This window comes from Kogia breviceps, chromosome 13, assembly GCF_026419965.1.
Source record: "Kogia breviceps isolate mKogBre1 chromosome 13, mKogBre1 haplotype 1, whole genome shotgun sequence".
Classification (NCBI taxonomy): Eukaryota; Metazoa; Chordata; class Mammalia; order Artiodactyla; family Physeteridae; genus Kogia; species Kogia breviceps.
The window spans coordinates 24,479,861-24,624,039 of NC_081322.1; the positions used below are offsets into that span (position 1 = coordinate 24,479,861).

General features: G+C 38.0%; 1 protein-coding gene and 1 non-coding gene across 3 annotated transcripts; both read right to left on the minus strand.

Annotated features, from left to right (window-relative positions):
• Positions 1 to 844: 844 nt before the first annotated feature.
• TRNAE-UUC (transfer RNA glutamic acid (anticodon UUC)) lies at positions 845 to 916 on the minus strand. The gene has a single exon. It is a non-coding gene; the product is annotated as a tRNA-Glu (tRNA).
• Positions 917 to 19,972: 19,056 nt separating this feature from the next.
• MAP3K7 (mitogen-activated protein kinase kinase kinase 7) lies at positions 19,973 to 87,291 on the minus strand. Of its 2 annotated transcripts, XM_059083075.2 has the most exons (17): positions 86,880 to 87,291; positions 73,924 to 74,034; positions 71,065 to 71,130; positions 70,529 to 70,574; positions 68,139 to 68,277; positions 60,562 to 60,686; positions 58,132 to 58,260; positions 55,962 to 56,092; positions 54,302 to 54,383; positions 51,463 to 51,593; positions 50,679 to 50,808; positions 48,025 to 48,105; positions 37,143 to 37,207; positions 27,819 to 27,924; positions 23,296 to 23,357; positions 22,477 to 22,592; positions 19,973 to 20,211 (listed from the first exon to the last, which is right to left on the minus strand). In XM_059083075.2, exons 1-17 carry the CDS (start codon positions 86,997 to 86,999, stop codon positions 20,031 to 20,033), a joined length of 1,821 nt encoding a protein of 606 aa, XP_058939058.1. In that variant the 5' UTR covers positions 87,000 to 87,291; the 3' UTR covers positions 19,973 to 20,030. The 2 variants fall into 2 exon arrangements, with proteins under 2 accessions (XP_058939058.1, XP_058939059.1); XM_059083076.2 differs by lacking the exon at positions 48,025 to 48,105.
• Positions 87,292 to 144,179: the final 56,888 nt, after the last annotated feature.

Below are 144,179 nucleotides of genomic sequence, written 5' to 3' on the forward strand. Positions count from 1 at the left end.
CCTGAGAATGCTTATTGAATAAATGAAGTGGAAAAAAGCTGAGCTTGTTCTGGTGGCTTGGTGTTTTCTCCTTTGAAGTTTAATCAGAATGAAATAAAATTACTGCGAACTCCAAGCGTTTGGGGAAAATTCTGTAAAACCTTGCAACCCAAGTGAAAAAAACAGATCAAAGGGAAATTAGATGGCAATTTGTTTTAAAAAAATTTCTGCGGCGCCATTTTAATTAGAGAATATTCTTCTCATTAAAATTAGGAACTCCCAGGGAAATACTTGGGATGTCCCTCCTCACGTTTTTCACCAGTTATTACAGGACCCACTGAGCAGCCTTTGTGAGGGAAAGCTCCGAGGATGCAGCAATAAGACACTCAGCACTTACACAGCTCTCTACACTTTCCACAATTAAGCCTTTCACCCCCGCTTGCTCTGTGGAGGAGAAGGCCAGCGTCGTGGACTGGATTTGATGGCTGAAGAGGCTCTGAGCATAAATGACGTGCTCAAGGCCACACAACTGGACCATCACAAGCAGAGCCCAGAGTTTTGCATTCTCTTCCCATGTCAAGCAGTTCTTTTCCCCAACCTCAGAGTATATAATCCCTTTTGACAAATAATGTACATCAAACCCAAAGGCTCTTCATAAGGAGACTGGATCAGTGTTTCTCAGAATTTGGGATGTCACAGATCAGTCAGATGATTGAAACTAAGTTTAGATTCACCAACTTTTTACTTTGCTAATTAAGAATGCTAAGAAAATCTATGTTCAGAATTATGTTATAAAATATTGACATTTTTAAAAATTTTATTTATTTATTCCTTTATTTTGGCTGTGTGGCTTGTGAGATCTTAGTTCCCTGACCAGGGATTGAACCTAGGTCATGGCAGTGAAAATGCCAAGTCCTAACCACTGGACCACCAGGGAATTCCCAATATTGACTTTTTTTTTTTTGCGGTACGCGGGCCTCTCGCTGTTGCTGCCTCTCCCGTTGCGGAGCACAGGCTCCGGACGCGCAGGCTCAGCGGCCATGGCTCATGGGCCCAGCCGCTCGGCGGCACGTGGGATCTTCCCGGACCGGGGCACGAACCCGTGTCCCCTGCATCGGCAGGCAGACTCTCAACCACTGAGCCACCAGGGAAGCCCTCAATATTGACATTTTTAAAAGAGGAATGATCTCGGAGTAAAGCCCAGCTTTTAAAAAATTGAATCCATTTAGCTTTATGAAAAACTCACCCCACTGTTGTTATTTTTCTCATTTCACAGCAGGCCAGTGAAAACCAGCGATAGTTTGGAGTTGAGTTTGGGAGACACAGGCTCTGCCGAACTTTACTTGCTAGATCCACGTATTTTGTTGAAACCCCAAAGCCAAGCCTTTGTAGCAGAAAACAGTGAAAGGTCACCAGCTGGTATTCCACACCGAGGTCAGTCACCTGCTCCTTACACAAGCGTGGCAGAAGGCACAGCTCACTCATGACATTACTTTTCCGGAGTTAGTGTGTTATGTCTCTGCTTTATGCTCCTTAGAAAGAAGATGGAAGACTTGAAGCCTTGATGTGATTTTCCCTAGTAGTTGTCAGTAGGGTTAGGCTAAGCAAGTTCCTACCTGAAGACCTTATCCCGTGGTGTCCCCTACTCTTATTTTTGCTTTGTCCACACAAGAAAAATAAAGAAGATAACTTAATGTTGAGATGTGAATTTGGGGGCTTATGTGCTAAGGGGAAATTAAAAAAAACAAACATAAACCCTATGAACATTATGAGGAAATTATGGAATAAAAAAATCTAAAAGTGATTACCATGATTGGTTGAAGGGGGGGAATTGTGAATAGATTTTTATGTTTTCCAAGTTTTTTTTCCTATACTTATATTACTTTTAGAATTCAAAGTGGGCTTCCCTGGTGGCGCAGTGGTTGAGAATCCGCCTGCCGATGCAGGGGACACGGGTTCGTGCCCTGGTCCGGGAAGATCCCACATGCCGCGGAGCGGCTGGGCCCGTGAGCCATGGCCGCTGAGCCTGCGCGTCCGGAGCCTGTGCTTCGCAACGGGAGAGGCCACAACAGTGAGAGGCCCACATATCAAAAAAAAAAAAAAAAAAAAAAAAAGTTTATCTAGAATTCAAAGTAATTTTGTCATTATAAAGAAATGAGAAAAATTGAAAAATTACATCTTTACTGACCTTTAGGGATTGTCAATGAGATATTGTAAAAGCAAGTAGAAGACGAATCATTGTGCTATGGCAGGTTGTATTTTCCAAAGAGGGCACAATGGCATCGCCCCTCCATCAACCAAGTATACCAAACGACGCAATGTGAGTTTTGGGGCTATGCTGTAAAAAGCCATGTACTCTGCTCTGCTCTCTTGGAATGCTGCCCTTGGCATTCAGCTGCCATGCTATGAGGAAGCTCAAAGGAGCAGCCCAGGTGGAGAGCCCACATGTGGACGTTCTGGTCAACAGCCCAAGTGAGGATCCAACGGCAACTGCAGGACAGTCAAGTGAAGAAGTCTCCAGATGATTCTTGCTCCAGCCTTTGAGTCTTCCCAGAGGAGGCCTCAGACACCATGGAGAAGAGACAGCTGTCCCTTCTCTACCCAGGTCAAATTCCTGATCCATAGAATCCTTAATTCGAAGCATAATTAAACAGTTGCTTTATACCATTAAGGTTTGGGTTTTGTTACATAAGGAATACGTGTGTAGCATAATTCTTTCAGCAAAAAGTAAGCAATCAAGAGCAAAACCAAAATCCCTGTACATCTACATATACAAAACATCTCCTGTACATATATATATATAAATATATATTTATCTAAAAATTTTTATTGTGTTAAAATACACATAAAATTTACCTCTTTAACATGTACAGTTTTATGGCATTAAGTATATTCACGTTGCTGTACAACCATTACCACTATCCATCTCTTGATCTTTTTCCTCTTCCCAGATTGAAACTCTGTACCCATTTAACACTAGCTTCCCACTCTCACCTCCCCTCAGCCCCAGGCAACCATCCTTCTACCCTCTTTCTCTGTGACTTTGACTACTCTAGATACCTCATATAAGTGGAATCATACAGTATTATGGCTGCCTTAGATCACTTAGCACAATGTCTTATAGGTTCAACTATACTGTAGCATGTGTCAGAATTTTCTTCCTTTTTAAGGCTGAATAATATTCCATTGTATGTATATACCACATTTTGTTTATCCATTCACCCATCAATGGACATTTGGGTTGCTTCCACTCTTTAACTATTATAAATACTGTTGCTATGAACATGGGTATACAAACATCTGTTCAAGTCTCTGTTTCCAATTCTTTGGGGTATATACTCAGAAGTGGAATTGTTGGATCATGTGGTAATTCTGTTTAATTTTTTGAGGAAGTATCATACTATTTTCCATAGTGGCTGCACCATCAGTGTGTAAAGTCTCCAGTGTCTCTACATCTTCAACAATACTTCTTTTCTATTTTTTTTTCTTTTTTAATAATAGCTCTCCCAGTGGGTGTGAAGTGGCATCTCATTGTGATATCTTTGATTTGCATTTCCCTAATGGTTAGTGATGTTGAGCATCGTTTAATGTGCTTATTGGTCATTTGTATATCATTTTTGGAGAAATAGCTATTTAAGTCCTTTGTCCAATTTTTAAATTAGGTTTTTTGTATATATTCTTTTAAATGTATGTATACACACACACAAATATATATATATATATATATATAAAAACAGGGAAGAGGCAGAGAAAAGCAGCCAATGGCGTGTTACCTCAGACGGTATGTGTTGGTGATAGAAGACCAGGAAAAGCGAGTCCTCTTTGTCTTTTATGTCAGGTACTGGAAGGTTTCCCTTGTCACGAGCATGTGTCACTAATTGAATAAAGAAAAAAACTAAAGAAACTACCAATAAAATGTCATTTCGCTTAAGTGTCTCAAAATATCTGATGAGGTTTTTTCAATAGCACAGCCAAGAAAAAAAACTGTCTTCTACTGACCCTCCGAGCTTATTTCATTGGTAAGATTTTAATGAGAAGAAAACTTCCCTTCATTGTTCTAGTCGCAGATGCTTGGCCTGCGTTTCTCCACCTCCCTCCACCCTCCTCCCTTCTGGAACAAGCTCAGACCAGGAGAGGAGCCTGTCTCTCTTTAAAGAGACTATTTGTTTCCATGGTAACTTGCCTTCTTCATCTTCAGAGGTGTAAACTGGGAAATTCTATTAAAGGCTTATCCAGGCAGTTGCTTTTGAAATGGTGTCTGATATTAGCTGTTTTCTTCATTCACCTTTGCTGCCCAGTAATCTTTTGAATTTGGTGATTCTAGCAAATGGAGGAAGTAAAATGAAACAATATGAAGCTGATTATAATCGGTCTGACTGGCCCCGCTGTGCACGCTCCTCAGGTACTGTCATGGGCTGTCTTATGGAGCACGCTGGGTGTCTGTGATTTTTGTGGCCCAGGCCCACCTCTGCACCGGTCTCTGGCAGCGGAGACAAGGATGCAAGCAGATCTTTGTGGAGAGGCCCCGTGAGGTCAGCTGGAGAAGTGATAGAAACTAGCTCTGTTGTCAAAAATGACTTTGATTGTTAATGGATTTCAAGTCTTATCTCTGAGATTCTGCTATGCGCATGTGGAGTTCATTATATCCCTGCTGTGAAAGCAACTGTAGTTCAAACAGGTGCAAATAAAGCAAGTAACCAAATTACCCGAGGCTGATGATTTAAGATTTTCCTGGAGAACCTATGCTTGTAAAGCTTCATGTATTGTCTGGGAATAGAAGGTGTTGGGGGTTTTATTGACCAGTGTGATTGATAGGCATGAAATGTATATGGTTTTTAATCTCTGGATACTCAAATAAATGACATTTAAATCAGTTTATAAACATATAAAATAGCTTGAAAGCTCTTTTCCTACTCAGGAAATTCAGCTATTTTATTCCTTTTGAAAGCAACTTCATTTGATTATAGCAAAAAATAACATTCTATTGGTTTTCCTTTTTTTTTTTTTTTTTTTTTTTTTGCGGTATGCCGGCCTCTCACTGTTGTGGCCTCTCCCGTTGCGGAGCACAGGCTCCGGACGCGCAGGTCCAGCGGCCATGGGTCACGGGAGCAGCCGCTCCGTGGCATGTGGGATCTTCCTGGACCGGGGCACGAACCCGCGTCCCCTGCATCGGCAGGCGGACTCTCAACCACTGCGCCACCAGGGAAGCCCTGACTATTTTAGATTCCACGTATAATAAAATATTTGTATTGTAGCTATTTGTCTGTGTCTGGCTTATTTTGCTTAGCATAATGTCCTTCAGGCTCATCCATGTTGTTGCAATTGGCAGAATTTCCTTCTTTTTTCAAGGCTGAATAATATTCCAACACACCCACACATTTATCCATTCATCTATGCGTGGACAATTAGGTTGCTTCCATGTTTTGGGTACTGTGAATAACACTGCCATGAACATGGGTGTGCAAATACCTTTTTGAGATTCAGGCTGCTAGCTTTCTGTGAAGCTTCCCTTTATCTTTAAACTTAGACTCCTGAGAAAATCCCAAATTTCACTTTCTTTCATCATATTCAGTTTTGAGTCATTTTGAAGGTTTCTCTTTTCCCACGAGAGATAATAAAAGTACTATGTTTGGTAGCCCTTATCTCTAGAGACACTGTTTTCTTCGTTCCCAATTCTTGCCCTGGAGGAATTTGCTGTCTCACAAGGGTCATCAAAGAACACAAACCATCACAGAATTGTAAGGGATCTCTGCGGCCAATGCATCTGTGGTCCTACCAGGGCAGGCTTCCCTCTCCTGCGTCTTGGGCAGGTGGACATTCAATGTTGGCCTGATTACTTCCAGTGATGAGTGACTCTCGACCTCACAGGCTGCCCATTCCACCCTTGTCAGTCTCACTTACTACACATTCAGTCAACAGTGTGTTCTCACCCTGTGGCAGGCATTGGGGATACCAAAGGGAACAACATGGATGTGGTCCTGCTCTCACAGACCTTATATCAGAACATTGTTCTGTCTTTTAGGCTGAAATCTTGTCCACTTACCTTGGACTCATTTGTTCAGATTACGTCTGCAGAGTCATAAAGAGTGCACAGCATCATTTAGTGAGTGATTGCCATCGGCAGCCTGGAGGAGGTGAGGATTTGTGGGCATGTAAAGTGTCTCAGATCTTAATGAAGTGAGTTAAGCCAGGGGCAGTCACAACACAATCTTACCCTTGCTGCTTCCTGGGAATGGACTGCAGGGGTACGGGAGCAGAGGAGGGATGCAGGAAGGATGCAACCACAGCAGCTCAAGTGAGGGATGCAGCGACTTGGACTAAGGCTCCCTGGGGCTGTCAATTTGGCCCACATCCCTCCAGGGACACGCGGGCGCATCATGACCTGGTCCCTTCCTGGTTCCTCGGGCTCGCCTCTCACCCTGCCTCTGCTCCAGCCATAAGGAAGGGCCCTCAGTACTTCCAAGTCCAAAAGGTAACACAATCGCTTCCGCTTCAGGCCTCTGAACATCTTTTTTTTTTTTTTTTTTGTGGTATGCGGGCCTCTCACTGTTGTGGCCTCTCCCGTTGCGGGGCACAGGCTCCGGACGCGCAGGCTCAGAGGCCACGGCTCACGGACCCAGCCGCTCCGCGGCATGTGGGATCCTCCCGGACCGGGGCACGAACCCGTATCCCCTGCATCGGCAGGCGGACTCTCAAACACTGCGCCACCAGGGAAGCCCGCCTCTGAACATCTTACTCCTACTTCTGGACCATTTCTCTGTTATATTTGCCTGGCCAACTTCTCTGCAACCATCAGCATTCCGCTAAGACATCACTTCTTCCCAGATGCTGTCCAGTTCCCAGGTTACTCCCTTTGGAGCTCCCTCTAGCACCCTGACCTCATACCATGATGGCTCACATTACAATGGGTGGTCCTTGCCTGTTGTACCACTTTGGTTTTTTTCCATTAACCTGCGATCCCCTTGAGGCAGGCACGCCTTTGTCCTGGTGTCCCCACTGCCGTGCCTGGGGGTAGATGCAGGAATGCTCTCAAGAGCCATAAGTCTCGACTCTAGGTGGCTCTCCTCAAGCTTTCCCTAGAGTTCTCAGTTAACATCTCTTTTTTTCCTGAAGATGTTCATTCCCACCCGCCCACAGATACTGTCCCTTGTCTTCACTTTTCAGAATCTCCACCCTTATCAAATACTAATCACATTTCAGTGCTCCAGACTTCTCGATAGTGAACAAGACTCTCACCATTGCTTTTGTTCAGAAAGAGCGCAAAATGGAAAATGTTGACATACTTTTCGAGGATAGTTTCCTTCCTTTTTAAATGACATTTCAAGTTCTTTAATCTGAAATTATCAGTTTAGAACTGATTTTAATAACGACATTATAGTTCTAATGGACATCTAACGCTCGCATTGCAAGTGCTTGTCCAGTTTTTACTCTCTTGAGGATCTGATTTTTAAAATATATTCATTTCACTGTTACTCGGGACCTTATACCTTTTTTCAAAACATTGGCCTTTGTCTCCCTGAGTGATGTTCAGACTTCAGCATAATGTTAAGAGCCCAAGCTGCCTGGCACTGAACCCCACCTTGGCCACACCCTAGCTGGGTCACCTCAGGCAAAAGATTACACCTCTCCGTGCCTTCTGTCCTCCTCGGGTGTGAACTGTGACAGTGACTACCTCAGAAAGTTCGTGAACACTGAGCAGGTTAATACTTGTAACACACTCAGGACAGTGGCTGGCATTTGCAGTGGCAACAAATACCTTCCGAGGAAGGGGAAAGAGAACAGGAGGAGCTGTGTGTGCTGGGGCAGCCGGGACCTCCCCTCTGCACAGGGCTACGGGCAGAATAAGGACAGGCCAGCCGACGTCTGACTCCACCTGGGGAGTGGGCTCCGGCAACACACCTGAGAGCGGAACCTGTCTTTCTGAGCCACAGTAGCTTCAGGAACTCTGATCTGATTGTCCCGGTGCTTTCCCATTGATCGAACAGATAAAAATAGTTTCTTGAAGCTGTTTTGAAAATATCATCACCCACTGAAAAAAAGGAAAAAAAAAAAAGAACATTCCCTGACATGATAGCTTTAACTTCATTTTCATAGCAGTTAAAAACTTAACTTAAAACTTAATTAAAAACAATTGCTATGAAAAAGCTAAAATTTGGGACAGTCTGGGACAGTATCAGGAATACTTAGAAAGGAAAATCCTTCTTTTGGATGATTTTTTTCTTCAGCTATGAAAAACTGACATGATTGAGCCATTGCTACATTTTGCCTCTGTTAACTTTCTAATTAACCCTTTATTGGTATTTTTATATATTTTATATACATTGGTATAATATATTATAAAGAGCATTTATGCCCTGCTTGCCTCAAAATGTAAAAGCAGTCCATAATCTCACTATAGTGGGTAGTAGGATGAGGGACTAAATGTAGACTAGCAAAACCATATAGGGGATGCAGGTGGCTCAGACACCATCTACTCGACACCTGTGATTCTACTTGGGGCAGGACATGGGGCCAGACACCTTGCTGGGGTTTGGGAGAGGAAAGGTCAGTAAATTCAGCTGAAGATCAGGAAGGCAGTTCAGCCAGGCAGGTGGAGCCTGGTGTACAGAGAGCAGGGTGCCCAACAGAAGGTAAGGCAGGTAGCTGACCTTGGAAAGTTCCAGCAAGAGGTGACAGGGTGTCTTGAGCTCCAGAACAGGGCATCTGGGAACAGACCATATTTGCATGTCAGATAAGCAGGAACCGGCCAGCCCAAGAAGCTTGGGTCAGCTGCTAACAGGGTCCAGATTCCACGGTGTGGGTTGGTGGGATTAGCGTCTGCAGTGGCCAAGATCAAGGCAGGAATCCAGCGCTAAGGGGAAGCTCAGAGCCCTATAAGCAGTAAGGGGGCCCTGACGTTGAGTCCCTGAATGGCCCACACTCTCTGTCTGTGGACAGGACTGAGCCGAGCCACATGGAGCAGCACGGCTGAGCGTGGTGGTAGGAAAAGCTATGTAGGTATCGTTTAGGCAAGCTTTCAACTGCAAGTGGCTGTGAAAATTCGAGTTGCTGTGGCTTATTGCATAGGGACATTTATTGCTTCTGTCTGGAGAGTGTGATCTCAGGGTTGGTGGGGCAACCCATCAAGGTCATTCCCATCCTCAGCTCCATCACCCTGACATGTGGGCTGTCACCACTGTCATATGATAGTTGTATGTATTAGGTCCTCACACTGGGTCCTATGCAGGAAGGAGATATGGGAGCAAAAGCCTTCTTTCTCCCAAGCCTCTGCTGTCTGGAAAGAGAAGGCCTTTTCAGAAGCCTCCTAGCAGTCTTCCCCTTCAACTGCCCATTGGCCTTATATAGGTCACTCATCCACTCCAAGCAGTAACAAGAGCTTGAAATGCAAATCTTATGTTTCCTGCTTCTGGAGAAGGAAGCAGGCAAGGGAGAAGCACGGTGGAGACAGTGGTTGCTGGAAATCTTTTTTACATAATTTTTTTTACATAAATCTTTTCCCCCACTTTCCCCTTAATTTGAGCAGCACCCTAGAAAACCTTTCCCTCTTCCTTGTCAGAAGTACCTTAATTGCTTTGGCTCCTTTAGGAAAAAATGGTATGGATGTTCTCATAGGTTTACAGCTCACTCCTCTCTCTGAGACTGGCCCATCCTGACTCTTCAGGGTCCGGTGTTTTGTGTATGAGCCCCCATAATGCATGGCCCACGGTGAGGTGGGGCACCAACGTCTGGACAAGGGGCAGCCCGAGAGAATACTACCTTACACTCTCTGTCTTTGAAAACTGCCAAGCCTTCCTAGGCCAAGGAGAGTCAATTTCGGGCAGCTGAGTTCTTAGGCCTCCTCGCTCCCCTTATCCCAATCCACATCCTTAGACAGAAAAAGCCCAAGGATATAATGAAAAGAGAAGTATGTAACTATAAGGCAGGAAGAATTTCCTTACACGCTAAGAGTGGGGACCCTTGAATGCTGAAAAGATCAGTTCTTCTAGCTTAAAATGGTCTAGAAAACAGTTGAGCAAGAGGGACATTTTAGGGTCCTTTGATCTGGAGGTACCCGGTCTTCTGGGGAGGCAGAGATTATAGAACAGGGTGCACCCTGGGGAGAAATATATGGGTCATTGGGTGCTTTCAAACACATAATGGATCAAAAAGTTTACCTCGCTTGTGTTCTTTCTGAAGGTGTTGGATGATATACTTCAGCAAAATGAGGGAGTAAATCATGTAACAGACAGACAGACAGACATGAAGTCCAGGAAACAGGGATCCAGCCCAAGAAAGCAGCGAAGTGGGGGCTCACAGGATGACAGCTCAGCACTGGCCTGGAAAGCACCAAGCCTCTGCAGCCACTGGAGGAGCTGAACTGGGCAGGGAGAATGTTGGCTCCACAGGGAAAACGGATCTGTAACTGTGTTTGAGAATATGAAAAATTATTGATGGGTGTGGGTGATACATCTGTTTGGAGCATTTATTTTAAAAGATGATAAATCTATAGGCAAATGAAAAAAAGTACTAGGAGAAACATGTTTTTTAGAGACAGGCAATATAAGTATAGTCATACTTTACTTGGCTCAGCAGTGAACACTAGTTACATAGTCATGATAATGTAATTTAGGCTGATTTAATCCAAAATTGTGATCTGCTATGTTGGGACAAAAGATTAGGGGAAACTGAGAGCCATGTGTGTAACACAGCTAAATCCTCCACAACCGTAATACAAAGTCAGAATTTTGGTATGCAAATTTGATAAATCAAGAAATAACAGTTATTATAACACATTATTTACAAATATGGGGTAAATATTTAGAATGGGTTGAGAGCAGGGGGTGGGGCAGCACCTGTTCATTTTGTAGAAGATAAATTTGATTTAAAGCTATGTGCATGTTTTACCTTAAAAAATTAAAACTCATCTTTAAAAATGCATTTTAAAAGTCAGGCAAATTGTTGATTTACTTGCTGAGGTGTGTTGTGCTTCTTTGCTCCGAGAATTCCTGCCTCTGACCTATGGCCAGGCCGCTGTGGAGGTGCTCTCCAATCAGGACCCTTAATGAGCCCACCCAGCAGGCAGAAGTAGAGGAGGTGTCAGCATTTCAGGGTTGGTTTTGCCCTCTTGTTAAGCAGAGCTAAGTTCTGAGGAGTTTTTTTTTTTTTAGGAGTTTTAATTAAGCTCAAATTGGGAGTGAAGGGGGAAGGGTTGGGGGAAGAGATGAAAACCGTTCCTGGTTACAGCATCCTTGTCATACATCACTGCTTACATAGCAGTAAGCCGCCCCACTCAGCTACCACGGGGGAAATTACCATATGTAAATACGATACTTGGATTACAAAAGGCCTTTGAATACTCCAAGTGATTAGTGTTCAACTTAATCTTTAGGGATTAGTATTCATGCCAAGTGAATAACTGAAAGGATATTCTGTAAGTGACTCATTTAGTCATAGTGTACATTTACGGTTTTACACAAATAATCACTACAATTTATGGTGATTAGAGTATTAAGTTCAATTTCCACTTATGTTTGGAGGCAGCTTTTTCTCTCAGCGTCCCTCAGGTTTAATACAGCAAGACTTAAAATGGGTCACATGTTGTATCTGGGAATGCTACCGTGCCATTTGACTGAGACTCTTCCCATTGTGCTGAGCTTGCAAACGCGTCTCGAGCAGAGCAACAGCAATTTGCCCCCAGTCCAGGACTCTCCCTACAATCCTAGAGGTCTTCCATGGGGAGCTTGACTTTTACTTTTGTTCCCAGAATGTTCACTGATTCCTAAACCCAGGTAACATTTTCTAAAGGACTATGAAGAATTTATGGTAACACTGGTGTTATTGTAAACCAGAGGATTTAGAATCTTTTCTGAAAGAAGGAATCCACAAATAAACATTCAATTCTATTTTCCCCAACATTCTGAATCATTCTTCTCTCATCAACACCTGAGGTATAATGTGACAGAAGATATGAATCAGCCCTAGCAGAGAATGGGGAAGGTAATATTAAATACTGAGATTACAGGCATTTAGAATTGGATTTAGGCCATTCCCGTGTTTACCAATGATGAAACTTGGGGCTCAGCCTCCCAGTTCTCCCAACAGCAAGGTGGCGTCCAGCCAGGACCAGAGCCAGTCTGCCTCCCAGATCTTTGCCAGCTCTCACACAGCCAGCTACAACCCTCCCATTTTCAGGCTCCAAGGCAAAGCTCATTTGATGACTGCAGCGTCTTCCCTACATTGAGGAGTGATTTGATGAATGCTGACGTAAGACAAAGCAGAAATGTACCTATTACCACTACATCTATAGTTGGCATGCCTACCTTGGAATTACGAATAATACAAACTGGAGATGGTTATGTCAGTAAATAGTCTGACCTTGTCCCCATTACTTCAGCTCTTCTGTTTTTCCTCCTTTTCTTTACACTAAAAAAAAAAAAAAAATCACTTAAAAAATAGATGGCTATTCACCAAGGAAAAGTTAAAGCAGCATATCCATGTGTTCTTGAAGTCAGTTTGTAGAGGACAGTCCTGTGGGATGAAATATCATGTTTTAATGGATAATGTCTCATTCCTAACAACCAGCAGAATAAGAGCTCTTGGGACAAAGGTGATACAGGAAATCTTTTAAGTAACGAATACTTAAGTCCCATTTGGCTATTTTTAAGTGTAAACTAAGATCTTTCTTCCCCACGGAGCAAAAGCACTGTGTCTGGTGCACCCGTGGCTGTCCCATGTCAGTGGGTGTGCCTCAGGCTCTTGCACAGAACCGTCTGCTGAGACCTGATCACATCGTTGACCAACCACCTCCACATGTGTCACTGTGACAGGCTCTTATTTAAGGGGAATGGCAGGTTGTTCGGATCCTAAATGAAGTTCCAAGGAACAATTATAGCAATGCTTAAACATTTCAGGCAGCAAAACTGGCTCAGGTACTCCCTTGTTTGGGCAAGGAAGGAAATTAAATGCAGATTTCCTGTACTTTTTGATTTACAGACCTGCCCAAAGACGACCAGCATTCCCGCCTTGCCCACGGTTTTGCTTTCTGTGGTTTAAGTTACCAGAAGTCAACCACTGTCCCAAATATTATATAGGAAATTTCAGAAATGAACAATTCGTAAGTTTTAAATTTCGAGCCATTCTGAGTAGTGTGATGAAATTTTGTGCTGTCCTGCTGGGGACTTGAGTCACCTATCCTTCCCGTGTACCCTCTGTGATGTTAGTCACTTAATAGCCATTTTCTTTGTCGGACTGATTGTTGCGGCATCTCAGTACTTGTGCCCAAGGGACCCTTATTTTACTTAATGATGGCCCCAAAGCGCAAGAGTAGCGATGCTGGCAATTCGGATATGCCAAAGAGAAGCCATAAACTGCTTCCTCTAAGTGATAAGGGTGAAAGTTTCTGACTTAATAAGGAAAAAAAAAAATCATACGCTAAGGTTGCTAAGATCTATGGTAGGAACAAATCTTCTATCTGTGAAATTATAAAGAAGGAAAAAAATTTGTGCTAGCATGACAAGTGCATAGTTAGGATGGAAAAACATTAAATTTGAAAAATAAGGTATTTTGAGAAAGAAACCACGTTCACTCAACTTTTATTACAGTATAATTGTTCTATTTTATTATTGTTGTTGTTAATATCCTACTGTACATAATTTATAAATTAAACTTTGTGACAGGTATGTATGTATAAGAAAAAAAGGGTTCAGTAGCATCTGCAGTTTCAGGCATCCACTGGGCGTCTTGGAACGCATCCCCTGAGGATAAGGGGGGACTGTTGCACATGATTTCTGTTGATTTTAAGAAAGTCACTTAAGTTAGTATCATGTAGTTTTAACTGTGATAGTTGGCATGGCTAATACTGGAAAAAACAGACTCATCTGATGCCTTGTAAATGTGAGAACAAGCTGAAGTAGCTTTAAAACTGAGGTATCTCTACTTTTTTCTCTGTTCTTTTGTCATGCTCATCACATTTTAGATGTATATTTAGTTAAGTATCTTTGTAGGAAACTAATTAAAAGTCAGAAGGGTTCTAGAGTGTCTGAGGAAGAAGTATCACCATTTTTCCTTCAACTACAGAATAAGTTGCACACATTTTCAGGTTTCTTTAGTCTCTAATTTGAATTTAGTAAATGTATCAATCAATGACTGATGTAGTCATTCCTGTAATAACTAAAGAAGAGGCAGGTATCCACAAAGAGAAACAAGCAATAAAGCTGAAAGGTAATTTCATTTTGTGAATTACTTTTGCTTTTCAGAAGATAAATATTCAGCATTTGCTCAATAATTTCTGGTGCTTTCAAAGCAATTATCCTGCTGCCATATGGCATTTATAAGATATCACTAACCATTAAATTATAGAATAAAGAATGCATTTCACTACTTGGAAATGTAAAAGTACCATGAAACTCAGATAAAGTTAAATAAGCATTTGTTTCTCAGAACAGTTTCACTGAAAAAACTGACATGAAGGGCAGGTTATTTAAACAGTAGTTTTAAGTTTTAGTGGGACCTTGTGGCAGGGGCCTAAGATACACTGAGAGCAGTGATTAGCCACTGATGCAAAAGGAGTACAGGTCCTGGTGGTAAGCAGTACACACTCTGCCAATGCACTCTTATTTCTATGGGCACCACTATACCAGGTAGGACTACTGGTAGGCGCCTGAATGAGATACCATGTCAAATACTTTTTAAAGAAGATTGTTTTCATTGGTATTTAAAATATTTTTCTGCGTATTGTTTTGTGGTATAATCAACCTAATCTTTCCTTTTTTTAGCAAGCAAAAAGCAGCTACAACCTAAAAAAAAAGAGAAAACTTAAAAAAATTACATTTATGAAGCATATTTGCTGGAAATCACCAAGTACTTACTAATGTTACTTGCCATGTCCATTCACATTTCTAACACCTGAAGCAATACATATACAAATATACTTAAACAAACAAATGCAAGGGATTTTGTGAGTGAAGTATTAATATTCTGTAAGAACATAAAAATAACGTGATCTTAAATGTTTCAGAAGATGGTAACATTGTACAATCAAGCAGGCCATACTGGACATACCTGCAGCCCTCTAAAACCTGCACTTGCCCTCAAAAACTGATACTGAAAGGTTTTCAAGCATCACTAAAAATGGTCTAATTAAAAATTCCTGGGACTTCCCTAGCGGTCCTGTGGTTAAAACTTCACCTTCCAATGCAGGGGGTGTGGGTTCGATCCCCGGTTGGGGAGCATGAGATCCCTCATGCCTCGTGGCCAAGAAACCAAGAACATAAAACAGAATCAATATTATAACAAATTCAATAAAGACTTAAAAAATGGTCCACATCAAAAAATTCTTAAAAAAAAAATCCTCTCGGGCTTCTCTGGTGGTGCAGTGGTTGAGAGTCCGCCTGCCGATGCAGGGAACACGGGTTCGTGCCCCGGTCCGGGAGGATCCCACGTGCCGCGGAGCGGCTGGGCCCGTGAGCCGTGGCCGCTGGGCCTGCGCGTCCGGAGCCTGTGCTCCGCAACGGGAGAGGCCACAACAGTGAGAGGCCCGCGTACCGCCAAAAAAAAAAAAAAAAAAAAAAATCCTCTCAAAGGAGTTAAAATAACTCTTCGAGAGGAGAAAAAAGCTTAAAGAAAGTACATATTGTATCATTTATGTAAAATTCTAGAAAATGAGAACTATTTTATATTGTTAGAGAGCAGACCAGTGTCTGGGGCTTGGAGTGAAGGGAGGGGTAGACAGCAAGAGATGAGAGAACTTCTGGAGGTGATGGAAATGATCAGGATGTTGGCTGCTCGGTGGTTTTACAAGTGTATACAATATGTCAAACTCAATAAATTGCACGCTTTAGATGGATGCAGTTTACCGTATAAAAGTTACACCCCAATTATTCTTTAATAAGACCCCCACACCCGCAAAGGGGGCAAAAAACCAAAAACAAACCAAAAACAAAAAAACCTGGGCTAAGTCTCATTTTCCTATAGAGTGGCGAACGAGTCTAAAGACCAAGCCTCACAGCCCGACGACCTGTATGTCCATTTGCAGGGCATCCTTCAGGTGTGTGGGTGCAGGGTGGGGCGGAAGACTGGAGATAACCCCACCCATCCAATAAGTGAGTGAAAGAGCTGAAGCACCTTGGGACTTAGTGAGCATTTTAAGTTACAGCACAGCCAAGTGGCTTAAAACACAGACTTGGCTTTAAAAGACAAATATGGGTCTCAATGTTGGGTTTAAAAGTGGTCACACAGCTTCCCCGGTGGCGCAGTGGTTGAGAGTCCGCCTGCCGATGCAGGGGACGCGGGTTCGTGCCCCGGTCCGGGAAGATCCCACGTGCCGCGGAGCGGCTGAGCCCGTGAGCCATGGCCGCTGAGCCTGCGCGTCCGGAGCCTGTGCTCCGCAACGGGAGAGGCCACAACGGTGAGAGGCCCGCGCACCGCAAAGCCCCTGTGCCTGCAAGTTTAAAGTTACCTCATGTTCCCCTTCCTTTGTTTGCCATTCCATTTTCCTTCACGTGGGCTGATAGTGGCTGCTGAGTCTCCAGGCATGTAATTCTGCTGAAATCAGATGATGATGGAAAAGCAGACTCAGGCACAAGTCTTAACCTTTAGAAGCCTATTTTCCCACCTGTGAAATGGGAACACCATCTAACTACCATGTGACTGAAATGGACATGTCACTTGATACTAGCCACAGCAGCATGGCTTATCACAGGTGCCCAATAAATATTTGTTGAGGAATGAGTGAATAAGCAGGTATATTTACTAAAGTGAAGGCAGAGTTTAGAAGAATGTCTGTATGCACAGATGTGTAGGTTAGAGGGCTAGTAGGTCGATAAAGAAATGAAATACTTAATGTAATTTAGATAGACTACAAGAAATCAGGTTTCTAATGAGTAGAAGTGTAGTGATGTACACTGTGTTATACTTCATAAAAATCAGGATTCATTGAAACTGTGAAGAGAATCCATTTAACCAAAAATTAGAATTGGAGGAAATGATGTATTAACTGGCCAATCACCTAGCCTCTCAAAAATCATGATTATGTTACAACAGCATTGAGTATTAGGATTACTGACTTTTCAGTTTTTATTCGATTTTGTATAATGTAAACATGCTGCTCGAGCAGAACACCTCACAGCTCATTTGCTGATATAAATCATTCACCATTTTTATGACCAAGTTTAGAGTAACAATCTGAATTTTATTACAAACAAAAATAAATCTAAAAAGCTTCCTTCAATTATACAGTATGCACAAGGATTTCTGCATCACATCATTTTACATAAAATGTTCTGAATGACAGAAGTGGAACTTCCTACCATTTGAAGAAAGGAGCTGACCACTGAAAACCACACACACTTACAGAAAGAAACAAAAGTTTCACAGGGAAGGCCTGTGATCTGGCTACAGGCAGGAGCTGAAACTAGGAACATAAAAGAAACTTGCAGAAAATAAAAAGACATTTGATACTCTAAAATACTTCACCAAAAATAGTCATACATTTGTAAACAACTTTTAAACAGATCTCTTCAATATGCTACATTGCTATAAGGTAAATATTCTTAACTGATTTTTATTTGACTCAAAAAAGCTATTTTTACTGCTGAGGAGTATTTCCCTGTAAGTTAGATAAAAGCTTTGTTTTCCTTCCCTGGAGGTAAAAATAAAATGTAATTAGGGCTTATTCAAGGATTGTTTGTGAATTTTTCAGACTGAGGCCTCTTAGATACTTGCTTGTCTGTTTGCTATTTCCACCCCAAAAAACGCGGGTCAGCATAAATGGTAAGACCAGAATTGATAACAAATTTGGCTCCTTGTTAACATCTCTGTTTGAAGGGTTGATGGCTGAGAACTGGCTGTGGATTTTAATCATCCCTGCTATCCTTTTCTCCCATCATCAAGGATAATAAGGACTTAAAAAATATGAGCTTGGCAAGTACTTAAAAACCAAGGCTGAATTGCACTCAGTGTACAGCACCGCTACATTACTGAAAATCCCCAGAAACATACTGTAAACAAACGAGCAAAGTGTTCAACAGCCTTTTTTGCATTTGGCATCGTGACTTAAAACTACTATTTTCTTCCATTTACTTATTTGGGATATTTTAATGAAGTGATTGCATGTAGTAATAACAATAGTAAACTTTCCCTTTAAGTGTGTAGCGTATAGCAAAAACACATTCGTGACTAGAAAAAAAATCTGAAATCTAAAATGCTAAATCCTAATGGACAAGTTCAGCCTTAGCATCCACTCTTTGCTACCTCATGCTCTGGGATAATTAGAAAAGTCTCTAAACACTGACTAGGTCCCTTTTGGTGGAGTGACAGATGTACAGACAAGCAGCAATACTATGGAAGAGTGAAGCTTTTCTTTAGAGTTATTTTCTGTGCCAATTTTATTTTACTATTAATACATTAAGCCTAATATCACTTTCAGCTAGGTAATTAAATTACTTGGGAATGAAAACCTCCTTTTATTTAAATGAAGTGATGGTTGATATTTATTTACCAGAAACTTTAATAACAGATTCTGAAGAAGCTAAAAATGACACAGTTTAGTACAAACTGTCCTTTACCTTTATTGCTTGTATACACAAGGAATACATTATAAAACTCAGTGGGAAGAAGAAAAAATAATGGAAGAAAAAGTTACCTGCTTTAGTATTTTTAAGAATAGTTTTGATAACTTCTTAGATCAACTTGCTTATCTGAAATAGAGCAAAACTACAATACAATCACGATATAATTCTAATAATCACAGCAATTATGCTTTCATTTTAAATTTTCTCTTCATAAAACATTAATGCTATTTAAAAATGAGGTCGATGACATCCCTACTTAAAAGACACCTTGTACTGGTATCAAAATGTAATTAATTTTAATACCAACTGAAAAAATAGAGCTTATATAGTTATTATTTCAATGAAGTTTTATTATTACTTTCATTTTCAAAGTTGGTAGCAAAGTTACTGTTAACAATATAAATTTTCTATTTATAAGTGAAATTCCTTCAAAAGTGTTGAAAGGCAGCAGGCATCCTAGGGTGGGCTTGCAAGGAAAATCAATCATTCCAGTATCGATAATAGGACACTTGATGAATTTAGATTTACTCTTTTAACTTCCTCATTAACTTGTCCTGATTTGCCAGGTTTTTTGCTCATTTGGTATTGTAAAAGAAATCTAGGCCCTAGCCTTTTGGCTGGAGCAATTATTTCCATTTTCCATGATTTCTCTTCAGTTTTTCAAATATACAGTACAACAATCCAATAATCATTGCAGGAAGGAATGATCATTTAAGCTGGATCACGTTCATTTATCTTTTAATTTCATTTGAGGGATATTAATATTAGAGTCATAAAAGCTTTACAGTTTCAGCACACATACACACAATCACAGAATTAAAAATCTTTATACCTTTTTTTAAAAAAAAGGGTTCCATTTTGTTCAATGTATCATAGACAAAGTTTAGTCTAATGAAATATGCTTTTATTAAATACAGCAGCCGCCACTTACCTTTAAATATTTCATGGATAAAGTTCAGTACTGATCCAAGGATGCTGGCATCAAAGCCCTCACTCTCAACTATCCCTAAAGGTTTTGTATTTCTATAATGTACCACCAATTATTCTAGATTTATTAATACCCTGTCTTTATCTTGGTATATACCATCTTTTGGAAAAAAAAATTATTGGTTTTTTGAGATGAGATACAAGAACAAAATCATTCTTGAGGTTCCACCTCGAAAAAAAGACCATGATTGCTCATAGCAGCTAGTTTGATACCCCTTTTGTTAGGCTAGCCTTCACACAACGAGCATGCATATACAGCCATGGTTTACTGCATCTGTTTTGAAGTTGAGAACTGCTGCTTATTCAAGTACAGATGCCCCCATGTTATATGAGGAGACAGTTGAATTGCATGACCACCATGAGAAAAGGAAAATAAACGATGCAGCAAATATAGGCAGCTGGCATTCAGAACACGCCAAAAAGCTAACACTCATGAATTGTCATTATAAGGGTTTATCTTTCCTTTAAAAAAAAAGTCTTTCTTTGCATATTTAAAAATTTAACGGTCCCAGAGAATCATGAAGTGCCTTGTCGTTTTTGCTGCTGACTCCTGATGACCTCTAGTTGTTTTTTGCACTGCTGATAGTAAGTAGAAAGGCTTTTGTTTTCATCTAAAAGCTTTTTATGTTCCTGTACCAGACGAGATGTATTTTGCTGGTCCTTTTCATCCTGGTCCAGTTCTGCAACTAGTTCTTGCCTAAAAACAAATACCACATATTACACAGGATGGAAATATTCATACCGTAACAGCTGATAATGGAAGTTCAATTAATTAGAACTTTTATTCTGGGTCTATCATTATGCATCTTAGGCACACTACTCAAATATAGTTTTGAGTTGGAATGGAAACTATCATCCGTTCTTCTGGCGTAACCATACAAATATCATAATCCTTTTAATAAGCAACTGTACTTAGATAAGTAGTGAAAACAGATAAAATGGTATAATAAAAGTGGCAGAAAATTTCATTTGGTATCCCTTTTGTGTAGGAAGGAAGAAAAAAAGGCTGGGAAGGGCTTTATCTAGCTATCCTTGAAAATAACACTTGAAGTTTTAATCATTCACATTCTACTTTTATAGTCACATATTCGTATTCATATTCTGAAACCACAATCCTATTTAACTACAGTGCAAAGTGGTAGCTAACAAAACATCTGCAAGCTAATTAAAATAGGTGCTATCCAACCTAAATCTCCTTCCTATTTTAAAATAATGAGAAGAATACAAAATACCACTTTTGAACCACTTACTCTTGCAAACGTTTTTGGGAAAAACCAGAGCCTTTTATAGGCTGATAAATATTTGTTTGTTTTTTAAAAAAATAAATTTATTTATTTATTTATGGCTGCATCGGGTCTTTGTTGCTGCGTGCGGGCTTTCTCTAGTTGTGGTGAGTGGGGGCTGCTCTTCGTTGTGCACAGGCTTCTCGTTGCAGTGCCTTCTCTTGTTGTGGAGCACGGGCTCTAGGCGAGCGGGCTTCAGTAGCTGTGGCATGCGGGCTCAGTAGTTGTGGCTCACGGGCTCTAGAGCGCAGGCTCAGTAGTTACGGCACACAGGCTTAGTTATTCCGTGGCATGTGGGATCTTCCTGGACCAGGGCTCGAACTCGTGTCCCCTACATTGGCATGCGGATTCGTAACCACTGCGCCACCAGGGAAGCCCCCGGCCTGATAAACTTCTTTAAGTGCTTTGGGGCATATTATGTATTAGCTCCTAAAGTGAGGCTGCTGGAAACAACTGAATAATTAATGAAAAGTCCTCAAACAAAAAGTTACTAGTAACATTTCTTTTTTAATGTATTTAAAAATCAGTGAAAACTATCATATTTTTTACACTGCCCACAAGTCACCGTTTGTTTTTCTCTAGCATAGAACTCCTCTTTAAAATGATTAAAATATGAAAAAATTATAGGTTAAGTATGAGAAATACATATTCAGACATAAGAAATTTTTTTTTCTTATCATAAAGTGCCACAGAGTTCCATAATTAGTTCTACAGTTTGTAGACTCTAATATTTAATCTCCTATTTAGCCTTTAAAATATTAAGTTGAATTCATCTACATCACTATATTAGTGAACTGTAAAAAAAACTACCTACCACCATAAATCAGCTTCATAGGTTATTTCATGATGGTCATGTTTAAGAAAACTGAAATACTGTTTTTTAAAGAATCTCAAATAGAGAAGTATGGAAATGGGACTGTCTTTTTTTTTTTTTTTTTTGCAGTACGCGGGCCTCTCACTGTTGGGGACTCTCCCGCTGCAGAGCACAGGCTCTGGACGCGCAGGCTCAGCGGCCATGGCTCACGGGCCCAGCTGCCCCGCGGCATGTGGGATCTTCCCGGACCGGGGCACGAACGTGCATCCCCTGCATCGGCAGGCGGACTCTCAACCACTGCGCCACCAGGGAAGCCCTGTATTTCTTTAAAAGGGGAGTAAAGCAGTCTCTGTATCTCGCAGAAAAATGTGTGTAAGTACAAAAGTCCCTAGAAAAACACTCATAGATATGAAATAAAGCCCTCTAATAATTCTACTCTCCTAAACATACACCTGGCAAGAATATATCTACAAATATGTTTCTAAGATAAAGCACAAATGAACATTAGTAAATCAAATTATTTTACCTTTGTCCAAAGAAACAATAAATCTTTATAACAATAAATCGAAACAGCTTTTAACTTTAAAATTCTGAGCACATAAAACACATGGTTATGAACACTAGTTTATTTCCCAGTTATATTTTTCCTAATATAATAAATAGTCAGAAGAGATGAGTTTTGCAGGGAAAATTAGCCGAAGGGTGCTTAAAACTTAAACATAGAGAAAATCTCCACGTTAGAAATATGCTTAGTGATTAATTCTAAAAATTATTAAGTTTTTATGTCTTTAAACAATATTGCACCTTAACACATTTTAAACTCAAAATACTAATGATTTATTCTTATTCATAAAAGATAACTTACTTTCTCTGTAATAACAATGCAATTTCTGTTTGGACTTTCATATATTCTTGTGCCATTTTACAATGCTGTTCAAACACTGCCATAGATTCTTTGGAGTTTGGGCATGGTGCTAGAGGCTGAAAATAAATCAGGAATGTTAAAACATAATTAAATCAAACTCAATATCTAGCTGAGAGTTAAGACAGAGACTGTGATATATTTTTATAGCACTAAAGCAATGATCTTTTAAAAATAAGTGTTAAACCAGGCCTAGAAAATCTCAGTGCCCTTTGGTCAGCGTTAACTCAGATCTTAAATTTACACTTGCTGCTTTAACACTTTCTCGTTGTTACAGAGAACCATGACTAGAGTACTGCTGGCCTCTGGTTTTACATTTCAGGTTGCCAGACTTTATTATACTGAAAGATGTTTATAGCTCTCACACGCATGAGGAGACAATGAAGTACATTACTTGTATTTTCAGTCACCATGAACATGCCAAAGTACCACAAAATCTATTAAGCAGAAATGAGCTTATATGGCTTTTACATTTTAATGCACTAAAAATAAAGATTGAAATGCTATTCTTGGCAGTCTTGAACAAAGATATGAGTATTTTAAGATGATTGTTAGAACAGGAACAGTGATTTTGGCAATTTTAATTTTGATTGACTTAACTGAGAATCAGTTATTTCAGCTTGATTTTTAAAAGTTTAAGGAGGTCAACTAAAAGCATAAATAAATGAATATACAATAACAGATAGGAACACAACCATCAGCTTTAAAGATAAACTTCTCTCAAAGGAAAAAGTAAACTTTGCTGAGAAAGTACTCCTTTACCTGTAGTTGGTGATCCAGTGTAAGATAAGCCATTGGGATGGAATTATCTGATCCATTGGTATCTGGAATTAAAGCATGTATTGTATTTATTTTCTGTTAGAAAAAATTAGAAACAAAAAGCAAGAAAGCATGCATGAGATAATGGTATTGTTTTTCTTAGAGTAAAATAAAAGTTATTGCAACTGGTAATTTTTGAATTCTAAAAGTAAACAGAAGACATCCAATTACAGATAACTGTAATACAACCATACTCTCACACCTACAATTTAAGTTGGCTATAAGTTGAATAGAACACAATATATTAAAGCATGTAAGCCCTTGTTTAATTAAAAACAAAGACAGTGATATGGGACCTTTATATTTTAAATTCAGTCGTAACTGACTCTACCTAATCAAATCCCACATTTTTTCTTTCCTTGATCATGCTTAGTTTACTCTAAGGCTGTGTCAACTCCGGCAACATCAGTGTTCCTTCACAGGGAAAGGGGGAAAGCAAGAGGCACTTCCTCTTCCAGTGGGATCACCTTCAATTAGTATAGATTCTTAACATGAGCTGCCCATCCCACTCCTCCCAATGAGAATCACTGCAGAAAATGAGAGATGTTAGTGATGGGAGTATATTACACACATTGACAGTATGGAAACTGTGACTCAATATCATGCCAAAAACAGTTAAAAGGGTTAACTCAAACAACCAGCCAATTTTATCAAACTATTTGAACAGACAGGTTTTGTATGTATTTCAAAAGAGGTAAAACTGCCATAACTACTTGCAAGAGAAGCATGGGATGGTTGCTTCCCAATATTAACATTTATGTACAACATTTCCAGAAGCAGGAAGAATCACTGTGAAGTAATATGGACTTTTCTATTTCAGAAGTAGCTGCTTTCCCATCATTTATAATAAGAGAATAAGTGAGCTAAACAAGTGAGCTGTTCAGCACTTTTTCTATAAGCGACTCCTTGAAAGAGTGGTGCGGATGAAGGCAGGCAAGGTCAGGACGCAGCAAGGCACTGCCTCAAATGCAATAGGAAACCAAGACAGTTTGATGGTTCAGTAACCTCCTAATTTACTGCTGACTGATATTCTAGCTTCAGTTTTTTTTTGAAAGGCCATTAAGAATGTGATTGCAGGGCTTCCCTGGTGGCGCAGTGGGTGAGAATCCACCTGCCGATGCAGGGGACACAGGTTCGTGCCCCGGTCCGGGAAGATCCCACATGCCGTGGAGCGGCTGGGCCCGTGAGCCATGGCCGCTGAGCCTGCGCGTCCGGAGCCTGTGCTCCGCAACGGGAGAGGCCACAGCAGTGAGAGGCCCGTGTACCGCAAAAAAAAAAAAAAAAAAAAAAAGTGATTGCAAATAACTCCCAAAGCGAAGCTAAATCAGACCAAATGAGATAACGCATGTAAGGAATACCATGCAGTGCTAGCTAGCCTATGGTGAGCACTCAACACATGGTACTGGTGGTGGTTATTATTATTGTTTTAAAATTATTGTTATTGATACTAAACAAAGAATTGGGAAAGGAGGGCAATTTTAAATACTCAAGTTTACATTTCAGATTTAAAAAGTAATGTTAATCAAATACTGGAGTGCACTAAAGAAGGAATAACAGAGAATAACAGGCCTAAGAGAGCCTTTACCCTAAAATTATATATTAACATAAAGGTTTTTCTGAAATGGCTAAATAAGAAATACATTTGTTTCTCTGACGAAACCTCTCCCCATCCCCTTACAAATAGTTTCAAATAATGCTCCCATCAAACACTGCTTTCCACAAAATTAAACTGATTAAAAGTGACTTTCCCCTGACCTTATTGGAAAACTTAAGTGTCTTGAAAGAGTTTTTTCAACTTAATATTTCCACTCCTATCGCTCTTTCTTAAATCTTTGATACTTGATATATCCTATTATATCAGTCCCCTATATCCAATATGTATTTCAGAATTAAATATATCAGTGTTTCACAGTATTCTGGGGGTGAAAAAAAATGTCCAAGGATTGTGCTACTCAAAGAATTTTAAAGCCCTTTGAGAGTGGGGAACTTAAGGTCCTTTATTGAATTTCATCTGTTCTCAGAAACCAAGACGTGAGATTTTACTTTCTCACTTAAATTGAAATTTAGCTTTCAGTTTCTGGTTACAAGATAGCAAGGCTATGCCACAAAAGTTTGTCTTTTAATTGCTGATCAAATCTAACCTCTTTTCCTAAATGTCCAGATTCACACTGATTCGGTTAAGTTAGGTGGAATCTCTTTTCTAGCCCCTTAAACACAATACTTATAACCATCTCATATTCTCTATATGCTCCCTTTATGTGGAATGCTGTCTTCTCCTTTCTGCTTTATGGCTAAAGAACAATAGTGACTAATCTCACTATTTTACAAAAAAGTCACAGACTATGCCAGGATTATGCTTATTTATAACTATTAAAACATTCGGTGTAATAGTTTGTTATACAGCATGATGAATTTATTTTTAATGTGTCAGTATTATAACTGTAATCAGAATGCAAGCAGTGGGGCATGTCTTATATTTCTATCTTTGCAAAGTACTAAGCACAGGACAAACTCCTGAGTGAATGTTCCCCCTGTGCACCGTTTCCCGCCCACTGTGGGACCCTCTACTGGGTCTAGGCATCTCTTTCACTAGCTGCTCTTGCGTATGTATGTCTTTCTCTATTCCCTAATACATTCTAAGTAGAAACCCAAGAGTACTTATGTGTTATGATTATTAAATCATTGTGCTCTTTTTCTCTGAAAAAGCACAAAAACCTCTGCCTTTTTAAATTAAAAAATCGAATTAATTACGTTGTTTTAACTTATGTATGCACTACTATTTATTTTTTTCTGGGTCAGTGGGCCTTCAAAGAAAAAGGTTTTACCTGTCTCTTTCCTACAATTTATTGTTAGCTTGATTATCAATATTTTTCTTAGAAACAGTGCAAAGCTGAACTTCATTAATTATAAACTTAAACCGGATTCTCAACTTCTAAAATTGTATTCAAAATATTTAAAAACGATAACCATACATTTGCAGTATATTTCAAGGCAAAGTCAAAATTCAGTTGATACTGCAACTTGGACCTATGTATGATATCTAGCTATTGCTATTTTGTGGTATTTTAGGTCCCAGAAAAAAACAAAATGCAGCAGTTAAGTGAGAGGGACTTAGGAGAATTTTGATTTTTTCCCTCATGAATTCACTATCTGCCACACGTTGACTGGCATGTCTAGATTAGTCCAGGCTGAAGTGAGGAGACCCGCCAAATGCTGTAATGTCAGGGCAAGCACGCCCTCACCGAAGAATGTAGGAACCAAAAAGAGCTGACACTACCTGAATGTTAATGATCAAATCTGTCGAGAGCATTTCCCTGCCCACCTCTGAGGAGAAGTACGTCATGATAAATTCTGCACACGTGCTGAGTAGTGGGGAATGTTCTGGATAATCCTAGGCTGTGCTGTGCTGAGGGTGAAACTTAGGAGTTTTTGCCGCCAATGAATTTAAACTTACTAAAACTAGTAAGTACACCCAAGGCTAAACATAGTTTTATCTTACATGACACAGAGAAAAGCCACCCAGTTAATTTTTTAAATTAAATTATGAACTTGACTAAACCATGACAAGTATCTATAAATACTTGTAAGCAGAATTTTACTTTGTAAAGACAGAAAGCTATTTAATTGCCACAATTAATAACATAATTGATCTTATATAAAACCCCAAATTAATTTTCCAAGATCTAAGAGATCATCTTCCTTCCTTGACATAGTAACATATAAATAATTTTTACAGAAGTACATTGCTGTGTATTTATCAAGGTATCCCCTTAATGCTAAAGAAAAGTTAATTCTATTATGGCACATAATTTCCTGCTTAACTGATAATGAAACTATTCCCTTACTACCTTCAGACAGGCAGGTTTTAATACTAATATTTTGATTTTGACCAGTTAGTTTTTCATGTTGGGGGGTTTTAATAACACTTACCAGGCTTTTAAAAGTCTATTTAACAGAATATTTACGTAACTGAAATGAGGTCTCCCTCTCAGTTAAAAATGATTCAAAAGGTCAATGGTCAGAAATGCTTTTCTTACCAAGGTACATAATATCTTGTATTTTTAAAACAAGACTGAGACGAAGATGATTATTTTACCATTCTGATTTTAGTTATCAAAAGATGAGAATTTACTACTATCATTGAGAAGGATGGATTATAATAGGGCAATCAGACTGAAATATCAAGAATAGAATATCTTCCTATTTGAAGAAAGTCCCCAAACAAACCATCTTCAAAATACATGTTTAGTATCTGGGGGAAAAAAACACATGGGGCAAGGTAGTCTCTGTCTTAGCACTCAAAAAGGCATTTTAAAATTTATTGCTAAATATTTGATCTTATTAACAGGAAAATCTAAACTACTGTATAATGCCTGCTTTTGTAAGCATTAGAGTAATGACATGATTAAATGAACATAAACATGATAAATTCAACTTTATAATTATAATGAGGATAAACTGGTCACCTGTGGAATCATCAGGGGTCCATGGATGACTTCGAGCTGGCTTTTCTGAGGTTGGTCCTGAGGTAGTGATCATTCTGACGCTAGGACTGGATGACCTACTGCTCACCTGCAAGAAGTGACAGGAGGAACAAAGTGTGATTTTGATATGAAAACAAAAATAACAGGAGATAATTTCCATCCTAAGACACAGAAGAGACTTCCATTTCTATCAGAAGAGGTCCCAAAACACTTGCAAAAAACAAATAAATCCTCTAAGAATATTAGATAAATATACACGTGTTAAAAAAATTTATATGCACTCACATAAAAATACCTCTTAAAAAACTGATAAGCTTGCAAGGAAGTAAGGGAAAAGCTCTGAGACCAGAAATAAAGTCTAGCAAGTGCTTAAGCGGCTAGCCCTGGGAATTTCAATTGAACCCCAAAGGCCTGTAGTTTTTGTTCTGACTGCCTGCTGCACTCAGAGAAACAGGCATAAAGTCTTGCATCTTTGTTGGATGTGATTAGAACTGCTGAACCCCCTGCTTAAAGCCAAAACCCAAGAAAGGCTTCACTCTCAGTAAACTAGGGAAAAAAACCTACCTTACAAAAGCAATAGCAGGACTTCCCTGGGGGCGCAGTGGTTAAGAATCCGCCTGCCAATGCAGGGGACACGGGTTTGAGCCCTGGTCCGGGAAGACTACACATGCCGTGGAGCAACTAAGCCCGTGCACCACAATTACTGAGCTTGCACTCTAGAGCCCGTGAGCCACAACTACTAAGCCCGTGTGCCACGAGCCCATGCTCCATGACAAGAGAAGCCACAGCAATGAGAAGCCCACGCACCGCAACAAAGAGTAGCCCCCGCTCACTGCAACTAGAGAAAGCCCGTGTGCAGAAACGAAGACCCAATGCAGCCATAAATAAATAAATAAATAAATAACTTTAACAAAACAAAAGCAATGGCAAGTAAATTTGTCTGTCTTGGGTAGTAGCTCTGGGTAGAGGGGAGAAAATGTATCCCCTGTGAATCAATAAAAACTTTGCCAGCTTGATGGAAGATATAACAAATCCCAACCACAACAAATCCCAAGCAGGAAAAAAAAAAGAGAAAACCTACATTACTGGATTAAAACACAGGGCATATTATAGTCAAATTCTAGAAAACAAAGACAAATAGAATAGAGTAAAAAAGCAGCCAGAGAGAAAAGATTATCCACAAAAGAATACCAGTTAGATCCTCAAAAGCAACAAGGAAGACAGAAGAAAGTAGAATATCTTCAAACTGCTGGAAGAAAACAACTGTCACCCTTTAGAATTGTTAAGTCAACAAAAATGTGAAGAATTAGGACAAAATAACATTCTCAGATGAACAAAAACTGAGTTTACCATCCACAGACTCTAACGCTAAGAATTTCTAAAGCACATATGTTAGGGAGAAAAAAATTTTTCCCTGATGGAAGGGCCAAGTTACAATCAGGAATACTAGTAAACAACAGGATGAATCTATACACTGAAAATATTAAACAATGGAAAAATGACTAATTTATAGAATTACCATTCAAATAGATAAGATGGTACTAAAATCTGAATAGCAATAGCATACATAGGAAGAAAACAGATTTAAAAATCCTTGTACTGTTCAGGATGAGGGTAAAGATATTTACTTTAGGTTGGGCATGAGTGTTAAAATTTCAAAGGCAATTACTAAAACTAGTAATATGTAACTCCCAAACCAGAGAGAAAAATAATGGAATGAGAAATATATTTATTCAATTCAAAAAAAGGCAAGAGAGGAGAAAAAAGGGAAATAAGAGATAAGAGAGAGCAAATTTATCAGTAACCATAATAAGTGTAAACGGATTAAACTCTCTAGTTAAGATATTTAAAAAATCAGACTGTCAGGCTGTATTAAATGCTGTTCATCAGACATTTCTAATTCACAGACAGAGAAAACAAAGTTAAAGAATGAAAAAACATAATCAGGCAAAACCTACCCCAAATAAAGTTATGTAGCTATGTTAATATCAGAGTATTTTAGGGAAAATAAAATACTGGAGATAGAGATATAATGATAAGTGGTTCAAATGAGAATACAACAATTTAAAATGTAAATGCTGTGCCTATACATAACTTCAAAACAGATAAAGCAATAAAGGAGAAAGGGACATATTTACCATCATATTTTGATACTTCTCTGTGATATATAAACTATATTGATACTTTGATACTCCTCTGTGATATATAAAAGGGACCAAAAACCAAAACATGCTCACAGTAAAACCCGACCTCCATAGAAAGCAAGCTTGATCTAAACATACTTATGAACCCTATGCTTAACAAATGGAGACTATGCATTCTTTTCAAGCACCCATGAAACACTTGAAAACTGATAAAAAATGCTCATTAAGTGGCAGATAATTAGGTTGGTGTACATACAAGATGGGAATATATAAGTAGACTTGTAGCACCTAACAATTCCTTTCCTAGTCCAAAATTACAGTTATTTTATAAAACATCTTCAGTGACTAAGCCCTGTCACAAAGGTATTTTTCTTTTTGGGTGTATTTACAGTCTGTTCATACATAAACTTCAACCTGAGCCCCAAATGCTTTATATTACTCTCAAAGTCTGTGATTGCTCAAAAGCATTAAAATCTCCTAAGGGCAGAGATTATGAGTACTTTTATACTGGTTACCCCAGGATTTAGGAGATTGCTGGATACACCACATAATGAATAAAAACCATATAATATAGTAAATAACCATATAATAAATACTCATTAAATAAAATGATAATACAAGCTTTTGGTACTCAGATGTAAGACTGGTGCTTAGGCTTATTTACCACTGATATATAATAAGAATAAAAATATACATCACAGAGAACCAGTGATGAAATATACAACTCTTATTTTTAGAATGCTATTAATCTCCATAAAGCAAATACAGATATGACATTATTTCAGAGTCCTTTAACCTTCTTGTCTGAAAGCTAAGTCTTGATTTAATAAGAGTACACTGTCACGACCACAGTTATGATTTCTATTGTAAATACAGAGCAATTTCTCTTCAGAGTACTGGTAGAAGAGGGTTTCAGTCAGCCTAATTTTACGTTAATATTTAAATATAAGTATTTGTGACATGTGAGAATCAGTATCAGTTATGAGAAATTAAACAAGATGCCATACAAGTAATAATTACCTTTATAAAATATAGGAATGAATTCTGTATACTACAAAAAAGTCACTGAACACTGGTGATATTAAAACAAATTATCCTACTTGGACCTAGTATGAATTATCATATTCCTTCAACTTAAACCTTTCCTAAGAGAATTCTTTGCTACTTTATTTCTTTCGTTCTAAGAAACTCTTAGTACCTCATGTGCACACTTATTTGTTCTACTTCAGATTTCCCATAAGCTATAAAACTAAGAAATAATGCTTATATTTTTAGGTCAAGTCTCAAAACTGGTCTTTCTTTAAAGCTATAAGAAAGGCTACGAGTTAAATTTAAATCCATAAATTAACTAAATAAGTCTTTATATTTTAAGGAATGAGTATCTCAATGAATAATATAATACACTAACATGTTTGTATTAAAAAAATAAAGCATATTTAAAAATAAGCCATAACTTTATTTTTTGAATACCTGAAAAATACAAAGCATAAATAAGAACAGATAATATTTGATAATTTTTAAAAGATATGAAACTGCTGGCAACCTAGTAGGAAAGAAGTGTCATTTTTATAGCAGCTACTTAAAAAAAAGTTACTGATAAAATTCTGATGGCCACAAATGCTCTGAAACTATTAAAACTCATTCAGGTTGCTCTTTCCTTCCAGACATTTACAATTACTTTTTCTATTCTCAAAGAAACTGAAAAGTTTAAGAGATATAGAAATACTTGTCTTACCACAAGGATTGGCTATGAAAGTGGTTATGAGAGTACAGAAATGCCACATAGCAATTTAAGGCAGCAAAAGAATACTAAGCCAAATTTAAACTGCAGGGCAAATTACCATCAGTAGACATGAACCAGAATTGGACTTTGACCAAAACTTTATCTCTGTATTTATAAAGAGGAATTGGAAGTTATTTACAAACAAACAAAAAAAAGCTTTGCTTTTTATGTCTCACCTGAAAGACTGGGAAAATATTTTTGTAAGTCAAGAATCTATGGCCTGGGTTACTTACTATTTAGACTGACATCTGAAAGCTATTTAAAACCCTCAGAAATCATCTTAGTTGCTAAAATTATAGAAGCACAAAACAGAGATTAAATATTGATTTATATGATATTTCTGTGAAGTACATCTGAACAACATAAATATTAAAAAGAAATGGGTATCAGTAGGTAATGTGGATTTACAAGGGTACTCTTCCTCATTATGATAATCAGATTAATTAAATCTATACATGACAGGGTATATTAAAAACATCCTTCCTAATCCAAAATTACGGGCTCAATCTAATTCTGGCTTCACCATAGTTCATTACAAGGGAAATTTTAGAATTTTATTTTTCTTATGTGGTCTTTAAACTCTCCAATAGGAAGGTATCCTATGAACCAGGAATTATTTAAGACTATTATGTAAGCTTCTGATTTAGAGCTTTAACAGAAAATTACTTACACTAAAGGAGGTGCAGAATGAGGATGGACCAAAGAAGTAGTATGATAAGTGATATTCCTTAAATAAATAACAACAGTGTATGATAATACAGCTTTTGATATGTGACATAAGGCCTTTAAAGCAAATACTTTCCATGATCCTTGACAGAAGCTTCTCTTATGATGCAGCAAGAATAGAACGCTAATGGATTTTACTTCTTTCCAAGTGCTGGTTTTGTTTTATTTCTCTATAGTAATACACTATAGTGAGAATAAGCTGTTAAGACCCCTGGGAGGCACACTAAGGGAGACAGGCATATAAGCATGTACTAAGCATCTATTGTGTGTCTGGTACTTTCACATGTTATAAGAACCCTGGGGGGTGGATGTTATGGTCCCCACTGGCAGATAAGGTTGCTAAAGCTCAGGGAAATTAAGGACTTGCCCAAAGCCACGTATCTGACCAGTAAAAGTAGATTCTAAAGTCCATATAGAAATCAGTATGTCTGGTTCTTTAAGTAATCATAATCACATCATCTTGCAGTTGAAATTTTCATTGACTGCAGCACTCTCCAAGAGAAATCTTGAAAACAGATCCATATTGGATACAATTCCAGAACGGGTATGCAGGCATACATGAGAATGTATAATTTTAGGGAAACACAGAAAGGTTCACCCAGATGTATTATAAAAAATAAATCTGTGCAGTCATCTGTAGAAATTTATTATCGGACTTCCCTGGTGGTGCGGTGGTTAAGAATCCTCCCGCCAATGCAGTGGACATGGATTCGAGCCCTGGTCTGGGAAGATCCCACGTGCCGCGGAGCCACTAAGCCCGTGCGCCACAACTACTGATCCTGCACTCTAGAGCCCGCGAGCCACAACTACTGAAGCCTGTGCGCCACAACTACCAAACTTACCCTAGAGTCCGCGAGCCAGAACTACTGAGCCCGCACGCTTAGAGCCGGTGCTCTGCAACAAGAGAAGCCACCGCAATGAGAAGCCCGCGCACCGCAACGAAGAGTAGTGCCCACTCACCGCAACTTTGAGAAAGCCCGCGCGCAGCAACGAAGACCCAATGCAGCCAAAAATAAATAAATAAGTAAATTTTTTAAAAAAAGAAATTTATTATCAAGGTGGGTTAGCCTTGCTCAACAATACAGCAAAAAATGATCAATAAACAATATTTAAATAATTAATGATGATGCAGACCACCTGAAGCCAAAACACTTGAAACTGAAGAGGTCTAGGATTACTGTACCCTGCACTGCATTCAGTTTTATATGCAAGACAGAGTGATAGAGTATAGAGTTTGTGTGCTTTTGGAATCAGATCTGGATTCAAAACTTGGTTATAGCAATTACTAGCCAGTGTAAGGGAAGACTCAGGTAAGTTTCTCTAACCCTCAGTTTATCCATCTGCAAAATGGGGCAAATAAAAAGTACCAAACTTATAGGATTAAGATTTAAATAATATACATTAAAGGTCTGACATTAAAGGCACGAAATGGGTGCACAATAAATAAAAGGCAGCTGTTACTATTGAAGTTCTCTAGTTGATCTGGGCATAAGTCTGATCTGCCCAAATAAGCTCCTGAGAGACTGGACCTTTTTGGTACTGTCAATGCACCCTGGCCAAAGGCTACCACAAACACACCAGTAGTGGAGTTAGCTGGGCTTAGTATTTGTTGCAGTAAAGCAAGGCGCTCACCCTGGGGCACTTTGGGGTGTAAGAGGGTTTTAGAAAGAGCTTACTAGAGGATCTGGGCTTTTGTTGAATGATTCTGAGGAGGCTCCAAGGAAAGAGGCATTCACTCTAGATTGGCTACTGTCAGCAAGCAGTGGCAATTCTACAGGGAGGGCAGTCTAGAGTCAGGGTAAAGCTGCATCTGGTAAAGAAGCATCAGTCACTCATATCCACTGGGAGAGGGCAATGTTTGTATTTTGTGGGTGGCACAGTGACCTTGTTTTCGTCCGTGCTTAGACAACACTATAAAGTGGTCTTGTTTTATCTCATTTTATCATGGTCTCAGAGTCACTTTGTCTATTGGTGCTCTGAGATATTCTTTATGTCCAGCTTCTAACAACACCAAGGCTTTAGTATCAGATCAGTTCCTGGACATCAGGGACAGGCAGACTTTTTTCTCAGTATCTTCTCAAATGGAGGTCAAATCCATTACATGTGCTTAATGAACTTCCTGAATTAATTAAAAACCTTAATTAATTTAAAAGTGAGTTGTATGTTGTGTGGATGCAATCTTTTACATGAATACTTACACAACCACCTTTAATTAAGAAGCTTGCTACATTCACTATTCCTCCTCTCAATAGAAATGGCAGTATAAAAACAACCAATTTAATTTTAGTTGACAGATGAAAAGTTTAAGTGATTTTATTAAGATCAGTCTCGAATCAAGAGTCATAGTAGAAACTCTCATCAGATCACTTTCCCCTATGAGATGTGACAGTAAACTTCATTAGTAAGCTCTCTTTTTTTCCTCGCATTATTGTACTGACTGGGCAAATACTTTTATGTTCTTTATCAATTTCCATGGCCAGAACAAACAAATAAACCTGCTATGCATCTGTTTAATCACTGCTTAACCAGATTTTAAAAAGAACTGTACCTTTAATTTTGAAAATCCAGATTATGCATACTTTTCTTCTTCAAATAATTAATGTTATTTTCAGTAGTAATTTAAAAGATTTAATGGTCATTTATCATAACATTTTCAGGGGAAAATGTTTTCATAGTATATGAGGATTACCATTTGTCATTCTCACCCCAAACTGGATATTAGGCATTTTAAGTTTGTAATACTTAAGTAATTCTGAAAGAGCGGATCAATTTTAAAAACTGGCTAGACAATGGCTACATAGCACCTGTTTTAGAACAGGTTTTACCACCATATCAAACTCCCCCTCACTCTGAATCTCTTGGAGTAGTCCATGACAATTCATGCAGGTGACTGTCCCACAGTCAAAGTCTGCCTCAGTTCCAGTGTTTTATGGTGAAAATGGTAATGATTGAAGTCTCAGGTAATACGGAGTTTGTGAGGAAGTAAGTAAGGCTTGGTATGGTGAGGTCAGTCCTGAAATATAGCAATGCTTTTAATGTAGAATACAGAGAAGAGCACTGGCACTGGCAGATGCCCCTGAACTGTCTTAGAGCAAGCCCCTCATTCCTAGTCAAAGGGAGAATACTTGGCTAGAGTTTCTCATAACTGGAATGTCAATGGCAATAGTAAATAGCATTAAAAAGACTGAGCTCATCAAGCCTCTAAGGAATCAAAGCAAATACCGGATGTCAAGCTATCTGTTACTAAATGCCCTGGTTAATACTTGAAGTATTTGAGGGGGAGAAAGTGGGAAACTTCATTCAAAAGTTCTGGGCTCTCACGAAAGCAGATATACTGAAAAAGCTGCTATTAAATAAATAAAACCAAGATTTAAGGTCACTTAATATCATAAAATATATAATAAATTAATATGTATTATGTATATATATGTACATATGTGTATATACGTATTTGAGTGTGTATGGGTATTGCGAGAAATAAAAATATTTCCAGATATAAATGAAGATCAAGGCTATCTATCATTTAAATATCTCAAGTGGTTTTGTTACTTAAGTTAGCTGATGGCTAGAAAAGGTTTTCAAATTTTTATTAATGACTACAAAGAATCTCTAAAATTTCAAGTATGTTATAAAAATGAAATAATAATAAAACACCTTTTAGATGAAAAGTACTAATACATTTTACCAGAAATTAAATCACATTATTTATAACATATAATAATCCTGTAATTTTTCATGAATATGGACCATAATGTGGTATTTTTATTACTTCAGATGCATGCTACAGTCTTAAAATTTATTTATTTCAGCAAAACTGAAAGCAACAACAAAACCTCATAATTAGTTTTCAATTCATTTTAAGAATGTGATATAAATTATGTATGTTAAGTCTATTGACCTGAGTAACAGAAAAAGCAATGACTGCTACTTTTATATATTTGGTTGGTTAAAACTCTGCACTCATCAGAAATGGCTTAAATTATAGCACTGTCTGGGTCATCTACAAAGAGGTAAGGGGCGTTTAGAAGAACATCCAGAAACATAAAGATGAAGAATAAAAACCTGATCAACTAGGATAGAAGACTTTCTAGAGTTTACCCATCTGCTTAGTGAATACTGCTCTAAGGATGTTTCAAAAAATATAAATCTAGGGGATATGACAAATTAAAAGATGTTAAGAGTCCACCAAGTATGTCAGTGCCTGTGATCCCAGAGGAGTGGCATCTTTTGGGGAAATATTTATTCCCCTCATTAGTAAAGAGGAGATAATACTAATGATTCATTTTAGAGGACAATGTTAATGATAAATTGTTAAATTACAAAATTGAATACTTCCTTATTAAAGCATATATAATAAAAACCATATAACATACATAGAGCACTACTGAATTAATCAACCTATTTTCACAAATTTTCCTTCAAGTTAAATCAATAATGGCATCTATACTTTATTTCCCTTAAGTATTTAAGTTCTGGTGATAATGAATTTCTCTATCATAATTTTAGGTCAACTCATAAAACTAATTTTGCAAAGTGTATATATCTATATATATATATAGATATATAGATATAGATAGTTCATATAATAGTTAATTTTTGATTTCTGCCCATTACTATTCTTCAAAGACAGAGAATTCAAATATTAAGTCTTACCTGACCAGGTTCTGTTCCAGTAACAGTCAAGTCTTGGATGGATCTACGTCTTGGCTGCCCGTTGCCTTTTAAAAAATAAAAGAAGTAAAATACTGAAATCTACTCAGAGACAATAAGGGTTTAACTGCTACAGGAGAAAGTTGGAATCTGTTGCTCCACACAAAATGTTTGTGAGAAAAATAAGTGAGTTTATTGCCTAAAAAAACAAAAAAAGAGTGAAAGAAAGATGTAAGGAGAGGAAGAGAAACAGCTATAGTATTTTAACTCAAAAGTTACTGGCCTACAACAAAGTATGTCCTGATACAATAACCACTTCTACTACAGGAAGAGCTGCTGAATTCTCTTCTACCATCTTCTGTCATGTGTTTAAATAGATGAATGCTTGGGGGCTGGGGCTGATGACGGCATCTATTTCAAGGGCCTTACGTTACAGTTTCTACAGCAAGACAGCTAGCAGGTTGTAAGCCATGACTGACTTTAACCAACAGCAGTACCTGGTTTGATTCAGGGCCTGAAAGGATGCTTAGGCTTGCATTTATTACACTGAGTACACACTTACCTAATCCCATTAGTCTCTGTCAGAATCTAGTAATTTATTATTTGTGAACAACAACTCTTAATTTCCTAGTGGAGATGAATGACTCTCATTCCATTCCCAAATACACAGCTTGTTGAAATAGGTGTTAATCCTGCTTCAGGAACTTCTATGCTAAAAATAATTTAATTAAAAAGCAGTTTATGAAAGAACTCTACAAATGTAAGTCTTCAGTAAAATGGAATGAATTAAACAACAGCTTCACTCAGCACTTTTACTTGGGAATAGGGCTGTTTATACAGTATCTTCTAAGATGAGAGATCAGCTGTCTAAAAGGAAACACCAAAATATTATGAGTAACAGCTGACAAAAAAGTCAAAATTCTTTTGACTCTGAAAGCTGTATTATGTAATTTCTCAACTAGTGGGCAGCACTCAGATCTTATACTCTAATAGTTATGGCCTGATTAGCAGACAGAATTCATTCTTAAAATTTTGTATTTCCATAATCTTCAGTACCTTATTTTAAGCCAATCAGCAATATAATTTAGCATCTTAATCAAGGTGACCCTATTATTTTGTACATAAACTAAAAGGACCTTACAACAGAAGAATAATGTTTAATGTAATAACACGTGTAGTGAACAGAAACACTCAAATTTACACCCACCTTGAAAGTATAACTCTTTTCTATTTAAAGCTATGTTTTAGAATTCTTTGCATAATCTTAACTCAAATTTATTTCGAGTTTCATTTTATTCCAATCTTCAACTTAAAATTAAATTTGACATAACAAACTGCACATTTACTGAATCAGGCACATTAAGACATTTCTGTGACAACTTTTAATTATCCCTGTTTTCGGAGGACAAAAAGGATCCCTACCACCATGACTAATAAGCAATTTCAGGCACATTTCATTTGACACAATCATGCTAAAATTAGCTTAGATGAGACAGGCTTGTAAAAGTGTCTGGAATTCTCTTCAGATTAGCAACATTTGTGAATCTGGGGAACCACCCAGCACAAGTGTCTAAAAATCAGTACATCATCATTGCAGTAACACAAAAACAAGCTCCAATCTAGGTGAGGGAAGGAGGAAAGGGGAATAAAAACTTTTAAGTAGGGTAAAGGAGAGCCGACAGTTAACAAATGCTGTAGAATGAGAAATCTTCAAGCTACAATGAGTCAAAGCAAGCAATACTAGGTAAATGCATTTTCATTAGCATAACCATGGCAGAAACCATCTGGCAAACAGTTCAGACAAAGCAAAAAAGGACTGCAATCAACAAATACTTGTTGCTCCAATATTAAGTTTTAAGTCATAATTTAGAAATATGAATGTAAAAAACATCAAGCTCCTATTATCGCAAATGAAAATTACGGGGTGTGCGCTCAGTAAATTTAGACTGATTTTGAATTTTTTGGTAACTAAACACTAATTTAGAAACTCACTAACTTTACACTTTTTTCAGGGTTCTTTGATATGTGCATAACTATATTACACATGGCAGTATAAAGGAAAAAAAGAGTAGAAATGAAGGACAATATGATGTTAACAGATGCTTAATCAAGGAATATGAAACCTGTAAATGATGTCCTAAGTATTTTATTCTGTAATGAATTCTGGAACTTTCACGACTTCGGGTAGGGAACAAATGATATTTTTAAGAATAACTTTTCTAAGTAAGAGCAACAAAAGGAATACACTATATCCCTAAGCCCCTTCCCCACCCAAAATGGTGGTTGGAATGGCAGCTGATAGGTCGATCATTTCTACCACACTAAAACAAAATCCATCTCTTCAAAAAGCTGCTCTTTTTAAGTACAACTGATTTCCTGAGCTGGTATTTGAAAGTCATCGCAGAGTCCCTCCAGAGACTGCTGGATTAGGTCCCAGAGAGTAATTCTTGAGGTTTTTCTTATCGCTTTCCTTACCTTAACTACTTACATTTTTCTATGTTCCAACTTCCTGAAGACTCTTTTCATATAAAAATCAACACATTTTCCTGGAGACATCTCTTAAACAAAATGTTGGAAATTCTGATATTCATAAGATTTGAATATTAAAAATTATGGGACACTATCCTTATGTGTAAAATACACAAGATTAAAAAAATTCACACAGCACTGTACACTGCAGGATTATACTACTGCTTCATGGTAAACTGAATATGTAATTTAAAAATATATGTTAACTGACACTGTGGAAATAGAAAGGATCATGAGCAATTACTACAGGCAACTCTATGCCACTAAAATGGACAACCTGGAAGAAATGGACAAATTCTCAGAAAAGCACAACCTTCCGAGACTGAACCAGGAAGAAATAGAAAATATAAACAGACCAATCACAAGCACTGAAATTGAAACTGTGATTAAAAATCTTCCAACAAACAAAAGCTCAGGACCAGATGGCTTCACAGGCAAATTCTATCAAACATTTAGAGAAGAGCTAACACCTATCCTTCTCAAACTCTTCCAAAAGATAGCAGAGGGAGGAACACTCCCAAACTCATTCTATGAGGCCACCATCACCCTGATACCAAAACCAGACAAAGATGTCACAAAAAAAGAAAACTACAGGCCAATATCACTGATGAACACAGATGCAAAAATCCTCAACAAAATACTAGCAAACAGAATTCAACAGCACATTAAAAGGATCACACCATGATCATGTGGGGTCTATCCCAGGATTGTAAGGATTCTTCAATATACGCAAATCAACGTGACACACCATATTAACAAACTGAAGGATAAAAACCACGTAATAGTCTCAATAGATGCAGAAAAACCTTTTGACAAAATTCAACACCCATTTATGATAAAAACTCTCCAGAAAATAAGCATACAGGGAACCTACCTCAACATAATAAAGGTCATATATGACAAACCCACAGCCAACATCATTCTCAGTAGTGAAAAACTGAAACCATTTCCACTAAGATCAGGAACAAGACAAGGCTGCCCACTCTCACCACTATTATTCAACATAGCTTTGGAAGTTTTAGCCACAGCAATCAGAGAAGAAAAAGAAATAAAAGAAGTAAAACTGTCACTGTCTGCAGATGACATGATATTATACATAGAGAATCCTAAAGATGCTACCAGAAAACTACCAGAGCTAATCAATGAATCTGGTAAAGTAGCAGGATACAAAATTAAATGCACAGAAATCTCTTGCATTCCTATATACTAGTGATAAAAAATCTGAAAAAGAAATGAAGGAAACTCTCCCATTTACCATTGCAACAAAAAAGAATAAAATACCTAGGAATAAACCTACCTAAAGAGACAAAAGACCTGTATGCAGAAAACTATATGACACTGATGAAAGAAATTAAAGATGATACAAACAGATGGAGAGACATACCATGTTCGTGGATTGGAAGAATCAACATTGTGAAAATGACTGTACACTCAAAGCAATCTACAGATTGAATGCAATCCCTATCGAACTACCAATGGCATTTTTCACAGAACTAGAACAAAAAATTTCACAATTTATATGGAAACACAAAAGACCCCAAATAGCCAAAGCAATCTTGAGAAAGAAAAATGGAGCTGGAGGAATCAGGCTCCCTGACTTCAGACTATACTAGAAAGCTACAGTAATCAATACAGTATGGTACTGGAACAAAAACAGAAATACAGATCAATGGAACAGGATAGAAAGACCAGAGATAAACCCACACACATATGGTCACCCTATCTTTGATAAAGGAGGCAAGAATACACAATGGAGAAAAGACAGTCTCTTCAATAAGTGGTGCTGGGAAAACTGGACAGCTACATGTAAAAGAATGAAATTAGAACACTTCCTAACACCATACACAAAAATAAACTCAAAATGGATTAAAGACCTAAATGTAAGGCCAGACACTATTAAACTCTTAGAGGAAAACATAGGAGGAACACTGACATAAATCACAGCAAATCCTTTTTGACCCAGCTCCTAGAGAAATGGAAATAAACACAGAAATAAACCAATGGGACTTAATGAAACTTTAAAGCTTTTACGCAGCAAAGGAAACCATAAACAAGATGAAAAGACAACCCTCAGAAAGGGAGAAAATACTTGCAAACGAAGCAACTGACAAAGGATTAATCTCCAAAATATACAAGCAGCTCATGCAGCTCAATATCAAAAAAACAAACAACCCAATCCAAAAATGGGCAGAAGACCTAAACAGACATTTCTCCAAAGAAGATATACAGACTGCCAATGAACACATGAAAGGATGCTCAACATCACTAACCATTAGAGAAATGCAAATCAAAACTACCATGAGGTGTCATCTCACACCGGTCAGAATGGCCATCATCAAAAAATCTACACACAGTAAATGCTGGAGAGGGTGTGGAGAGAAGGGAACCCTCTTCACTGTTGGTGGGAATGTAAATTGATACAGCCACCATGGAGAACAGTATAGAGATTCCTTAAAAAACCAAAAATAGAACTACCATATGACCCGAAATTCCCACTACTGGGCGTATACCCTGAGAAAACCGTAATTCAAAAAGAGTCATGTATCACAATGTTCACTGCAGCTCTATTTACAATATCCAGGACACGGAAGCAACCTAAGTGTCCATCGACAGATGAATGGATAAAGAAGATGTGGCACATATATACAATGGAATATTTTACTCAGCCATAAAAAGAAACAAAATTGAGTTATTTGCAGTGAGGTGGATGGACCTAGAGTCTGTCATACAGAGTGAAGTAAGTCAGAAAGAGAAAAACAAATACTGTATGCTAACACATATATATGGAATCTGGAAAAAAAAAAAAAAGGACTCTGAGGAACCTAGGGGCAGGACAGGAATAAAGACGCAGACATAGAGAATGGACTTGAAGACATGGGGAGGAGGAAGGGTAAGCTGGGACGAAGTGAGTCACAAGAGGGAGGGGATATGGGGATATATCTACACATATAGCTGATTCACTTTGTTATAAACCAGAAACTAGCACAACGTTGTAAAGCAATTATACTCCAATAAAGATGTTAATATATATATTAAAGTTGGCACCAAGTTTCATATTCCTTTCCTAGTTTTAACAATTCTGGCTGGTTTCATTTTTTGTTTTTTTTTTAAAGTTTTTTTTTTTGATGTGGACCATTTTTAAAGTCTTTATTGAATTTGTTACAATACTGCTTCTGTTTTTTTTTTTTTTTTTTATGTTTTGGTTTTTTGGCTGCAAGGCATGTGGGATCTTAGCTCCCCGACCAGAGATCACACCTGCACCCCCTGCATTGGAAGGCCAAGTCTTAACCACTGGACCGCCAGGGAAGTACCTGGCTGGTTTCTTAGCTCAGTTAGGGTGGGTTTTTTTCCCCCCTACCAAAGGAAAGCAATTATTATTGATGAGTTTTGCTTTCTAATAAACCTACTTTATTAGGTTAGAGTTCAATTATTTAGATAAAAAAAAAAAGATCTTGGTAGACCACAATATGGTGCAAAGAGACTACCTAAATATTCACTGTTAGGTTAGATGCACTTCCCTATTTAATTAGCCACAAATAAAGAATTCTGCTGAAGGTGCGGTGGCTACCCTTGGCAGAAGCAGGTATAGTATGTCTCAGTAGAGCTCTCCTTGGGCCTCAGTGTCCCTAAATAAAGGTTTACAGCTGTTAATGACACTGTGCAAGGTAGGAACTTGAAAATCTAGAAAAGCTCAGTTCTTTCTATCTCATGGTCTCTTCATATTGGCGCTGCACTATTTAAAAAGGGGAAGAATTGCTCTAATAATTTACGTACATACAGTTATAGGAATGTTTACAAACAGTACCTACTGGTTCTTGAACCAAATATAGTATTAGAAGGTTATATTTCCGTCCTGATGGAAAAAGCAAAGTGGTGCCCAGGTGTCTCTGCACAGCATCTCGGCCTCCAGCTGCCCAGCATTCTACAAGGTCCTCACCACTCCCCTCCACCCCCAGCCCCCCCATTTAAATTACCTAAAATATTTGAAACTTCTGAAGGAGGAAAACAACACATAGGTATTAGAAAGCTAACTACCCATTTACTTTCTGTTAAATATTATGTTTGGCCCTTTCCATATTCTACTTATTCTACTTAATTATATATTAACACTTACTTCTGGAAAATACCCAATATACAATAGAGCTAAATGTACCTGACCGAAATAAAAAGTGAATGAATAGTCATTAAAATTTTCTCAGTTAAGAGATCTAAATGCAGCTGAAATCGTAAGGATTTGTAAAGTTTCTTTTCAGCTTCAAGAGTATTATAAACAAGAAATATCAATTAAATTCAGGGACCTGGGCAAAAATATTTTATATATATTAACAAGATTGACTCAAAACATTTGCATATTCAATCTTCTTTATCAAATCCTTAAGAACAGTACGTAAGACAGTACGTAATGCTCTTTGGTCAAAGCATTCTAAAATACAAGTAAAAGAACTGAATAAACAAAAATCTATGTTCTTATTAAAGTCTTAAAGGAAAAAAAAATAGAAACATTTAAAGCAATCCAATAATACACCACCCATTCTCTTTTCTTCAAATAAAAGTAATACAAATTAAAATGTACTGGTTGAAAAGGAGAAAGTATCATGCTTTTAAAACTCCAAGTTTCCGGCTTCCCTGGTGGCGCAGTGGTTGAGAATCCGCCTGCCGATGTAGGAGACACGGGTTCGTGCCCTGGTCCGGGAAGATCCCACATGCCGCGGAGCAACTAAGCCCGTGAGCCATGGCCGCTAGGCCTGCGCGTCCGGAGCCTGTGCTCCGCAACGGGAGAGGCCACAACAGTGAGAGGCCCGCATACCGCAAAAAAAAAAAAAAACAAAAAAACTCCAAGTTTTAATGGAAAACTTTTAAGAAAGCCTATTTCCTTTCCTGGAAGTCTTATAATGTTCAATAAACAAACGGATTAGAAAACTATAGATCAAATGGCTTAAATTCTGGGCAAGAGACTTCTACATTTACATTAACTTTGCTTAGGTAGCACACAGTTATTGGGCAGAACTTTCTTCACAAATGAAGAGTTAGCAAAATGTCATACTCTATTGGTAATTTGCTCTTAATTATGTGTCTTGCTTGATAAAAAGGAGCCAGATCGATCTATAGCCACTCTCTGTGGGCAGGGAAAAGTGGAAAGAAGCGTTATGTTTACCAAAGTTTGCCAATACCTCTTCAGAGCCAGGGTCAAGGTAGAAGGGGTACAAAAAATTGTGTAGTCTGATCCATAGGAAGTCCTGAGGTATTAAAGGTCCATTTTTGCACCACCTGAGGAGACTGTTAAATTGATGAATATTGGTGTTAGCTGTAAGTTGCTTTTTCCTCATTTGTTGGTGACAGAGTATATAATAGTGTTGAAAAGCAAGCAAAACACAAGATTTAAATTTGTTGACCCTAGGACTAGGTTAGGCATTTTAGTCATTATAAAGATTAAAAAAAATCTTTAGAGTAACAGTGTGCATTTAAAAACTTTTAAAACTTGGTAAGGTTTTAAAAAATGCAAGAAACAACAAATACTTCAGAAATGATACATTTGTATATGGCCAATAAATACACATAAAAATTTATGTGATGCTTAAATGAGCACTCCTATTAAAAAGAGGCCGTTTATTCCAAGAGGTACATTAGACAGTATACTGCACTTCTCCAAAGGAAAATATTATTGATACTACTTATCCAAAACAGATAAGATAAAAAAAAAAGTACAGCTATATTTAAAAAAAATGCTTACAAATGGGATCCAATGCTAATTAATGCCAGTTTGGATATATCAAGAAGTATCTGGTAATACAACCACAGAGCTTGTAGGGAAACCAACCTCAAGGAAGAAAATTCTAGAAGGTATTAAAAAATTGGGGGAATTAAATTTCATCCTCCTTTACAATTAAAATGGCCATGTAAGACATTTGAGATATTCCCAAAGCACGGGTTATATCTTTATGTTTAATTTTAAAATATAACCTGAGAACAAATTAATGTTTAGTTTTTATGTCCAATTGTTTCAATTCCAGTGCTTGCATCCTTTTATTAAAGGAAGTGAAACTGATTAGGTTAATGCTTGAATATCTGGGAAAAAACCCAACAAGAATATTAAATAAAATGTATTACCGAATAATATTTCCATTTGAACAGCATTGTTACTCTGGCAATTTAGAGCAGAATTAAGCTTTCCTGACTCCGTAAGTTATCCAATGTCATAAAAAAGCGTCTCCTGGCTGAAGAGCTCACTTAAATTTAATACGAACCCTAATGAAGTGCAAGGCAGAATTATTCTAGCTTCTCTGACTCAAACAAGACAAGAGAACATGGATGTAATTTGGCATCAGAAGATCTAGGATGGGATCCTGGCTGTATGACTCCGGGAAAACCATTCAACATCATCAGGTCTACGATTTTCATCTGTAAAATGGCTATAATTTTATCTGATAACCTAGTTATAAGACTTAAAGGTTAATTAAGATGATGTGCTTTAAACTACTTTACAGGCCACACAGCACATCTAACCAGGGTTTCTCAACCTTGGCACTGCTGACACTTCCGGTTGGATAATTCTTGGCTGTGGGAAGCTGTCCGGGACATTGCAGAACGTGTAGCAGCATCCCTGGCTTCTGTCCACCACATGCCAGTAGCACCTATTAGTTTTGACAATCAAAAATGTTTCCAGATGTTGCCAAATGTCCCCTGGGGGGCAAATGCACCCTGGAGGAGAACCACTGAGACTATTATTCTTTCTCCTCTCCTCTCTCCCTCATTATCTTGTACACCATTGGCTATTTCACCCACTATGTGTGGGTGTATCTGTTCTTAATGCTTACCCATAAGACCCGGATTAAGATTATTGTGCCATTTGCCTAAATTTTCCTGATTCCCTCAAACGTTTAAGATAATCACAGCTCAGCAGGATGTATGTTTAAATGTTGCCACTTCTTCAGTCAGAATATTATTCCCTTAAACTTGGGACCTTTCAGTGTAGAGGTAAAATGATCCTAAGTACTTTACTAATTTTGAGAGCAGCTCATGACTCAATAAATAAAATTACTATGTGAAGAAAGGGTTAACGGTATTCTCTGAATGGCAACAGTGAAAATGTTCTAAAGTAAACCACTTTGATAACTAGAATAAAAGTTTATTACTCTAGAAATAAAATGGTTTTGTATAGACAAAATGACCCTTAAGAATTGTATAACTTACATTTTACACATATCTGTTATATACAAATTTTACATGTATCATAGTTCCTAGCCGCTGGAGCTCAATAATGGTTTGTTCATTTATGTAATAGGCACATATTTACTAAATACTATGTGTGAGGTACTGAGCCAGATACTGCTGGTGCCATCAATAATAAATCACAAAGGCATGGTCTCTATCCTCAGGTTTCAGTTTACTGGAGGAGAAAAGAACTACTAGGCATTCAGATATAATCCAATACTATGCTAAAACCACAATCACAGGCAAAGGACAGTGTGCTGGAGCATTCACCTAACTATGCCCATGATTGTGTGGGGAAAACTATATTTCCCTGTCAAAATTTCAGGGGAAGAGGTGGAGGAAAACCTAAAGTAGAAGGGTAAATAAATGATTTTGATAACATATATTAACCAATACTGAAGGTCACATATGCCATTTAAGTTTCTATTGAAAATGGTGATTTAGATGCATCTGTGAAATGATCACCATAAGAAATAAAAGCAATTTGCCAATATGAGACAATATGTGTGAGTTAGGTATAAAAACACGTAATTTGCAAGAAGATTCTCCTGATAATACACAGGAATCAGAACTGACCATAATTCTTTGGCAGGATACCAGACAAAACAGCAAATCTCATTTAGTTTTACTTCATTTCTGTTTTCTAGGTTAAGGCAAAACGGTATTTAGCAACTCTTCTCTCCACTTCATATTTCACTTGCTCCCAACAGAAAGAGGCTGGGATAGAATGCCTAGAGGGAGCCCCAAAGTAGTAACAAAGGAAGGAAAGGAGCGAAGGACAACAAATATTTTTAAAGGATTGTTTCCTCTTTCTGCTGGGTGCAAAAAAAGTCTGGGTTCAGCTCTTCCACTCACTTAAAAGATGAGAGGAACTTGGTAGAATTCTGGACTGGTATTCTCCCTTCCGTGAAAACGTTCACTTTACCTTCTATTTTATCCTCAGTTTTGGAGATGTGAGGTTTCCCTGCCAAGCCCACTTCAGTGTAGATAAACGTACACAGTTTTTAATCTGTCTCCCTAATGACTGCATGCAAGGTATCTATTTTCACATGCTATCAAATTGGAGCAAGAAGCATTTTTTAAGTACCAGGGATCATTATTCCAGTTCCACAGCTATTAGACCGACTCAGGTGGTCTATGATACCTGATATGACGATCTCAGGGACATCCAGAATGTTGCCAAATGAAGCAGTTTTACGGTGGCCCCGTTTAGGCTTGGAAAAGGCTGCAAAAACACATATATACAGTATACATGCAAACAACTACAAATAGTAATAGAAAACGATGAACAAAAACAGAATACTTTTCAAATAGTTATGTTAATAACACTTCATGCAGAATGGCATGCAGAACTATCTAACTTTTCATCCATGCTTAGAAAAGGCGTGATTAAGGAGCAAACAACTACCAATACAAGATGTTTCACATACTGGCTTTAATTAGCAGGAAAAAAAAATAGGGCCAAGACAAACAAAGCTGCAGGGTAATGAGAAAGCTAGATTTCAAACATGTTCATAGAAATAATCTACCTAAGTGAAAACACTGAAGTGCAATGGGGGGTCTAGGTTGAAACTGGGAAGGAAAAGAGGAGTTAAAAAGAAATAAGCTGCCATATTTGTTTTAAATGAACAAACACAGGAATATATGTCCAATCAGGTGTTTCTTGAAGTGTGCTATAAAGTAAAATTCAGTGATTAAATGATAATTACTGAATCAAAGTATGAAATGTTTATACTTTTATAATTGTAAATATTTAAACATACTTCTGGTAAACTGAATATTTATTGTAGTTTCCAAAGTTTAGGGTATATTCCTGCTAAACTTGAAAAGTATTGAAAGGCTGGAAAATATGAACCTTTCAAAGTAAGACAGTTCACCAATGGATGTTCAACCATCTGTTTTACATTGAGGCAGAGGTATTCAAAAGCGTGGTTATCTTTAATCTAGTGAAATAACACTTCTGTAAAGAATACTTATAAACCAGTACCTGACTAAAAAAACTGACACAGCAGATATAAAATTACTGTTATTACATTACAGAGCATTTCCTGTTTTAGGGTAGCAACCACTATTTGGCAGGTCTAACGTGAATGATATTCCTGAAATGAAAAAGGCTGCTGAAGTGTAAGCCTGTGTTCCTGTGTACACTGTTCATTGGACACTATGCTGTGACACCCCGACTCCACACAGAAACGCCTGTGACTCATGGCGGCCAGGAAAGCTCGACAGTGGCTGGTGACCTCCACTTAACTTGATTGTTTCTAAAGACCCATCTGTGTGGCAGAGACTCCTGGTCACCAGCGCAACAGAACCCCAACTTCACTCAGGACAGCAATGCTCCTAGATAAAAGATTGCAGATCCTTCCTTCCCATGGAGCCACAGGGCTCTTCCTTCCCATCTGACCCTATCACTATGGCCAATGACATCTATGTGGGAGTTGTTAGGAGGGACTTCTGGGAAAGCTCCTTAAAAAAGCCTGGGCATGAGCCCTTCCCCTAATTCTTGCCTCCTGATGCCAGGACTGTGGATATGATGATTGGAACTGTAATAGCCATTACGGAGTACAAAGTAACCTTCAGGATGAAAGCCACACAATAGGGATTATGACACAGAGAGACAGAAGAAACCCAGTTACCTAATGATCATGGAGCCTACCTCCAGATTTGTTTGTGTGTGAAAAATAAAGCTCATATGTTAAAGATACTGTTATTTTGGATATTCTGTAATATCTAACTGATTCTAATGCTAACTGATAAAATAAGTGATTAGTTGAAGACAAGTATAGTCAGGATGGTCCTCTGGACAATTTCTTTCTGAAAAGAGCTTCACACAAAATGAAAATATTCTATTTAGAAAAAAATCATAAAGGCCTAAAAATAAGAGGACAAAAACAAAAAAACCAAACAAATAAAACCCCAAAACCTGGTTAGCTAAGTTTAAAAAAAAATAGGTAATACACTTGGAAATATACTTGTATACACATATGTAGTTAAAAGACTAGAGGTAAATACACAAAAATGTTGTTTATCTCTGAGTGGGACAATTATGGAAGACTGGTATTTTTGTTCATATTTCCACATTTTCCACAATAGAAATGTATTTGTAATCAGTTCCTCTCCACCCCTGGGGGAATCAGAAAGAAAACATTTTAACCCAGCATTACTTAATGAACCTGGTTAGAAAAGGTTAGAAGTTCTCTCAGGTAACAAAACGTAATTATTTTTGTGCTGACTAGTCTTTCTGACAAATGGAATATAAATGCTAGCTTTTTCAAGATCAAATAAAATTACCGTGATCTTTTATTTTACAATTAAAAGAATTAATCATAAACTTAGCTACTTTTTGCCACTGAAAGAAGCAGCAGCAGAGAGCAAGGCCAAATTATATTTGGATCTGGAGTACATTTTCCTGCTAATTCCAAAACAAAACATTTGCGATTACTTGAGTTCAGCACAAAATTCTAGTAGAATCACTCAAAATCCTCCAAAACATCCTGGTTTTGGCAAAGTTTCAATTTCTCACTTAAGATTTTCAGCTCATGTTTGAGCTGAATTACATTTGATAAAATCTGTAATTAGGAAAGGTATATTTTATAATCCAAATAATTTTACAAATCATGCTTTCCTTATTTGGAATTTGAGACACTTTTTGCTAGAAGCATAGGAAGTATATTGTAAACTAACTTCCTACTTTAAACAAAATTTAGGACACACACAAAGAAACCACTGACATTCTCGCTACTGAAGCAATTGAAACTACCATTTTCACTCCTCTTTAGACTTTTATTTTCATTTTACCTGTGGTTGCAGCAATTCTGGCTTCTATTTCAGACATGTCAGCACTCATCCTCTTGCCTTCGGAGGTTGGGGGCAAGCTCTCCACACTGCTCCCACGAGAAGCTCCCAAGCTCAAACGTCCAGATTCGCTCTGTTAAAAATACAGGTCAATTCGAATCACTAAAGCTCTTTATATTTAAAAATCCTGGACAGCCTAGAAGGAGGAATATACCAACTGGGATTCTTAGGGGTTCTGTTCTGAAAGAAATAGAAAGTTTTCAGGGAGAAGGAGCTGTAAGGCTGAGGGAGAACAAGCTGCAGATACTGGCCTTTAGGATAGGCTGGTCACTAGAACTGGGAGTTAAATGCCCCAAATATTGGTTAACCGAAATGCATCGGACAAGATGAATAAAATCGCTCCTTAAAATGTTTTAAAACCAATAATAGCAAAAATATAATAAATCTGGATAATATGAAATGAGAGATCTAGAACAATTCCTTTAACAGGGGAAGGAATATGCATTTTATATTTGTAACCATCAACCGTTCAAGTTAGGGATCACTGTAAGGCAGGAGTTGCACAGGTGGCAAAGGCAGCAATCATCAGAAGGGGAAATGATTTGACTGGTAGTGAATTCTAGGAGAAAATCATTACACATCTCTACTCTTAAGCTTGCCTGTCTGTTTCAGGAACAAGATTCAGGACTTGTATAGTGGAAGATGACAAACAATTAACTTGTTAGTATAATGCTCATGACTACTGGTTAGGTTACCAAAAGATTTTACTTTTAGTAACAAAACAAACCTGTTGTTTTGCCTGGTTTTTCAACAATTTTGATTCTAAGCGTTTAATAGTATCATTTGTGGCAGGAACTTGCTCCATATTAGTGTCGCTTTTGTTACTGGTATTTGTAGAAGCGATGTCCATGAATGAGCCTAGGAAAGCAGAAACACTTATGACTACAGGTTGGGAATAATACAAATGCTTCATTCAATAAGATGCAACTTAAATTCTTTTCTAAACTAGCAAGACATAAATAGAAATAAAATTGAAGACTTTTCAAGCTAATGAAGATACCCAAACAAACCTATTTTAAATGAAACTTAAGGATAGCACAAAAAGGGAACCAAAACGCCTAGTCTACAAATAGTCAAGGATGACTTTAAGATTCTTGGCCTGAGCTAGTAGAATGGAGTGGCTATTAATCAAGATGGGGAAGACCACGGGAGGAATGACTTTGAAGTGAGCTCAGTTAGGAAATGGTAATTTTGGGTTCCTAGTAGATATCAAGCAAGTAGTTGGATATATGAGTGTGGAGTTCAGGTCTGGGACGGAGCAAAACACTGGCAAATACATGGTATACAAAGCCATGACACTGGATGAGATTACCAAGGAAATGAATTTAGATAAGCAAAGAGCCAAATAATTGAGCCCTCAGCACTCTCACGTTTATAGGTTGGGAAGATGAGGAATAAACAGCATAGGAAAACATGAGAACAAGTGACCAGAGATGTAAGATGAAACCCAGGCTGGTATGGTATCCTAGAGATCAACTCAAAGTGCTGAAAGAAGTAGAGAGTAATGAACTGTGTCAAAGGCTGCCGAGAATCAAAAAAGATGAGAATTGAAAAATCATTCATTTAGATTTTAGTCATGTGAAAATAACTGGTGACCTTGACAAGAGCAATTCTGGAGTAGTGGTATAATAAAAGACTGAATGGAGTGGGCACAAGAGAGAATGGAAAGAGAGAAGCTAGAGAAATACAAATACAGACTACAGTAGTCTCCCCTTATCCTGGGGGGATACATTCCAAGATCCCAATTTGATGCCTGCAACCTTGGATGGTACTGAACCCTCATACACTGTGTTTTCTCTTATATATATATAACTATGATAAAGTTTAGTTTATAAATTAGGCACAGTAAGAGATTAACAACAGTAGCTAACAATAAAATAGAACAATTATAAGATACCATAATAAAAGTTACACGAATGTGGTCTCTCAAATTGTACTACCTATTGTACAAATTTAATACCTTTTCCATCTAACTAAGCACTTATCCTGCACCGTGGCTGTAACTTCTGCCGTTTGAGGTATAACAGCAAAACCAGCACAAATTTCTTTTTCCTTTGTCACAATTTCACAGATAGAAGTTCTTACTGCAGATCTTGGCAACCTCAGCATATGATTTTTTTTTTCTTTCCTTATTAAAGTTGAGAACTTTCACCTTTTCACTTAGAGGAGGCACTTTATGGCTTCTCTTTGGCATATCCGAGTTGCCAGCATCACTACTCTTGTGCTTTGGGGCCATTATTAAATAAAATAAGGGTCCCATGAACACAAGCACTGTGATACCTCGGCAGTTGATCTGACAACCAAGAAGGCAGGATACACCAAACAAAGGGATGATTCACGTCCCAGGCGGGATGGGGCGAGATTTCATCATGCTACTCAAGATGGCTGCAACTTAGAATTATTTAGTTCTGGAATTTTCCATTTAATATCTCTGGACCACAATTGACCAGGGGTAACTGAAGTCACAGAAAGTGAAAGCGTGGACAAGAGGAGACTACTGTGTATATGCTCTGGGAATGATCCCAGTAGAAAGGCTAAAACTGATGATGCAAGACAGGGAAGAATTGCTAGGAAGAGCAGATGGGATCTGCTGCACAAAGGAGACAGGCCTGCCTTTGGCTAGGAGCACGGCCAGGTCAGCCACAGCAACAGAAGAGAGTGCAGAGCAGAGGGGCAGATGCAGGCAGTGGGGAGAGTGGGCTGGGGGAGCTTTTTTAAAAAAACAGTTATTTACTTATTTGGCTGTGTCAGGTCTTAGTTGTGGCATGTGGGATCTTTTGTTGCTGCGCTCGGGCTTATCTCTAGTTGTGGCACACAGGCTCAGTAGCTGCGGCACGTGGGCTCTCTAGGTGTGGTGCTTGGGCTCTGGAGTGCGCAGGCTTAGTTGCCCCACGGCATGTGGGATCTTAGTTCCCTGACCAGGGAACGAACCCGCATCCCCTGCAATGGAAGGTGGATTCTTAACCACTGGACCACCAGGGAAGTCCCTCTACTATCTTTTTTGATGACCACAAACTATGGAGCTGAGGAACTCCTGTACTAAAACACAGCTTCTTAAATAAGAGTCTCTGTAGATTGTTCTACAAAGACCAAAAAGTAGGGTGTTCACGAAAAAGGAAATACGTTGTTTTATGTATGTATGTGTGTATATATATACATATGACATATATATTTATATATATATTTACAATAATTTCTGATACTATTTAACCTAGCAGTATTTAAGAACTAATTTTCAAATGAAGAATGACATTGGGCTTCCCTGGTGGCGCAGTGATTGAGAGTTCGCCTGCCAATGCAGGGGACATGGGTTCGTGCCCTGGTCCGGGAGGATCCCACATGCCGCAGAGCGGCTGGGCCCGTGAGCCATGGCCGCTGAGCCTGTGCGTCCGGAGCCTGTGCTCCACAATGGGAGAGACCACAACAGTGAGAGGCCTGCTTACCGCAAAAAAAAAAAAAAAAACAGAAATGCAAATGAGGACATCATTCATTGCTTCTTGATTATAATATCATGGGAATAGAGAAACAAAAATTTAGGTTATTACTGTTCTACTCTATCCATTTACCTGTACTGGTGGCAGAGTTGCTCTGTCCTTCATCTGAATACTGACATGGGTATTGTAATGGCTCATCTGCTCCTGGAAAGTACTATATATATAAAAAGTAAACAACAATTTAAACTTTCTTTAATACAAATTAAATCTTGCAAAAACTAACTTGAAAGGTACATTTGAATTACTTCCTTTTCGAGATTTGAATGTAGCAAAAATTGCTGCTTTATTTTCACTCAGCGATACACTGAATTTATAAACACCTAAGGTTTTGATTTTACAAAGACAACAATGTGCTACTCTTCTGAATTTCAACTATTATCAATGCCATGTATCTACCTACGTATCTATTTACACCGTCTAGATAGTCTTAAAGAAAACTGCCAATATTCCTCTAGAGGAACATATGAAATACAGTAGTATCATTCCTCATAATTATATGAAACATATTTATGTTCTCACAGCAGTGATGTAAACCTCCAAATTGTTGAAATGACTTAGTCTGACAACTGAAACAGTATGCCATAATTTGTTAGAGCCTATATTTTAAATATCAAGGATAGATTATGAATGTCCCTCTATGAACTAGAGATAAAATACTGGATATATTTGTTGGGTGAAAATTAGAATTTAGGGAAAAAAAGGAAGGTTTTCTTCTCAAATTAGACAAAGCACATAAAAGCACAGTTAAAACGTGAACAATTTATGTAACCCGAAGTTTTAAGGTATCTGAGCTGTCTTCTTATGAACGTATCTTCAGGTCCTAGGATTCTATATATAGCTAGTATCCAAATATGCAGTTAAGCTTTAATCAGATTAGTTCAAGCTGGTTTGCCTAAGTTATTTTCAATAGAATGAAAAAACTAAATTTTGGGCCATTTAGGAAATTACTTAATCTGTATTTAAAGAGATTGAAAAATTCTTCTACTTAGCAAATTGTTCTGAAATTAGGCACTTTCATAAGTACATAAACTTTTTAAAGTCAAGGTATCACTTGACAGATTTGTTAGTGCACCAAAAACCAGAGGCCTAAAATTATTCAAATAATTCTAAAAGTGTTTGATTTATAGATTAGGAAATTCTAATAATCATTTAAAACGATCCTTCTAAATTCCAAAATTCTACAGAGCCTAGAAGAAAGTTTTTAACTTTTTAATGGCAAATGAAAAGCTGAAAATATGCAATGAAAAACCAAAAGGTAAAAATCACTTATATAAATGTGTCTGGGAATGCAACCTCTCTATTGCACTACATAAATGACTGCGTGATAAAGATCTCTACTAAAGAAAATTTAAAACTTAGCAAGTATTAGGGCCATAAAATACCTAAGTGCTGTAAAGGCTTCAGAGATCACCTAATTCAACTTCTCTCACACATAAGGCAACAGGCCCAGAAACAAACACATCTGTCCACTAAGTTAAGCAGAAGGAAAAAGCATGTCCAGAAACCTAGTCTTGCCATCTTTCAATTATAAAGAACTAGTTCTAGTTCTTTTTTCAAAATAACGTTTCCTCCTCTGAATATATGAGTAAAGAACACCCATTCTAACGTGGAAAATACAGATAAGTATAAAGCAAAAAAGGAACAATACTGTCCCTTTACTTTAAAACCCCATTATAAGTCACTATATATAAAATTCCCTTAAACCCAAAGCCCCTCAAAAGAAGGATTATACCCGCATCAAGTGAGTCATTATTTTCACAATTTCCTCCATTGAAGGGCGCTGAGAAGGATCTTTAGACCAACAACGAGTCATCAGGCTCTCAATGGGCTTAGGTAAATTTTTGATTAGCGGTGGTCGAGTACCTACAATTGAAAATTAGAGGAGGGGAGAAAAGAATGTATTTACTCAAAGAATGGTGGAAATTTTTAAAAAATCGGTATTTCTGAAGTGTTATTTATTTTATAGATCTTGTAATTTAAGATTTTTTTAGGAGGACTAAAAGTACCTTTTTTTTGTCCTTTGGATTAACATTATATTTTCATAAAGTAGAAGCTACACCTTTTGAGAAGCCAAATTAAAATTTTTATATACATTATGACTGAGAGTTAATAATATTTCATTTGCTATAAACACTCTTTTAACAAATAATAATGGCTTAACGTGTATTTTATTAAGAATAAAATGGTGGCTTGAGGTAATCTTATTTGAACTATATTTTCAGATTTATCGTAACAATTTCAAATGTGTTTGAAAAATCATCTTCTATATGTCAAGTCATCAACTATGGTGTTATACTCACTGACCTCCAAATGACAAGCTTAAAACTGCCAACTTTTGTGTAATTAACAAGACTGTAATATCATTAGTAAGGTCCTTAACTTAAAGAAGGCCTCAAGTATAATGAAATCTTTGTAAATTTATCAATTAATAAGTTAGTTCTTTTATTCCTTACTTCATGGACATTCAATTATTTACTGACAATTGACAGAAAAAGAAAACAAACTGTCCTGGTCAATGCTCTAGCATTCTCTACAATGACAAGAAAGGTAGTACAATGAAAGGTAGTATAGGAAACTGGTAAACACACTTGAGATTACTCAGATGACTGCTTGACATGTCTATGATCAAAACAGTGAGGCAGATGTTTATTTCTATCATGTGTGGAACAGTGTGTTAAAAATGCCATCAATCAGAATAATTATAATCAAATGATAGAAATTAAACAAGAGAGTGATGTTAAAAGTTAGAAGAAGGTTAAGCAATTTCCCTTCATGAAAAGTTTATTTTCCCAAAGCAACTGGGAAGTAACTTGATTAATGAGGATATATTCTATATTCATATATTCTTGTGACCTTGGGCAAGTTACTTAACTGCTCCAGGTCTCAGTTCCCTAATGTGTAAAATTGTAAAGTGAGGCAATAATAGTACTTGCCTCATAAGAATGAATGAGAAGATAAAAAGAAAGACTATCTGAAACTCTTTGTGTTTTGCCTTTATGAATAGCTAAGTAACAACCCTTATTACAGTAAGTCCCCTACATGTGAACCTTCAAGTTGCGAACTTTCAAAGATGCGAACGTGCGTTCCATCAAGTCAGGCGTGAGTGAAACTGCAGCTTGCCCTCCATCTCCTATTGCAGATGATCCTTCAGCTCTACCATCTCCCACCTCCTCTCCCCCTCCAGTCATAACTCTTCTTGCCTGTTCACTTGATGCCAGCCCCTGTGTGCCAGCTGTTGTGCTGTACTACTGTACTGTTCAAGGTACTGTACTGTAAGATTTAAAATGTTTTCTTTACTTTTTGTGTTTTTTATGTATTATTTCTGTGAAAAGTGTTATAAACCTATTATAGTACAGTACTACATAGCTGACTGTGTTAGTTGGGTACCTAGGATAACTTTGTTGGACTTATGAACAAATTGGACTTAAGAACACACTCTCAGAATGTAACTCGTTTGTATGTAGGGGACTTACTGTATTATGCTTTGCTTTCTCTCCTCAATGAGACACTTGCTTCCTAAGGAGAAAAAGGCAATAGCTCCCTAATTATCTCAACCATGTGAGAGATTTTCTTAATTTAATCTTTAAATTTTATTTTTTCCAAGAGAGTCCAGTCCAGTGCTTCTCTGTCCCCTCTAGAGAGCCAACCAAGGCAGTTGGCTCTGGCTGTCTACTGATGGCCTTTCCCTAATGAGCACAGCCAGCAGACCTTCTCAGCTTTGTGCAAAGCCAGGACTGCTCCCAGCTCTTGCCCAGTTTTACAGTAGGGGGGGAGGGCTGGAGACTGGTAATAAGAAATTGTACATTTTAATATTAGGGATAAATGGTCTTCTTTGGGGGAGAAACAATTTCCAAGTAGGAATAAAATATATAAAATATACGGAAGAAAAAATTTTCACAAACCATTATGAACAGCCCACATGATACGGAAAGCTGGGCCACCAATTTCATCAAAGGGTTTCCGACGTGTTATCACTTCCCAGAGGATAATACCCCAGCTGAAGACATCACATTTTTCACTGTAATTGCTACCTAGAAAAAAAAGGTAGTAAAATTTCAAGACTTTTCCCTACATGACTTACAGAAGCAACTGCTTTCATAAATTTTAAGAATGAGCATCATGTACAAAAACAAGAGAATGCCACATGTAGAGCTGAGAAATTACTCTTTCTGAAGACCTCGAGTCTTTGCAATAAATACATTTTTAAAATGAGTTAAGTATTAATAATGCACTAAAAAATCCACTTTAGAAAGCTGGTCATTTTTTACCTTCTCATGAAAACACAGACCTTATCTTTTATTTATTTAGACTTATATTTTCTCTGGGGCAAGGTATAAAACATTTGTACACTCCTTTCTATAATTTCTTAATCTTAAATGTTCTTCTCCAATTCTCCTGATGGATAATACGACTATCAAAGCAGAAAAAATTTCTAACCTAGTGTTAAGATTTTCTTTTCAAAATATCTGGTGAGATAAAATTATTAATTTGCAAACTTAAAAATAAGTTGTAAGCAGGAAAAACTATGAATACAAATTTACAGTGAGCAGATTATACAGCAAAATTTATATGATTACTAAGTTGGCTGGTGAATCAGCACAATTAAATAGCCCCCAAACCCACGAACAACCCACAATAACAGTGACCAATTATTATAGCAATAGCTATGCATGTACTTTACAAAGGCACTAGGCAGTGCACTGTAAGAGTTACAATGACTTTACAATCTGATTTGGGCTACAGGTGCTGACATCTTTCAGAAATGAAGATATCTACATAGCCTAACAGTCTGAGCTTTGTTGCTCCAAACAATCAACAGCAACTTTTATTTCTGGGTTCTTTTGTATAAACAAATCTTTCAGCTTTCTATACTACAGTAATAACTGTGTTATTTTAACTCAAAGAAAGGCACATTAAATAAACAAATAATTTTAAAACAATGCCAATTATATGCATTCTGTATACAAACTTGAAAACAGGTGGCATTATTTAATTTTATATAATTTAACACTTGTTTGTCCACTAACTTTTTAACTGAATTTTGTGGCAAAATAGCTCCACTCAAGTGACCAGCTGCATAGCAAATTTTTTTTCTCTTGGTGGCTCAAAACAAAGAACAAAAAACTTTAAAATCATCAAAAATAAGTCAAAATCAGAATCTGATTATTAAATGTTTCTGAATTTTATGGGCTTTCATACTTCCTAACGTATGGATCACACATCTTCAGTTCAACTTTTCTCATTTAAAAGATAAGTTGATGTTTTTGATGTTTTTATATAGAAACCTCATATGCAATTTATGGACCACTCTTTTAAAACTTCAGTAAGACACAGAGACGTAAAACAAAGTACGCGTAAGCTTATCCTTTACTTAAGGTCCTTAGTATCTTTACTTGCAGTCCTTGCATCCTTTCTAAGGCATGCTCATTTAAACTTTAAACTGCTAATTCTTTATTGGTTAGGAAACCAATAAAAAGCACAGTAGATCCTCATTATTCCCAGTATTGTTCTACAAAGTTGCTGTGAACCTTGAATTAGTGAACACTGAATCCTCTGCTCCTAGGGGAATTACAGGGTTGGGTTCCTATACTGATCAGTTGACATCTTTGTCAACAGATCAATACATAACCCTGTTTTATGTGTGTTTTTGTTTAAAACACCTCATTTAATATAAATTGTTGATTCATTAATATTGAACTCATGGCCAACAGCACTGTAATTCATGCCTGAATGAAGATTAGCTAGCACATGTATTTTCTCTGTAAGACACATCACAGCCTTCTGATACTTAGGAACACTAGAAAGCACTTCGATATTACTCGTAGAGGCCATTTTAAACAGTGAAATCATCAACACAAAGCACAAAAAAAGGAAAAAAATGAGGCACTAAATACATCACAGAAGTGATAAAATATGAGAACTGATACAACAGGGCAGAGCATTGCCTTGTTTGACCTCAGCTGGGAAGGTGTGTGTTGGGTGACTCTAAATTTCTCCATGCTTTGTGCACGCCTGTGAATAACTATGAAAGAATTATGAGTACTGATTTTTGGATACAAGTAGGCAATTTTGCAGCTATGGAACCTGAGAATGAGGATCAACCGTACGTATGCTTCAACTTCATAGAGGGTGCTAGACAACTTAAATCTTGCTGTGAGATTCAAGATCTAAGGCTATATTTATTTAATACCTCCTTAGACTTTAGTATATATCTTATAATTATATACTATGCAGAAATAAAACCATGGAAACAGGGCAAAGCCATAAACACACGGGATTTACATGGAGTAATAAGGCAGATTATCAGTCACATCATGCTTTTGCCATTTTACCTTCAAAAACTTCAGGTGCCATCCAAGCAGCACTCCCCTTATTATTGGTCATGTGTGTCTGAATGTCACAGGCTGTACCAAAATCACAGATTTTTAAAACTGTCCCCCCTGCAACCAGCAGCAAGCTGTTTTAAAAAATAAAAGGTTATAAGACCAATATTTGATTCTACAATAAAAGAAGAGACATTTGTGGAAACAGAAAAGGTTAAGCAAAATGTCACCCTTCAACTTCCGTGAAATGTTACCCACTCACCTATAACAGCTTAATAATACAGAGGAATATCAGCAGAAATTGACCTTAACCTAGTTCTCTTAGAGAGACTGCTAGACCCAAATTTTGATGTCTCCACTTCTATCTCCATAATTTTTCGTGACTATGCTTCTCTCTGGGCCAAAATAAAACATGGGGTTTAACAAACATCTAGCAAGTGAACATTATGGTGTCCTGAAATGGGAGTGGGTGTGTATCAATACTTTCATAAATTGTTCGCCCCCTATACTTAACCTTAACCAGTGTTTTTCAAGCTACAGGCAGAAACCTAGTCATAAAATTCTAGATCACAGATCTGGAAACCTACATCACAAAACCCATTCAGTGGACTATGACAGCATTTAAAAAATAAAATAGAAAATATCAAAGTGCATCACAACTACTAAGATTAAACATTGTTTCAGGAAAGTTTCGTTTCAGTTCTATATACATTAATATGTACACACGATAGATTGTGAAGTATTTCTTACTGTGGATGATGGTCCTGAAGTTTGCGAACCTGCTTTGCTCTTATTAACCTTGCAGTGAGCAGAAATGAGTCTTTAGCCTAACACAGCAAGACTGGTTAGCTGTTCACTGACCCTATTTCCTTTCTTCTCTGGGTACATTTCTTAGCCTTCTGAGCAATTACGTATGGCTACATGACAATTCTAGTCAATAGAATGTGATGTACTTCACCTCCAAGCCCGGCCCATATGAACTCTCACATGTATAAACTCCTTTTCCTTTCCCCGTATGTCACTGAAGGCACAGGATTCTGAACTACAAGACAGAAGGAATGTGGGATCCTGACCTACCATGTGAATCAGGAACACTCACTTTGGACTTCACCAGCAAAAACCAAAAACTTTGTACTTTAAGCCATGAGACTTCAGGACTTATATAACAGCGTCACTGTAACCAACATGAGAAATGGTATTGAAATGGGTGTTGCTATAACAAAAATCTAACATACTTGGTATTGGTTTAGCAGTAGGCAGCAAGAACACTGAAAGTGGAAGCTGGAAAGAGAGAGATCCATGTAATGACGTGGCAAAACATTTGGTAAAGTTTGTCTCCTGTGACGATTTGTGGCTTTAAAGGACTGGAAAAGCTGACTTCTTCGACTCCAAACAGCAGGAGATAAGATTCACAAAGTCCCATTAAGACAGCATTGCAGCAAAGAACAAATTAAGAGAAAAGTACTTCCCATCTCAGCTTCATGGCCTCAAGGTGCCTCTATTTAGTTGAGAAAAGGCACTGAGGCCAGGAATCAAATAAACCAGGCTCAAGATTCTGTCTAAGAAAGAACTGTGGTGGTATTAGTCACAGGCACATGGAACTGACTGGAAACTGGGGGAAGCAAAAGTCCACGTCTGAGGGAATTATACTGCCAACGGAACCACAGGCCTGGAATAAAGAAGCTTCTGACTGTCGTACAATGCCCTCAGGACCCCAGATGTGCAGAAGCTAGAAGCAGGCTATGAAAGCTGGACAGCTTCTGAGGAGAGTATATGGCCCAACACCTACTCCTGACACTGCTACAGAGAGTGGACAAGGAGAAGCCTACAAAAGGGTGAAGCTAGGAGTCATAAGCAATGGCAAAAGGAGTTCCTCTCCTACGGCAGGATCAGAATCTGATCAAAAGACAAACCTCTCACAACTCCAGGTAGGGGGAACAGAAAATGCAGGACTTCACTGCTACAGACCAGTAGCTGCTGTATGTCTCTGTTGTCTCCTTTTCCCAATGGAGCCTGTTGCTGATAGACCTCTCTTCTGCCATTGTGTGTGTGTACGTGCGTTGGGAGGGGCTAGGTGGGGGGTGAGAGATAACGTTCCTTTGTAACTCATTTGTTTCCAGACCGTGAGGAGCTACACCCAGGCCTGCTGGAGAGAACTACACAGCATCCTGAGATCCTGGACCGTGAGCCAGGTGGTGACTGGAAGATGTTTAACGGGCAAAGGGCAGTGCGTGGTTCTACTTGTGTGGTAAGGGTAGTAGAGACCACAGGCAGATGTGGCTGGGACTGACCAGCTGCTCTCCAAATCCACCCCTTCTTCCTCTGGAGAACAGAAGACATTTCCCAACCTCTCTTGCAGGTAAGTGAGGCTAAGATTGAGTTGTGGCCACTGGTATGTGGGTAGAAGGGACATGGGTCACTCCATGGGTCTGGCTCCACAAACCTCTCATACATCAGCTTCATTCTCTTTACCTGCTGGCTGAATGCAGAGGTCCCCAAAGTCCTGAAGGATGGTAGAAGTACAAGATGGAGGGAGCCTAACTAGGCCCTTGAATGACCATATGGATGGTCAGCTGTCAAACAGGAATATGTTTTGGATTTCACCTGAGTCAGAAATAAATTTCTGCTGTGATAAGCCTCATGTTGGTTATAGCAGCTACTGTTAAAACAACTACTATACTCAGCTATCAGATTCTCTTAGGGAACCTAGTCTTAGGTTTTTCACATCCCAATGCAACTTGGTACTCCTATAAGAACTGAAATATATAAAGCAATCTGAAAGTGTAAAAAGAACCATGAACATAAAAGATAATTTTTATTAGCTTATTATTAAAAATTAATTATACATTTAAAAATGTAAATCACTCTCTACATCATTACCTAAAAGGCTTATAGGCATGTGGGTTATTCTGCAAACCAGCAGAAACAATTCTTTATTTTGAATCCCTTCCAACCATCTTCGCTTAAATGCAAAAGAGGTACTACTGTTTTATATAGCCAACGTTTATTTTAATGTATGTTTACTAATTTTATTTCACTATTCCTTCTTCAATCTTATGCTCGCCTTATGTAATCATTTTCTTTCTTCCCCAAACACCTTTAATGAAGGTCTACTTACAATGATTTCTCTCAGGTTTTGTTTCACAATATCTTAAATGTAATTTAGGGCAGGTACACATTTCTGAGTAGAGAGCTATTTTTTCTCTGCTCTCTAAAGTTACGATTCCAGTCCTCTAGCTTCCATTGTTGGTGTTGAAAAGTATATTTTAGTCTGTCAGTCCTTTGCAGGTAATCTCTTTGCTGATTGAAAAATGTCCCCTCTGTTTCTGCTGTTCTGTAGCCTCATTATGGTGTGTCATTATGGTGTGTCATAGGGGACACTGCTTTTCATTTATCCTGCTTAGAATTCATATCTTTCATTCGGAAAATTCGTGGCTAACCCCTCTTGAATTAGTCTCTCCCCATCCTATTTTCTTTTACTGGAATTCTAATTCTATGTTGTTAGTCCTCCCTTTCCTTCTCCCCATGTTCCTTAACCTATCATTTTTTTCATTTATTTCTCTGTGTTGCATTCTGGGTAACTGCAGATATATCTTACAGCTCACTGAATCTCTTGTCACCTATTTCATATCTACCATTTAAAAATTTTAATTATTTCTCAATGTTTTATTTAGTTCTTTTGGTCATGCTGATAGTTTTCATTCCTTGCACATTTTAATTCCTTCATTTCTGTAAATAATTTGAGCATATATATTTTATACTCCATATTTGATAATTCCAAATATCTGGAGTCTTACTATTTGAGGGCTTTATTCCATTTTGTGTTATTTATGCTGACTTTTACTCATGGTAACTTGCATCCTTATGGGTATGGTAATTTTTACTGTGGCTTCATATTTGATTGATCTTAATCTGGAAAAATCCTAAAGACCTGAATTGAAAGTATATGACTTTAAAATAAGAGTTTCAGTCACCGTGAATGCCCTGAGACACCACCAATCCCAAAGCACTTTTAACCTGTCCTGTTGAGATTTTTTTGATTTGGCAAGTAGAGCAAATTCAAACTCCCAACAGCATGAGGGGAGACTCACAGTTAAAAAAATAAAAGCTTGTCTAGTCAGAAAACGGATTTCTTTTTCTAGTCAACTTTCCTTTTAGTTCTTCCGTCCAAGCTACTGAACTTAGGCAGAGGTCTCAGTTCTGCTCCCTCACCTGGTGCAGAAGAAAGGGTCTGCAGCCCGTTAAACAGAAGACGTTAAAATTTGGGCCTCTACATTCTTGATACTGGCAGAGGCTCACAGGAGAGCCCTTGGTTTCCCACTCAGGGTTCAGTTCTCTCCATCTTTTGGCTTAATGATTCCCTTATTTTCTTGTAAGATCACCTCTATGTATGTAAAAGGATGTTTGTTGTAATATGTAGCATCTCTGGGTGCTTGCTGTAGGATGTTTTTTCAGTTTATCTGGTTTGCCATATTGCTGGAGTGTCAAAATTCTTATCATGTGAGTATAAGAGTCCAAGCTATCCCTGTGAGCACACATAGGATGTTAGATTTTTTTTTTGTGTGTGTGGTACGCGGGCCTCTCACTGCTGTGGCCTCTCCCGCTGCGGAGCACAGGCTCCGGAAGGGCAGGCCCAGTGGCCATGGCTCACGGGCCCAGCTGCTCTGCGGCATGTGGGATCCTCCCGGACTGGGGCACGAACCCGTGTCCCCTGCATCGGCAGGCGGACTCTCAACCACTGCGTCATGTCCTTATTTTGAAGATGTTTCTAAAAATGTTCAATCCTAAAAGCATTTTTATGTTTAGAGGATGTGTGTGTGGTAAGAGTATAACCCTATCATGATTAAAATGACCCAATAAAAGATTTCCAGAAAATTTTCTGAACTTAAGATTCCAACTCTTCTAGGTGCTATATTACACAAATATAATCACCAAGTAGCATACTCTTATTCAGGTTTTCCTTTTGATGACAAACAAATAAAGATGGGTAATATAATTTGCATCATCACATTGTAGTAATATTCAACATCAGGTTGGGGATTCATTATAATTACAGTTAATAAATTCTTTGTATATAATTTTGTTACAAAATTCTAACTGGAGAGATTACTTAGAAAGTTAGTTTTCTTTTAGTCCAACATGACTAAGATAAGCCAGATAAACTACTATTCACATCTCCATAATGCTACAAATACTTCTATGATAATTTAAGTGGAAAGAATGTTAAATGCAAATTACATGCACTTCAACAAACAAAAAATTTTTCCTTGTGTCATTGTTGTTAAGTTCTTACTACTTTTAACCCAAGATAAGAATTCTGTAACTGACTTCCTTGTTTCATCCTGGTACATTCAAAATATCACAATACTTTTTCTGAATGACTTTTATATTATTATTGCTACAGTTAGTACTCCTTTACTCATAAGACTTTGGATGAACTTGCAAAAGATAAATAAAACAGGGGCGCTAGTGTAAGTTGATACTGTATAAAACACCTAACCACATCATCAGGTCCCTTCTTTATATACCATTCTGAGGAACTCTTCCTGACCACAGAATCAAAAGGTTTTCCAGTGACAATAAGATACAGTACATGTATTTGTATATACAATTATATATGAAAGCACAGTCATTCCAAAGAATTTTCTTTTCCCCAGTACATTCTGAAAAATCAATTCTAATTCTAAAGCCCAATTTGTATGCTGGGTGCCCCACAGGAAATGTGCAACACTACAGGATGAGTCCAACCATAAGGATGCCCAAGAGAAATGAATGACCTAGACAGACCAGACCTCTTCTAAATATGTTAATGGTATTTATTAGCAAAAGGAGAGTCCCCATCTGTAGATGATTTTGGTAGGATGTATCTGGTCTGTCTAAATACGTTGGTTAAATAAACCTAACATTTATGGATTTATGGGGTATGGTTAGATGGAGAATGGAGGTAGCTGTTTAAGCTGTGTAATTATGGCATATAAAAGATGTTAAAAAACTAAAATAACTTTTTTGTGAGATATTTTAAAGTATATTGTTTAATAACTCATCAGTTATTCCAAAGCCAAAAAGGCCCTAATGCAGATGGGTGACTCTCGGGAGTTGCATCTAATGGTTTCTGGCTCCTCCAGGAAAAGGATGCTTTGTCTGTGCCTGATACTTGCCTGTGTCCTTTAAACCAGCCAATTGGTTGCTGGATACGAGCTATGATTTTCATGAGCTTGCTCTGATAATTCAACTATTTTAAATGGCGGGGGAAGGGGGTGTATGTAGGACACAATCTCCAAAACTAGGGAAAAAATAAGTGCTTTCTTCTTTACTAGCCAAGACAGGTAGCTGCAACAAAAACCTCAGGAGTCAAGTTAAAAAAATAAAAGTATCATAAATCTAGGGCTTAAACATTATTTGACCAGGGACCTGGGGAAAGGGAAATCAGTTTAAGCTTGGAGGTAGAAATAAGGTACACTAGCGAGAACAGTGATTCCAAGAGTTGAAACCTATGTAGAGTGTATCAGATTAGATAGGAGAGTGAGAAGTTATACCCAGAAGGGATGCTTTAATGCTTTAAACCAGCATCAAGAGAATGGAATACTTGAGACTGATTTCCTAGGGGATACCTCTTATCTGAGGACTGACGTGGTGGCCAGGGGTAGAGGGGAAAGAGCATATGGGGACTTTCTACTTTCTCACAGGTGGAGAAGAAGAAAAAAATTAGAGAGAAATGGGGACAAAAATATGTATGTTTTCTTTAATTGTGTACCCACAGCAGAAACAAAATATCCACAAAGTTTTAGCCTTTAAAAATACTTATGTAGGGAATTTTGAAGTTCTTTCAAAGTCCCAGAATCCTCAATATGGAGAAATCCAGAATATTTTCAATTTCTACTCAGATGTGCCAGCAATGCCCTTTGCCTTCTTCTGAAAAGGCAAATAATAACCACTCTGTATATTTTTATGTAATGTCGACATTGTGCTTATTAGGGATAGAGTGGGGAACAAGACAGACTTGTCTCTGCTCACATGGAACTAACTATTTAGGGAAAACAATACATACCGTGGGCACAAAATAGGACTAACAGACTAACAGATTCTAGAATTACACTAAGCTAAGGTAGAAGCTATTAAAAATAAATATTCAACTAAAATAAAAACCCCACTAAAGATAACATTCTAAAATGCAAGCTTAGGGCTTCCCTGGTGGCGCAGTGGTTGGGGGTCCGCCTGCCGATGCAGGGAGCGAGGGTTCGTGTCCCGGTCCGGGAGGATCCCACGTGCCGCGGAGCGGCTGGGCCCGTGAGCTGTGGCCGCTGGGCCTGCGCGTCCGGAGCCTGTGCTCCGCGGCAGGAGAGGCCACAGCCGTGAGAGGCCCACGTACCACACAAAATAAATAAATAAAAATAAAATGCAAGGTTAGATAAATGACTAAATGATGAAGGTGAGTTAAAAGTAAACAATCTTAAAAAAATAAAAAACAAACATTCTTGAGCAAGCCAAAAGGGATGAGAGAAGAAAAACTGCTGTGCAACGACCAGCTTAAATTAGGGAGTGGGTAGGGGATGGCGAGAGAGAGACACCACATTATTAGAACTTACTTTGGTGGTTTCAGGTCCCTGTGAATTAGAGCTTTGGGTTGCATGCTATGAAGATAAGCCACTCCTTGGGAACACTGTAAACACCAACTCATTGCGTGGGCAGCAGTGTAATATGGCAATGGTTCAGCACCATGCAGCACTGCAAAAGAAAGGCACAAACTAAAAAGAACTTTATTGCATATAACAAAAGACACAAGGTGAATGCAAGCACTATCAGAACACACGACTGCGTACTTTCCTACACATGCTCCCATCGGTCCTGCTTTTCATTCTTTTCCAAATAAAAAGATGGAAATAGTTAATGATTTCAAATGGATAACTACCACATAAGTACCTAACATTTAATAGGATTCCATTAACTGTTATACATACATTCAAATAAAATTAATATACATTACCACGTTTTTTCATATTGACAGATGCAGTCTTTCACACAATAATATAAATTATAAGCAATGTGATGACATACTACTATAAGAGAGATACAGAGAAATACTATGGAAGGAAACAAAATGTGCATCAAGATGTTTACAATTATGCTTTCTATAATAGCTAAAAACTAGAAATAGTTCAACCAAATAAAACACGGGAGTATCAGATAGCCATTAACAATGATGATCACATGAGCAGTAAATATAAGTAAAAGTTGATATAAAATAATGTTAATTTAAAAAATAAAATGGTATAATTTATTTTATATAAATGGTGTGACAAGAGACTATTTATATATATGTTTGGTGTTTCTTACAGTGAAAGCGTTAGCTCTGTTCTATAAAGGCAACTAAACGATACAGTTTCCTTTCATTGTTATCAAAATGACATATATACACTAACATGTATAAAACAGATAACTAATAAAAACCTGCTGTATTTAAAAAAAATGTACCGTAAAGCAACTGACAAAGGATTAATATCCAAAATTTATAAGCAACTCATGCAGCTCAATAACAAAAAAAAAAACAACCCAATCCAAAAATGGGCAGAAGAACTAAATAGACATTTCTCCAAAGAAGATATACAGATTGCCAACAAACACATGAAAGAATGCTCAACATCATTAATCATTAGAGAAATGCAAATCAAAACTACAATGAGGTATCATCTCACACCGGTCAGACTGGCTATCATCAAAAACTCTAGAAACAATAAATGCTGGAGAGGGTGTGGAGAAAAGGGAACACTCTTGTACTGCTGGTGGGAATGTAAACTGATACAGCCACTATGGAGAACAGTATGGAGGTTCCTTAAAAAATTACAAATAGAACTACCATACGACCCTGCAATCCCACTACTGGGCATATACCCTGAGAAAACCATAATTCAAAAAGAGTCATGTACCAAAATGTTTATTGCAGCTCTATTTACGATAGCCAGGACATGGAAGCAACCTAAGTGTCCATCAACAGATGAATGGATAAAGAAGATGTGGCACATATATACAATGGAATATTACTCAGCCATAAAAAGAAATGAAACTGAGTTATTTGTAATGAGGTGGATAGACCTGGTGTCTGTTATACAGAGTGAAGTAAGTCAGAAGGAGAAAAACAAATACCGTATGCTAACACATATATATGGAATCTAAGAAAAAAAAATGTCATGAAGAGATTAGTGGTAGGACGGGAATAAAACACAGACCTACTAGAGCATGGACTTGAGGATACGGGGAGGGGGAAGGGTAAGCTGTGACAAAGTGAGAGAGTGGCAGGGACATGTACACACTACCAAATGTAAATTAGATAGCTAGTGGGAAGCTGCTGCATAGCACAGGGAGATCACCTCTGTGCTTTGTGACCACCTAGAGGGGTGGGATAGGGAGGGTGGGAGGGAGGGTGATGCAAGAGGGAAGAGATATGGGAACATATGTATATGTATAACTGATTCACTTTGTTGTAAAGGAGAAACTAACATACTATTGTAAAACAGTTATACTCAAATAAAGATGTTAAAAAAAAATGTACCGTGAAGTGAGTTTTCACAATTTTATTTTTGGGGATAAAAGCAAAATAAAGCAGAATAAGGATGTGTGGTTAAAGAGTTCTAAAAGAGGAGACTGAAAGCTAAGAGAGGGCAAAAAGAAAAAATTAAAAGTATGAAGATATTTTAAAATCTATTTAAAAAGCAAGTTTGACTTTACTTAAATGCTTTTAATATTATGCAGAGTACCATCAATTTAAAAGATTGATATCCTTAGACTTCTAAATTTCACATACTAATGTTGTAGCATCTTGTCTTTTCATTTTTAATCTTCAGCAGATTTCTTTTTTTAATTACCTCCTTTTGGGACTCTGAGGATAAACTGTGAAGAACATTAAGCAACTTACAGTTTATATTAAAAGCTTTTCAATTATTTCACTCTACTAGATAAAGACAGGTCTAATGACACTCACCATTATACAAGGAGCCCCCTTCAGCATATTCCATCACAAGACACACCTAAAGGAAACATATGCCAGAATAATTAACCACAGAGCTATAGCATCTTAGGGAACTTGAGAGATAACTTAGTTCAACCTTTGATTTTATAAACGCATTAAAAATCATTCTTCTGTCCCCTTCTATGTGAATAGTGCTAGAGGAAATAAAAGGTATCTATGATCTAAGACCTTGTCTTCTAGGGGACCACTGTCTAAGAGTGGAGATGTATATAAAAACATAATCACGAGATCTTTGGTGACTTTTTCCAGTGCAAACGAACAGGTGCTGTCACAGGATATTGTAAGCCTCCTAAGAAGATGAGGTGACTGGATAAGACCACCTAAGACAATTATTCCCTTATATTGTGTTGCTAACAGATTAGAAACACATACAGAACAATTTTTTTTTGAAATAATATGACAGATCAAAATAGCTTCATAAACTACACAGCTGCACGTATCTGCCACGTCATTTCTTACAGAGTATAATGAAAAAGTGACAAACTTACTGGATTCAAGCAGGCTCCATATAGCTTTACAATGTTAGGATGGTTCACACGGGATAACTGCCGAAGCTGTAATAAATTAAGGTTTCTTTTAAAAAGTGCTAACTTTTAACGAAGTGATCTCATGGTATCATTCAAATCTTAACATTGTACAAAACATTAGTGTAATCAATCAGCAATCACTGTTTCCTATGTAGCAGGCACTGTGGTCCTAAGTGCCTGCCCAGAACGGCACAGAATCCCGGCCCAGAGCTCTCACAGTTTAGTTGGGGGAGAGACATGTGCACAAATAATTAAAGCAATGTGCCAAGTGCTATAACAGGAGTTATGTACAAGGCATAAGTACAAATTAGAAGAAGAAATTAACTTTGCCAAGAAATGTTAGGATGCCATCCCCGAGATGGCACTGAACTGAGTTATCCAAATCAGAAGATGCCATATCATCATCATCACCACCATCATCTTCAAAGGTGATGGCTGAATGAATAGCCGACCTACTCTACGCTGGGCACTGGTGGGCACTTTACAGATGTTGTATAATCCTCACAACTTTGCAAGGTAGGTATTATCATTTTCATTTTAAAGATGAGGTACCTTTAAGATAAGGCTCAGAGAAGGTTAAATGAGCTGCTAAATACCCTAGAGTTACGAAACAGTACAGCCAAGGTTTGAACTTTGGTCTGACTTAAAATCTGCATTCTCTTCCCTCCGTCTTCCATCTCTTGAGTTAACTCCCTCTTCTCCATTCCCACTACCACTGCCTTAGCAATTCCAACTTGAACCACTGTAGTAATTACTACAGCTTTCTCCTAACTGGTCTCCTTACTTCCAGTTTTATCCAATCCAATCCAATGATTCATATGGAGGTCAGTGAGGGGTTTGGCTGTACTCATTTCCCTTTCTCTACATCTCAAATTTCTATTAACATATCCCCCCAAACTGCGCCTTGCTCTCTCTTCTCTTTCTTCTCTCCCTTTTCTGCGTCTCCCCTTCTTCTTCCTTTCCTTCTCTACTACCTACATTATACTGCTGGCTCATATGAAGTCCACCAAGGTAAACCTTTTTACTACATGCTGCTTAGAAAGCTGTATTTTTCTACAGCCAACATTTGTAGATTTTCAGTCCTAATAGAATTAGTATCACTATTTATTATATTTCATCTCGTTAAGATTCACTACTGAGCTTCAAATAGCAGATTACTCAAGCATTTATTCCTGCTCCCTCCTCAAATACCACTAAGATGGTAAAGGTACTTTTCTCAAGGCATAAACTCAGAAGGATGAAGAAAATGTGAAATGAGAAAACAGCACATATTTTTGGAAGTTGGACAGCAAATGACTAGCAATAACTGACACAGCAGACCTAAAAGAAATGAGAAAAAGTGAGAAGCAACCAGATTTATCTCACAAACCTTCCAAAAGGTGGAGGAGTGGTGGTAATACCAGGTATCTATTCATACAAGCTAATAAAAGAGCAGAGAGACTGCTTGAAAGTTAGACCAAAGATTCCCTCCAGCCCTGACTTCAAACAGCTTAGTGACTGCCTCTTTACTGTCTCAAAGATTAGAGGTTGATTCTTTACAGAAGGTGTAATACCTTCCTAAATGTAGAGATATATATTTAATATAGAGATATAGAGATAAATACAGAGATAGAAATATAATAATACCTTCTTTAGAGAAGGTGTGAGTCTCTGGATTGGGGGATACCATATAAAACTAAGGGATGAGCTCAAAGTAGTTGCCTCTGAGAAGCAGAAAACTTGATGCGAGGAGGTAAGGGGATTAACGTTTTTTATTAGTAAGAATACATGGAGAATCATTTGACAATTTATCAACAAATTACATGTATACATAACTTTGATGAGAAACTTTTTTTCTCCAAGCTATTATGATCTTTTTGACCCTGGATTGCTAGCCTTTAACACATATTTTTACCTAGTTATAGGAAACTGTCAATACAACAGTATATGATCAATGACCTCATATAAACCATAAACAAAAATTGTGAATAAGGCAAGATAAAGCCAGACTCCTGGAGCATACTACTATAGATCATCTTTCTTCATGATGACATCAAACCATTCATCAGCCTTTCTCAACTCATTCAACTAATTACAAAAATCCACTTCATCATCTCACAACTAAGTTCTCATTTCTTCATGTTATATATTAAAAAGTATCATGAAGTATATTTTGAAATTATAATTAAATAAAATCACAGATATAAATTCAGAAGGTTTATAAGGTAAAGACCACCCATCTATTGGCCAATGAAGTTAAAAAGTGATAAAACCATTGATTTATTAAAATACTGTGATCTAATATATAAAACAGCATAAAAGAATGAAGCTGGTAATATAATAATCTAATGATTATCAAATTCTCCTCCATCATCAAATATGTAAGAGAAGAGAGTTGTAAATTTTCACGCTAAATGAGAAAAACCAATTTGAAATTTTCCTTAAAATAATCTCATTCGAATTTCTAAAAATGTTCAGTCAAAAATGAATGCATAAAATTTCCCTTCTTAATTTTAGATAATGGGAGAGATTACCATTTCTTTTCTATTTTAAAATTTAAATTCTATGCCTTGAAATAGAACTGAATTACATGGAAGAGATTGTATTTTAATTCAGGGATGAATTCATTTATGTAGCTAAGTCTCTTTTCCCCTAATTTTTAATCAGAATTAAGAGTGTGAATGAAAAAATGTTCCTATGGCATTCCCTTTGGTTCAACCAAACTGCTGATGTTCAAGTATACAGAGAAATGACAACCGAGAAACATTTTTTTTCATAATATTAAATTCACAGAGTATGTTAGGTGAAGAACTACACAACAGAAATGACACTTCAACTTACCTCTACAATAAAAGCTTTCCTCTCAGATTCACTTTCTATTTGTTTAATAGCAACATCTTTTGCTCTCCACTTAGCTTTGCATACTACTCCAAAAGCTCCTCTTCCAACGACCTTTAAAAAAAAAACAAAACAAAAAACCCACAAGAATCAGAAACAAGTAACAGCCTAATGCATAACACTGAAGCCAATCTGAAAGATTTATTAAAGAAGATTTTTAGAAATCATCACGAATTGGATTTGCCACTGAGCAGGTATGAATTTTCATTAGAGTGAGAAGATAATGAAATGTACTGTCTCTGTCTTTGAAAGTTTATGGTCTAGACATCTCTTCATTCTCAAAACCGAAAACAAACAAAAAAGACTCTTAGAGACAGAAAACAAATTAAAACAGGCAAGATGAACGAGAGGATAGAGAGAAGATGGCTTGGAAAAAAATAAATAAAAAGCAGAAACATATAATCAATGTTTTAAGCTCTCATATTTATGAAATTAAAAAATAGCTTTTAAATAATTCAGTGGGGGTAGGGAGTAGAGGGGAAAGGATAAAAACAGAGATGATAAAAAACTGACCACTGTGAAGGACAGACAAAACATAGTATCATATTATACAATGGAATATTATTTGTCAAGAAAATGGAATGAACTACTGATACATGCTACAACATGGATGAGCCTTAAAAACACTATGCATGAGTGCCAGACACAAGAGATCACATATTGTATGATTCCAGTTATATGAAATGTCCAGAAAAGGCAAATCTTTAGAGACAGAAAGTAGATCAGTGGTTGTTCGGGGCTAAGAGTGGAAACTAGGATTAACTGTAAATGGGTAGGAGGAATCCTACACCAAGGTGATGAAAGTGTTTGAAAACTGATTTCTGGTGATGTTTGTACAACTTAGCAAATTTGTACAAATCATTGCACACTTCAAATGGGTAAATTTTATGATATGTAAAATATATCTCATTAAAGTTATTTTTTTTAAAGTTAAAAATAAAAATTGACGTTATGTTGTTTTATTGTTGAAGCTGATGGTTAGCTCATGAATTCATTCCTCTCGCAGGCTATTCGACTTTTATTAATGTTTGAAATTTGCCAAAATATTAAAACAACAACAAAAGAATAGCTTTAGATACTTGTTAGAACAAAATCATTCTACATTATCACTGTAAATGACCTTAGTTAGGTGCCATCTACTCCAATCTTTCAACTTCCAACAGATCTAAGTACTTCCTTAAGCAAAACATCTAATTCCCTGTACAGCTCTCATTTACGATGTACTTTCTATATAGTAGGCACTAAGCTAAGTGCTTTACACCATTTACACAACCTTAGGTGACAGGTATTAGAGGTATCTTCGTTTTACAGATGAAGCACCTAGGTTTAAAGAAATCAAGTAACTTGCCCAGGGCTATGTAGCTAGTAAAGAGCAAGTGCAGTCTGATGCCAGGAAGTCTAACACCAGAATGTTAGAGATCCTGATTTGTACACATATATCTGTATTATATGTCAGAAAGTAGCAGTTATATCTTCTCTTGGAGGAGGAGTCTTCACTTTAGGCAAACTTACATGTACAGGGACTCCTTGTAGAGTAAGAAAGGGGTGCTTATAACTACCAGGATAGTACTAAACTGAGATGGATGGCCATTCTAGCCATAGCTCAAATTCCACTTCAAACATTACACAAAGCATTATGGACATTTCTCATGTTGCTTAATGTATACAACCACCCAAATGGTTAACATTTATTGAATGCCTATCATGTGCCAGGTACTAGTCTATGTGTTTTCATGCATTAACACATTTAATCCTCCTCCATTAAGGTAAGTAGTAAACTGAGTCAGACGGTTGCAAGTTGCCCAAGATCACAGGGTCAGAGAAGCCAGGATTTGAAGCCTAGAGTATGTAATAACCAATTCACTCTATATTCAGCCTCTGTAAGTCATTAACTTAAAGGAAACTGGGCTGTCTTTCCTTTAGCGACTTTCCCTTTTTCCATTCCTAGCCCTGGGTGCTCAGGAGCCTCCTGCTTAGGCTCTAGCCCTCCTCCATGCCTCTCACGAGGGAAAGGAACCAAGGGCAGTTACTTGGACTTGTCATTCAGTTACTTTAACATGAATGGCTATTGGTTAAACCTGGTACCATCAGAATAACAGAAAGAGAACACCTAGGATCTGGAACCTAACAGACTTGAGTTTAAACGTAGGTTCTGTCTGCCTATTAGCTACCAATACTGGGCAAGTTAATGTCTTTGAGCTTCTGCTTTCTCAACAGTAGAAGGAAGATGCTTACATTTTCCTCAGCAAATATCTATAGTGCTCATAAGTCAAAACCAGGCATTTTCTTCAATACTACAAAAGAATAATAAGTGCTTGGAGTTGGGTATGAATCAGTTTCAGGAGCTATATTCCTCACTTCTCTCACAATTTACCACGATGAATAGCAAACAGGTCCTAAAATGAATTTCAACTTTATGACAATGTCGGCTAAGAAAGCATGGATGGAGACCAGCCACTTATTGATATTACTATGAAATAATGATTGTGAAGTAATTTAATATATTCTTCAATTATATATTTACAAATACATCAAAGCAACTGGTACTCAGTAGGTCTCCTCTTGTTTCATTTTCCTATTCTCAGAAATGTCCCTGCAGAGATTCCAAACATTGCATTTGTGGATCATGCATCTGTTGTAAAAACTGTGTAAGGTGTGCATGACTAATTGTGATGCACAAATGCCACCTAGTGCTGAGATGATGGCTGACTCTGAGTTTGCAACGTAAAACTATGGTAACAAAATGTGGGCAAGCAAGGACATGATAAGCTTCCTCCCTTTTGTTTAAGGAAGCAATTTTTTTAAACTGTCCGAAATACAAACAGGCATATTCATGTAAGATGAGAGCCCATGTACTTAAGAAGCCTCCACTCACATTAGGGCCATATTATATTTCACATGTATGGTGAAACAACAGATCTAAAATGATAATAAAGTAAGTCCAAGATGCCCAAGGCTGTACACATAAACTGAAATACATGATAGAAAAAATAACTGCTGTGAATTCAAAGGTTGGAGGCACAGAGTCAACGCTTAACGAATTATATTTCTGTGTATCTAATGATTCTGATCACCAGTTCCAATGTGTGGAGGGGGGTTTCCCCACACTCCCAAGCAATTCTCAGATAACAGCTGGACATCCTACCATTCAGCTCAATTCTGACATTATCCGCCTGGAGAGAGCATCAGATCCCACACGTTAAGGGCTCAGTTCTACCAGAGTACAACCCCTCCCCCTTGAGAGGCCAGTCACAAGCCAGGTTATCTATCACCTGTGCTTCTGATCAACCAGCTAAAGACTGGAGGTACCAATGACTCCCTCCCTTTGGTTTGATTAATTTGTTCAAGTGGTTCACAGAACTCGAACACTTTACTTACTAGATTATCAGTTTACTACACAAGGATATAACTCAGGAACAGCTGGGCAAGGTAAGCGGAAAGGGCACGGAGCTTTCACGCACTCTCTGTGCCCCACTTTCCCCCAATCCTCACGTGTTCACCAACCTGGAAGCTCTCTGAACCCTGTCCTTCTGGGTTTATATGGAGCTTTATTACAGGGCCATGAATGATTCAACCTCCAGCCCTTTCTCCTCTCCCCAGAGGTCAGAGCGGTGGGACTGAAAGTTCCAACCCTCTAATCACATTGTTGGTTCTCCTGGCAACCAGCCCCATCCTTAGGTGTGGTCCAAAATTAACCTCGAGACATCTTTATCTCTCTCTTCACTTATGAAAATCAGAGGGTTTGGGGAGCTATGAGCCAGGAACTGTAGACAAAAATCAAATATATATATGAGAAATATATTTTGATCATTTGAATGACCAAGTACCTATTTCTTATAAATCACCATATATCACAGAATCAAAATGTGACTTCTCATTTTTTCAAATGGCATAAATATTAGGGGTGAAAGAAAAAAAATATATAAAGAATTGATTCCTGCCTTTGTGGGATGAAAATGCAGTAGAGAAGAAATTCAAGATAAAACAACAGCATTGAAATTTCTTTAAAAAACACTTCTCGGCTGAAGAAAGCCAAAGGTGAGAGTCCATGATGGCGGCTTTCAGGACCGACTTAGGGCTTCAAGGGCAGGAAAGACATATTCCCGTGTCCCCTCCCTCCCAACTTCTCACTGAGATCCCCAGGAGGAAGCAGCCTCACAGGATGTGCTTTGCCAACATGGGAAGCTGCAAATGAGTAAGTGTGGGGAGGGAGACAGTCAGCAGGAGGCCCTACCCGGTTCTCTGAGCCCCGACAGTACAGGGAAATGATACAGAAAAACTCTTGCCAAGAGAAAAACAAGGTAACTGAAAACTGAAGAGTCTTCTGACTGCAGGAGGGATGCTGTTGGACGGTAGACAGCTCAAATACAGGGAGCTAAATGCAGAGCTCAGCTGCATTTCAGAGGCTCATGAAAGCCAAAGGGGAAGGTCTAGTCAGCAAGCAGGGAAAAATGGGTAAGATCTCCTGCTTTTGAGGGGTGAAGTGAGGCTAATGCCAAGAGAATGATGAACTTCATTTCTTTACTCCTTAAACCAGTATATCTTGAATGCCTACTATATCCAGCTACCATCTGGGATACAAGAGATACAGCTATAAATAAGACAAAGGCCCTGATCTATGAGGAATGTACTTTCAATTTAAGGGGGGCGGGAAGAGGAAAGAAAAGACAGTAAATAGACAAAAAGATGAATAAGAAAAATATCAGCCTGTAAAATAAATGCTGTGTAGAAAACCAAAAAATTGAATAATGTGACAAAGAGACTGGTGAAACTTATGGCTGGATAGTATGAAATGCCATCTGAGGAGGTTACTAACTTGATATTTGAATGACACATGGAACCAAGCAAAGAAGAAGAAACAACTAATGTAAAGGCCCTTAAGGGGGGAAAAAAACCCTCATTTCCTATTCAACATTATTTGAACCCCATCTATAGACTAGGCGTTATCCTACGCATTCCAGATAAAGAAGGGAACAAACCAAACCAAAATCCTTGCTCTAACTACTTATATTCTCGTGGAGGGAGACACATAAAGAGGAAGCAAAATTTATTTTTTTTAAAAAAGATATAGTTTAGAAACTAATAAGTGCACTAAGAAGAAAAGCAGCATAATTGTGTGTGTGTGTGTGCACACGTGCATGCACTACCCCCACCCCAGTTTTAAACAGGATAGTCCTGCAAGGCCTCACTGAGAAAGGTGATACTTTAGTGGTGACCTAGAGGAATACTTGGAGTGTTTGGTGTGAGCGGAGCATAGTGGGAAAAGGGAAGAGTGATGCGAGATAAAGGTGGAGATAGCATTGACATATACACACTACCAAAAGTAAAATAGATAGCTAGTGGGAAGCAGCTGCATAGCACAGGGAGATAAGCTCAGTGCTTTGTGACCACCTAGAGGGGAGGGATAGGGAGAGTGGGAGGGAGATGCAAGAAGGAAGGGATTTGGGGACATATGTATACATATAGCTGATTCACTTTGTTATACAGTAGAAACTAACACACCATTGTAAAGCAATTATACTCTAATAAATATGTTAAAAAAAAAAAGATAAAGCTGGAGAAGCAGGCAGACTCTGGATCCTGAACGGCTCTTGGAACCATGAAAAGGAGTTTGGTTTTCAGTCTAAGTAATGGGAAGCAATTAGAGGAATTTAAGGAGTAATGTGACATGATTTTGCATTAAAAAAAAAATCATTCTGGCTCTAGTGTGAAGAATGGAATGTAGGGAAGCTAGCATATATACAAAGAGAGACCAGGTAGAGGCTGTAAAAGCAGCCCAAGTAAGAGAGAAGAGCTTTGAGGACAAGGCTGATGGTAGTGCAGAAAAATGGGCAGATCTGGGATAGGTTTTAGAGGTAAAGTCAAAAGAGCTTGCTGATGATCTGCATGCAGGCAGGACAGGTGGACAGGAAAAGAGATGAATCAAGGATAACGTCTAGACTCAGCACCAGTTTAACGAAGGATAAGAAAGACTGGAGCAAGCAGATTTTCTTTCTTTTTTTTTAACAGCACAGAGTTCTGATTTAGTCATATAAAGCTTAAGATGCCTATTAGATATCCGAGCAGAGATATCAAGAAAGAAAGTGGAAACATGAGTCAGGGAGAAGTCACGCAGGAGATGAAAACTTGGGAGAGTCATCGGCATTTAGTTGGTACTTCTAGTCAATCAACTGGATGCGGTGACCAAAAAATAACATGTAAATACTGGGTTCCCAGAACTGAGCTTTGAAGCACTTCAACATTTAGAACACAGAGGAGAAGTAACCAGCAAAAATTGAGATGCAGCAGTCAATAAGGTAGCAGGCAAACCCGGAAAGTGCCACAAGAAGCCAAAAAAGAAAAAGTTTCAAGAAGAAAGCAGATGTAAAAACAGAAAAAGCATTAAGCCAATGGCTCTCTAAGTGTGGTCTCTGAGCCAGAAGCATCTGCATTGCCTGGAAATTTGAGAAGATGTAATTCTCAGGTTCCCACCCAGAATTACTGAGTCTGAGGGTCGGGCCCAGCAATCTGTGTTTGGACAAGCCTTTCAGGTGATTGTGATATTTGAGAATGACTGTATTAGGTTATATTAAAACCATAATTAATAGTGAGACAAGACACTTCACTGGAAACCATGACATAGACCAGAGAGCCCTCCCTTGCTGAAGTTTTCCATAAATAATATGGACATGACATCTTGGGCAGGAAGAAAGGAAAAGGAGAATTCTTGTGAGCAACCTAATGTTTTTCTCGACACATGGTAGATCAGGAGAAAAGAATGGCACAGATGGCAAACTGCGACACAATGGCAACTGAGGTAAACAATGAAAAAACTAATATTCAAACTACAAAACACTGAAAGGAAGTCACTTTTTACTGACTACCAAATTTCTAATTCAAGTTCACAATTAAATATGCTTTTTGGATTGCATTCATATCTTGGTAAGGTTCTTTGACATATTATCATTAACAATTAGTTTGAACTGACAGCTTTCCCCAAAGATCAGTTTTCATCAAGAGTGTAAAAAATAGTGCACATCCAAATTACAAGTATCCCCTCTAACACATCCATCCATCCAAAATGGTGAACCTAGAAATAAATATTTCAGATATTTTTCACAATCCCTCAGCTATAAAAATAGAAGAACAGAGGAACACAAAGAGAACTTTGGTTTTAAAAAGGAAATCAATTTAGAAATATTTCCTTCTGAATTTATGAATGTTTTCTAAATTAAAATGTTCTCAGATTAATTATCTTATAATATGTAGCTCTCTCCCTATGGTTTAGCCCTCATGGTTTTGGGTCCACAATGTTAGTGTCATGTAATAAAGCAGATTTAAATTTAATTTCTTAATAAAAAGTACAGAAGAATAATAGAGATGATTATAGAATATTTCCATGCAATTAGTATTAAAAGGCACAAAAAACAAAATCAGAAATTGGTGTATGTGCTTAAAGAAAGCAACTCCTTTAAAAACTAATTTCTTTAAGATGGAAGACTACTCCATTCCTTTATTCAAGTCAGGTTTTTAAAAACAAAAAACCACCTACACTAAAACTGCATGGAAAAGCATGTATGCCAGTGTGCTCTTAATTTACTATGAAATAATTCTTAATTGTGCCCAATTCATGTTATTTTTAGTTCAGTGACTGTAACTGTCAGTTTGCTTTGGCCCTGTTCTGTGGTCTATGTGAATGGGCCCTGGCTGTGCTGCCACTACTCTGGCTAGAAATTTGGAACATGACAGAACAAGCATAGATCTTAACATTTACTAGTTAGAACTTGGAGCCTCCAACTATTTCAGAACTTCAATATCTATTAATAAACCGTGGCAGAGTAGAACTGCCATCTGCTGACAAGAGAGACTTGATAACATAAAAGTAAAGCTTTGATTATTCAAACTTTCTTTTGACTTTTTCATGCAGTCTTTTAAAACCAGCCATAAGACATCCAACCTGTTTAATAGGCCCTTCTTTCAAATAACATGCCCATGTCATCTTTTAAGCTACACACGCACAACATAAAAGTTACCGCTGTGGCTACCTCTTCACTGAGATAACAATTACAGATTTCTACTGAATACAATAATTACTAAGCTTCACATGGAAGAGCTTATTAATAATTTTGGATGTTCATAATATTAATACTGACTAACAAGTCTATAGAATCAGTTTATTCAGGCCACTGTAAGTTAGGTTTTTCTCTGTTATCAGTTGCCCATAAACTTAAAACGTGAAATTACAAAATGTACGTCACTACCAAAGTTCTTCCTGTATTTCCCTTTAAAACAAAATCTTTGCATGTCTCCATAATAAAGCTTAAGAAGATATAAATGCTGCAATGATTATATGTGCCTTGCACATGTTATTTTTATTTATTTTTTTTTACGGTACGCGGGCCTCTCACTGTCGTGGTCTCTCCCGTTGTGGAGCACAGGCTCTGGACGCGCAGGCTCAGCGGCCATGGCTCGGACCCAGCGGCTCCGCGGCATGTGGGATCTTCCCAGACCGGGGCATGAACCCATGTCCCCTGCATCGGCAGGCGGACTCTCAACCACTGCACCACCAGGGAAGCCCTACATATGCTATTCTTGACATCAACACTGTGGGTCTCCCCTTTAAAAAGCAACCATACTAAATACGGTCTTTTTAGCATTTTAGTAAAGGCCCACCAATACATGGCTTACTCTCAGCACCTGACCCTTTGCAGCATCTTTTACCTCTAGCTAAACCAAAGTATTTGCTAGGTGTAATGGATTGTAATGGAATCAACATTTGCAAAGAGAATCAGATTTCATTTTTAGTGTAAATGCTACCTTAGCCGAATCACTAACTTATCTTAACCTCTGGTTATATCACATAAAAGAACCAGACCATATAAGAGAACCAGATGGACACTAAAATTCTCATGATTATGCTGTGGTAACTTCATTTACTCACTCAGCAACTATTTATAGAAAACCTTTAGATGCTAGGCATTGGAGTTACAAGTGTTACTAAGACAGGTTAAACTTTGCTGGGGGATACATAATAATTTTGGTTACTGGTAAGTGCCATGAAGGATAAAAATGACAAAGATCTAGGTTGCTCAGGGAAGGCTTCTCTAAGGAAGTAACATTTGAAGTGGGACTTGAATGGTGAGAAGGAGTCTGCCATTTGAAGTTCTGGGGGAAAGAGCATTCGAGGCAGAGGGACAACTGCAAAGAAAATTCATCTTAGTATCTTTCCCAATCTATGATGCTTACTTTATTCAAAATGTAGTTTCAAAATCTTTCCCACTCAATGGAGGCTTCTGTGATAAACTCTACTTTCAAATTATGTGTTAAGTGCTCAATTTACATTACACTCATAGTTTTAAATTTGTGGTCCTGAAAATCTAGTCTCACAGTAAGTCAAAGTTTTTAAGGAGAGAATCCTTAGGATCCTTCTATTCATCTTCCATAATCTTAGCAGTATTATCCACAGAAGACACTGTTCACTAAATGCTCAAGACCAACTATTATAAAGGAAATCAGTATTTTGTTTCCCCATTCTTACAATAAGGTTTGGTTACAGAGTACTTCAGAAAGAACCAAAGTGACCCTGTAAATCCAAACGGAAAGAGCAAATGACTCAGGAATGAGAAACTGCAAATTCATTTCCTGGCTCTACCATTTACTTAGACATGAGGCTTCTGGCAAATCAAACCCTATGACCATTTGTCAATATCTGTAAAATGGGGGTATCATTTGCCCTATTTAACCAGATCATGATCACTGTCCTTAAAGCTTACTGTGGAAACACAGCATAAATACTGCAAACAATAATGTATTTTCATTTTAGAACTGGAAGAGACCTTAAATGATCTTGTTCAATCTCTCATTTTACATGAGAAATCAGAGGCCCAGAAAAATAAGGTGACTTGCTCAAAGTTACTGAAATACATTACGGCAAAATCCATATGGCATTGACATTTTCTAAATACCCAGCCTACTGGGTACACTTTTTTATCACACCACACTGCTTTCACCACTTCTTGCAAGCTAGTCCACAATGTGCATACCTCACAATTTATTCCAACAGTCTCTACACTCAGATCCACAATGACAAAAGCTAAATGACTTTAAAAAAAATGTATCTACATAGGTTTCTGATTCTGAGACCTGACATAATTTGATATCAGAATTGAATTTAGGAAGTTCCATGTTGATATTACTGAGCCATGATATTAGAGATATTAGAAATGTAAGGCATAAAATCAGCTGATGCCTTAAATATATGCACCTATGAAATGAGTGCATATTTGGCCTATGGTTGGAGTATTTTTCTTACATAGTTTCCAAATGAATCGATATAATGCTGATTCAATTACACTTATTTGAGAAATAGAATATGATTTTCTTTATTTATACGCAATATACTGGTACCACATAAAATACTGAAAGCAACATAAAATACTTTTGTTTTTAGTCACCTTTCTCTGTTCTCTTATTCATGATTTTAAGCTAGAAGCAGAATCTAAGTTAAGAAATAGTTACTGAGTGTTGTGCAATCTAGATTATATAACACTGTTTTAATGTGATGATGAAAATTATGTAACAGTTTTAACATTAGAAAAGTCTAAATTCAATCTTTAACATGCAATTAAACTGTGTAATAAAAAAGTGAGAAGAGGGCTTCCCTGGTGGCGCAGTGGTTGGGAGTCCGCCTGCCAATGCAGGGGACGCGGGTTCGTGCCCCGGTCCGGGAGGGTCCCGCGTGCCGCGGAGCGGCTGGGCCCGTGAGCCATGGCCGCTGGGCCTGCGCGTCCGGAGCCTGTGCTCCGCAACGGGAGAGGCCACGACAGTGAGAGGCCCGCATACCGCAAAAAAAAAAAAAAAAAAAAAAAAAAAAAAGTGAGAAGAATAAACTTAGATGACTGTCTGACATGAGAAAACTTCAGCTACAAACAAAAATTTACTCATCAGGAATGTCCTAAAAATACCAAAGAAAAGTTGAAACATCATCTAAACTGAAGGAAGGGTCTTTGGAAACAGAACCTCAACCAGAAGTTAAGTGGCTTCGGAGGAAGAGCAGTAAAATGATAAATGACGCCTTGGTAACCAAGAATGTAAAATGCTTTAGAAAGTAGTGTGGGAAAACTAAGGTGGTAAAAATCAAATGATGTAAGTCTGTGAAAGCATTTGGAAGACCATGAAGTACAAGTTATTATTATATGACAATCTGTAGTCTACAAGCATAGCAGTTCACCACAGAGCAGACGTAAATGCTTATTTAAAAACTGTAATTCTTTTATACTGACTCACCAAATTTTCATCCTTAAAAAAGAAAGAATGTTAGCCATGAAAGCTGGATCAACTATCCAATTCTTAAAAAGGACTTTATCATAGCCTCAATAGAACACACATGCGCGCACGCACACACAGGCGCACGCACACACACACACACACACATCCCCTCCCTCTTTCCAAACTATGGGTCCTTCTTTTAGCCGTGTGACCTCAAAGCAGGTCACTGTTCCTCTCTGTAACTCAGTTTCCTAGTAATGTGTGTCAAGCAGTGTTGGGTGTTTTGCACGTATTACCTAATAAAATCTGTTATACAAATAAAATGAAATAGCAATTATTATCCCTATTTTACAGTTAAGGAAATGAAAGCTCAACAAGGTTAGTCAGGAGACTTGCTCCAAATCATACAGCTAATAAGTGGCATAGCTGATATACTGAACCTTCATCTAACTCCTTCCAAAGGCCTCACTTACACTGTCTTGTAAAATGAAGTTGTTTTCAGGGACCTTTAAGGTTATTTTATTCAAGTAAAAATATGATTAAATAATCCATTATTCTTCCAAAACATGCATAGAAAAAAAATTATTTGTTGAAGGATAATTATCTCACTACTTTTAGCTTGCCACCACCTAAACATAGTTTTGAATTTTTAAAGCAGAGGTAATTGAGAGTCTGTAATATAGGACATACAGGGTTCTTTTTGGTGTATGTAATGTAAAGTGCATAGTACATTTTAAAAATGATAAACAAATGGTAAATAATAAATACAATTTTCAACCAAAGTTTTAACACTTTCTAAAGTGTATCTTTACATATATACAGATTTTACTTTTCTAAATTTTGTGGACTTTACAACCAATCTCTGTGAATTTGAAAAGAAGCAGTGTATTAAAGGCACATTATTACATTGCTCTAAAATAATTTAATTTATTGCAGAATAAAGAATGGATTCGGGTTTTCTAACAGCGACTTTTGGTCTGACATATTCTGGTAGTCACCGAAATCATTAGTTATCTCTTCAGAATATGCTACTTGAAACATCTTTTCATCGTATAGCAGTCTATAGTACTAAAGGTGAAATCAATCTAAAGTAGTCTAGTTGAAGGCAGAACATTTACTATTACGACTACTGCTCTATGGAATCGGCTAAACTGAGAACCATTCCGTACTCGGGGAAAAAATGTGTTAGACCTGGGGATGTATTACTTCATCAAGCATCCATAGAACACCCACTGGGCGCCTGACACTGAGCTGGAAATCGAACATAATAAAATCCTTGGCCCTTAACAACACTATGCCTTAGAGAACCAAAACTCCAAAAAGGCCATGGTTTTGATGAATTTTACTACTGAACAGTTTCGAGAACTGGTGGACCACACGACCGCACCAGTTCATCCTTCTGTTTGAGATGACCAAAATCCAGGCACTGGAATATCAAATTCAAACTCAAGAGTGCCGAAGTGAGGAAAAAAGAGAGCTACACCGGAGCAGGTGAACGGGGAGATTCCCCTTTACAACCGGTCTCCGTGGGGTGGGGGGACACCCGGGTGGAGCCCGCGAAACAGAGGAGTCGAGGAGGTGCCTTAAGAGTCGGGACCAGGAAGAGACCTGGACGGGCCGGGGCCGGCGCCTCCGTGCCGGCCCTCGCTCACCTCTTCCACCTCGATCTCCTTGTAGTCGATCTCTTCAAAGTTGAGGACTTGGGAGGGGGCTTCGATCATCTCACCGGCGGAAGACGAGGAGGACGAAGAAGCGGCGGAGGCTGTAGACATGATCCCTTGCGGAATCCGGGGGGCCAGGGAAGGTTGCGGCCCGGACAGTTCGGGGGAGACCCGCGCCCACCCGCCTCCGGACCGACCTTCAACCTGGAGCCACGGCGGTCCGTGGCGGGGACAGGGGCTGCGGCCACAGCCGAGTCCCGGCTCCGGCTCCGCTGCGTTTTCCTCCGCCGGGCCCCGCCCACCAAACTTCCGGTTCCGGCCTAAAATCGGAAACTAGAGGTGGGCGGTGAGCTCAAGGGAGGGGAGGAGAGAGTTTGGTGACAGAGACAGAGAAAGGAAAGACGTGTTGGGGGTGGAGTCGGGGAGGGTGAGAAGCTAGCTTGGACCCGTTGGACAAATTTCGCGAGATCTTTGTTAAAGGGCCTCAGCAACGGGAAGATACCGCGAGAGCTGGCGCGTGACGTAATTAAAACGCGCGAACGGAAGTGGCGCAGAGCACGATGGAATATCAGTATCGTTGGTCCTGTAGGAAACGGCGGGAAAGATAAAACCTTCGGTTTGTACTCTGCTTCGTAAACTATGTTGTGACCCCGCTCCCTTTTCCCTCACAGACCTGCAGACGGACGGTAGTGTTGGCTTGAATTTTTGTGACGAAGCTTACTTTTCAGTTTCACCCCTAAGCTAAACTGAACTATTTCTTAAAAAGCCTTGGGAAATGTTGCCCTCAATGTGTTTGGAAGGAAGCGGTTGCTACTGTTACTTTGAGCCAGTCCTTGATGCTATGAGAGATTCTAAAGAAAATAATACACAGCGAGCCAGCGCGTGTAACCTGATTAACACTATGTAGCCTCACGAACAGAAGTTAATATTAGGTAAGGTAGATACTTATAATTTGGCATAATTTGTCGTTCATCTGAATTTATGGGATGTGTTAATGGTACGTGTCGGAGTGCAGAGCACTGTGCTGGATGCTTTACGTTTATAGTTTAATCATTAACAGTAGCCTTGCAAGTTAAATATTTTTGTTGCCATTTTCAGGACGTGAGAAAATAGGCTCAGAGTAAAACAATTAAACGATTCTCACAGGCTAGTAGACCCTAAGTCCGGATATCTGTAAGGCGGAAAGTAATGCCGGTGTTGTATCAATACTATCAACACAATTTTTAGTTTTAAACCTGTTAAACTTTAGTCAGTTTGACCTGAAGCCTAACTGGGAAAATTGGAGTTAGAGATGAAGGTTTAAGGACCAAGGATGAAACCCTGGGAATGTCAAATTCTAAGTCTCAGTATGAGACCGAAAAGGAACAGGCAAAAAAGTGGGGGAATGGTGATCGGAATATCACTGTAGGAGAGCTTTTCAGTTAAGGAATATCCAACCAAATAAATGCTGTACAGAAGTAAGTTTAACTCATTTGGGATTGCAAATAGGTCATTGAATTTGGCAATTAAGAAGTTATGAACTCCTGGAAAACATTCTGTCATTTTTTATAGTTTTAGTAACACTCAATGATAGTTTGGTGAACGGGTAAGAGAATGAAAGAAAGAATAATTTCGTCTCACAGCACAATCTCTGGATGATCTTACCCAGGGTCTTGACCACTTTTATGATGATAACTCCCAATTTCTCCCACTGTTCAAATTTTTCCTGAGTTCCGGACCTATTGGACCTCTCTATTTAGATGTAATGTAAGCACCCAAACTTTAAGATTCCAAAAGCGAATTCAGAAGTTACTACCCACCACAGATATATTCTTCCGTGTGCATTTTCTGTCTCCATGAAGGATCCCATCATCTACTCAGTTGTCCAAGTGAGAAATCAGAGCTTTATTTCTACATGTGAAGTGATGCTTAGTTCACTAGTAACCAAATAGAAGCATATTAAATCAGTGGGATAACCATTTTTACCTGTCATTTTTTTTACTCAAATTCCGAAACTAGGATGGTCACCTCTTAACCTTGAGCTTTCACTCTGCAGTTCATATCTGATTTCTCGTTTTAACACGTTGATCTTAATACAATGGATGCTACCAAGTGGGAATTCAAGAAATATTTGTTATATGTTCTAGCTGAATGAATAGCTTTTGCCAGTCCTCACTTTCCCTGGAGTGCAAGATCTGTTTTCTATACCTTCAGTTTAGGACCAGAATCCTGCTGATAAGGGACTAATCACTATAGCCATGATGCTGTTATGCTTGATTTTCCCCCCAATTTTGTTAAGAAAAATATTAAACATACAGAAAAGTTGAAAGAATTTTACAGTAAACACCTATATACTTACCACCAAGATGCTATCATTAACATTTTACTGTACCTGTTTTATCATGTATCTGTCTATGCATCCGCTCATACATCTGTCTTTATTTTGTTGGATGCATTTCAAAGTGGATTTCCTACATGATCTTGAACATCTACCCCAATACTGTACTTCTTCTGTGTTTTATGCACCGATTTGGACTTCTGATATTGATAGTAATCTAAAATCAATTCTTGTCCTATTTGCTTGCAGATTTTCTTCCTTCCTTCCTTCCCCCCTTCCTTCCTTCCTCCCTCCCTTCCTCCCTCCATCCCTTCCTTCTTTCCTTTCTTCCTTCCTTCCTTCCTATCTGGCACCTCTTCACTAGCTTCTGATAATAAAGTCCCAGCTCTCAGGCCTGCTTATGTCTGTGGCTCTAGTCATCCCCAAGGTCCAATCTGCCTCTCCCATTCTGTGCTTTGACTTTATGAGCCGATAAATTACCGTTTTTCATTTAAGCTGATTCAACCTGTATTTTTGTCACTTGCAATCAAAGAATCCTAAGCAATGTAGTTTGAATCCAGAGAAATGAGGGAGGAGAATTTGTCTCAGTTTACCTCAATTTTGACTTTGTATTCCTTTTAACTTCTTTAACTTTCACGAGTTACAGATGGAAGCTTGAACCTCACAATCTCATGTCAACTTCAGTCACTAGTCGATTGCATCTCCACAAATTTCCAGAGATACACATCAAGCTATTTAACTGGTCTTGAATTCCCTCCCAGTTTGAGGACTCTCCACCACCCATCCTCATGTCAGTGTCCTAATAACTACTCTCTAACCTTCAACTCTGTCTTCAGTTTTAACCCTTTTATAGTAACCAGGGGATGAGGGCAAAGAGTTTTGAAATCCATTTCTCACCATCTCTTTGCATGTTGTAAGTGAGATTCTCATCTTACTTCGCTCATTTGGGATATGAAGGTAGCTGGCACCTATTTTCATGGAGGCTTAGCAGAAGCAGATTAAAATAGTTTCACTTTTTTTTTTTTTTTTTTTTTGGCAGCACGCAGGCCTCTCACTGCTGTGGCCTCTCAGGCTCCGGACGCGCAGGCTCAGCGGCCATGGCTCCCAGGCCCAGCCGCTCCGCAGCATGTGGGATCTTCCCAGACCGGGGCACGAACCCATGTCCCCTGCATCGGCAGGCGGACTCTCAACCACTGTGCCACCAGGAAAGCCCTAAACTAGTTTCACTTTAATATTCTGTTGCACTGCCATGTGTCAGTATAATACCTCAGAGAAAGGGTTACATATTTTATCTGTTAATAGGACTTCTGTGATGAGTAACAGGAAACTCAAGGTAACATTGCTTAAACAATAAAGAGGATTTATTGGCTTAGTTAAGTGGGAAAGTAAGAGCTAGAACAGGCTTCAGGTGTCATTTGTTTCATAAACAATGATAACATCAATAATTTAGTTTCTATTATTGTCTTCTGCTTTTTGTGGTATTTGCCATTGCTCTAGAACAGAGTTTGTCAACTTTTTTTTCCCATTATTGATCCCCTGAGGAGCCTTTTAAGACTTTTTCTTCATGGCCCCCCCAGCATTTTAATACCACATATATATTGTGTATATGTTTATGTACTGTATGCATATTTATGCTTTATACCTAAAGAGAGTAGGTTTTTTTTTCTCTCCCCAGTTTTCATCCCCTGGGAAATGATATCACCCCCATTAAGAATGCATGCTCTTAATGAGATCACGTCCAGTACAATGAAAGAGAGCATCTCTTTTGGTAGCTGTTTCAGAAGAGCAGGGAACCCTTGGCAGCTGTACCCTTGAGTGAAGAATGGGGACAGGCGTTTAAGGTTGCAAATGTCTTGTTTATCCTAGATCCAGGACTCAAAGAGTCATGAGCTTTGAGAAGGAGGAGCTGCTAACCAGAAGAAAAATCTAGAGACTTTTAAGAGGGGCAAAGCAGGGAATGGTTTCTGGGAATGCAACCAATAAATGTTCATTATTCATGTCTATTCAGGTTGAGCTCTATTCTTAGAAAGTGTGTCTTTACTGCCTGTTCCAGAACCAAGCTAGCCCACCCCAATCAAATATTATTCTTTCCAGGAAGTTCAGAAATAGTTTTCTGCTTCATTATATTCAAAACTGCAGTACGCAGGAGATAGCTAACCCCTTAGCAATTCAGTGAGTGGCTGAATGGAGAGTGGCTCCCCAAATTCCTGCATTTCTTTGATATTTGGGTTTATTCCATATTTTCTGCTCCCCACATCTTCATTTTAGGTCTTTCACAGTCTATGGGGCTGCTGGGAGGGTTTTTGTTCCAGGTGCCCGCAGTGTGGCTGGTCAGAGAGGGCTTGCAAAGGTGGGATAGAGGTGCAGCTCCAAGGCATTCTCTGACATGACACGTAGCTGACATTTCTGTTTGCAGCTGATGTTCTTTTTTGTTCCTGTCCACTGTGCTAGCTGCAAGGCAACTGATTTGATGGTGCCCATGTGTCCTGCAGATAAAATTTCCTTCACTGTTTTTGAAATACTTGATATGAAAAAGTTCAGCTGGTTTCAAAATCCATTCATGTTATTGGAAGGAATTTGAACATTATATTTGCTATTTAAATAACAGGAAAGAGTTTTAAAATATGATTTCAACTGTTGTAAATTTTAAAATGGTTGTAAAAATATTTAAACATTTTTTTCATTTCCTTGTGTGAACATAAGTTCTCTTAGATAATGCCTATCAGGAAGTTGAAGAGTTCATCTTTAAAATGTCTTGATCAGGATTGATAGTAGGCATTTCAATTATAAAAGCTTATATTAAAAAATTATATTTATGAAGGAAAACTTATAAAAAATTCCTCTCAAAATTTGGAAAAATATATTTGATATTTATAAAATTCCTATGTTTAACATTATAATGCTTTATATTTGTTTATTTTTCAAAATTACGGTGTGAGAAAAGCAATGTTTTTTAAGTTAAGCCCAAATAGATTCTTTAAAATCTTTTCCAGTTTATTCCAGAGTATCTTACAATATTATCATTTTCAACCTGTGCCATGACATGACAAAGTTGGAGGAGCACCAAGTTAGGAGGCTGTTTTGGTAGTAACAGAAGTAATAGTGGTTTGAGCAATGTAGACAGTGGCCATAGGGGTTATGGATAAATGGATATGAGAGATACTGAGCAAACAGAATTGGTGGTATGTGGAAGAAGGAGGCAAAGGAAGGGCGAAGGGTGATTTCCAGATTTCTTACTCATGCAACTCAGATGGGAAGGGTGCTATTTTCAGAAGCAGGGAAGACTGGAACAAGGTTGGGGGAGAAGAGAGTAAAGAGCAGTTTAAGACACTGAGCTTGAGGTGCCTGTGAGAGTTCCAAGTGTATTTATCAAGTAGGCAACTAGTCTTAGGGAAAAAGACAGTGCTAGAGAAATAGATACTGGCCTGCTGATGATAATTTAGGTCATGGAAATGAATGAGATCACCTAGGGAAGATGTGTAAAGTGAGAAAGAATAGGAATTAAAACAGAGCCTTAAGGGATAAAATGTTTAAGGCATGGGTGGAGGCAGGAACTGCCAAAAATATTTGTGGAAAACTAAAAATTATGATGTTGTGGAAATCAAGATAAAAGGGTGTTTCAGCGTTGCATACTGTCAAGAAGCTAAACTTGAGAAAAACTCAGGAGTGTCCATTGGATTTGGGTCTTGCCTCCTGAAGGTTAGCCAAGGCATATCTCTTTGTGGGGAGGGTGTGTGAATGGGCTCAGATGGGTAGGTTGGGTTGTCCACATGTGCGGGTGTAAGGTTTCTTGTAGTATACAATTGAGTTCAGAATAGGAGGGGGCGGGGTAGGTCAGGAGCTCATACCACCACATTCTTGTGAAGGTACTTAGGAGGATGGAATTTGTTGCCTTTACCAGTTATCTTGAGTTAGAAGTTATAAATATTTTGACATGTGGTATATGAGCCTCTATTTGTATTCTTGCCCTGGACTTCACAAATGTTAGAAGAAGGCCTGTTTTTATATATGTTAGGTTTCTATTCCTATGTGCTAGTGGTCTACATATAGATGTTTCCAACTAGCATTTGCAATTTCTCAAATTTCCCATAGATGTCTCTTATCTTATCACTTAGGTCTCAGTTCAATCACCTGCACTCAGCTCCCCACCCCTTCACTTTTTATCCATTACTCAGTTTTATTTTATTTCTATTCCTTTACCTATCTGACATTATCTTATTTACTTATTTGTTGCCTTGTTTATTTTCCGTCCTCCCACCCCCTCCTCACTCCTACCCATTGGTTGTTAGTTCCACTGAGACAGGGATCGATAGTAAGCATTGTGTTCACCCCTGTCTCCTCAGGATTTAGAACAGCAACTGAAACGTAGACACTTAATAATCTTCTAAAACCTAAATGAGTATCTACATTCCTAAGTAAATGCTGTTTAATTTGTTTCAGGTAAGGAATAGGTTAACCAAATATTTTCTTTAATACCATTGAGGGAAGATTTAATAAATAGCTAAATTGATATAAAAGCAGCATACCAAATTATTTTTCTCTGGACACGCAGGCTCAGCGGCCATGGCTCACGGGCCCAGCCGCTCTGCGGCATGTGGGATCTTCCCAGACCAGGGCACGAACCTGTGTCCCCGGCATCGGCAGGTGGACTCTCAACCACTGCGCCACCAGGGAACCCCCAAATTATTTGCCACCAGGGAACCCCCAAATTATTTATCATGGAGATTTCTTAAGTACTTGAGAATTTTGAAGGTGCTTTTGTTCTCCTGGTCAATTTAAATCTCTCTTCAATCTTAAAATTACTAATGTTTAAGGTAATTCTCTTTCTGTATTTTGCAAGGGTAAACTTTAGTTCTTCTTTCCCAACACTCACTACTATTTAATCCATTTGAATTGTTTATTAAAATTTAATAATAAGGTGTTATGGGAAACTAATGATTGTTTTCAATAGTAACTGATATTTTAACTAAAACAGATGTAAAATCAAGATAGACATTTTTATTTTCTGAATTTCCGAGGCAAGCTTAAACATCCTGATGTACCTCATCATCGGTTTTTAAAAATTTTATTTATTTATTATTTTTGGCTGTGTTGGGTCTTCGTTTCTGTGCGAGGGCTTTCTCTAGTTGTGGCGAGCGGGGGCCACTCTTCATCGCGGTGCGCCGGCCTCTCACTATTGCGGCCTCTCTTGTTGCGGAGCACAGGCTCCAGACGTGCAGGCTCAGTAGTTGTGGCTCACGGGCCCAGTTGCTCCGCAGCATGTGGGTTTCTCCCAGACCAGGGCTCGAACCTGTGTCCCCTGCGTTGTCAGGCAGACTCTCAACCACTGCGCCACCAGGGAAGCCCCGGGAAGCCCCTCAGCATCAGTTTTTAAAAGTAGAAACTTAATCAGATAAGAATATACTTAAGCAATAATCTTCATAGAAATAGTGCTCTTCACTACAAAAGTACATTCATTAAATGTTTTATTTCACAGACTAATATGTCAAATCAGTGTTCCTAGATGGTCTTTTTCAGAAGAAATTCCAGAAGCAATTTGGCTTCATTTATGGGAATAAATAAGGGTGTTTCATTTCACACAGCCTCAGGGAATCACAAATTAAAACTTTCCACTAAAGTGGCTGCCATCTACTATTCATTATTTCAACAAACAAACCACTCCACTCTGCTGAAGTTGCAATCAGGGTAAGGGATATATAGCGCTTGAAACCTGCAAGGCTGAGGGGGCCTAGTTTGCATTCTTATTCATAAACAGCCCGTTTCACATTTTCCTGAGTTCCCCAGCACCCCACAAAGCTCCTCTCAAGGGCGCAAAGCTCCATTAAGTAAATAGAGGCTCCGTATTTAGAAGCCATCTCTGGGAATTCAAAGTGTTCTGAGGGGAAAACTGGTACTATCAAGATTAAGGTATTAATGAAAAGTTCTGTTAAATTTCTGTCCAGACGGTACCGGACGCTAATTAATCTTCTAAAAATTGTTAATCAATTCAATTATGTAACGCACTTAAACTTTAACACATAGTACAGGAAAAGTAACAGGATATTTCAGTTATGCCCAGAGGCATTCAGAAAGTTAAGGGAAGTAGTCTAAACAGAAAATCATACACCGAAGGTGTTTTAGTTTGATCTTCAGTATTTATTTGTTCTATCACATTTGATAGGTTTGGGAAATCAGTATGTAGTGCTCAGATATTTGAAGAAATATTAGAAGTATTAGAAGACATTCAGGAAGTGGCATTTTGAGAACTATTCTTTAATGGAATCTACCTGAAGTGCAGAAATTTTTGCATGGATTATTAAACCCATGCTGGTAGTGTTAACTTGAATTGTTAAATAAAGAAGTGATCTGGTAAGTCTTTAATAGTTGAAGCCTGACTAGCCATACTAACTGTCAGTATTGAGTTAAATGAGTTATGCTGTATTCCTATCAATATTAAAATATTTTGTTTCTGTTGTTAATAGGGATGTGAATCATATCAATGTTGTTAAATATAAAATGTCATTCCATCTCTAAATCTTAATGTATTCCAAATGGTGTGTGAAACTATATAGTACAGTGCCTAGAAAATATGTGGTGTTCAAAAATGTTAATATGAATGAAATACTGTATAAAGGCATAGAAATAGATGACATCATGTGACAATAAAAGTTAGTCACAGCCTCCAGATCAATCAATGAGTTTACTTCTGGAGATTCTGATCCAGTAGGTCTAAGATGTGGCTGAGGCAGACCGAGTTTCTGTTTCGCAGCCCAGTAGGAGTTGAGAACCGTTAAGGTCACATATAGGCAGCAGCATATATTTTAATAAATAATTTTAATAATTCATTTTGAAGAACTGAAAAATATTGATAACATTTTAATCTTGGGCCCATTTCCCTGTTATTTAAAAGAAGAAAGTTAATGGTAGTGATTCTGTTCTGATTTCTAGTACATTTCTTTTAACTAAAGTTGAAGACTGTTTCCAGTAGGGTCCATGGGACAAAAATTCAACTTGGTGAGGATACCTTGATCTTGACTGTAATCTCTGGTTTTGCAAATTCAGTGACTCAGTTTTAGTGATTCACTCAAGGGATGATTAGGCTTTTGATTCCTTCTAGCCAAAACCACTAGTGACCATATGAACTAAAAAGCCAATAATGTATGCTAGTCCTTCCGAGGAGGGGGCTGGAGAAAGGGAGTCTAATTAAGCGGGGGACAATTACAGTAGATTAACAAAAGGAGGCTTGAGAGGGGTGGTGTATTTATAGAAACTGGTCTTGTTGTGATGAGCTCACTAGTGTCTTATAATACCATTTTATCAACCTGAGCACTATTTAAAAAGACAACAACTAGCTTTGTAACCATAGGAAGGCATCTTATTTTAATGGGTCCTAGAGGATCTTTGTAGAATCATCAAAGCCTATTTGCCTGAAAGCATAGAGTTAGATTACTAATTCTAGGCTTCTATTGTGCTCTTGAGCTAGATTCTATTTTATTACTCATTGTAGCTGCTAGACAATACAGTTCTGACTTCTGTTGAGCTATCAGATAATTAGATTTCTTTGGGGCATAATGGGGCCCCTTAAGAAAAATGATTAATTGTAATCTTATTTGTCTGAAGAATATGGGCCTTCCCTGGAAGAAGAAGCCTTTTCTATTTATTTATTTAATGAGATAATTATACTTGAGGATTGCATCACTATGATTTTCCTAATAGTATTCTCTTTCTTTTCTTATCTGATCATTTACTACTGATTTAAGGCCAGTTATGCTTAAATTTGGGGCTGGTGTGGTGAGATTCTTTGGTTTCAGAGAGAAGAAATTGAAGTTGAAATTTAAGGAGAGTGAAATATTTTAAAGAGTGAAAGGTCAATTACTCCTCAGGAATGAATCCTCAAGGATGTTTACGAATGTGGTCATACTATAATGAATGCATCAAATGTAATATTGTTATACTGTATGCCATTAAATAGAAATTGGTAATTTGGGGAGGATGAAAAATAGCAAATATTGTCATTCAGTTTACGTTAGAGTTTTAAATCTCTAAATTTCTTTAACTTTTCTAGTAAATACTACCAGTTTCCTTGATAAATGGCAATCGCTTTAGGTTAGTATATCATTATCCTGATCCAAACTGGATGCAATTCACTGCCTGAAGGGCAATTTTATTTCGAGATCAAATTAAGCAATTCTTGATCAATAAGTGAGAGTAAGTTTTATACCATCTCATATATGCATACAGTATTAATATAAGCCATCTTCATTAAAAGAAAAACAATAGCATATTTGAATTGACATATGGTGGTTATTAAACTTACAAAAATGTAGTCATCTTTGGTTTCAATTTCATATAATATTGCTTACCTTAACTTTCCTGCTCAGAATTGATTTCTACCTTTTTCTAAAGGACTCATATCAACTTTAATAAATGTCAGATTGATCCCCTTGGGAAAACAAAGAATGTGTTATTTCCTGTGTCTCTAGCTTAATTTATTTAAAAAAGATATCATCAGAATTGATAATTCACCTCCAATTGAAGCATATTGAACTGGCATGCATATGATTTCTGAAAGCAACAAAATTTAGCGGTAGGACCATAATAAGATGTGAAATCTGGATTGAAAATTTAGCCTTTAAATGCCATTAGATCTTGAGAAAGAATGTGGGTGATTTAGGATATGTGGAGAACAAGAAGTTAAATGACTTTATTTCTTTCAAGATGCTTTTTTACTTTAGATTTTTATTGACTGTATAATTGTGTTCATATTAGGGAAAAGCATTAAGGTTTAATCTGTTCTTTTATTCTTGATACTTTATGGCCAAAACAGAGTATGTGACTATCTCTTATGGAAGAAAAAGTTCTGCATAAAAGCTCTCCCCTCTTAGCTAGGTTGTCAAAAGTGAAATTTAGAAAATAAGTTAATATTCAAAGCTCAGTGTAACTGGGCTCTTATGGCTGTGTGTGGTATTCTGGTGTATCTGTTTCTGAATAGTTGAGTCGTAAATCGTTTATTCACTCCCTCATCAACAACAGTGATTTACTGAGCGTAGACAGTAGTGGCCGCTATACTATAGTGCCTTTAAAGGCTATTTAGCCTAGTGCTAAGAAGTTACAGTTATATTTTAGTTTCGTATCATCTCTGTATTCTAGGGCTGCTTCTGCTTGCATACCAATTGCTGTTACTTGCCTGGTGTAGCAGACACTGTGAGTACTCCAACTTATCCCCTCAGATTCTCTTACTACTTCCACACATGCCAGCTTGACTTCCAGGGGCCAGCAACTACATCTCTGTCGGGCGGCTAGCCTTGGGTTGCCAAAATCCATTTTGTCCACATGCTTGGGTAGGCTGAAAGTGAATGGGAATTAATGTCCCTCAGGTGATGGCCCTTAACCCAGTGGACCTGTGACGTAAACGTATAAATTCCCAGGCTCTTCACCTATTTGCTGGAATAAGTCTAGAGCTTCTCTGTAGTATCCACTGGGGTAGTTGGCTTAATAATACACCGTGTGTATTGACTTCCTTTCATTTTCTATGTCATCTTCCCATTTCCCTGTTTGAGTCACTGTTCTAAATAAGCTATGTTGCATTCAATCCCTGTTTCAGGATTTGCTTTTAGGGGAAACCCAACTAAGAACTTGTTATTCTCCTAACAATCCAGGTAGAATCTTGGTTGTGGCAGTGTAAGTCTACAAAATACAAATAATGAGTAGGATTTTTGTATCTTTTTCAGGCCTGAAAACTATATACCCCAACATATGACTGGCAGACTCTTTCTGGGTATATTTGATTGTAGATTCACATTCACATAAATACATATTGGATTAACTGGTTTCATTTTGAGATCACAGAATGATCCACCAAATTGTTCACTTTAAATAATGGAAATAACTGGATAGAGTGATTATGTATGTCATTCTTCAACTGAACAAAATTTATTGAATATCCACTATGTGTGAGGCCCTATTCCAGGCTTTAGAGATATAGCAAGACTAATGATTACTTAGTCCTACCTGTCTGCCTTCATGAAAGCTTGAAGTTGAGCTTATTTTATTGTTTCTGGCTATATTTAGATGCTTTAGATGCTGTTCTGCAAATGTGTGCTGTTCTTGCAAATCTTTTTTTTTTTTTTTAACTTAGTTTTGGCTGAGTCGGGTCTTAGTTGCGGCACTCAGGATCTTTTGTTGTGGCATGCGGGCTTCTCTCTAGTTGTGGCGCGTGGGCTCCAGAGTGTGTGGGCTCTGTATTTGTGGTGTGCGAGCTCAGTAGTTGTGATGCGTGGGCTCAATAGTTGCAGTGCACGGGCTTAGTTGCCCCGTGGCATGTGGGATCATAGTTCCCCGACCAAGTACTGAACCTGTGTCCCCTGCATTGGCGGGCGGATTCTTAACCGCTGGACCACCAGGGAAGTCCCTGTTCTTGCAAATCTTAATAGTTGTTAATAGAAGGTTATTGGTTTTACACAATGTGTTTAATTTTTTCTCCTAGTTCTTGCATTGCAAGACTCAGAGTTGTAATATGTTTCTTCTGTCATACTTTTCTATATTGATTGGTGCTTACTGATTTTGCATATCTCATTGGTCTACTTAATTAGTTCTTTTTTTTCACTCCAGTTTCAGTCGTTCTCTTTCAAGAATGACTTTTCATTATTGTAGAATTTTGTTTGTTTCAAGGTGTATTTTATTATTACACTAATCTCATTAAGGTTAACATTTTTCAATATTCTCATGTTTGGTTCAGCCATATTTTACTTAAGATTTTTAAAGTTTTTTAATAAGTATAAAAATGCTCAAAACTGAATACATTTTTGATTAAGTCAATAAGTGGTCCAAAACAGATAATTCTTAATACTATACTGAATAGTATATTATCAGTTTGAAATAAACTTTCCACATTGTGGCAATTTTCAATGTAATTTTAAAATATATTAAGTTAAAACTGTCTTAGACATGCATAAAATTCTTGTAAATGGTTACTGCCTTCCTGTCACATGTCAGGATAAACATATATAAATTCTCTACCATATATAAATTAAAAGCTATGTTTTTTTCATGTGCATGCATTGCTTGGAGTGTTCACCTGAAACTTGCACTCAGCCAAAACTTGAGGAAACATTACAGAAAGCTTATGTGCATTGTCTGTTATTTGAAGGTTTGTACTCATATAATATGTGCGTTCCTTTAAAAAAAAACCAAATTCTAGTCATTCTCTGCCTTTAATTTTTTCTGCACGTAGAAGTGATTCTTAGCACTCTGTAGTTGCATTGCCTTTTAATTGTCTCCCTAACATTCACTTCTGTAACATTCTTCTAGCATTAGCATCTTGGTTTTCCTTTGAAGAATGACCACTCTCTGTACTTGGGTTTCAGGTGAGGTTGGCTACTCCCAGATTCAGTGGTAGGCACATCATCTAGGCGTGGCCATGAAGAGTTGTATATTCCTTTGGCCACAGTGATTGGTTCAGGAATGGATGTGTGAACCAAGTCAGGTCAATCAGAGCCAATAGACTTTGGCTAGAACCATGGGAAAGAGGCATTCTCTTTCTGCTGGGTTGCTAGACTCGTAGTGTGTATACCTGAAGCTACTAGTAGCTATCTTTGTGACCATTTAGGAAGAGCTTGTTTGAGAACAAAGCCTGTAAAGGGAATTGGAGTGTGGATGGAGAGAGACAGAATCCTAAGGAAAATCCAGAGCATCTGGGTTCAGTGATGCCTGGAGATCTCCCCTGAGCTGTTACTTACATCAACCATTATGTTCCACTGTTCCACCAACACTCTCCTGCCACTCCTTCACAGTTTGCTTTTTTTTTCTCACTTGCAACTGTAAGTTTCCTAATACTTGCTATATAGACTATATGAAACCATTTTTCTCCCTCCCTCAACAAGACTTTTGTAATCAAAACACCAAATAAATTGACTTCTATTTTAAAAACCTTTTGACTCTTGGGGTATGTGCTAGAAAGTTAAGCTTTTCTTTGCTATGAAGCAGTAAGAAGTGCCTGTGATGATGAAACCATAGTTGCTTAAAGGAGATCAGAGCCATTGAAATAAAATCTGCAATCATATAGAAGTCCTGTTGTTCTTAGAGACACACTGTTGATTCAACAAATGTTTACCAAGTTCCTGCTATTTTAGGCATAGGAATAGAGCAGTGAGCAATACAGATAAAAATCCCTGACTTCTTGGAGCTGACATTCTTGTCTTATCCCAGAAGACTTGGTATCCAGAATTGGAGCCATATCTGGGGCACGTGACACTCAGGAAGACTTCATTTGAATCTCTGCCTTGAACCCAGGGTTTCCTGTTGTACTTCAGTAAAATCCAAAGGCCTAGACACATTTATCAGGAGTGCATGGATTTGGTTCATGCTCACTTGTCTGAAACCTTATCTAAGAGCTTGTGCCTCCTTACTCATGCTGCTCCAGTTTAAACAGGCTTTCTTCCCTTTCCTCTAATATTACTCTGTCTCAGAAACTTCCACATCTTCTCCTCTCCGTCTTGACTATCTCTGCTCCCTGACACTTCATGTGGTCACAACTTAAATGACATATCCTCAGAGAGACATTTTCTCCCCATTTAGTTTAAAGTAGATCTCCTTAATATTCTATCAAAGAACCCTATTTTTCATAGTATGTGTAATAAATTCTAATAGATATATGTATAGGTATTTGTTTTTTAGTGTTTATTTACTAACTCTCCCACCACTGTAAGCTCTGTGAGGTCAGAGACTATATTTATTTTGTTCACCACTGGATTACTCAGTGCCTGGCATAGTGCCTAGCACATCGTAGGGACTTAAATATATTTGTTGCATAACTATGTGGCTTGACCCAGGCTCTTGAGATGTAGCTTCTACTGTCTTAACCCTTTTTTGAGCCTCATGCCTTCCAAGTCAAGGACCCTTCGTGCCCTCTCCTTCAGCTATCTATTCTAGGTGTCATTCTGGTATAGCAGTCATCATCTATTTATGTGATAGCCTGGGCCTCAGGCACCAAACTGGGAGAGTGATCACAGAAACCAAAGCAGAAACTCCACCCTTATAATTAGAACTTCCCAGAGTTGAAATTGAAAGGGGCTGGGTAATCCCAGAAGCCCATTGGTCATCACAGGGGTACCAATCCCAAGCATGACCGTGGGCAGAAGAGGCTCAGGCAGCAACCTGGAAGCCAATGATGAGGCTGGGAATGTGGGCAAGTGTGTCAGCTTCTAAGCTTATGTTTTGGAGTCTGATGTGTGTGTGAGTTGGCAGGGGTGGTGGGAGGTTGTATACTGGTTGTAAACTGTATCTGTTTTCATACTGACTGCCTAACACATGGAGTATCTGGATAAGCAGGAAGAGGTTAGAGAATCACTGTAACCTGGGGTGCTGGGGGATGCCTGGGGAGTCAGAGGCAGGGAAAATAAGAGCTGACATACTGGTCTCACCTATTTCTATCCCATTCTGGTTCTTTGTTGGTTTTAAATGTGGCATAGACACTTCCTATCTTAGCCTTCTCCGGTCCCTTTTAGACTTCAAACCTTAGTAGATGCAAGGAATTAATTTTTCTCCCCACCATTTTATTGTGAAAAGTCTCAGACATACAGCACACTTGAAATAATTTTATTTTGAACACCTATGTATTTACCGCCTAGATTGAATCAGCATTTTTTTATTGTTTTATCACATCTCTGTCCATGCATTTAGTCTTTTATCCACCCATTAGTACATCTTAATTTTTGATGTATTTATTGATGAAAGTATGTTGCAGACATTGATACATTTTCTCATAAATACTTCAGCACTCATTAACAAGAGTTCAGTATTTTTTACATTTTTTTTCCTCTTGAGGTAAATTTTACATATGACAAATGCACAAGTCTTTAGTGTACATTTGTTGAGTTTTGACAAATGAATACATCTATATAATCTGAACCCTATTGAGATACAAAACATTGCCATCATCCCAGTAAGTTCCCTCAAGCCCTTTCCCAGTCAATTCCTGCCCCAACCCCTAGAGGCCAGGGCTGTTCTGTTTTATTTTGTTTTTTAAAATCATAGTTTCAAGATATTGATTTGTACCAGTTGGTATCATTAATGAGCCCTCAAATAATCTTTCTTCAGTTGTTACTTGTTCTTCTCATGATTCAAATAGGAAAGAACTCTGCTTCCAAAATTTGAAATCAACCAAAACTGGAAAAAAAAAAACCTGGCACAGCACCAGCTTTGTAATGACTTTCGCTAGTTAGGCCTAGTGTTGTGTGATCTAATCCATGTTTCCTCAGGGTGCAGGAGACACAGAATAAAAATAGGGTCAAAGGTCACAAGGTCACACTAACAGAAACAATACAGTATTTCTCTGGTTATCACCTCCCCTCCATTCTCCCAGGTCCATTCTGAGGTCATTCTGGCCTTCTACATTCTTAACAGTACTTTCAGGAAGTCTCCAAACATGTCTCACATAGGTTTCCAAACACGACCCAGATCATCCCTCTGTGTTGACACTAGTTGTTACACTTAACTTGTGTGAAACTGATACTCCTAAAGTCTCTGCTAACCTAAAGATAAATTATTTTCCAGGAGCACCCTTGGACTCTTTCATAAAGAGAACGTTTGTGGCCAAATCTCACTTGTCCTCTAGATTGACTTAGACATGTCTAAATTTTCTGTGGATTCATGGCTCAGCTTCATCTTGGTATCGGTTGCTACTATCACAAATGACATCCTTCAAAACTAAAACATTGGTAAGGGCCATACCTTTTTTCTAGCCTTTACACCTCCAATACAATGGGAAACACTTTATTTTTTATGTTGGCCTTTAGCTTTCGTACATTCCTTTTCATGTATTAAAGTACAGACTTTCATACCTTAAACATTAACACACCCACACTACCTTCTGTACACTGAATTTGGACTCTTCTAAACCATCTTATCAGCAATGATTTTGAAATAATGCTGGGTTGGCACTAACTGTCAGCCAAAAATTTAGCTTCACCTATTTTCTTGGCCTAATCCAAGCAGCAGTATTTATTTAATATTTGAATATCCTATTATATTTTATCCTTATTTGAAAAATGAATTCACAATAGAAAAATGAAAGGGCTGGTAAGGAACAAAGGCCTAAGTATCTTAATAACACATTTGGGACAAAGATTAAAATTATTAAATGAGCTGAAAGCAGCGATTTGTGAGCTTCATTAGACTTAAGTGGCTTGTCTGTATGTTGAGGTATATTTTTTAAAAATTAAAGGACATATTGGGATGCTTTAGAAAGATACCATCGGGGCTTCCCTGGTGGCGCAGTGGTTGAGAGTCCGCCTGCCGATGCAGGGGACGCGGGTTTGTGCCCCGGTCTGGGAGGATCCCACATGCCGCGGAGCGGCTGAGCCAGTGAGCCATGGCCGCTGAGCCTGCGCGTCCGGAGCCTGTGCTCCGCAACGGGAGAGGCCACAACAGTGAGAGCCCCGCGTACCGCAAAAAAAAAAAAAAAAAAAAAAAAAAAAAAAATACCATCAAAGATTAGGTCAAAAAGGTAAACATAATGAGAGATTTTATAACATTTTGTAGCTCTTTGAGAAGAAAACTCTGTTAAAGTAGTTTATTATATTGTAATTTTCCTGCTACTATTTATCACAATTTATAAATGATAAACATACTATGTGATTATTTATCCAGTGTAGATTTATCCGAGTACACTATAATCTCCCTGAGTTTTTTTTTTTTTTCTTTCTTTTAACCGCATTTCCCTAAGAACCTAGCAAAATGACTAACACTTAGATGGGTTCAATAATTGTGTTGAATGAATTAGTGAATTTGTGTAAATATGCCTATAGAAAGCTACTCTGGTTTTGGACTGAAAGATAGGCACATTTTAAATATTGATAGACATAATCAAATTGCTCTCCAGAAAGCATAGATTCCATTCTTGAGGCATTGGGAAAATCTGAAAAGGATATAGGTTTGTTTTCTTGTGAAGAAATTAATAGGCTAATAAAAACCCAAACAAACAGAAAGCCCCGTTTTATTGTGTTTAAAATGTTGGGGTAGAGAATTGTATTGAGAAATTGTGTTTTAAAATTTTGAAATTGTGGCTTCTTATAGGTTGGTAGTGTTGTTACTCTGGGGTCTAGATGTTGGCCAGGTGGAGAGTAGGAAATGTATTTTAGATAGAAGGAAGAGCAATTGCAACTATACAATATAAAAGCAAAAATCCAAATATTCGACAATAGAGATGAGATTAGGTAACTTGTATACATCCATACTTTGGATAATGAATGAGGTAGTGCTGTAGGTACTGACATAGATATTATATTATTGAGGGACAAAACACAGGTGATATGATCCTGTTTTCTTGAAACACTCAGTGTGGGTGTGTATTTGCCCACACAAGCTTGTATGTGTGCCCACAGAGAAAAAGTGTCTGGGAGGGTACAAACCAAAATGTTAACTGTGTTATTCCTGGGAAGTGAGTGGTTTGGGGTTGAGATATAGAGATTTTTAATATATCGATACCTCAGTTTAAATTTTTAATAGTCAACCTGTATACATTTTGTAATGAACTATTTTCTAAAGAAAAAAGAGAATGCGGTATGTGGAAGCATGGTGGGCTGCTCTTAAAGTGCATTTATTAACAAATGTGCAGGAAGCATCAGAACATCTTACGGCAATTCTTTACTAGACTTATACAAAATAGGTAAGATTAGATTAGTGGTTTTCTAACATTTCTAGAGACATGGAGTCTGTTGTTTAAGCTCAATCATAGGCAGAATTCCTGTATGTGAAAACGATGAAAGCAGAGTCAGTTGGTAGAAGCTGGGAGTGAGGGGCTTCTCTCGGTGTTCCCCTCCCCTTATAATCTTTTGACAGCCCCTAGGGCTCTGCTGAACACAGTTTAAAATACACTGGTCTCTTCCCGGGATGCTTTTGATTTAGTCCTTCCTGAAGGTCAGAGGGATATACCAGCTCTGTGATTCTAAAGCACAGAGAATAAAGAATGCCTACAGGTAACCCCGGAATTCTCTCTTGCTCCACAGAAGACATGTTTTGAGCAGGAAACATTTGTGTCATGTAAGATATTTCCAGATGTACAGTAGAAGAGAAACATTTTTAAGTTTGCATTTCTTGGCTTTGGAGTCTTAAAATCTTACTTCTTAAATTCCAAGCCCTATGATCTGTGCCCTTTGTATATTCTGAAGGTGACTAGAACAGTTTTGTTAAACCAACAAATATGGGTTGTATAAATGTCTGGCTGCTCTGCCAGTCTTAAATGTAACGAGACAAATAACTTAAAAAAATAAAACATTACTTAGTATTTATCTAAGAATGTGGCTTTTCCGGGTCCAAGCAACTGAACAAACAACTATGTTTAAAAAACCCACAAATAGTATTTAATAGTGAAATTTAAACCAATTTTTAAAAGAATTTTTCTTCTTTTAGGATGTGCACATAATTTTATATTTACTGTTTTGTGCCTAACATTTGATTTCTGGAGTTATTTGTAGTACTAGAAGCACAATTTCTTAATATCATACATATATTGTTATGTTTAACTTGTTAATAAAACTTAAAAGTTATTTTCATATAAACATCCTAGTGTGTTTGAAATAATAGAGAAAGCATATTATCACATTTTATTCTCATAGACCCAAGTTTTTGTTAATGGCTTTATTTATTTTTATTTAAAATGTGAGTGTCTATATAGTAAAGGGAAATAAAACAACCGTAATAGAGAAGATAAAAAAAAAAAACTCACATCTCCACAAGGTGGTACTGTGGTTCTTTTACTCTTGCAAAAATCTAAGCATAGAATTGATATTTCTCCACTTGTTTTCCTTCTCCTAACATTTTACGAGTGATCTTCAATTAGATTTTAATAAAAATGAGAAATAATTTCAAAGGAAACTTGATACTTTTCGGTTTGAGGTAACTGGCAAGTAATCAAAAATTCTCTATTCAGCTTTAGCTTTTTTCTTCTTTTTAAAAAATTCTTATACAAATTTTGGTTATAGTTTATGGTATTTTATTTATACTCTTTATACTATATATACTATGATAGTGTAGAGTGGTTTTTTGTTATAAAGAAATAATGTATTTTCAGGCATCTTTAAAATGTTTCAATAAATGAGCATAAATGCAGCTCATTTTTAGGCAATTCAAGTTTTAGGCAATTCAGTTTCCTCTCCTAACCACTCAATAAGTAAGAACTTGATCTAAGTCGCGGTTTTATAGGTAAAAATTAGAGAACATGCTTTAAAAAAAAAAAACCACTTGAGTGTGTATCTTGTGCTCTTTTTACGCTGTATCTTTCAGCGTATTTGGAGATTAAAAAATATGATTACATGGAAGTATGGAACATCATGTATGAATTTGCTTGTCTGTAAGTAAAAATTCAAGACGAGTAATTCAAGACTGGGTTCCGGTTTCAGCTTCCAGGTTCCGTTCGCGGGTCGTTTGGGGACGGTTACTGAGCCCTTGAATAGATTTCTGGGCCCAGCGTCGAGGACACAGTGACAAAGACGCCACCGCGGTCCCTGCCCTCCGGGCAGCGGGGATCTCAGGGGTCCCGCAAAGGAGAAATTTAATGGTTGGAAGTAGGGCGAGGGGACTTGTTTTTTGAGACCGTGTTTACACAGTAAGCCGAGTCCTTCCTTGACTGCCCGATTATTTGGGGTGGCCCGGGGAGGGGGCCGATGGAGATGGAGATTATGGGCATTTGTCTTCGGGAGCCCAGGGTGTAGGAAGTGGAAACAAATCTTTGATGAATTTGTTGGCTACAATAATGAGTCTGGGAGGAAAGGGAGAAATGAAAGAAGAGAAGAAAGAGGATTTTTCGAGAAACTGGGGAGACAAAACTAAGGGAAAACACGATGAAAAATGATAGTAAAAAATAAGGCAGAACACAGATAAGCGGAATCACACGAAGACGGGGCAGGGCACTAGGAGCCTGAGGCTGGGCATCCATCCTTTCATTTCATCCCACAGGGAGCCCGCGGAAACTGCATCTTCGGTCCCGCTTAATGGGTGGGAAAACATCGACCTTAAAAGGCTGAGTAACGCGCAAGGTCACCGCGCTAAGTGTAAGAGCCAGGATTCTCACCGCTCCTCGACCGGGATCTGGGCTTTGGCCGGATCGCGCCGGCCGTCCGGGAAAAAGGACTAGCAGGGCTGGTGACGCGCGGCCCCGGGCCGGGCTGGAGCCGCCGCGGCAGGAGCGCGCTCCGGAGGTGGCGGGGCGGGGGGCGTCATTACCTCCCTAAGCAAGAGCGCTTCTCAGGTGCGCGGTCCGGGGCCTCTCTTAGCCCGGGTCTGGGCAGAGGAGTGAGAAGAGAGCGGCCCCAGACTCCGGCGAGGTGAGAGGCGTCGCATCCCTCGGCTCCCAGTTGCGCAAAGGCTCTTCGTGCGTCACACTCAAGCTCCCCTAGCCACGCCATCACGGGGTGCCCTCCTCTCGTGGCCTGCAGCACCGAGGGCTGCGGGTTGGGGCTGCACGGGGGCGGGGGGATGAGTGCTGAGTTAACCACACGCCTCAAGGCTCAGGAACCCGGCGCGGACGACGGTTCCCAGCGCCGGGGCTCAAGCTCCGCGGTGGGGCGGCCCTGTCAATGAGGCTTGACTCAGATCCGAGGAGGTCGCGTGTATTTACCAACCTAACGGAAATTACGGGCATATACACAGTTACATAAGACTAGGGACGTATGTGCCTCAGAGGGGGTAAAAACAAAACAGTCACAAGGAAGAATAATACCCAAACGGTCTGCACTGAAAATGGATGCAGTTTCATGTTCTGAGCACCCTTTTCGATGAAAAGCTCCTGCCAATCCTTAGTGATTATTCAATGATTATTAATTGACGAGACACCTTTCACCTGAAAATGGCTTGTCTGCATTGTCTTCCTTCGCAGAGAACTGCGAATTAAAGTTTCTTTGTTAGAGAGAACAAAGAAGAATCCAAATTATTTTAAGGAGGCTTAACATTTGACTTGGCAAACCGTTTTGCTAGAGATCAACCTTCGCTCTTTGACTCGCCCCCTCTCTGTCACAGCCTCACTGCAGAGCTGTCTCTGCAACAAGGCTAATGCTCCGGCAGGTTTGCGCCCGCCCCCCCTTTAGAGATTCGCAATTTAAAGTTAAGAGGACATTTAGAAGCCTCATAATACAGCCTTTTACTTTCACACGGAAGGTAGGCGAGGCCTGACGAAATTAAGGCCATCTTGTAAGTTTGTGCCGTAGCTGGGGGCCGGACCCCACGCCCCGCCCTGCCGCTCCCCTTTTCGGTCGGAGTGGTGGCCTGACGGCTCCCGTGGAATCCATTCACCTGGCCCCGCACCCTACACTCATCCCCCTTCCTGGGAGCCCAGTAAAAACTTCCTTCTCGAGTGTCTGGAGAAGGCAATGTCTTCATTTTAAAAATTATTTTCTTTTGCTGTCAGATTCATTCTGACATAGATCAGGGGTGGAAAAATGTGTGGTATAGAGTCATTAGTAAATCCATCTCGTTTTTTGTTTCATTTGACAGCAACACATTAAATTAATCCCTGTCCAAAAGAATCACATTAAGGGAGCTGTCAATGCTAATCCCCAGCTCATTGTTGCTACCTAGCTCAGGGTTGACTTTAATAGGTCGCGCTGACATTTGTTTCTTCAGAGGCACATCGGTGACTTCATCCAGACCCAAATCTATTCTCATCAGAAGTGGAGCCACCCGCAAGTTTTCTCAGACCCTGAAGTCTCTGGGCTTCTAGCTTAGGGTTTGGGCTCTTGTTGGAAGTGTTGATTCACATTTTACCTTAAACTGAGTAAAGACGGTTGGTTATAACAATAAAAAGAAAGTAAGGTAGACTCCTCCCTGAATAAAACAAAAAGCTGATTTAAAAAAAAATTTTAAAGGATGATGATTGTTCTTATACTTGTTTTTAGCATCCTATATTAGCTTCTACAGTTGTCTATAGACCTGATTGTATACAAACGAGATTTAAGATAAGAAAAAAAAATGGTTGAAGAGTAGATTACATAGACTAATAAAAGGGGAGAAGAGGCAGGGATGAGAAAACCTTAATAGAGTAAAAGATCTGTAGAAGAAATGGAAGAAAAAAAGGGAATTTACTGATAAAGAAGAATAACATCTGAGCAGTAATTTGGATAGGAAGAATTTAGGCAGTACAAAAACTAGGAAAAAATACATACAATAAGATTAAAACATTCCTTTAACCAACATTTAGAAACTATGATTATAAAGTGTTTTCTTTAAATGTAATCTCTCTGCCTGTCTCTCCCCTGTCTTCTGTACTCACCCCCTACCTCCTGCACATTGATATAGATTATCCAGCTTTGTGCTTATGACATTTATGGATTCCAGATCTGACAATCATATATTAGCCTTTGTCTGGGCGGCTAAGAGAAAGCAGAGGACTGATCCAATCTTAAATCATTTAACCTGTTCTTAAAGTATGCTTCCCACCTGGTTATTCTTATTTTCATAGAGATTTGGCAAGGTTTTTAAGATGAAATGGGAGTTAAAAATCGAGAAATGGGCGTCCATTATTTAACAAACTTATATTGAGTGATTAGTGTACAAATACTACAGGTTTGCTATATCCATATATACCAGAAAAGAATTACGAATATCCTGTTTTTAACTATTTGAAACATACTTTTTTTCATACTGCAAAGTGATACTGTAAATCTTTTTGTCAAGTGTAAACTCACCTCTGCATCAATATTTTTTTTCCTGAAAATCTGTGTTTTCAAGTAAGTGTGGCACAGTTGTACCTCTTACTCTCAGGATTTTAGTTATTTTTATTTTATTCTACTTTTATTACAGTTTTCATTTCCTTTTGCTCCCTTAACTTCCTCAGAGTTATCTCTGGACATAAAGATTTTAAAGTTACTTTCATACAATCCCTGTAAAACACAGTTTCACTGAGTTTTTTATTGAAGGCAATTTCATGTATTTGAATGATTGCACAACCGAGGTTCATTCAGAGAAAATAGGCCAGGGTTTTGGTGGTCCAAACAATAAGACTGCAAAGGATCAGTAAGAAAAGAACTATGCATGCACTCAAGAATCTCCAGATAGATGCCAGGAGTGTGAGGAATAAGAACTTAGGTTCATATTGCATCAGTGGATTAAGACCTAGTTGACATTTTAGAAGTTGGTGGGTTAGAGCAGACCTGAATGGAATGCTGAAACTCCAGGGACTCCAAACTTAACAATGCCTTGTACTCAGCACAATGTCTTGTACACAGTAGGCACTCAGTAAATAATCTTTACATCAATAATGAATGTGTATGCAACACCTACATGGGGGAGGGAATGCAGGACTGGATGAATACAGATAGAAAACAGAAGAGAAGGCCAGAGATGGCAGAGTTGGACTTTGTTAGTTGTAGAAGTGGGCATAGTTGGTGGTGCTTTGCTGGGTTGCAGTGACTGAGGAGCTGGCTCTGTGGGGATCAAGGCAGAGGGTAAAGCCAGTAAACAATAATGAAGTGGATATATGAGTACTTATCCCTTGGAAATGTATTCATATGCACTGTTCACTGTATTCATGCTCAGATAAGAGCTTTGCCTTCAAGGAATATGTATTTCAAAGGAAAAATGTATGTGTCCGAAGTTAGATAATTCACTATGTGGAATGATGTTGTGTCAGGAAATGACTTTCAGTGATTGAACTTCTGAGTGTACCTCATGGTTCCCCCCTGTGTGGTCTAGAAGAGCTCCCCCCTCTCTTCTCTGCTGGATGGGGGAAGCAGGGAATGCCCTATAATTAACTGTTGGTGGTGGATCCCAAGGCCACTGGTAGAGGATTGGCTGGGATCTGGGGGGGTGTTGTTGGTTTGGTGGTGGCTGCAATGGCAGTGGGGTTACAGTGTGGGGAACTTTCTGGTAGAACAAGCCCCCCTGTCATCCTCTGTAGTCTCAGGCCATTTCCTAATACCCTCTCCCCTCCACCAAGCCCCTACAGTTACTTTCTTCACTGGCCTAAGTGTTGGTCTGTCTCTTTTCCTGTTCCACGTCTGTCTCAAGTGCTTTTTGTCTGGGTTTTCTTCATCTGATGGTGGAATAGAGCCCTTATTCACTGCTTTTGCCCCATCTCCCATCTGACCTAGAGACAAACAAAGCATTTTTGGTTTTTAAAAAGGATTGTTTTTATTAGTAATAATGGGAGTGGAGGGAACAAATAGAGGTGAAAGGGTACCCCCATTTTTCTTTTCTTTTATACACGTAGATTTTTAGGGAAACACAGATATATAAATATAGAAGGACCTGAGTCAGAGGCTAAGTTTCAGACTCCACTTCTCTAGACATTTGTCACTGCAGTTGGAGTAGATGTCTGGGAAGAACGGGCTTCTGAGAGGATAGTGAGGATTTGGACAGGGGTGAGGGCACTGCCGGTGATGTCACAGCTTAGACTGTGTGAGGTAGTGACAGGGAAGAGGAAGCCAGCTCCAGGGCTTTTCCCCCGGCTCAACTCTCCTCACTTGCTATTTCTTCTGAACCACAGGCTCCCCTCCCGGGACAGCAGGGAGCAGGGTGAGAAGTCAGACATGCAAGATTGTTTCTAAGCGTTGATAATGTTCTCTGAGCTCTTGATGGCCTTTCATTACCGACATTTGGCATATTTCTGTGAGATTGTTTTCTGGGTTAGTAGACCAGGCTGTGGAATATAAAGAAGACCCAAGGTGGGAGAGAAAGGAGGTGTTTGAATTCATATACTTCTAGTTTTGTTCTATTGCTTCTGAGCCTTTAGAAAAGACTATAAGTGACAACTACAACCCATTTTCAAACTTAATTTATAACTGTGCAATTTAGGTAGAAAGCCCCTGGGCAGGTATGGTAACTTTTTTCTGTGCCTGCCAGGGTACCAAGCACATTGAAAGCATTTAACAAATAATGATAATAATTTAAAGCAATGGGAGCATTGGGTGTATAGGGAGATAAGAAACTGGAAAACTGGGGCCCACTAATAATTAATAATGTCTCAGGAGGTGGTCCCAATGTTTTTGGATTTTAAATCCCCTTGTTCAATTTCTTGCTGGAGTGAATTCCACACAAAAAAGAATAATCTTTAATTTGATACTTAGTCACTTCAGTGTCCTGCCCTGAGTTGGCCAAGATTGCATATTCTTATGAAAATATACACATTCATAATCAGTCTGATAATGTTGCTTCCCAGGGCTTCTAAATGCAAAAGCAAGCGATCCTATACTCAGATATGTGGCTTCAAAGTCATAGGATCATCTGAGAAGTTTGCGTTTCTCATTTTTCACTTACTATTCTTGGCATTGAAAGGAAAACAGCACCATGAAAACTTCTAGTTAAATACATAATGAAACAAGGCCCGGCATTTGCAAGTTGAAGACTTCACCAGGAATGAATTCTTGTCCTTTTATGTGATAGGCTGAATCGGCAGACATTTTAATAAAATGACAGTATAACTCGAGTATGCCTTTGATTAACGCTTGAATTACCAATGATTTTGATGCCCCTTGTGCTCACATCCTGAAGATTTGGAGTCTGCCTTTATTTATGTGGGTTAAGATATTTAGAGACCATAGGAAAGGCTACCCTAAGGATAGATCAGAAAGAATGCAAAGTGTGTGTTCCGTGCTTACCATCCCTTCTTCCAGTGTGTTCTTTTCCTATGTCTGGTGCGTTGCTTAGCACCAGCCTTGGGTTTGGTTTAGACTTTCTTTCTCCCCATATCAAAGCTTGTGATTCTTTGCTTTTCTGAATTGACTCTACTTCATTTTATATTCTGCTTTCATAATATTCTTGAATCGTTCCTCTCCTCTATATCTCTTTGCCATGGTCCAATTTTGAAACTACACCATCTCTTGTTTGAATTACTGAAATAGCTTCTGGAGTGGTGCATTCAGCCTGGTCTTCCTGTAGTCCATCATTTGCCCTGCTGTTAGAGGGCTTTTTGTTTTGTTTTTTGTTTTTTGTCTTCATCCTAAAACACAGGTCTGCTTTAGTTTCTCCTCCAGTTAAAAATTTTGACACCACACCTCCTTCAGCTATTGGATAAAAATCATATTCCTTGGCAAAGCATAAAAAGTACTTGTCATCTAGTTCCTGGCTATCTTCCCAGCAGCATCAAAACTTCCTGCCCATGGATCCTTATACATGCGTCTTTATATGGGCTGCTTTGCTTTATCCATACCTTTGAACATGACAGTCTGTCTGCTTGGATTGCATTTTTCCCTTTGTTTCTTTGGAAGATGCTAGTAGCTCTTTATAATATTTTAGACTTTATTTACAGAACATTCAAATATTTCTTTCCATTTATAACCAATATATTTTAACAAAACTCCTTATGTTTTACCTGACCTCAAAGGCCATCTAATTTATTTTCCTAATTGTACAGGAGAACTGCTGAATAATCCATATTATAATCAGGGTGATTACATACTTTACTGTCCAAATCTGGACACAGAGTAAAAGAGGTTGCTATTCATAATCCCCCAGGGCAACAGGTATAAACTGGGAAACTAGGATTTATGAGCACCTTGATTATAAAAAGTAGAGACTAAGATTGCCAGGTGGTTGAGTCACTAAAATTAGTTTTAATTGCCTTTTTAGTGTTCTGCCATTATGACTGAGGGAAAAAGTTAAATAGGCCATTCTAAAAATAGCTAACATTTTTTGATCACTTATTATGTACTTAGCATTATTCTGAGCATTTTATTTATACAAATATGTTGAATCCTCACAGTAACTCCATGAAGTTGCTACTCTCTTCCCTATTTTATAGAAGAGGAAACTAAGATCTGGAGAGGTTAAATTACTTGTCCAAAGTCAAAAAACTAGTAACCAACAGAGCTGGGATTCAAACCCAAGTATTTTAGCTCCGGAGTCCATGTCTCAATCGTCACCTTATTCTGCCTCTCATATATCCAGCATCCATGGTTGTGGAGGCAGGTCTTAAACAAGCATTTTGTAAATATAATCTAAAATTGCAAGATGTTATTTAGCTTTTTTAAGATAATAAATTTTTTTTTCTTTTAGATTTTCTAACTGTACTTGACCAATTTGCAAAAATATAATTTTTCCATCTTACTATTAAAATAAAAAAGAACCCTCCAGTTTTAAATTAGAAGGGAGATCAGAGGTTATCTAATTCAATCCCCTTCTTTATAGGGTGAGCAATCAAGGATCAGCCTCTTTCATGTCTTGTGTAAGTTACTTGGGAACACAAACAGAACTGGAACCCAGGTTTCCTGTCCCTCAAACTGCAGCCCTTTTAATAGTTTTGTATTCACTTAAAATAAGAAAAATTAAATAATATATATCGAATACAGAATGTTCCCTATAAAACTAGCGCTGAAAGATAAAAGCAGAAATATAATTCAGGAAGATGTATTTTTTTCTCTAACAAAATAACACATTCCTGTTATGCATACAAAGTACCAGCCAAAATCAGCAAACTGCATAAATCATTCTAAATTCTAATCTAGCTTCTGTCACTGTCTTTGTGCAGTATTTGGTAGGTCAGTCACCTCAATGACAGTTACCCCATGGTTATAATAGGAAAAATAATGTTTTTACTTTCTGAGGCAGGGAAAAGGCTGCCTTTTTTTTTTTTTTTTTAATGCATTAACAGTTGGAAGGGACTTGCAAATTCCATGTTATGAGCATGCTACCACGTTTTGATAAGAAGTAAATTATCTAAAGTACTAACAATAATGGTTAAACAAGGCAGAAAATCTTTAAACATTGTAGTCTGTGTTTATGCCTTTGATTTCAATTTTGTTCTTCTGGATAGACAGAGTTAAATAAATTTTCTGTATATATGTTTTTCTGTCTTGACCAAATTCTTGTTAGAAATAAATTGTGTTGTAAAACAATAACTTTCCTGAATTTAGTTGGTGAAGCTAAATCATTCAAGCAATTTCTCCCTGAATCTTCTTAGCTCAGTGAACTATTGTCATTGGTCACATTAACTGGGTAATTACTACATTTCCATTACTTTCTGTTCTTACAGCTGAACCAAAAGTAAGAGAGCATGTACACTGAGGGTAAACTGTGAAAAAATAGCACTGTATTTAACTTTTTCAGTGTACATATGTTTATATTTTTTAGAGGTTAGGGGCAGACTTTCATTTAAGTTTAGAGAAGTAAAAATGAAGAACCAAATAATCTATTTTGGACTAACAGATTTTTAAAATTAAATGCTTAAATTATAATATTAGAATAGGTATAACCCCAATCTGCATTTCAGCTTCAGCAGATGCAAGACTTAATTATAGATATCATTAAAAATATTTGATGCTTTTTTTTAATAGGAACTAACACTTAAATCTGTTTGACAAGGTCTGTTTGCTCTACCTTGTTTGCATTATCTATCGTACAGAATAAACAAAATGCATATTTTTCTTGTTATTTATTAAAGACATATCCATTTAAATCTTGAAGGCATAGGTTCAAGTCAAAGAAGTATTTATTGAATAGAAATAAATATTCCTGGCAGTTAGTAAGTTGACACTTCTTTTATGGTTCTGATTATATTTTTATTTCAACCATTAGAGGGCACATTAGTTCAAGAAAAATTAAACAAAAAGCACAGCAACAAGAAAATAGGCTTAGAAGTGGTAGGCAGAGAAAATTTATGTATTTAACTATGCTTATTTTCACTCATTTTATTGTCATTTGCAACATAATTTATTAATTTTTTAAATCTGAAAAGAATTTAAATGCATATAGTTTCACGTAAGAAATAACTCTTCACTTTTTATTTCTACCTACTACTCCTAGAAGAATGACATTGGCCTAAGTTGAATTTGACGAGGTTGACTATTATGTGACCAAGAAGGACATAATAAATCATGACATTTGAAGAACATCCTGAGTTCAAAGGTATGTACGATTAGGTTATTACGAAATAAGTAAATGCTAGTCCCTGGTCTCGTAGTTATTAAAAAAAGGCACCTAAGTGTGAATGTATGCAGCTTCACCGGCAAGTATTTATAACCTTTACAATTTGGTACAAATTACAGAGAGAACAATGGATGGCCCCAGAGTGAACACAGGGCTTTATTTCACTAGAAAGCCTTGACTGGGGTCATAAACTGCAAGAGGGCAGGCCCCTCAAGTGGCTTATGAATGACTGCGACCTCTCAGAATGAGTTCATTTGTTTTCAATCTACAGCAAACTGTTATTATTTCTAATGTTCAGTCTTTTGCTCTAAGGCTGCAGGTTTTAAATCTATAGAGGCTGAAATGGATACTAGCTATTATTTAACAATAATGCTTATATTATGTTAAGTGAAATGAATGCTTTACATGATTAATTCATTAATTTAGTTAGTAAAATTAATTGAGCACCTACTAACTTTCAAGTCCTGTCCTGGGTTCTAGGGAATAAAGACAGCTTAATACATTGTCCCAGACTTGAAAATATAATTTTTTTTATTGCCCTGTGATTTATGAGAAATAAATCAGCAAATAACTGTAGCATATGATAACTTTATATATTAGTGGGAAAATAGGAAAGATTTATCAAACCTATTATAAAAATATTTTACATTGTATTTTTAAGGGAACAGAGGGATTAGGCAAAATCATTAGTATACACTATCTTCAGTTTAAGACTGCGGAACTTCTTTGGTAATATTTTTTTTGAGAGTCAGTTATACAATAAATTGTAGTAATTAGTAGCATAAAACAAGGTAATAATGTAATTAAAACCAAAATATTTATTTGCTATAGAAGATACTTCTATGCATCTTAATTCTGCTCCTTGCAAGCTAATAATATTCTATAGGAATTTCTGTGTGGTGTTTATATCTGGTGGTTGTGGAATTAGCATGTACAAAGAGAGCTCAGAATTATGCTTTAATTATGATTTGGATGATGATTTGAGTCTGAACATGAGTTGTCAACAGAATTGTGAGCTGGGGGAAAAAGAGATAAGGACTGTTAGTGGGATAAAAAGTATATTTGCAGTCACTTACTTTAAAGTGCCTTTTGTTTTAAAAGAAGTAATTAATGTTAGGAATTAATTGGTTTAGATTCTTGATTTTAAAGTTATCTCTTGGTTGCTAAAATGAAGGCTTTTCAAAATTACTACATGATATGCAATGACAGAAACATTTCAGTTGAAAGGTAGAAAACATAATTGAAAAACTAGCTTTTGAGTGCCTGCTTATCACCACCCTAATTGATAGCAGACGAAACTGAGGAACTAAATGTTCTCCTTCAATAAAAAGTATTTAGCTGGATTTCACATTATGTTGCATAGTTTCCTCTAAAAGCTAAACATTATTGCTAATGTTTTGATACAATACTAGGCTTTAAGTGGAGCCTGGTATGCATTAATTATCATAAGGCAATCATGAAGTCAAAATTATATGAAAAAAATAGATCCAGGTATAGCATCTAAAAATCTTTTAAGGAGTTTGGGTAACCAAATTAGGGCATTCATAAAATTCATAAAAACCATCCATAAAGAATGATGTTTTAGATGTATGTTTACTGGTATAGAAAACAGTACAAAACAAAACAGGCTATATAGTATGAGACCCACTACTGTTAAAAAAAAAAAAACAAAAAACAAGATATATAAGAATGGAAAAATCAGAAAGGATATATGCCAGATGTTAACAGTGGTCATCTCAGGCAGTGGGGTTATGGAAGATTTTCATTTTTGTTAGGCATATAATTAGAATATGTTAGTATTCCAGTCTGCTTAATGTTTAGCAGGAAAATCTTCATATGACTTTAGGATACAACTGTGTACTCTTGCAGATATTTAGTTGGTCCTAACATATATTTACAGTTCCTGTTTATTCATTTATCCTGTTCTTGTATCTACATATTTCATTATAACAAGTATTAAAACTTTAACTAACATTCAGAAAGAATGAAAGGCAAGGAAATAGATCCACATTTTACCACATTTTGAGTCTGCACATGAGGAGGATGATAGACCTATAGGTAGTGGTTGGTCAAACCAATCACTCAGGACAGAAAGTGTGACTTTCCTTTAAAGAAAGATGATGGGTCAGCTAACATGCTGGCTGCCTATTTCTATAAGGCTGTATCCTTTTGAGTGAGGAGAAAACATGGTCCAATTGTTCTGCTCAAGAATTTATTTTCTGATTTCTATTTAAAAGAAGAGTAGCTTGTGGCAGGTGTATTTTCAGGGGCACTGTTCACTTTAGTGTGAACAGTCAGATCACTCATACAGAACTCAAATGAGACCGGTGGATTTGCGTGGAGGTTAAGCAGGAATTTCCAGCAATAGGAAGAGCAGAATTAGCCTCTAAATTATTTACTTGAGAAGAAACACAGGCCCCCCCCCCCCCCCCCCCCGCCAGATATACATATGTATCATAGTGCTCTGGGGCATCTGTACTCTAGGTCAAACAAAATCAAGCTATAACAAAATTGCTTTGCTAGTTGGGATTAATAGCTAATCACGAGACGAGCATTTAATAAGTTGTTGGAAGTAAATGTTATAAAATCACAGTTTAAGGGAAGAAGTTATGTTTCTGGAGACACAGTAGTATGCTCCTTTCTTCCCTTTCTGATTAAATGAGATACTCTAGTGGGTTTTTATTTTTTCTGCTTCATAGCCAGTCTTCATTCTGACATGTGGAAAACAGCTTTTAACTACTAGTGAATAATCAATTTTCTGTCACAATTTTATTAACAGTAATTAATCAGTCTCACAATTTTATTTAGAATGTTGGTTCAAATATCTGGCTGTAATTTTTTTCAGCCCAAATGAAAATTTGTAAACCATGTTTCAAATTGGTCCTGTAACTGACGAACTGATTTTCTTGAGAGAGAAAGCTTAGAAAATTTTCTAATTAGTGCTAAGACCTGATTTTCTGTGGCTCACTGCTTCATGTATTCCACTTCTTCAAATTATGCTGTAGGAAATGTCTTTAGAGGTTGGTCTTTTCTATTGATCTCTGCAATTGTTCTCAGTAATTTAGAAGTTAACTGTGCAGTGAGTTTTCAAGAATGCACTGGAGCCTTGAGTCAGCACACACTCCTCTCCACTGAACCCCGGGGGCAAAGATTCTTGTAGCCCCTCGTTGGCTCCAAGAGTTAAGAGTGGGATGCCAAGACTCCAGCTGTCAGTTCATTTCCTCTGTGTAACTTTCCTGTTCTTTCAGCCTGCAGTTCACACCTTAAAAGCCTCTTCCCTTGTAAGCTGAGAAGGGATTTGTGCAGCGTGAGCTTACCTGAGAAACTAAAGATATCATTAATTAGAAAGGTGCTTCTGGGCAACAGGAAATTTTTCACTGGAAAGGTTTCAAATCTAAGACAGTAATTAATTTCTCTGTGGAAAAGGATCACATTTTTCTCTTCTGATGTCCTTCTTTACTGCAATTGAATGGTTTTACCGCAGGACAGAGGGAATAGGACTCCTCTCTCATTAACCCTCACAGTTTGGCTCCCTCTTTTCTGTCTCTTTCCTCTTCCATTTCAGCAGCAGTGGTGCCTTCTAGGGATTTGGGGGGACATTTTATTTTCTTTTCCTGAGGAAGAGTTAAGGAATGTAACACAGTAAGTATTTTTCTTAATGTGCATATACTGTCAGAAGGAGTTTTTAAAAATGAAATATTTCTGTTTACTAAAAGAAAAATGACAAACTAGGAAAAATAGTTACAGTAAATATGATAAAGTTTTATTAAAAGGAAAATGACAAGTTACAAATTTAGCTGCAATAAATATGATCAAGTTTTGCCATCATAGGTGTACTATGATGATCAAAATATGGGGAAAGGACATGGGCTTATATTTCAAAGAAGAAACAGACGGATCTAAAATCCATTGTTATTAATAATCAAAGAAATTAACATTGAAACAAGATACGTTACAAAAGTTTATATATTTAGGTATGTATGTGTCATCATCATCATTATCACTGTCATCTAGTATCAGTACGGACTCATGGATTCCTATTTTGTTCAATAGATTCTAATTCTTACTGTAATTATTTCCATCTCAAATTGACCCAGATTGGGTCAGTGGGAGGCCCTTCAAGCTGGCTCTTGTGTTTTTTTTAACATGCTTCCATCATTTTTTTGAGTGCTTTCTTACTTTCTGGCATAAAAAAGATGTTTAAGGCTGATCTTAAATTCTTCCTGCCCCAGACCTGGAATCAGTATTTCTTCAAGGAGCTCATGCAGAACTTGTGTGTATTTGCGTATTAGAAACTATGAGCTCTTGCTGACACCTCTGCTTTTAATCCAAATTCACGAAGCTCTTTACTTGCCTTTCTTCATTCCGTATTTACTTGTTTCTTCTGCACTGAGAACTCTGGCTTCTGGCAACATCAGCGCATTTGCTCATTTGCTTATCCCTTCAACGCACATAAAATAGTTTAAGAATTCATACACCTTTGCCACCACAAAAACAAACCTACTAAGATGAGGTCCAGATTTGTTTGCTGTTCTTTTACTCCATGGCTGGTGTTCAAAAGTAACTTTGGTTAGTTCTTTAATTCTCCCACAGTATGCTTATATTGTTTAAAATACTTTTTGGATCACTTGTTTCTGTTTGCATTTAATTTTGTGGTTTTCCCCATCTGTGTTGATTAGCTTTTATTTTTTTGGCTATATAGAACATTAACATGTTTCCAAAAGTATCCAAAAAGGTATAATCATGTATACTCAATCCCTTCTCTATTCCTTTCATTTTATTGCCCCAACCTCTTTGTAGGTAACTAATATCATTGTTTTCTATTTTATCTTTTCAATAGTTTTTCCAAAAACAAGTATATTCTTATACGTTTCCTACTTTCCCTTCTTTCTTAGACAAAGGCTGTATACTGTATGCACATTTTTGCACTGATATGAAAATCACTACATATCAGTTCATAGATATTCTCCTTATTCCTTCTCACTGCTGTGTGATATTTCAATGCATTTTTGTACCATAGTTAATTCATTCAATCTCTTATGTTTGGGCTCTTGGATTTTTCAGTTGCAAATAATGTGGCAATGAATAACCTCATATTGTTGATGTGTAACTTCTTGGTAAAAATAGTAGGAATGGGATCAGTGGATTGAAAGGTAAATGTGTTTGCACTTTTGTTAGATACTCTTAAATTCCTCTCCATTAAAGGTTGTATCATTTTGCATGACTCTGGTGTTGTATGAGAGTGCTTTTCTTCCATAACTTCATGAGCAGAGTATATTGTCAAGCTTTTGAATTTTTGCCAATTTGATGGTAAAATGGTAGCTCAGTGTAATTTTAATCTTCATTTATTTAATGAGTAAAGTTGAACATCTTTTCATATGTTTAGAGTCATTTTACTATCTTTATTTTTTTGGTGAATTGACTGTTCATGTCTCTTGCCTACTTTTCTGTAGAATTTTTGTTCATTATTTTCCTCATTTCTTTTTATATCTGAGATATCAGCCCTTTACCTGTGATATATGTTACCAATTTTCTTCCCAATTTGTCATTTGTCTTTTGATTTTGTTTGTGATATTTCAAGTCAAGCAAATGTTTTTTTAAATTTTCATGTAGTAAAAATATCAATTTTTCTTTATTGCATCTGGGTTTTGAGTTATTATTAGTTAAGTTTTCCCCTATAGCAAGATTATCAGGGAATTCGTGTGTTTTCTTCTAGTGCTTGTGTTGTTTCATTTTGTTTTAATGTATGTTTCGGAAATGGATTTAATTTTATCTTTTCATCACCCCAGTAATTTGAGATACCACCTTCATCATATACTAAATTTCCATATGTAGTTGGGCTTGTTGCTGCACTTTTTATTCTACTTAATTGGTCTGTCTGTTCACACATTAGTAGTACACTCTTCTACAGTATGTTTTAATATCTCATAGGGTTCATACCCTCTCACAGCTTTTCTTTTTCAGTGTTTTCCAAGTATTCTTGCATGTTTATTTTTCCATATGAACTTTAAGAGTCCCTTGTTTAGCTCTAGAAGAGAATTTGTACATATTTTTATTGGGATTGCATTAAATTCATAAATTAACTTTAGGGGAGAACTGACATCTTGATGATGTTGAAATGTCCTAACCAGAGCAAGAATGTCTTTCCACTTAGGAGTGCTTTGTAGTTTTATTCATATAGGTTTTGAACATTTCTTGCTAAGTTTGTTCTCAATTATTCTGTCTTTTTTCTTGCTGTTGTAAATGGGGTTTTCTTTTCCATCATATCTTGTTTATTATTGTGTATAAGGAGGTTGCTGATTTTTGCATGTTAATTCTGTGTATCCCTACCTTGATTAATTCTTTAATTTTGTGAGATAGTTTTGTCATTGATTCCCTAGAGCTGTGTAGGTATATTAAAAAGTCCTCTGTGAGTTCCAGTTCAAGATGGCAACACAGGAGTCTCCTGAACTCACTTTTTTGCTGGCACACCAAGTCTACAGCTATATATGGAGCAATTTCCTCTGAAAGAAATCCAGAAACTGGTTGAATGACTCCTACATATTGGGTAAACAAGAAGATATTTACACTAGGATGGATATGAAAGGCTAAGACAAACTTATGCCACAAACCCTACACCTGGCACAGGGACAAACAATCAGGAGGGAACTTACAACTCCCAGCTTCTCCCTGAGGAGTGAAGGGTTTGGACCCAACATCTAGCATCCCAATGTTGAAGACTTCCACTTGAGGGACAGGCCCCCCAAATATCTAGCTCTGAAACCCAACAGGGCTTCCATGAGACCCACAAGACTATAGCAAAGAAAGAAACAGTTATTAATGGGAACACAAGGACTCGGTATGGCTATTCCCCCAGGGCTCAGTACAGAAGGAGCAGACAGAATCACCTATCTTCCAGTCTGCCCCTGACAGAGGCCTATTTACACACTTTAAAAGTTGCTGCCCGAGGGTCAGGCTCTAAGTTAGCACACTGGATTGTTACTGTAAATGACAAATAAATAAATAATAATTACTATAAATGATTATGATCCTCCCCTGAGACCTGGGAGGCTGGTGGGCACTGTCTCCACATTCTCCCTCTGCCCTGCTCCAGGTCACTGGTGTCTCCCTGGAAGGAGCTTGTGCACACCTCTGGTGACGTAGCTTTTATGGCTGCAGATCAGATGATGAAACACTTGATAGTGCATCTCTGGTAGCCAGTAGGGCTTGTGGTCATGGACCCCATAGGACTATAGCAAACAAAGATAAAGTTCTTAACTGGCTATCCCCCCAAGGCTCAGTGCAGAAACAACAGACAAAAATGCCCAGCCCCCAGTCTTTCTTTAAAAGCTGCTGCCTAAATGTCTGGCTTCCCATCAGGTGCTGACTGATATCCTCCCCTTTGGGACACTGACAGGTCTTCGCCCAGCTTCAACTTCTGGGAGTTCTAAGAACAAAAGAGGCAACTTGGACAATCACAAAGGTTTGAGAGACAAACAAGAGCTAGGGCTGGGTTATAAGTTTCATCTCCTACATAAGACCACTGCATCAAGATGGAGAGGTGGCTATTTTATGTAATGAACAGAAACCAACACAGAGAGTCAGGAAAAAGGAAGAAACAGATGAATATGTTCCAAACAAAAGAATAAGATAAAACTCCAGAGATAGGCCTTAATGAAAAGAAGATAAGTAATTTCCCTGATACAGAATTCAAAATGATGGTCTTAAAAATGCTCACTGAGAGCAGAAGAATGCATAAACAAAGTGAGAATTTTAACAGAGGTAGAAAATGTAAGAAAATACCAAACAGAAATTACAGAGCTGAATACAATAATTGAACTGAAAAATTTATTAAGGGGTTGAAACTATATTACAAAGCTATAGTAATCAAATCAGTATGGCTTTGGAATAAAAACAGACACATAGATCAATGGAACAGAATAGAGCTCAGACATAAACCCATGAATATATGGTAAACTAATTTTTGACAATGGTGCCAAGAACACACAATAGAGAAAGGATAGTCTTTTCAATTAATAGTGCTTGGAAGACTGGACAGCCACATGAAAAAGAATGAAACTGGATCCCTATCTTACACCATATACAAAAATCAAAGAAAAATGGATTAAAGACTTGAACATAAACCTGAAACCACAAAATCCTAGAAGAAAACATAGGGGGGATGGACATTCAAGATGGTGGAGTAAGACATGCAGATCACCTTCCTCCCCACAAATATATCAAAAATACATCTACGTGTGGAACAACTCCTACAGGACACCTACTGAATTCTGGCAGAAGACCTCAGACTTCCCAAAAGGCAAGAAACCCCCCACGTACTAGGGTAGGGTAAAAGAAAAAAGAAAAAAACAGAGACAAAAGAATAGGGATGGGACCTGCACCTTGGGGAGGGACCTGTGAAGGAGGAAAAGTTTCCATACACTAGGAAGACCCTTCACTGGCGGAGATGGTGGGTGTAGGGGTGAAGCTTCAGAGCCACGGAGGAGAGCGCAACAACAGGGGTGTGGAGGGCAAAGCGGAGAGATCCCTGCACAGAGGATTGATGCTGACCAGCACTCACCAGCCCGAGAGGCTTGTTTGCTCACCTGCTGGGGCGGGCGGGGGCTGGGATCTGAGGCTCGGGCTTCGGAGGTCAGATCCCAAGGAGAGGACTGGGGCTGGCTGCATGAACACAGCCTGAAGGGGGCTAGTGCACCACAGCTAGCTGGGAGGGAGTCCGGGAAAAAGTCTAGAACTGCCCAAGAGTCAAGAGACCATTGTTTCGGGGTGCACAAGGACAAGGGATTCAGAGCACTACCTAAATGAGCTCCAGAGATGGGTGCGAGCCGCGGCTATCAGCACGGACACCAGAGACGGGCATGAGATGCTAAGGCCGCTGCTGCTGCCGCCACCAAGAAGTCTGTGTGCGAGCACAGGTCATTGTTTCAGGGTGTGCTAGAAGGGGATTCAGAGCACCGCCTAAACGAGCTCCAGAGAAAGGCGCGAGCCATGGCTGCTAGCGTGGGCATGAGATGCTAAGGCTGCTGCTGCAGCCACCAAGAAGCCTGTGTGCAAGCACAGGTCACTATCCACACCTCCCCTCCCGGCAGCCTGTGCATCCCGCCACTGCCAGGGTCCCATGATCCAGGGACAACTTCCCCTGGAGAACACACGGAATGCCTCAGGCTGGTGCAACGTCACGCCGGCCTCTGCCACAGGCTCGCCCCACATTCCGTACCCCTCCCTCCCCCGGCCTGAGTGAGGCAGAGCCCCGTAATTAGCTGCTCCTTTAACCCCTTCCTCTGGGCAAAGAACAGATGCCAGAGGGCAACCTACATGCAGAGGCAGGGCCAAATCCGAAGCTGAACCCCAGGAACCGAGCAAACAAAGAAGAGAAAGGGAAATCTCTCCATGCAGGTTCAGGAGCAGGGGATTAAATCTCCACAGTCAACTTGATGTACCCTGCATCTGTGGAATACCTGAATAGACAAGGAATCATCCCAAAATTGAGGCGGTGGACTTTGGGAGCAACTGTAGACTTGGGGTTTGCTGTATGCGACTGACCAGTTTCTGATTTTTATGTTTATCTTAGTTTAGTTTTTTTTATTTAAACGTATTTATTAGAGTGTAATTGCTTTAAAATGGTGTGTTAGGTGACAAAGAAGACATCATAAAGTTGCATAAAGTAGAAACATTACAAACAACACACAATGACCAGGATGCAATAAAATTAGAAATGAAAAATGCAATTAAAAATAAAGGCCTTCCAACCTAGAAACAATTTTTTAATTTTATTAAACAACTCATTGAAAAAGTGAAAGAAAATGTAAACAGAAATTATCAAACTTCTGAATAATGGAAAAATGAAAAAACTACATGTGACAGAGTCTGTTGGATATATTAAATAAAGGCAGTGATCAAAAGAAAATTCATACCCTTGAATACCTATATTAATTAAAATAAAAGAATAAAAATAAATGAATCTACAATTTAAAAAGGTACAAAAAGAGTGATGAGTAAACCAGAAGTAAGCACTAAAAAGGAAAATAAAGATAAAAGTAGAAATTAAAGACGCAGTGAATTGGGGAAAAAAAAGATCAAAATTTTAAAATCAAAGTTCTGGTTCTTTGGTAGAAATTGACAAATTAGACAAACCACTAGTTAAGTTAATAAAGGAAAATCAAGGGTGTTTTTTTTTTGCTGTTGAGTTGTATGAGTTCTTTGTATGTTAGATATTAATCTATTATCAGGTATGTGATTTGCAAATATTTATTCGCATTCCAGAGACTGCTTTTTTATTTTGTTGATGGTTTCCTATGCTGTGAAGAAAATTTTTAATTTGATATAATCCCAGTTGTTTATTTTTGCTTTTGTTGCTTTTTTTGCTAAATCCAAAATGATCATGGCCAAAAAATGATGTCTACAAGCTTACCCCCATATTATCTTTTTTTTTTAACAACTTTATTGGAGTATAATTGCTTTACATTGTTGTGTTAGATTTTGCTGTATAATAAAGTCAATCAGCTGTATTTATACATATATCCCCATATCCCCTCCCTCTTGCGTCTCCCTCCCTCCCACCCTCCTTATCCCACCCCTCTAGGTGGTCACAAAGCACTGAGCTGATCTCCCTGTGCTATGCGGCTGCTTCCCGCTAGCTATCTATTTTACATTTGGTAGTGTATATATGTCAATGCCACTCTCTCACTTCGTCCCAGCTTACCCTTCCCTCTCCCCGTGTCGTTAAGTCCATTCTCTATGTCTGCATCTTTATTCCTTTCTTGCTCCTAGGTTCTTCAGAACCTTTTATTTTAGATTCCATATATGTGTGTTAGCTTATAGTATTTGTTTTTCTCTTCCTGACTTACTTCACTCTGTATGACAGATTCTAGGTCCATCCACCTCACTACAAATAACTCAATTTCGTTTCTGTTTATGGCTGAGTAATATTCCATTGTATATATGTGCCACATCTTCTTTATCCATTCATCTGTCGATGGACACTTAGGTTGCTTCCATGTCCTGGCTATTGTAAATACTGCTGCAGCGAACACTGTGGTATATGACTCTTTTTGAATTATGGTTTTCTCAGGGTATATGCCCAGTAGTGGAATTGCTGGGTCATATGGTAGTTCTATTTTTAGATTTTTTAAAATAATAATAAAAAAATCCTTATTGAAGTATAACTGCTTTACAATGGTGTGTTAGTTTCTGCCATATAACAAAGTGAATCAGCTATACATATACATACATCCCCATATCTCCTTCCTCTTGTGTCTCCCTCCCACCCCTCTAGGTGGTCACAAAGCACCGAGCTGATCTCCCTGTGCTATGTGGCTGATTCCCACTAGCTATCTATATTACATTTGGTAGTGTGTATATGTCAATGGTATCTTCACCTTTATCTTTCATCACTCTTCCCTTTTCACTGTTTGATATTATGTGGAGCCGGGAGGTCTCTGGTGGACCAATGTCCTGAACTCAGCTCTCCCACCTCAGAGGCTCAGGCCTGAAACCTGCCCAGAGCACAAAGACCCTGTCGGGTACATGGCCAGGTACGTGGAGAGTTTCTTGCGTTTTGGGATGTCTAAGGTCTTCTGCCAGCATTCAGTAGGTGTTCTGTAGGAGTTGTTCCACATGTAGATGTATTTGTGATGTATTTGTGGGGAGGAAGGTGATCTCCACATCATACTCCTCTGCCATCTTGAAGGTCTCCTCTCCTTAGTTTAGTTTTTAGCGCTTCTTATCACTGGTGGCTTTGTTTATTGCTTTGGTTGCTCTTTCTGTTTTTTCTTTTCTTGTATTACTTTAAAAAATTTTTTATTTTAATAATATATTTTTAAATTTTTTATTTTAATAACTTTTATTTTATTTAGTTTTCTTTCCTTCTTTTTTCCCCTCCCTTTTCTACTGAGCCACGTGGCTGACAGGGTCTTGATGCACGGGCCAGCTGTCAGGCCTGAGCCTCTGAGAGGTAGAGCTGAGTTCAGGACATTAGACCACCAGAGACCTCCCGGCCCCATGTAACATCAATCGGCGAGCACTGTCCCCGAGATCTCCCTTTCAATGCTAAGACCCCGCTCCACTCAAGGACCAACAAGCTCCAGTGCTGGACACCCCATTTCAAACAACTAGCAAGACAGGAACACAACTTCACCCATTAGCAGAGACACTGCCTAAAATCATAATAAGGTCACAGACACTCCAAAACACACCACTGGATGCGATCCTGCCCACCAGAAAGACAAGATCTAGCCTCATCCACCAGAACACAGGCACCAGTCCCCTCCACCAGGAAGCCTACACAACCCACTGAACCAACCTTACCTGCTGGGGACAGACACCAAAATCAACGGGAACTACGAACTTGCAGCCTGCGAAAAGGAGACCCCAAACACAGTAAGTTAAGCAAAATGAGAAGAAAGAGAAATACGCAACAGGTGAAGGAGCAAGTTAAAAACCCAAAAGACCAAACAAATCAAGAGGAAATAGGCAGTGTACCTGAAAAAGAATTCATAATAATGATAATAAAGATGATCCAAAATCTTGGAAATAAAATGGAGAAAATACACAAAACATTTAGCAAGGACCTAGAAGAGCCAGTGAGCCAACAAACGATGAACAACACAATAAATTAAATTAAAAATTCTCTAGAAGGAATTAATAGCAGAATAACTGGGGCAGAAGAACAGGTAAGTGTCCTGGGAGATAAAATACTGGAAATAATGAATGCAGAGCAAATAAAGAAAAAAGAGTGAAAAGAGTTGAGGACAGTCTCAGAGACCTCTGGGGCAACATTAAATGCACCAACTTTCGAATTATAGGGGTCCCAGATGAAGAAGAGAAAAAGAAAGGGACTGAGAAAATATTTGAAGAGATTATAGGTGAAAACTTCTCTAATATGGGAAAGGAAATAGTCAATCAAGTCCAGGAAGTGCAGAGAGTCCCATACAAGATAAATCCAAGGAGAAATACACCAAGACACATATTAATCAAACTATCAAAACTTAAATACAAAGAAAAAATATTAAAAGCAGCAAGAGAAAAACAACAAACAACATACAAGGGAATCCCCATAAGGTTAACAGCTGATCTTTCAGCAGAAACTTTGCAAGCCAGAAGGGAGTGGCAGGACATATTCAAAGTGATGAAAGGGAAAAACCTACAACCAAGATTACCCAGCAAGGATCTCATTCAGATTTGATGGAGAAATTAAAATCTTTGCAGACAAGCAAAAGCTAAGAGAATTCAGCACCACCAAACCAGCTTTACAACAAATGCTAAAGGAACTTCTCCAGGCAGGAAACACAAGAGAAGTAAAAGACCTACAATAACAAACCCAAAACAATTACGAAAATCGTAATAGGAACGTACATATCGATAACTACCTTAAATGTAAATGGATTAAATCCTCCAACCAAAAGACATAGACTGGCTGAATGGATACAAAAACAAGACCTGTATATATGCTGTCTATAAGAGACCCAGTTTAGACCTAGGGACACATACAGACTGAAAGTGAGGGGATAGAAAAAGATATTCCATGCAAATGGAAATGAGAAGAAAGCTGGAGTAGCAATTCTCATATCAGACAAAATAGATTTTAAAATAAAGACTATTACAAGGTACAAAGAAGGACACTACATAATGATCAAGCGATCGATCCAAGAAGAGAATATAACAATTGTAAATATTTTTGCACCCAACCTAGGAGCACCTCAATACATAAGGCAGATGCTAACAGCCATAAAAGGGAAATCAACAGTAACACAATAAGAGTAGGGAGCTTTAATACCCCACTTTCACCAATGATAGATCATCCAAAATGAAAATAAATAAGGAAACAGAAACTTTAAATGACACATTAAGCAAGATGGACTTAATTGATATTTATAGGACATTCCATCCAAAAAAAACACAATACAATTTCTTCTCAAGTTCTCATGGAACATTCTCCAGGATAGAGCATATCTTGGGTCACAAATCAAGCCTTGCTAAATTTAAGAAAATTGAAATCGTATCAAGTATCTTTTCCTACCACAACACTATGAGACTAGATATCAATTACAGGAAAAAAATTTGTAAAAAATAAAAACACATGGAGGCTAAACAATACACTACTAAATAGCCAAGAGGTCACTGGAGGAATCAAAGAGGAAATAAAAGAATACCTAGACACAAATGACAATGAAAACATGATGACCCAGAACCTATAGGATGCAGCAAAAGCAGTTCTAAGAGGCAAGTTTATAGCAATGTAACCCTACTGCAAGAAACAAGAAACATCTCAAATAAACAAGCCAACCTTACACCTAAAGCAATTAGAGAAAGAAGAACAAAAAAACCCAGTTAGCAGAAAGAAAGAAATAATAAAGATCAGATCAGAAATAAATGAAAATGAAATGAAGGAAATGATAGCAAAGATCAATAAAAGTAAAAGCTGGTTCTTTGAGAAGATAAACAAAATTGATAAACTTTTATCAATTTTATCAAAATTGATAAAATTGATTGTTAGAAGATTGAAAATCTTCTAACAAACAAAAGCCTAGGACCAGATGGCTTCACGGGCAAATTCTATCAAACATTTAGAGAAGAGCTAACACCTACCCTTCTCAAACTCTTCCGAAATATAGCAGAGGGAAGAACACTCCCAAACTCATTCTATGAGGCCACCATCACCCTGATACCAACACCAGACAAAAATGTCACAAAGAAAGGAAACTACAAGCCAATATCACTGATGAACATAGATGCAAAAATCCTCAACAAAATACTAGCAAACAGAATCCAAAAGCACATTAAAAGGATCATACACCGTGATCAAGTGGGGTTTATCCCAGGAATGCAGGGATTTTTCAATATACGCAAATCAATCAATGTGGTACACCACATTAACAAATTGAAGCTTAAAAACCATGTGATTATCTCAATAGATGCAGAAAAAGCTTTTGACAAAATTCAACACCCATTTATGATAAAAACTCTCCAGAAAGTAGGCATAGAGGGAACTTACCTTAACGTAATATAGGTCATATATGACAAACCCACAGCCAACATCGTTCTCAATAGTGAAAAACTGAAACCATTTCCACTAAGATCAGGAACAAGACAAGGTTGCTCACTCTCACCCCTATTACTCAACATAGTTTTGGAGTTTTAGCCACAGCAATCAGAGAAGAAAAAGAAATAAAAGGAATCCAAATCGGAAAAGAAGAAGTAAAACTGTCACTGTTTGTAGATGACATGATATTATACATAGAGAATCCTTAAGATACTACCAGAAAATTACTAGAGCTAACCACTGAGTTTGGTAAAGTGGCTGGAAACAAAATTAATGCAGAGAAATCTCTTATATTCCTATACACTAATGATGAAAAATCTGGAAGAGAAAGAAGCAAACACTTCTGTTTACCATTGCAACAAAAAGAATAAAATACCTAGGAATAAAACTACCTAAGGAGACAAAAGACCTGTATGCAGAAAACTATAAGACACTGAGGAAAGAAATTAACAATGATACAAACAGATGAAGAGATATACCATGTTTTTGGATTGGAAGAATCAACAGTGTGAAAATAGCACAGGGAGATCAGCTCGGTGCTTTGTGACCACCTAGAGGGGTGGGAGGGAGACACAAGAGGAAGGAGATATAGGGATGTATGTATGTATGTATAGCTGATTCACTTTGTTATATGGCAGAAACTAACACACCATTGTAAAGCAGTTATACTTCAACAAGGATGTTATAAAATTACAAAAAAAAATCTAAAAATAGAACTACCATATTACCCAGCAATTCCTCTACTGGGCATATACCCTGAGAAAACCATAATTCAAAAAGAGTCATGTACCACAGTGTTCGCTGCAGCAGTATTTACAATAGCCAGGACATGGAAGCAACCTAAGTGTCCATCGACAGATGAATGGATAAAGAAGATGTGGCACATATATACAATGGAATATTACTTAGCCATAAAAAGAAACGAAATTGAGTTATTTGTAGTGAGGTGGATGGACCTAGAATCTGTCATACAGAGTGAAGTAAGTCAGAAAGAGAAGAACAAATCCTGTATGCTAACACATATATATGGAATCTAAAAAAAAAAAAGGTTCTGAAGAACCTAGGGGCAAGAAAGGAATAAAGATGCAGACATAGAGAATGGACTTAATGACACGGGGAGGGGGAAGGGTTAGCTGGGACAAAGTGAGAGAATGGCATTGACATATATACTCTACCAAATGTAAGATAGCTAGCGGGAAGCAGCAGCATAGCACAGGGAGATCAGCTCAGTGCTGTGTGACCATCTAGAGGGGTGGGATAGGGAGGGTGGGACGGAGACACAAGAGGGAGGGAATATGAGGATATAAGCATACATACAGCTGATTCACTTTGTTATACAGCAGAATCTAACACAACAATGTAAAGCAATTATACTCCAATAAAGTTGTTTAAAAAAAAAGATAATATAGGGGGTAAGCTTGTAGACATCATGTTTTGGCCATGATTTTTTTGGATTTAGCACCAAAAGCAACAAAAGTAAAAATAAATAAGTGGGATTATATCAAATTAGAATTTTTTTTCACAGCATAGGAAATTATCAGCAAAATGAAAAGGCAATCTCTGGAATGGGAATAAATATTTGCAAATCACATACCTGATAATAGATTAATATTTAACATATATTAAGAACTCATGCAACTCAACAGCAAAAAAACGAACCCTTGATTTTCCTTTCTTAACTTAACTAGTGGTTTGTCTAATTTGTCAATTTCTTCCAAAGAACCAGAACTTTGATTTTTAAATTTTGATCATTTTTTTTCCAATTCATTGCATCTTTAATTTCTACTTTTATCTTTATCTTCCTTTTTAGTGCTTACTTCTGGTTTATTCATCACTCTTTATGTACCTTTTAAAATTGTAAGTTCATTTATTTTTGTTCTTTTATTTTAATTAATGTAGGTATTCAAGGGTATGATCACTGCCTTAAATGTATCCAGCAGACTCTGTAATGTAGTTTTTTCATTTTTCCATGATTCAGAAGTTTGATAATTTCTGTTTATATTTTCTTTCAGTTTTTCAATGAGTTGTTTAATAAAATTAAAAAATTGTTTCTAGGTTGGAAGGTGTTTTTTATTTTTAATTGCACTTTTCATTTCCAATTTTATTGCATTCTGGTCAGTGTGTTGTTTGCTGTGTTTCTAGTTTATGCAACTTTATGATGTTTTCTTTGTCACCTAACATATTAACAATTTTGGTGAATTTTTCATGTGCACTCTGAAAGAATATATTTTTTATTTTCAAGGTTAGTGTTGTATTTCATATATATTTTTTAAGAGACATCCAATAATTATATTGTTTCTAGCTTCTATGTCCTTATTTATAATTTTCTTTGGTTTTGTACTGAAAGCAAATTTCCATCTCTTTCTCCTTGTATCATCGATAGTTTCTGATTTACGTAGGTACTTTATGTGTTATTTGGGGCATAGGTATTCATAACTATCCTATCTTTGTGGATTCTGGCTTTTAGAATTATATAGTGCTTTTATTTTTCTTGAATGTTGGTTTTTGGCCTGATCTACTTTATATTAGGATTACAAACCCTGCTGACTTATTGTTTCCATTTGGACACTGCTGTATCCCTTAGAACCTTCCTTCTTTTAGTCTTCCACGTTTTGTTGAGAATATTAAACATCCACTGTATATCAATCCCTTGATTTTTATTATCCTTAAAAATCCTTAAAATAAATTCTTCTCTCATGTTATGCTACAGCTACTATACAGTCTATTTCTCCTCCTTTTTATTTAAACTTTTCAAAAGAGTGGTCCTCATTTGCTGCCTTCCTCTCCTCCTTTTTATGTTTGTACTCTGTGTTCTTGTGCCTGTGTCCATAGGACTTATCAAAATGTCTCTCTGTACTGTTACCGATAACTTCCAAATTTCCAATTCTAACAACATTTATATAACTGTAATTCTGTAGTTCCTTGGCTTCTATACCAAAGCACACACTAGTCCTCCTTTTGGTTTTGTGATTGGGCCTCCCTGGTTTCCCTTGTGACCTTTGTTCCAGGGAGTGACCAGAGGGATGTATCCTTAATAACTCATACTAATCTTTTGCCTAGCTCAGTGCTTGGTGTAGAGTAGAAGCTCAACATTTTCAGAAATACTACATAAGTGAAATAAAACCTGTCTCTAAACTATGACCTTCAATGTATGACCTGCTGTAATTAAGCCCAGCTAGGGCTGTACACCCCAGTTACTCTTTAGTCTCATCATTCACTTGAGGGACATTTAAAATTGGTAGATCTCATAGGTAAGTCTGGATTTCTTCCTTCTCTTGCTTGATGGGAAGCTGTGACAACACTGAGCTGGCATTTCTTTAGAGCAACATGTCATGGATTTGAGTAGCTAATGCTCTCTTATGGATAGGCATATACTCTGAAGTATGACTTGATTCATTAATTTACCTTGCCTGCCTAGGGCATTTTAATTTGGACCTCCTAGTTCAACCTGTTATCTACACCCAAACTTTATGCTACCTCATGATATCCCAAGGAAGTAATATGGTCCAGGGTAGGTGTCCGGTTAGGAAAAAAAGGACTTGTTATCCTGAACACATTTACTTCTAACAATTAAGTCTTCCATTTATGATTATTGGTTGACTTAGCATATAACTGACTTATAAAGAACTTTTGGAAATTTTAATCCAGGAAACAAAACTGGTAAAATCAAATCTCAATTATCTGTGTTTTGAAGAGAAGACCATCACAAGCATAAAATAACATTTATGTTAGTCAGTGAAGGTATGCCTTGTTTTAAAAAACAAAACATAATATTTGAACTTACAAAGCAAAAACACTATGACTTAATTTTGTTATGCATGTTTATTTCCTTTATAAAAGAAATCAGTGATGTATACTTTTGTGTAGTACCTATCAAACCCAGGTAAGGCATGATTTTATTTATAAATAACTGACCTTTTTTATTGAATTTAATACTGATAACATCCATTATTTTAAAAATTAAACATTTAAATGAAACATACAAATATTTCAGAAGGAATCTATTTAATCATCAGCAACTATGTTTATTCATCTTCAGCTTTTTTATTTAAGCTCATATATCTTTACATGCTTGTAGTCAATGAGTTATGCCACATTTTCTTCTACTTTTTAATTTAGCATTATATTACAGGAGAATTTGTATATATTTCATATTTAATTCTTTATTGGCATAATATATTCTGTCAAATCAATATGTTAGAGTGTGCCCTATTTTGAAGATTTGGATTGTCTTAGTTTTTCACTGCTATAATAATGGTGTTATAAATATCTTAAATATACTTTTTAACTCCCTTTAAATGATTTCCTCCCATTCCTTCTTAAAACTTTTCTTCCTTGGCATTTTGGAAAGTACTTGTCATTCCTTCTCCATCTTTTTTTATGGCTTCTTTAGCTGTTCTTGAACCTTAACTGCTGTCTAGATCTCTGAAACAACTCATTTGGGAATTTTGAAATAGGAGTAGTTGTTCAGTAGCTGGAAGGGGTGGAAAGTATGAGTAGGGGAGATGTGGAGAGAAGGGCGTTCCAAGCAGAAAGAGTTACCCAAAGATACTGAGATGCAAACCAGATAGACTATTCAGACAATTCCATATATTTTCATTGTTTGGAGCTCTTAAGAAGGAAAAAAGGGGCTTCCCTGGTGGCGCAGTGGTTGAGAGTCCGCCTGCCGATGCAGGGGACACGGGTTCGTGCCCCAGTCCGGGAGGATCCCACATGCCGCGGAGCGGCTGGGCCCGTGAGCCATGGCCGCTGAGCCTGCGCGTCCGGAGCCTGTGCTGCGCAATGGGAGAGGCCACAACAGTGAGAGGCCCGCGTACCGCAAAAAAAAAAAAAAAAACAAAAAAGGAGGAATAAAGGATAAGATTTTGAGGACCTTAAATTCTATATAGATCATGAGAATAGTAATTAAAGAATACATGATGATCTTATTTGCATTTTAGAAGATCATTCTGATAATTATATGGGGAAAGGCTAAAGTGGGATGCAGGGTAGAAACAGTAGAAGCAGTTAGGAGACAATTGCTATAATCGGGCTTGAGATGACAAGGGTCTAAGCCACAATAGCAGTAATAAGGATGGACAAATGTGAAGGAGGAGAAATCAACCAGGATTTGGTCACTAATTGGCTGCAGTCAGTGGGGTATTATAAAAGAAGGAGATGAAGATGCGTCCCAGGTTTCTGACTTCAATGACAATAATAAACAGCATGGATAACAGTATTAACCAAGCCTGAGAGTTCACACAATGAATTCAGTTTTGACCAATCTAAATTGGAGGTACTAGTGTCAGATGAGTGGTTGGATATATGATGATACTTTGGAGAGAGGCTTGGGGAGAGAGTTTGGAGAGTTTGGAGACAGGTCTGGGTAGGAGCTGTAAACTGTGCTGTGAGCCCTGAGCAGTTCCTTATGTCCAATTGTTGTAGGGCATGTCTACCAAGATATTCTACTATCACCTGAAATTCAACATAATCAAATTCTAACTCATCAGCTTTTCTCCCAAGCTAGTTTTGTTAACTTCCCCATGGCTAACTGCGGTGTTGTTAAACCACTCACCTGTAGACTCTAAGCCACAGAAGTAAACTTTATGCTTTTTATCTTTATTGTTATTGCCAAAGTAGCCTTTTATCAAGTCCTACAATTTCTTTCTTCAAAATTTCTTTAGTAGAATTATCCAGGTGCCCAGAAACCTAGGTTTCAGTCCTGACTCTGCTGCTAACTGGGAAGATGATCAACTTGTACAAGCCTTGCAACATTCCTCAGCCCTAGTATCCACATCTGGAAAAAGGAGGGCTTTGACTTAGTCAGTGAATTCTCATCCAGCTATTCAGTTCTGTATCTTTTCTTTCTGATTCTGGTACCACAATCTAGGTTTATATAACTGCCTCTAAACTGGTATTCCAGCTTTCGGTTTCATTCCTACCCAATCCCATGCATGTAATTGTCACCAGAAGCTTCCTTAAACACTAATCTTTCATATTATATCCTTGTTTGGGCACTAGCCTAGTGGCTCCCTTTTACCTATTGCATCAAGCCTGACTTCTTTGTCAACTTATCAAGATTCTATAAAATGATTTCTACGTAGCTAAGTTTATCCTTCATTACCTTCTAACATCATCCCTTATCTCCAGTCAGTTTACAGTTCTGACTGATTTCTTTAAAGAATTTGATCATGATCTTTTCTCCGTTTGAAAATCCAGTACCCTTCCCTCTGAATCCTAAATTATTTTTCAAAGATCCACTCAAATCCTCTCCTCCGGGGAGATTATACTGAACCATTCCATTACTTAGTGTTCTCCTTTCTTCTGACTTCCAAGCACAGTTGTATTCTGTGGCACGATTTAGCACTTAATAATTCGTAGGCTTAATTTTTGACAGATTCCTGTGTATGGACCACCTTTTGTACCTGCCACAGCCTCACAGAGTACGAAGCCTAATGCACCATAAATACATGTTGGTTTATTAGCTTTCAGGAGCACACACATTTCTCAGGATAAGGAACAGACTATAACCTGCACGTTTGAGACAGCAAAACAGAATAACAAAGCCAGAGCTCTGTTGGAGAGGTAACCTGTTAGATGATTTAAAAATCATATGTGGGGGCTTCCCTGGTGGCGCAGTGGTTGAGAATCCGCCTGCCGATGCAGGGGACATGGGTTTGTGCCCTGGTCCGGGAGGATCCCACGTGCTGCGGAGCGGCTGGGCCCGTGAGCCATGGCCGCTGAGCCTGCGCGTCCGGAGCCTGTGCTCCGCAACGGGAGAGGCCACAACAGTGAGAGGCCCGCATACCGCAAAAAAAAAAAAAAGAGAGAGAGATGTAATAAAAAATCATATGCTACAATGGACTTGGGTAATTGAAGAGCCTAAATAGTCTATTAAATAAAAAGTAAACTCTTGAATTATTTTTGGTTGTATTTACACACAGTTGCCAATTTGGGCATTATGGGTCAAATATTGTTATTAGAAGTTCTGCATTTAGGATTTGAAGCATCTATGCTATGATAAAAGCATTTTGGTTTTAAGGATGCCACTTTCAACTACTGGAAATCTTCAGTCAATTTCAAGTTATATATTGTTTTAACAGGTCAAGGTTTCAAATAGATTCAGTGAGTTTCTTGAAGAAAGCAGCCACAGAATAGGCCATAAATTACTTGAGTATGTCCCAAAGTAATATTTTAGCTCAGTTTTGAAATTTAAATGCCTTTTTGGACTTAAGAATTTATTTCAAAAGAGAAGAGAACTTATCTGCCACATCTTATCTTTTCTCCAGATCTGTCATCAAACATTTAGCTGGTTTTGCAATTATTATTTAGCACTTTTATATTTTGCAAGGCACCCTGAAGTAATTTTAATTATTATGACAAGCATGTTGCAGAAATACTGTGTGATTCTTTATGAATTTTCTATATGACTTTCTCTGGTATCTCTGGGTTTTTGGCTGTCTCCTATTTATAAGAAAGTTTATTTTGCCATGCCACTGCCTTCAAAAAGTTTAAAGCCTCCCAGATTAACAATGTACCACAGAGCAAAGACAGGCCAACCTACATTCAGAATTTAACTATAAACCCTCCTGGGCCAAAGAGAGGATTCTAAAGAGAATCATGATTCATATTCTCTTTTCTCTAAGGTTAAACAAGTGTCTAGACTCCTGAGAGCAGGTGTCAGCAGGCTTTACCACAGTGATTCTCAGTGTAGCAGAAGTTGTGGAAAACCATATCAAGGACTGAAAAGCTGAAGGGGACAAAGCTGTCTCTCAGAACACAAGAGACCTAGAGAATACAAAGTATGGCAGAGACCTCATGGTTTCCATCTGTTCAAAAACCACTTGGGTAAACATTTCAGTTGGTTTCCATTCCCTGCCCCATCCTGCTGGTGTTTACTTAGTATTCACTGCATCTGCATTATATATTCTTATTAACTGAGAGAAATCTGCTTTTCCATAATTTGGGGATATGATTGTACAGCCACTTGACATATAATGATGATGGCACCATCACATAATTTATCTTTTACAGTTTTACAAAGCACCTTCATAGACATTATTGCATATGATCCTATGACAAGCCTGTGAGGTACGTAGGGCAGACGTTATTCTACTCATGAATAATTTGAGGCCCAGAGCAGTTAACTGATTTTTTCCAAGATCACACAGCTAATAGAATGGTGCTGGAACCCAGGTCTCTTGACCTAAAGGCCAGAGAACTTTCTCTTATTCTTGGATTTCTGTTATCAATCTTGTTAGTTATCACATTCATGGGTGACTGATTAAAGGGAAAATGATGATAAAGATGTGAAAGGATTCACATTTCATGGAAAATGAGGATGAGAACTGTCTCCCTATGTTGCTTTTCTGATTTAATTGTAGACTTGTAGGAATTGATAATCAATAGAGAAATGAATGGATACAACCTTTTTTTTATTATTATATACAGTTACCTGAGCTCTTGATTTATGAATCCTGGAGGAAGATACATCTTTTTTTCAAATAGGTTCAGCGGGGGCGGAGGGCTCTAGTTTCTCTCAATATGACCCTTTCCAATATCTTAACTTCCCTCATCACAAAATATTCATTTCTATCTAACCTAAATACTGACTGCTGTCATTTAGGCCCAAATCCTTTTGTTCAGCAGGTGCTAGTGTACAATTTTAATTTATAGCTTTGGAAAGGTGCAGGAAATATATTTGAATGATTTCTGACTACTGACAAGCCCTAATAACTGCTAGTCCCAGACATTGAACTGAATGTCCTTTGGCAGGGATGGCTATTTTGAGGGTAGAAGACAGAAACTGGCAAAAACTTTCTTTATGCAGATGTGGGTTTTTTTAAACGATTTTTTTTTAACCCCACATGTGTTTATTTATTTATTTTTGCTGTGTTGAGTCTTTGTTTCTGTGCGAGGGCTTTCTCAAGTTGTGGCAAGCGGGGGCCTCTTCATTGCGGGCCCCTCACTGTCGCGGCCTCTCTTGTTGCGGAGCACAGGCTCCAGACGCGCAAGCTCAGTATTGTGGCTCACGGGCCTAGTTGCTCCACGGCATGTGGGTTCCTTCCAGACCAGGGCTCGAACCCGTGTCCCCTGTATTCGCAGGCAGATTCTCAACCACTGTGCCACCAGGGAAGCCCCAGGTGTGGTTTTATGATGGAATTTTATGACAGAAATTAACCAAGTGTCTTTTATATGGTTTATGGTGTTATCAGCTCCTAGGCTGAGATTTCATTCTCATTATTCATGTTTATTTGATGTAAAGCAAATTAAATATCAGACAAGAATATTGTGATATAATTTCGATTTTGCAGATGTAATCTGACACCTGAGCAACTTCAGAGAAGCTGGCTCCTTTTATGTGTGCTATTTAGTTCTGTTCTGAAAAATGCTTTTGCATTTTCAAAGGCAGATATTGTGCTTGTCTGTATGGCTTGTACAATTTTGAGCACTCTATCAGCACTTGATATTAATGGCAAACAAGAAAAGGTTTACATATTATAGTTATTTTTCTAGCTTCAGAGATTTTAAAGGTAGGATTTAAAAAATTACTCTGCTCCGAAGAAAAAACTGTAACTGGAGTTCTCTGACGGCAGTATATATTAATGCATTTCTTTGATTTTTTTTTTCTTCAGTCTCTACAATAAATGGGGTAAAATTCATGGACAAGGTTTGTGTGTTTTCCCTTCTGAAAAGACTCCCTTCTGAAGTCCCAATTTGTTATCATGCATGTTAAGTGCCAGAAATAGGTGTCGCACTAAGAGAGGTCCTAGAGCACTTGTCACCTTCACAGCTTTCTTGTGAATGGTCACTTTTCCACTGCAGCAGATGAACCTGGCCCTGACCAAGTCTGACTGGCCCAGTTGTGAGCATCAGACCCAAAGGCAGCATTTATAGGCTGACCAGTCTGTCCCGTCCAATATTTACCTCCCAGTTCCCCTGGCCCTTATGCTTTGTACTCAGCATGCAGACGTGTGTGCGAAAATCATCTGTTTAGCTTGGGGTTTCAAGATGGTTCTTGATGATCATGCCATTGTAATTTGTTTTTTGAAACCTGAGTCTGTAACCTCAATTTAGATGATACATAGAGAGCACATATTGAAAATCAGACTCAGCTTTAAAAATGATAAAATAAACAATTCAAAAAATGAACTGTACATTATATCACACAAATCAGAAGCTCCGACAGATAATGTAGGTTTAGATTTGATTATGGTCCGTGGTAACAGGAAATAGCTTGTGGCTGTGAATCATGCACATGTGTGTGGCCTTGCGTGTGTAGAACACGGCCTCTGTAAAGATCCTCTGCAAGGGACCATGTCAGTCAGGGGTTAGTTCACAACAGGGCCACTGTGAGTATTACAGGGATAAGAGATTTCTTATAGGAATTATACCTGAAACAAATGTGGGAGGAACTGGGAAGTAGGGTCCTGAAGAGGAGTTGGAGGATCCAAGAAGGAATCCTTAACCAATTTGTCTGAAGTGCTGGCCAGGATGGAAAAATTGGAGCTTGCAGGAGGTCTCTGTTGCCTGATCTGGGAAGCCAAGCTCATCCAGCTGCCAACATGGAACCATGGAAAAGTCTTTGGGAAACTGTTGCCTCTTTGTGGTTACTACCTCTGAAGGTCTACAGCTGAGCAGCTGGTGGTGTTCCTGGGGCCACTGTTGGCCAGCAGGGCCATCAGTTGGCAAGAAGAGCTGGACGCAAAGCAGAGCAAAGTGAGAACAAGCTGGCACCTACCTGGCTCATCTGCATCTGTTTGCTACCATGTCAGACTGTGACCACCTTCCAAGAGTAAAGGCTGCTGCTTTGCTTCTGTCTTCCAAATCATGCACAAGTTCCTCTTTTGGCCAGCTTTAACCTGGAAACCTCAGGATCCTCAGCTTACCCAGGTGGACAAAGCACAGCACAGAACAGAACTGTCAGTTTCCACAGGGCTCTGTAGGACAGAAGAGTTATCATTTGTGGTTCAGAACCGGCACCATCCTAGGAGTGTCATTTGAGGGCTGTTGAAAAGTAAACCTGCTGACCAGTATCCCCCCATCTACCAGCTTGTGTTCAGTGGCGCCCAGGGTTCTTAACCATTCATCTCTATTTTGGGTGAAAGTATTATATCTATAAAAATTCCCAATTAAATTGCAGAATCTTACTGGGAGACTTAATACATGAAGTCTTGTGAATCATTTATATAAACATGGCTTTATCACTTAGCTGGCCTAACATCTGAGAAGGTGTGGAGAGAGAAGGTAGAGAAAGCTCCAGTGCTATCCTAGAAGGTAAGGATGAGTCAGGTATCTTGGTGGAAGCCCTTATACATATATAAATGGAGAAGAAAGGGTGCAAAAGTGGAATTTGCCTACCTAACTATTTTCTGGTAATAATTCTGTTTAGAATTAGCCTCTCCACTATACTGCTCAAGGGTGAAATTACAAATGGTACTCGTGAGGTGTTACTATTCATATTTACGTTCATGGAGTTAACACTAGAATATTTAGAATCATGTTCAGTTTGTAAAAGTATATAACTGTGCAATGATTTGTTCTTTAGTACCAGAAAAATCAACTTATTTTTAGGTTGCCTGGTCTTCACACATACTATTTTAATCTAGCATTGCTTGATTCCTTTATAAATCTTGGAATAGAACTTTAAGACAAGGGTGTTTATTAAGTTTCCCTTCCCTTCCCCTCCCTTCTTTTCTTTTCTGATGTGGTTCTTTAAACAAAATGCAGTGGTGATTTCTGTCTCTGACCTCTAGCAAATTGTGATCTCCTGAAGTTGGCCTGGGTGCTTTCCTGTCAATGGGTAAGACTGCAGGCAGAGACGGGGCACCGGGAGGCAGCCACTCGTGTTCTGGTTACTGTGAGCTGGGAGGAAAATTAGGCAAAGACGATAGATTGACATCAAGGACATCTGAGGTGAGCAAGTCCTTCTAGTTTATACATGAGGTAGGAAGATAAATTAATGAGGGAAAGTGACAGTCATTTATACTGGCTGGCATCAGCAGGCATCTCAACTAGGCTGCCGCCAAAAGGTCACAACTCCCCTGCCATTGAGATAGCCAACAATGAGGCTAGAAATGATTTATTTTCAACAGTTGTTTAGATACTTTATACTTTGTGGTGA

What these genes read in the sequence shown, in the direction of transcription:
- MAP3K7 (XM_059083075.2), bottom strand. Translation starts at nt 86,999, where the DNA reads ATGTCTACAGCCTCCGCCGCTTCTTCGTCCTCCTCGTCTTCCGCCGGT. An exon ending in ATGGAGCCTGCTTGAATCCA is followed by an intron (nt 70,575 to 71,064) that starts GTAAGTTTGTCA and finishes TGTTTCCTTTAG; the next exon opens with GTGTGTCTTGTGATGGAATA. An exon ending in AGGGGGCTCCTTGTATAATG is followed by an intron (nt 68,278 to 70,528) that starts GTGAGTGTCATT and finishes TTTCTTTTGCAG; the next exon opens with TGCTGCATGGTGCTGAACCA.